Consider the following 122,252-nt stretch of genomic DNA (forward strand, 5'->3'; position numbering starts at 1 on the left):
TCTCTCCTTGCTATTCTTTGGAAATCTGCATTCAATTTCCTGTATCTTTCACCATCTCCCTCGCATTTTGCTTGCCTTCTCTCCCCCGCTATTTGTAAGGCCTCATTGGACAGCCACTTTGCTTTCTTGCATTTCCTTTTCATTGGGATGGTTTTCGTTGCTGCCTCCTGTATAATGTTACGAGCCTCCATCCATAGTTCTTCAGGCATTCTGTCCACCAAATCTAAATCCTTAAACCTGTTCCTCACTTCCACTGTGTATTCATAAGGGATTTGACTTAGATTGTATCTTACCGGCCCAGTGGTTTTTCCTACTTTCTTCAGTTTAAGCTTGAATTTTGCTATAAGAAGCTGATGATCTGAGCCACAGTCAGCTCCAGGTCTTGTTTTTGCTGACTGTATAGAGCTTCTCCATCTTTGGCTGCAGAGAATATAATCAATCTGATTTCGATGCTGCCCATCTGGTGATGTCCATGTGTAGAGTCGTCTCTTGTGTTGTTGGAAAAGCGTGTTTGTGATGACCAGCTTGTTCTCTTGACAGAACTCTATTAGCCTTTGCCCTGCTTCGTTTTGATCTCCAAGGCCAAACTTGCCAGTTGTTCCTTTTATCTCTTGACTCCCTACTTTAGCATTCCAATCCCCTATAATGAGAAGAACATCCTTCTTTGGTGTCACTTCTATAAGGTCTTGTAAGTCTTCATAGAATTGGTCAATTTCAGTTTCTTCAGCACAAGTAGTTGGTGCATAAACTTGGATTACTGTGATGTTAAAAGGTCTGCCTTGGATTCGTATCGAGATCATTCTATCATTTTTGAGATTGCATCCCAGTACAGCTTTCGCCACTCTTTTGTTGACTATGAGGGCCACTCCATTTCTTTTATGGGTTTCTTGCCCACAGTAGTAGATATGATGGTCATCCGAACTGAATTCACCCATTCCCGTCCATTTTAGTTCACTGATGCCCAGGATGTCAATATTTATTCTTGCCATCTCATTTTTGACCACCTCCAACTTACCCAGGTTCATGGTTCTTACATTCCAGGTTCCTATGCAATATTTTTCTTTACAGCATTGGACTTTCCTTTCGCTTCCAGGCATATCCGCAACTGAGCGTCCTTTCGGCTTTGGCCCAGCCGCTTCATCAGCTCTGGATCTACTTGTACTTGCCCTCCGCTCTTCCCCAGTAGCATGTTGGACGCCTTCCGACCTGAGGGGCTCATCTTCCAGCATCATATCTTTTATATGCCTGTTGTCTTTGTCCATGGAGTTTTCTTGGCAGGGATACTGGAGTGGCTTGCCGGTTCCTCCTCCAGGTGGATCACGTTTGGTCAAAACTCTCCACTATGACCTGTTCATCTTGGGTGCCCTGCTCGGCATAGTTCATAGCTTCTCTGAGTTCTTCAAGCCCCTTCGCCACGGCAAGGCAGTGATCCATGAAGGGGGAACATTTTTCTTACCTTCATTTTATTGCTACAATCACCAGTGTCTAAATAGGGCTTTGAGCCACTCCTAATATGACCCTCGAGTTAGTATACTGGCCATCTCTTATATTTTATCGACACACAGTCTTCCTGCCAATCCCTCCTACTGATTTTTAATGAAAAGCGCTTTCAAATATTGGTTAAATCTCAAACAGTTAAGTATGCTTAAGAGTGCAAACCTATTGACATTGGCTCAGATTGAGATCTAGGCAGCAATCCTATGCATACAACCCTGAGAGTAAATTCCCCTGAAAATAGTGGGACTTGCCTTTGAGTAAACATGCTTGGATTGTGCTATAGTTTCAGGTAAGTTATGCATGGTGTGTCGCTTACACCAGGGACTTTTAGTAGACTAGACTCGAGTGACTAAGTACCACTTTCAATGTGTGCATGAAATTCTTACATGTGATGTACAAACACACTCTTTAATGGCCACTTGGAGGTTGGGGTGCCATAACAATACTTTGTTTTCTTAAAGTGTCAGCTGCCTTGAGAACCTGACTCCAAGTCAAATAAGTGTGGGGTATGTAAAAATAAATATATTAAATATTATGGATTGTCAGATCACCCCATAAGATCTGTCCCACTTACTATGTCCCATTTTATCAATTGCTTTAATATAGTATTAGTATATGTATTGAATAGAAATGGAGACAGTCTGGTAAGAAACCCTTACTCTTGCTTTTGATTTCAAAGGTAGAAATAAAATCTACATGCTTCTCAAACACCAGGTACACACTGAATTCATCTATTGATGGAAGAAGCATCTGTTCTACTGCTCATGTCAATTTAACATATTTGCCTTGGCAGATCAGAGGAACTGCTGTATCTTGCAAGAGGATGTATCAGCCTGCTTTGATGAGTCTTGTCATTCTCACTTATTTCCACCCAGATCAATACAAGAGTTCATGGAGCTGCCTACAAATACAACGAGAGCTAACCGTTAGAGCAACAATGCAAAGGACTAGCTTCTCCAACATGAGCCTGACTAACCAAATACTAATTTAGGCTTAGGTACTCTGTGGGCCTCCAAAGATTGATGGACTCAAACTCCCATAATTCCCAGTTAGCATTGCAAATGTTCAGGGGTGATGGAAGCTGGCGTTCAACAATATTTAGAGAGCCACAGCCTCCATATTCCTCCCATAAGTTATCAGAGGTCCTTCTCTGAGTCCCTCTACCTTTCAAAATGGGAAAGATAACCGGGGAGTGTACCTTCTCAATTGTGGCGCCCCATATGTGGAGTTACCTCCCTTGGAAGGATTTCCTGATGCTTAAGCTGATGTGTGTTTGGTGCCAGGCTTTCTGTTAGTACAAATGTTCCTGCACTCCATCAAAACTGATGCAACAATCTGTATTAGTGCTACTGATTTGTGCTGTTCAACTCAAGTTTTGATTGCTCTGCTCTGCTGTGTTATGTTTATGTTTGATGCTATTTGATTCTGGTTTTATCATGAATGCTTCCGAGATGCTCCATTAAACTGAAGGACAGCATTAAATTATTATTATTATTAGGTAAAGGTAAAAGGTAAATGCATCCCTGACCGTTAGGTCCAGTTGCGGACAACTCTGGGTTTGCGCGCTTATCTAGCTCTATAGGCCGAGGGAGCTGCCGTTTGTCCACAGATAGCTTCTGGGTCAGCATGACTAGGCCGCTTCTGGAGAACCAGAGCAGTGCACGGAAATGCTCTTTACCTTCCCACCGGAGTGGTACCTATTTATCTACTTGCACTTGACATTTTTTCGAATTGCTAGGTGGGCAGGAGCTGGGACCAAACAACAGGAGCTCACCCCATCACGGGGATTCGAACTGCCGACCTTCCAATCAGCAAGCCCTAGGCTCTGTGGCTTAGACCACAGCACCACCCTATTATTATTATTATTACCACCACCATTATCATTGTGCAGGCACTGCATTTCAGTATCATTCTTGAGACCTCTGAGAGAGCCCTGACACTGACATGTATATGTTCTAAAGTGTTTTGGTTTTTTTTTGCCCCAAAGTTAGGCTGAAGGATTGCCTGAAGGTACTTTTAAATTCCCTGATAGACAGTTGACTTGCATGGTAATCTAATCTCATCTGTATCTATTTGTATCTGTCTATATCTTTATGTATCTCTATGTATCTATGCATCTATTTATCATCTACCAATTCGCACATAGATCTATTGACAGATTGATATATACATTTCAAAAGCATCTCATGAGTTTGGAACTGCTGAGAGTTGATTCATGGTGTTTGATGGAAATGCACTTGAACTTGGGGAACATCCAGGCCACAGAAGAGCCAATGGCTATCACTCAGCTGCTCACCTGAGTCCCAGCTACTACACCTGGCTCCTTCTTCTGTTTTCGGGTAGCGAAAAGACTAGAAACCAGGCAGCTCACCTGAAGCCCGGCTGCACCACCTCACTCCTCCCTCATTGATTTCTGACTGTGTAAAGTCCTAGACTCCTAAAGAGGAGAAAATATATGCAATGAGAGCATGTGCTGGAGAGGGTAGGAGTCCAATTTTTGCCAAAGTGTATTATTTTATGTAAGCTACTTTGAGGATTCTTTTAAAGGCAGGGCAGAAATTAAATGAATTAATGGATTGGGAGGCAGGGCTGAAACTGCTTTGTATGGTAATCCCTGTTCACTATATGCCACTTGTGTGCAGTTAGCAGCATTGCCAGAGACTTGTGCGCTCCTTGTGTGCAGGGAGCCAGTTTGGGCAGTGAATAGTAACCCTGCAACCAGGTGGTTATGTGAATCTACCCCATCAACAAAATACTGTTATTTCCCCCCCCCCTTTTTAAGTAACAGAACATTGGAAACTTTGAGTCCTGATGTGTGCTTTGATCCACAATATGTGGAATCAAACTTTTTATTTATTTGGTGCATTTATACCGTACCCTTTTCTCCTAGGAGTTCAAGGTGGTGAATGTGGTTTTCACCCACCTCATTTAATCCCCACAACAACCCTTTCAGGTAGGTTAGGCAGAGAAGCAGTGACTGGTTCAAGGTCACCCATTGAGCTCCACAGCCAACTGAGGATTTGAACCCTGGTTTCCCAGGTCCCAGCCTGATACTGTAACACCTACACTAATCCAAGTGACAAGAGTAATAAAAGTCCTTGCAAATGTATATACCAGCTCTGTAAATGGTCCCTTTCTCCACAGCTGAAAGTTATCACTTAGGAGTTGCTTCCTGATAAATCTGGAAAGAATCTAATCTTGTAGCAATCTGGAGGAGAGTTTACATGACCACAAAATGTTTGGCGCATTTGCAGCTAAAGTGTCTTTTAGACTCCATGTTGTCTGTGTGCATGTTTAATTTGCTCAGCTTCAGGTTCTACCAGAACCTCCAGCAAATTATATGTTCCAGTGGCAGTCATCTCATACTTAAATATTATGACACCAATTCACAACAGGTGAAACGAATTAAGTGGCAGAGCATGGAGTGCTATCCAACAGAAGGCTGAATGAGTATTTATCTTAGCAAGGGATGATTCTGAGTGATGGGAAGCAATGGCAGGACTCTGATAATCAACACTCAGCAAAGGGCTCTCCAGCTGATTTTTTGAAACTAGGAAATCATCTGTGTTGTATGAGGAGTTTCTGCCAGTAGCTAATTTGATAAACAGTGGTTCCTGGGCTCAGAGTTGTCTCTGGGTCAAACTAGACTGGGATGCTTGGTTTTGAGTCACTAAAAAGCACTGATAGGAGTGGGGATTTAATCCTTTGTCTCTCAATAGAAGCCAGGCTCATAGTAATGGCATACGCTGCACATGTTCAGAAATACTATTGTTCCCTTTCCATATTCTATAATTGAACCTTAGCATTCCCTCTCTCTCTCTCTCTCTCTCTCTCTCTCTCTCTCTCTTAAAATGGAAACTCTGACCAGGACTGAGCTTAGGTTAAGGACCCCTGACAATTAGGTCCAGTCGTGACCGACTCTGGGGTTGCGGCGCTCATCTCGCTATTGGCCAAGGGAGCCGGGTCATGTGGCCAGCATGACTAAGCCGCTTCTGGTGAACCAGAGCAGCACATGGAAATGCCGTTTACCTTCCCGCCGGAGCGGTACCTATTTATCTACTTGCACTTTGACATGCTTTTGAACTGATAGGTTGGCAGGAGCAGGGATCAAGCAACAGGGGCTCACCCTGTCGCAGGGATTCAAACTGCCGACCTTCTGATCGGCAAGTCCTAGGTTCTGTGGTTTAACCCACAGCGCCACCCGTGTCCAGCTTAGGTTAACCCTGCCACAAATTATGCCTTGTGAGCTGAAAGTTTGTGCTCTTGGACAAAACTCCTTGTCCAGGTCATAACTTGAGTTGAGGTTCATCAGGCTCACTTTCAGACATAGAACCACAGAACTGTACAGTTGGAAGGGACCTTCAGGATTCATCTAGTCCAACCCCCCGCAATGAAGGAACATGCAGCTGTCCCATATCAAACCTGCAACCTTGGCACTATCAGCACCATGCTCTAACCAGCTGAGCTATTTTATCGTATTTCTATCCCACCTTTTTTCTCCAAGGAGCCGAAGGTGGCACACATGGTTCTCCCCTTCCTCATTCAATCCCCACAACAACCCTGTGAGGCAGGTTAGGCTGAGAGAGGCGGTGACTGCCCCAAGGTTGCCCAGCCAAGTGGGGGATTTGAACTCTGCTCTCCCAGGCGCACTCTAACCACTACACCACACGTGCTCTGCTTACACATACTGGAGCTGAGGTTTGAAAGAAAACAATGGCCAGGGTGTCCCTTTGAGCGAGCGCAGCTCCTTCTCCATCGGACAACCTTAGCCTCCGAAGGTCTCGCCTTTTCTCTTGCAGAGCTGCTTTCAGGAGCTGTCCAAATGCTGATCTCCTGATCAGAGACGACGCCCAAAAGCGTAAGCTGGTGCCTCGATCTCGCGGCTTGGGAATTACCCCGCATCCCGCCTGCAGGGGACAGGGAGGAGGGCGAAGGGTCCGGCTCTTTTACGCAGTCTCCTGGAGAGGGGGCTAGCGGGGTCCTTCGACATCGCAGCGCGTGAGAAACCGGGGCTCGCTCTTCGCTGGTTTCCCCCTTCTCCTGCTACCACCTTCTGTTCACCGTTCAATATTTCCTAGGAATCGTGGGGTGTCAGTGGATGCGCAAAGCTGGGACTCTGGCGCGTCGGAACAAGCATACCCAAAGGATCGCCGCCTCCCATTTGGGGAATTCTTCGGTTACATGCAAGAAAGATGCACTTCAACCATTGGGTCTAGGCTGGATTACACGAGGTCTCTTTCACAAGGGCAAGGAGTCAATTCCGCTTTCGCTCAGGTTGTGCAGGGGGAATTATATCATCCTCGCGCGGTGGCTGACCCTTGCCTGCAGATTACTCCTTCTTTTCCAAATCCCAAACTCTTCCTTATACACGTGTTCATCTTCTCTGGGGATCCCGCACGAGCTGTTTCCAGGCTTTATTCTGTATGTGGGCGTGGGGAGTGGGAGCGCGATTTCTATCCAGAAGCATACCAAGATGGCATATGCACAGCAATACAATACAATACAGCATGCACGTGTGAACCTGTTACTGCGCATGCTTGGAGGTTTCACAAGGAAGGAAAGTACAGAAGGTCTCAGGTGCAATATCTTGGTATCTCCCGGTCGGACTGGCAACTTCTTCTGTCTGAAATTTTGGCGAACTGCTGCCCCTGATACAGAGCTAGAGAGACCAACGATGTGACGGTATGAAGCCGCTTCCCATGAGAATCTTTCTACTTTAATGATTACTTCAAAGCTCCCAAGTCAGGAAAGTATACGAAAAGGTAAAGGCAGCCATGTTGGCCCATAAGAAAACATAAATTCAAACAAAACAAAAACATATTAGCAATACCTTTATTAGGCCAACCAAAATGTCACAGAAAAGTCAATTAATCAGTCAATCATTTTATCTGTATGCCGCCTTTCTGAAGTTAACACCATGCTCAAGGCGGCTTTCAACATATTAAAAATTACATAACTACAAATGTAAGAAAAGAATAAAGAATAAAACATCAAAAAGTACACAACTCAACCGAACAATTTCCACATAAATCATAAGATCCAAAATAAAGATACAAAAAAACAGCAGCAACAACCTGCCTAAACAATACCCCAACCCAAGATTCCCCGGAAATCTTCACCAGGCTGGATGGCAGAAACAGACCCCGCAAGGGCAGCGGAGGCTGCTGTTCAAGGCATCCTTTTATAATCTGAGATTGCTTTAAAGATGGAGTGGGGGACCTGGAGGAGACATGCAGAAAAGAGTCTCTTTCAGGTGGTCTGCAAGTTTCAGGTCGCCCCCAGGCGTTCTGGGGAAAAAAAGCCAGGAAACGGCCAGCCCCGATCTCTGCAGCTACAACAGCCGCAGTTAAGAGAAGCGTTCCTGAACCTGAACCGCGGCTGTGGATTTGCCATTAGCTATTGGATGGGCTTAATTTCAGCCCGCATTCTTTCCCCAGCGCTGAGCCCCTGAACTCTTGGTTCTGACCATGGGCAGAGTGCTTGCCCGTCCCTTCTGAATCAACCTCAGGTAGCTTCTCCCCCGCGTTTAGACTACCGACGGATTTCCATCCAGGTGCGCGCGGAGGGGTGGGGGCAAGTTAAGCGCAGCGACGGCTGGCGCCCATTGGGACTGGTAGGACGGAAGGCAGGGAGACCACCAGCAGGGGGCGCCAGAGCCAACGGCAGACGGCGCCCCCTGATTCCAGTGTTGCCCCCGCGCTCCTCCCTGCTGCTCGCCATAGCCCGCTGCATTGGCTCCTTTAAGTCAGAAGGCAGCCAGCAGCGGCGGCGGAGCCTGGCTGAGGGCAGACTGCGGCTGGCAGGGTCCCGCTGGCCCGAATGGCGTATTCTTCTTCCGCGAGCAACAGCTCTTCTATCTGCCAGGCTTAAGCTTCCTCTTGCTGTAGAGAAACGAAGCCTGAGGAGGAGCAGCCGCAGAGACACCACCGGCCGGAGTCGCCGTCGCGTCGCGCTCCCGCCGGGTCTGGAGCCTTTGGCTTCTGTGCCGTCGAGGAGCCTGAGGCGGGGAGGTGTTCGAAGGCGCCTCCTTCCCGCCTCCCGCCGGCGCGTCCTCATTGGCCGCCGCCCGCCGCCCCTCCCCCCCCCCACGTCGCCGTCGCCGTCCTCAAACCCGCCGCCTTCTCTCACTCTTTTGAGGCTGCCTGCGAGGAGGAGCCGGTGGCAGTGAGCGCCGGCGGCGGAGGCTTGGCGACCGAGAAGCCCTGAGGAGAAAGAAAGAGTCTGTGCGCGCGCGTCGTGTGAGGGAGCGAGCGAGCGAGCGACGCAAGGCTGCCCGCTTCCCCTCCGCCGGGTCGCCTCGCGCCCTCCATTCTCTCTCTCCGCCGGGTTCCCTCCAACAGGTTCTGGGGCTGAGGCGCTTCTCGCGGCTTCCCGCTTTGGCGCCATTCCGCGCCCTTTTCGCGCCTCCGGGCGGCGGCGGCGGCGGCTGAGGCGCCTCGGAGATGGTGCTGCGGACTGGGGAGGACTCGACTCGCGGCGCCGCCTCCTCCTCCTCCTTCGCCCGGTGGATTCTGGCTTTTTGCTGAGGGAGGGAAGAAGAAGCAGCAGAAGGACGCCGAGGGGTGTGTGTGTGGAAGAAGACTGGGGCGTTCGGCTGCTTGGCTTCCTTCAGACCCGGCTTCTGCCTCGAGGACTATGGAGTGATTCTGGGCGCCGCTCTCCTCCTCGCGCGCGATGGAGTCCCCGGGCTGCTGCTGGAGCGCCCTGGGCTTCTTCCTCTTCTGCCTGAGCTCAGGTGAGACTCGAGCGGGGCGTTCCAGCCTCTCCTTGAGGCATAGGGGGAGGGGGGGCGTCTCGGGGTGTGTCTCCCAACCTCCCCCTTTCCCACCCCGATGGGGAATCGGCTCAGTATGGGGAGGTGAGGAAGAGGGAAGACGGAGGATCCGGGCAGGAAAACGAGCCGAGAACTTTGCGAAAGGGATGCTGCGAAAGTAGGTCATGTAAATAGGACTGGCTGGTGCGGCTGAGCCGAGGAGGAGATACCTGCGCCTTCCAGAACGGGAGTGGCAGCAGGATCGGGGTGGGAAAAGAAGGAGGAGGGGGTGGAAGGTGGAGAGGAAAAGTTAGGGGATTGGGTAGTAATTTCTCTTTTCTCTTCCCCTCCTGGATCCAGCGGTCGGCTTTGGCGTGGACCCCTCGCTGCAGATCGACGTGCTGGGCGAGTTGCAGCTGGGGGAGTCGGTGGCCGGAGTGGTGCAAGTGCAAGGGCTGCACAACGGGAGCAAAGCTTTCTTCTTCCAAGGTATGGGACCTCCATCCATCCAGGGGTGCCAACTTGAATAAAATATTGGGTGGGGGAGGGAAGCGCCGCCCCACACAATCTATCACACTATTTGAATGGCAATTCCCATCAGCTTTTTTGGGGGGGGACAGGGCCCCCCTCCAATATTTTATTGTTGGTGGGAGGGACCCCAAAGGGAGCTCTGTCCCTAGGAGTTGCCTCCTATGCATGCATCCATCCTTTCTCATTCTCGCTTTGGCTCCAGGGCTGGCTCTGTGGGCAGGGTCAGCCCAGGCCACCTGAATAATTCCTGAACTTGCTGGCAAATGTGTTTGATCGAACTTTTTTGCATTAACCGGATGGCAGGCGATGCTCCTCTGGACTCGCGATGCGACTTGGTCCATTTGCTGAGCGAGGCTCCTGCCTGCCTGCTCTGTTAAGCCTCGCTGATTCTCCCCCTCCCTCCTTCCACTTTTGTCTCTCTCCCGTCACTTTTCTGGCCCCTCTTTTGATGGATAGACCCTTAATTAATGGTCAGCAGGAAAGCTGATGGCAGATGGCTTATTTTGCCAGGCGTGGGGAGCCCTGAATAATAAACAGATTCGTCTGGGCTAGCTGAGATTGGTTTATTTGGGAAGACACGCCAGGCTAAGCTCTTGTTCTCACTGATGGTTAGAGGAGAAGATAAGACTAGGGAGAAAATATGAAACTAAGAGTGTGAAGAAGTGGGGAATGGGGATAACATACTGCATTCCCCCCCCCCCATAAAAAATGTCTGCAGGAAAAATATAGAAGCCCTTGCAAAAAGATTTGTTAACAGGTTATATACCCTTTATCCTTGTTAAATTTTGAACTTTTTTGGGGTGGGTGGGAATTCTTTGTGTACACAATGGGTGGTATAGTCATACTCAGAGTAAACCTATTGAACCTAAGTAACAAATCAACGACTTTCATGAGTTCGTTCTGAGTATGACTTAGCTAATCACCCACTGATTTTAAGGATTTTTAATAAATCTAAATGTTCCTTCCAAGAATAAGGAGACAGCTGTCTTTTGATCCATTTTTGCATTAATATATTCAAAGACACTTCTAATGTAGGATTCCAAAAAGCAGCATTTATTTTGTGCAGTTTATAGTCTATTGTATAAAGGTAAAATATTCTGAGATAAATGCTTTTCCACATCCCTTGTATATGAAAAAGATTACATACAGAATTAGATTTTTAAATCACAATGCAGAACATTTCTGAAGCTTATCAGACTGTTCATTTAAAAAAGGACTGATATCATAGTGGCGTTGGGAAGAAAATGGAACAGTATTATATGTGCATGCTGAATGTTGCTATGTAAAGTTGGAGAACATAAGAAGAATTTTCAATTTGCTTCTATATAGTGCATAGTCTATGTGTATCATTTGTTTTCTTAGGAGTTCCAGTTATAGGGTTTTTTAAATTTTCTTTTAGTACAAGAGGCAAAGGGAGGCCTTGCAAAGAAGCTGTAATTTAAGGAAAAATCCAGGCAATGATGTTGGCTTGAACTTCTGAATCAATAAGATCATGTATCAAAAGCTGACTACCTAAGCCACTGGAGGACTCTGTGGAGGGATGTTATTCTACATTCAACCAGAGTGTGTCACTGTGACCATTAACACAGAAAAGTCAGAGCATACACTTTTAAAAAGAGAAATTGACACCTGCTATTTTTAAACAGAAAAAGCCTTCTTTCAACAGGATGTAGACATCTACATGAAAGGGCTCTTGACAGAATAAAAATATAAAATTCCAATTTTGAGGCTGGTAATATGAACAGTTCAGGACTACACATACAGTACAGTGGTACCTCGGTTTAAGAACAGTCCTGTTTACGAACTATTCAATTTAAGAACTCCGCAAAACCAGAAGTAGTGTCCCGGTTTGCAAACTTTACCTCGGTCTAAGAACGGAAGCCGAAAGGTGGAAGGGCACCGGCGGCTGGAGACCTCATTAGGGAAAGCACGCCTCAGTTTAAGAACGGACTTCCAGAATGGATTAAGTTTGTAAACCTATATCACTGTGTGCATTTTTTTTAAAAAAACAAAAACAAATGCAATTCCAGCAAAGTGAATTTTAAAGTTTGGACGTTTCTATTTCTCCTATTTTTGCTGAGTCTGAAGACTTAGCCTGCATTTCTCTTTTAATTTTCAGAAAAAAATGGATGCTCAGCATCCTGTAATTGCAGATGCGTTTTAGCATTTCTAAATTTGCTATGCATCTTGTAAAGTGATCTAATTTATAATTTCTTCTCCTTGGAGGAGAGCCAAGCAAGTACAGCAATTCAAAGACTTTACTTTCATTCTGATTCTTGTTGTTGTCTCTTTCTCTTACCATTCTCTCTCCCCCCCCCAGAGTTGAGGAGGCAGCTTCCCCAGAATTTGTAGAGTTGGAAGGGGTCCCAAGGGCCATCTAGTCCAGCCCCTGCAATGCAGGAATCCTGCCCACAGCTATCCCTGGGTGGGTTTAAACCACCAACCTTCTGGTTAACAGCCAGATGTGCTGACCCATTGCCCCACTGGAGACATTAAATTTATCTAGTCAGGGATGCCATCAAGGTTATATTGCTTGAAAGATGTGGCATATTAAAATTAAATAAAAGTAATTTATATAAATTGGGCAAATCTCAACCAGTACCGCTGGCCTTATGCAATTATTTACCCATACAAATCTCCCCAGTCCCTATTTTCTTGGCTTCGCCCAATGAACCCAAAGTGCTAACAACTTGGGTGCTTTTCACCTAACTGGCATGCATAAAAACTGTTTGCTCATGGTGCAATATAGTCCACTATGTATTTATGAACCATGTGGACAGAGTTGATTGGATGGATCTTTCTCATCTCATTGGCCCCCAATGAGAGGGAGCATGCAGATTGCATAGGCCTCTTCCACCAAACTTCCCATCTATGTTGTTGCAATAGTTGCACAAGCTTGTGTGTGAGTATGAATGAATGAAGGGGGGGGGGGCACACAGTTCCCGCAAGTGAATATTTACAAGGATAATGTAAAGTGGGAATGAATAACTATAGAGATCACATTGGTCACATGTACATCTATTTCAGCTATGGAAATATATGTGTCTTAGGCTGTAAACTTGCCTTTGAGACATCTCAAGGATGTTTTTAAGACTACTCTGGAGTACGTTGGGTGAAGCAATAATTTTTCTCAAGCTACAGCATACGGTAGTGAACCCTTTGCCTCTGAAACTTAGATTTTGCATTAAGATGTTTGCTGGAACACTGAATATTAATAAGAGAGCACTAGTTTGCTGTGAGGTATAGAAAACAAGATGTCCTTGGCCTCATAAGCTGATGCATCTTTTCATGGACTTCTTTTTGACTGAGTTAATGAAAGTATAAGATAAATATCAACAAAAGAATGTCATAATAGATATAATATGAAAACAATGATATAGAAATGAAACACATAGATTGACTCCTGGGTTTATATACATTATACCTGACTGAAATGACCTCAAAGAAGCTTCTCTGACTTTGTGAATTTTGCAGAGTGGGTTCTCTTGGGCATTTGTTGAATGGAATAAAATAAAAGAGCCAAACATACATAAATAAGCTTCAATATCTATTTCGATTGGTTAATTCTCTTACTATGATCCAATGATGCATTGTACCATGTTTGTTTGCAAAACAAGTCAATGTAGGTAAAAAATAAAAGCAAGTTATATGAACACCGGTCATTAACCGCAAAAATCCATATTTTGTTAAATAATCCACCCTCTGTTATAATTATTTCTGGGATGAGTCATAGAAAACATATTGACTAAAAAGGAAATGGACAAAACGCAGTACTGTACCATTAGAATTAATGAATACAGCTGTCTACTGACTTTATTTTACAGTGCTTGATATATTGAGGACAATTAATTACATATTTGATAACTTTAATGCATACTGACCAGCTGAATGAGAGCTGGTGCTCAGTGTTAGAAGATGGGAGACATTCAGAAAAGATGTTCCTTTTTTGTTAGAACAGTTGGCATGTATGTATATAAAGTATGCTCAGTTATTTCAGCAAGCAAATGCATGCACACACCCCATCAGCACCAACAGATGGGGTGGAATTATATGGTGGGTTGTGATAAAGCACACCATGGAACAGAACACCAAAGAGCAGATTTAATCTGTCAGCATGATGCATGAAGGAACTTCACAGTTAGTGGCTCCTCAATGGTTCTTTCTGCTGTCAGAAAACAAAATCAAAACAGGTCAATTTGTACTGTGGTATAGGAATACTATGTAGCTATGTTTAAAACTTGTTATCGTTATGGGGTTACAGTTTTCATGCTAACTTTATTTCTGTCTACATTTTTGGAAACAATGTTTGATGTTGTGACTCAATCATAACTGTTTTTTTCTCAGGGTGCAAGGTAAACAAAGCAAACTGTTGCTGGTGTAGGGAACTTTGAAAAAGTAGTCTTTTTTCAGAATTTGGCTTGAAGACATGGGGGAGAGAGATCTTTTGGCTTTTCATGAGTGTAAGATGAAAGTATGAATGGATTGGAAGCATCCTGCTTTGTCTATAAGCATATAAGCTATTTCTTTAAGAGATTCTCACTTGGTCCATTCAGGACCTGAGAGATAGAGACTTTTCCTAGCTGATATATGTTAAACACATAGCATGCCGATTGCATAATGCCTTTCTACCAAGTAACAAAAAAACAAGCAGAACTAGTATATGGATTTAAAATGCATCTTCTGCTGCAAAATGAATAAAGCTGAGATACTTTCCATTCTCTACGCACATCATGTCACTTCTTATAGCAGGGGGTGGGGTGGGGAGGTCTCCTTTTAGCTCAAAGGCTACTTTCTTTCATGAGCAACCTTCTGGGGACTACATGCCCTTGGTTAGCAGAACCAATGGCCAAAAGAAAAGACAAGACTGACTCTTTATTTTGTACAGCAAGCTACATCCTAGCCATGCAAAACCAGAGATTTCCAATACACACTTACTTCTCCATCTAGGCAAGAAGGAATATTACAGTTCATGGACACATTCTAACCAGGCAAAATAACTGAAGGAGGGTGTGGAATTTTAGGCTATGTGCATGTTACTCATATACTCCATCTCCAGTGCATTCCCACAACTGGTGTCTAAAGCTGTGCACTTATGAAGCTGGCCACAATCCATATCTATTATTGAGAAATACTCTTGTTTGATGCATTTCCCCCTCACACTTGTTGTTGCTATTATTGTTGTTGTTGTTATTGTTACTATTATTGCACCCTCTCCATCTGACTGGTTGCCCTAGCCTAGCCACTGGGTGGCTTCCGACAAATATAAAAACATCATAAAAACACAAAACATTAAAAACCTTCCTATACAGGGCTGCCTTCAGATGTCTTCTGAAAGTTGTATAGTTATTCATCTCCTTGACATCTGATGGGAGGGTGTTCCACAGGATGGGTGCCACTACTGAGAAGGCCCTCTGCCTGGTTCCCTGCAACTTCACTTCTTGCTGCGAGGGAACTGCCAGAAGGCCCTCGTAGCTGGACCACAGTGTCTGGGCTGAATGAGGGGGTGGAGATGCTGCTCCAGCTGTACAGGGCCGTTCCTTGTGATTTGAAACTGTAAAGCATATTTGCTTTACTGCTAAGCTGAGGCTTGTGCATTTGAGACAGATGACAGCTTTATGAATAGGAGTGTGTGGGGGGATTGCAGGTGCAGAGAAACTAAACAGGTAATGAATGTGCATCAGGTGAAGACATCCACACCTCGACTTGTCTCATGGGTGAGCCAGTCCTGCCCAAAATAGAATGGAGTCAAACCACATAAACTATTCTACCCAGTGCTTCATTTACGAGAGAGGGGGAAATGCTGAAGTTCTTGTCCAAGTGGAATTATGTCCCTCTGGTCTGGAAAACTTGGTTGCTTGAAGTAACCTAAGATATTGCAAAGTTGTCAATATGATCCCCTGGGCATTCAGCTTGAAAGGCTCTAAATAATTAGCCGTTATTGCTTGTTTGGTACCATACAAAACATGAAGCCAACTTAACACCTTGGGGTTGTATCAACTAAGTCTTATACAGTATAGTGTAGGCCCACTGAAATAAATTGGCATGACTAACTTAAGTTCATAGATTCCAGTGGGTCTGTTCCGTGTATGGCTTAGCTAGAGACAACAACATTTATGCTTTCAGATATGCAAGAGCCACGTTTCCATGTTTTCCTTTGCAGATATTCTATTAGATACCACTTTAGAAGGCAAGAGATGGACTATATTTGAAAATAATGTAGGGATCCTGCATTATAATGCAGGTTAAAAATCTTTGTCCTTGGTTTTGTTTTCCTTCACTGGTTTTGCTACAGTTTCTGGCTTTGAATAATTATAGTATGTTAAGCAATGATTGAGGTGGGTCTTGTATCAATTCTTTATCTGAGCTGGAGAGGGTGGAAGCTTAAAAAAGACTGTTTAAGTAGCAAGTGCTGCTCAAAATGCCCTTTATTACTTGCAAGTGTATGTTAAGAAAGTACCCTTAGCTAAAGCAATTTTAATAGATTTTTTTAAAAGCAAATTGCTGATACACATTGTTTCGCTGGTTTTGAGGATGATGCTAATTAATAAAATAGGTTGCAGAAAAATGCTAACAAGGTAGATAATGTGCTAAATAATAGGGATCAGGTGTGTGTGTGCATGCTGAGAATGAGTGTAGGCCTTGTTTTTAGTACCGTATTTTTCGCCCTATAGGACACACTTTTCCCCCTCCAGAAATGAAGGGGAAATGTGTGTGCGTCCTATGGGGTGAATGCAGGCTTTCGCTGAAGCCTGGAGAGCGAGGGGGGTCGGTGCGCACCGACCCCTCTCGCTCTCCAGGCTTCAGGAAGCTATCCGCTAGCTGTGGGAGACCCAGCTCTCCCAGGGCTAGCGGAGAGCTTACCTGCACCCAGAAGCTTGGGGCGCGCTGAGCTCAGCACGCCCAAAGCTTCGGGATTAGTGCAGTGCTCCGCTAGCTGTGGGAGAGCTGCGCAACTCTCCCATGGTTCGCAGAGACCTTGGGCACCCAGAAGCTTGGGGTGCACTGAGCTCCGCACGCCCCAAGCTTCGGGCTTAGCGCAGCACACCTGGGGGGGGGGAAATAAAAATTTTCCCCTTTATTTCCCCCCAAAAAAACTAGGTGTGTCCTATGGGCCAGTGCGTCCTATAGGGCAAAAAATATGGTAATTGTATTATGCATTTGAAACACTAGTTATAACCCTGCTGAAATTGCTGTGTAGTGAAGAATGGGTAAGAAATAGTTTAAATTAAAATCAACAATAATAATATGTTTAAATAAACTTATTCATGGGAAGAGATGGAACTCTGCTTATAGGTGTGATGAAAAAGCTTGTCACAGTTAGATAAATGGGGGCCTTCAAAGAGCATGAACACATATGCAGTTAACTTATCAGCCACAAACAGGCACAGATGGTTGTTCATGAAATGCTCCCTGGTCAGAATATAATACGACAATAGATGCAGAAATGCAAAATAGTTTACAGTTGAAGAAAATAATCATCTATTTTACAAACAATGCATGTAGACCATAGTTCAGCTAAACTTAATTTACATTTATCAAGGAATAAGCCCTACTGAGCATAATGAGACTTACTGTTGGATAAACATACATAGAGCTGCACTGCACACCACACTGAAACCAATGAAGCAAGTTATTTGTGACTAACCTAATATTTTTCTATTCATATAAAGCCGGTCCAATTAATTTCAGCTGTGCTTACTGCTGGAGAAGAGGGCAAAGGACTGCAGCCCGAGCCTATGCATGCTTGCTCCTCAGGAAGCATGCAAAGTCCCACAGTCTCCAATGGAACTTACACTGCAATCCTGTGCACAATGACTTGAGAATAGGTTGCAACTAGCTTTAGCCAGATCAGGGCCCTAAAACTACACTAAGGGATATATGAAGTTAAGCAGGCTCCTTTGGAGCCCATCTGAGAGTATTTTATATTACAGTGGTGCGATATGCCTCTGATATTCTAAGCTAACTCCCTACACAGTCAACATCCATGATGCTATTAAAAACATGGCTAAATTCCATATGATTCCATTATATCCACTGCTGTGTGTGTTTGTGTGCGTGTAAGATACACACAGAGGCACACACACATATATACAGTGTGTTGAGAATGCAAAGGTATAAAACCTCTGTTTTGGGCTAGAACTGGGTACAAGTGGTTTCTTGAAATTATCCATCCTATTTGTGAGCAGATAAATTGGACAGGGTGGGGAGAACCATGGGGCGGGGTAATTCTGCAGAGTAAGAAAGCCATGTAATGAGGTAACAGCTGTTTTGGATCCATTGGATATAAAGCCCAGTGGCTCCTTTAAGAGAGTAGTGCAGGTTTCTCTGTTATGCCAACTTGGAGCTGGCATAACAAAATAACAAATCCACCCCAGCTTCCACGCTTGCTGACATGAGCTGGCAGGGCTTTGGATACAGCTCTGCTACTGCAATGTCCCACCTCTGGAATGACCTGTCAGTCTATAATCCTTCACACACACATACCGTACTTGGCGTTGTAACTCACCCTGTGACATTCAGGTGAAGGGTGGGGATATAAAGGTTGAAAATAAGTAAACAAACTCCATCAAGCACAGTGTGTTTTCAGTAGATGTGTTCTGTTAACCATTTGTAAACATAGAATTGTAGTCTAACAGCTCCACCCTAAACATGTTTATGAAGAAGTAAACTCTATTTATTTCAGTTGGACCTGTTCAAGTGAGCATGCTAGGCACTGAAGACCCAAGTTTTAGGCTTCAAGGCAAAAATGTGAGAAGATTTAAAATGGTGCTTGACAGTCTTCTAATTGAAAATTTCTTTTTTGCTCTGCATGGTATGCATTTTCCATTGGCTTGTGAATTGAATATTTAGGGAAATATGAAAAAAGCGAAGTCTGCATTGAAAGCTGTGACAGTTGTGCTTTTTGTGACAATGCTGTGGTACCTAAAAAGAGCTTGATAGAAAAATGCTGATTTAACACACATTTAAGTCAGTGAGAATATAGTAGGCTGCAGTGGCTGTAGAAGTGCATGCAATTACAGTCAATCTCCATAAACCAAATATACTTTTGTTGGAATACGATGTGATTAGACAACAGTGGCTCTGGAGGGTACTTTATGAGGGTACTATTCAGAGCAAACTGCAATCAAGTACATCTATAGGATCCTTGACAACACAGGATGGTTATAAAAGATATATTCATCTTTAGAGAGATTCAGCACCTATGGTATAAGTCCTCACTCAAATTCGCTTAGATTTCTAAAGTTTAACTAAATGGGCTGAGGCTACTGATATTCAGCCTACTTCCCTGTGTTAGGTCTGATCAGTGGTAACCTGGAGGAACCAAAAATTTCTGATAATCTGTAGGGGTTATAGATAAGTGGTCTTCAGATTTTCAGACACCGACTCCAGCCTTTGATACAAGAACCAGTTTTAACTGGTTTAGGACTCTGTGCAAGAACCTAGCAACAGGTGCTACTTTATATATCAGGTTCATGGCTTCTTTGCATCCCTAGCATTTTACAAATGAAAAAAGACCCAAACTTTTGAAGAATGGTGGCAGCACTGAAGGGTGGCCCACCATAGGTTAGTTTGTGTGTTCCCTTTATGTGACGCGACCCACCAGCTGAAGACCACTTTTGTTTTTTCATTCCAGAAGCACAATTTGTCTTGCCATCATGCTGCAGTGTAAGAAGGGCTGTGTTCACCAAAGGAGCCCCATCCTCTATTGCATTTTGTCATCCTTTGTCTCTTATGCCCTGCCACAATCTGGTGTCTCTTGTACTAATCTGAATGAAAATGTGTGATTAAAAATAGATTTGTGCTTTTGCAGAATCACAGTACTGATGTCTGTCTTTGTAATAAATGTGCTTATGTTCTCATCATGGCCATTGTCAGAGGAGAAGCACGTTGTTGCCTTGGATAACGTACTTAGAGAGATTCTGACTGTTTGATTGGCTTTTTCTTCCATCACGTTTATTAAAAAAGTAGCTGAGTGTGGAAATAGCATTGTAAATAATGAAAGTGAATATCATTGCCAGATATGTATTCTTCTTTCCGGATGTTCTGCAGAACTAAGTCCTCTTCCCAGCCAATCTAGTGAAATCATTAATTTATTGCTGCATCATGATTCTGACACTTCTGGAATGCTTGCAGAGATTAAAGCTCCTTTATCAACATTCCCAAGACTGTGATGTCTAAAGACCTCAGCTGTTCACAAGTGGCTGAAATTAAATTCTGACTGTTCAACAAATCTACACTTAAAAATTGATTTATAGCTGAAACAGTTAGAAGCTGATTATATGAATACATACTCCAATTTGGTTGAGGAAGTTTTGTCAAAAAGCCTTTTTTGGGGGGCTGGGGGTACAAAGTATATGATCCTAGTTATGCTTATTTCCATTGAATGAAGTTTAGAATGAAGTAGCTGATTGTAGAACAAGGATGCTAATATAGTATTTTCTTAATAAAATGACTTGAAGGTTTCACTGCCTGAGATTTTAAGCATGGCCAGTGCCACTGAAAAAAGTTTCTATAGAATTAATTTCCATATGCCTGTTTAGGAATAGGGCATCAGCACAATATTCTCACAGTACTTTTCACAGCTTGCTTGCACCAAGCCTTGGTAATAAATTTAATGCCATTATCACCTTTATCAAAGCATGATGTAAATATGAAATGTGTAAATGAAACATCATGTAAGAAAGGGAAGTTTGGAGTCTTTCTTTAATACCTTGGGGGCCACATTGCCATATTGCTTGGAGTCTAATGGGATTCAAAAAACATCTGGAAGGCTGTAGGCAGGTGTAATGTTAAGGGTATACATGCTTCTTCTACAAACCATATGTTGAGCCTTTGTATCGCAGATACTCTTGTGGCAATTTGGTTTGACTGAAACGGTCCAGGAAGCTAGTGGACTTCCTCAGGAAGCAGTATTTCATATCTGTAGAAGTGTAGGAGCAAGTTGTGGTTATTCACTTGTCAGGTTATACAAAGGACAGTTCATTTAAGAAGCATATTGTTTTCCAGAACTCTGCCCTGGTAAACCCTGGTTTTGCTTAAGCAACAGTTGTGCAGCATAGCCTCTTTCTCTTAGTTAAGTGGCCAAATGTAGCATGGAAAATGAGGAGATGACATCTTATTACTTGCATTCTCTCTGCTCTTCCTCCTTAAGATCATTTCCACAGGCTGTTAGAGGACTCTCTGTGGTATATTTTGCTGGGCTCAGCAAGAACAGTGGTAACATCCCATCTTTTGGGAAACCTTATTGTGTATCTAATAATCTCACCAATTTAGAATTGTCATAAAGTGGTCATGTTAACTGGGGCTGTGTGAGTTGCTATAGCCAGATGTAAACAGGTAGGAGACTTCATTCAGTTTTGATATTACCTATTCCTGTAGTAAGTAATGACCAACGTTTAGGAGTGATTTAATTATAACTTTTTTTAAAAAACAAGTTAAATTCAGATATTATTAAAGCAATGCTTCCTGACATCAGTTATAAACCCCCTTCACCCACAGGATGAACTCTATAAAACTTTCTCATAGCTAGGAATGTCCAGTTAGTAGCTGCATCAAACTTTCAAATGGATATCAGGCACCTGAAGGAGTTTCGGGAAACAGTTGTAGGCAACTATATTGGCTTCATGTGGAGGAAGCCATGGCACTGTTCAAGGCTGGTGCACAGCCACAGAGAGTAGTTTCAGTTCTAGAAATAGGTGAATTCAGGTATCAGTAGGAAAGCAGCACGGAAGAGCGAACAGTTCACATTAGGAATGTAGGATGTAGGCATCACATCAGGACCATGGACAGAGAATGGTAGGCTGTATGGAGCCTGGCAGACAGATGAGCAGAGCATGTCTCAGAAAGAGTGGCTCACAAATGTAATCTGTCAATTCTGATAAGTGTCTTGGAACACTACGTGTCACTTCTGGCTGTGGTGTGGTAATGATGGCAGGATGCTGGGTGCTGCAGAGATTATGAAGAGCATTCCTTGCTATTTGAGGCAACTAGAAGGGAAGCAATCCTAGGGACTGGTGATCGTTGTGGTGGGGATTTAAGATGATTCTGTTACTTCTTTAGTGGAGGAATCTGTTCCACTGTGTTTTCTCATTACAGTGGTACCTCGCATTACATACGCTTCAGATTACACACTCCGCTAACCCAGAAATAGTGCTTCAGGTTAAGAAATCTGGCTCCGGCGGCGCAGCGGCAGCAGGAGGCCCCATTAGCTAAAGTGGTGCTTCAGGTTAAGAACAGTTTCAGGTTAAGAACGGACCTCCTAAATGAATTAAGTACTTAACCCGAGGTACCACTGTACTGTTATCTGAGATATCCCAGGGACAAGAAGCTTATGAGTCTTGGAATTATTATTTTTCTCCAAACTTTTGACATAGTACTGAAGCAGTTTCTGCTCCTGCAACTATCTTTTCACCGAGGGAGAAAGTCTTAACTCTCATTTCACATGAATTTTGGGCTCTTTAATAGATCTCCTTTGAAATTTAATAGACAAATCAGTCTAAATTATATGGGCTCATAGGTTCTGGAACCTATGTTCCAGGCTAGGGAAAGAGAACATGTGACCACCAAGACACCAACTGCCACGCTCACTGTAACTGATGGGAGTTGGTGTTCAACAGTATCCGGAAAGCAGCAAATTCCTCATCCTTATTCTAAACCATGATTTCTATCAATAGTAAGCCAATAAACTCTGCTTCATGTTGTGTGCTCTTGTGTGTTGGAGATATATTTCCATATTTGGGATTAAATTTAAGCTTTGCACAATATAAATTGCTTATGTAAATTACATTAAACTATAGATGCCATATTAATAAACCTTTTAATAACAGTATTCTGGAATTCATACCTTTGAAATATTTCATGAAAGTGCTCATTTTTAGGAAAGTGCTTAGGTTGGAAACGTTTTATTAATTCATGAACTATTACTTTAGGAGGCAGGTGTCACAATTAAACTTGCGCTAACAATTTGCTGAAACACAGTGGATAGAACATTTTAAAAATTACTCTGATAGTTCAAGGGCAGCCAGAATAAAAAATGGGTTTGCATTTCAATTATCAGCACATAGACATTTTGCTGAACTTTTGTCCTGGTTCTTCTTCACTGGCACCTATTTGAAGTCTAGCTGGTTCATTTTTCATATTCCTCAAGGAAGGGTCAAACAGAACAGGAAGTAATTGGTTTGGGTGAGAAAAACACCTAGAGCTGGGTCAAATTGCAGAAGGCTTAGTTAAGTAAAGTTCCCAGACATTTCATTAGTAATATGGGTGAAATTCTAGTAAAATCTGTTTAGGTCTGGATGGATATGGGTTTATGAGGTCAGGCCATCCATTGGAGAAGATATTGCAAAAATATTACTTTCTATAAGTATTGCAGAGTAGCCATGACAAGTGAACTGTTTTCATCATCCCTGTGTCTATCAAAAGGTAGCTATCTCTCACCAAATTCAATTGGCGTTAGAGTTGAAGGAAGTAGCTAAAATATGGTTTAATAATGAAACAGTCTCCATTCCAATTAACACTGGGAACATGCTAATTGAACATTCTGCAATCATTACTGATTTGCCTATTCTTCATTTATCTTGTTTCATTTCTACCAAAATTTAACTTTTGATACTTCTTATTTTCTTCTCTGGCTCTAATTATTTTTTAATATATTTTGCATAAGTTTCTCTCTGAAGCTTTTTATACATGTAATTCATGCAGTCCAGCTCTGCATGACTGTGCAGAAGTAAACCCCACTAAATTCAGTGGGATTTACTCCTCAATGAGTGAATTTACTATTATATTACAGTTGATTTATTAATTGTCTTCTAAGTCACCGTCTCAAGGCAATTCTTACCCAAATATTTAAAAATGCAAATACAATGAATGTGTTTTTTAAAAAAGAAAAACAAAACTAAAATCCTAATGAGCAGACACTCATGGTAGAAAACCCATTACTCAACCAGGACCTAACTGGAGTATCATAGTAAACATATATATGTTCTGAAAATGAAAGAGATAGCCACTGTTCTGGCCACTGTTTCAGAGAGCTTCTTCCATATTTATTTTCCATATCTAATAGTTATAAAGCACCTGATAATAATCTTAGAGTTACTAGTGGATAGTTTGTAGCTATTTGTCATTGTATCCATTATATTTTAATGTTAAATAATGCCAAACACTTTTGTGTCAATCCCTCTGATTTTTTAAAAATAGATTACAACAATATCCTCTTTTGGCCTCATTTACTAGGCTAAATTGGCCCACCTAGTCTAACCCTGTGTCTTTCCAATACTCATTTTTATATGTCAGATGAAAACTGGAATCAGATAAAAACCAGGGAATTTCAACATTTTTTAAACTTTGGAAAACGTCACAGTTGTATCTGTTGTCTCAATCAACAGAATGATGGACTTAGCTCATGGGTATGTTATGCTTAGATTGCAATCTCTCTCCATTAGAGAGATATTTTCAAAGTGTTTAGAACCTTTCATCCTACCTGAACCAGCAAGCATGGTTTAGAACACCAATCCAAGGCATGAAATCATGGTGTAATGGGAAAATAATTTCTCTATAAACCTGCATCCTGTGCACAAACCATTGCTGGGCACATATAGAAATAACTGAAAACAAGCCTATCTTGTTGGCAGAAAAGCCAGAACTCCTTTCCCTTTTAGCAAGTGGTACCCACTTTTGGCATTGAAATCTTAATAGCACACCCAGCTTTAAACCTACCTGTGCAGGGACACATTGAGAATAGGCGATGGGTGAATCAAATCTTTACTATTGCAGCAGACTCCATAATGTAGTCTTTTGATTCTTCTCTTTTAAGAGTTTTCACCAAGGCAAGAGAAGTAAATACAAATTTATTTCCAAAGGTTGGGTGAATCAGATTTTTTTGCAGATGTTGAGGCAGAGTGAGTTGATCTTTGTGGAGATTGGCCCATAACCAAGCTGGGGAGGTCCAGGAACTCAAACACTTTATTATAATATTGCTTTATTGATAGAAAGTTGCAAGGTTTAAACAGGTTTCTAATAACAGAACAAGGTAAAGTAACCTGGAAGCTTAAAAATAGCAAAGCTATCTTTTCTTACTAACAACTGAATAACCACTTACGCAGCATAGATGAAGTTAGGTAGGAGATCGCTGAGCATACAGTCACTTTTCAGATTTAGCAGCATAACAGGCAATAGTAACTACATTGTGAAGGGCTCCATTTAATGACCTAAGCCAGATTCAAGCAAAATGCTGGACCCTATCCCATGACTTGATGTAATCAATCATGATGCTTGATTAAAAGAACCTTCAAAACAGTGCACACTCATCCCTCCCATCTTGAAGGAACAAACACCCCTTCCTATCACAGGTCTTACTTAACTGGTTCTCACTAGCACTGGCCTTGAAGGACCTGCACTTGGTGTCAGTGCCTAGGAAATTCAACCTGGAGAGGTTCACAGCATCAACATCCCAAAAGGCTCTTGTTTATCCCATAGCTGCAGCCTTGGATACAAACACAAATCATGCATTCCTCTCTCTATGCCCTTTTGCTGCTTTGCTTTTAGCTCATGCCACTGAACTTTCAGTTCTTGTCTTTGTTCTTTTTCTAACTACCAGCCAGTTGAGGACCCATTTGCTGTCTCACACAGATCCATTCCTTTGTTCCCCTTAATGGCCCATCACCCAGGTAATCACCTCATCTGTAAGCTAGCCTTGCTTATATTTTAACACTAACCCTGGATCCCAGGGTTAGAAAGGTCTTGGCATACAGCCTGCTCCCTATACCCAAACTCATAACAATATTGTGGTGACGTGGGCAGTCCATGCTTAAGGTAGAATACAGCATAATTTAAGAATTACAGTCTTCCACAACAATTTCTAACTGCAAAATTACATGCCTTCTTAAATATTTATAAACACTAGTGCTTATTAGAAAACATACTATTTAAAATTTTAATGCTTTTGATTTGAATTGTGGATTTTATTCTTCATTCTTTGCAAAACGTAAAGTACCATTGTGTTTTGTAGAAGTTTGCTGCATGTTAAGACCTTGAGGTGAAAGACATTTCTCCGTGTGTGTTTTTCCTTCCGTCCTTTGGGGAATAAATTGTTTATATTGCCAGAAATTGTTAGTGCACATCAAACCATCATACAGAATACAAAAGCGTGTTACTTGAGTCTTAATATGCCATGGCTAAAAAAGAAAGAACACTGGGAAGTAATTGTATTTGAGTTGCTTCATAATTTATTAAACACTTCCATTAAATGGTAAAGATGTATTGCATTCAAAGAACCATATGAGCCAAAGCAGCAAGGATAATAAAAGTATTCAAAGTTTTTAAACTATCAGTTTTAATTTGATATTCTTTCAAAAATGAAATGCTTAAGTATTATCAGTTGGGCTAAATCCATCCTTGGTGATCTCTAGAAAGAATTGGCTCTCATAAATAGTGCCATTTTATGCTCAGATTTTAACAATAGATTTCTCTGTAAGTCTTTAGAGACTTTAATTGACAGGATAACATTTTATTCTTCAGTATAAATACAAGACTATGTGAATCCACACTAAAAGCATGTAATGGTTTGGTCCAAAAGATGGTTGACAGCTTTGTGGGACTGAATTGTCAGTTGAGTAGTTACTGGGCTACATCCAACAGCATTGCTCAGCTGATGTTGAGGTTTCTATCAATGGAAGAATGGGAAAACTAATTCCAGAGATTTCTGTTCTCTTGCACCTCTCTTACACACACCTAAATATCACCTACAGGGTCCCCCAACACCCTGGAGCAGATCTGGGGAATGCAGAGACTGAAGGCAAGAGGGGGGGGGGATAGCTGGTAATTGCTGCTTCCCCTTTTTGTTGATGGAAGCACTACTGTCATCTGAGTTACATTGTGGAATACTATACAAACTACAGTTTCAAAGTTTAATCAACTGTAAATATTTGTCTTCATGCTTAGTACTACTGATACATAGAGTACTTTTGGTAAAAAAAAGCAACTCTCATTTTTTTGTTTCATTCTAGGTGCTTCAAGAAATGTAAAAGCATCTCCAGAGAAAGCAGAACTCTTTTTTCAGAAGCTAAGAAATAAACATGAATTCACAATTTTGGTGTCACTCAAACAAACTCGCTTAAATTCAGGTGTTATTTTTTCTGTTCACCACTTAGATCACAGGTAGGTGCAGATACTTAATATTTATTGTTTTTTGCTGGCATGCTGAAATGTGAAATAAGATTAAAATAAATCAGAAAGAGAAACCTGAGATTAATATGCAGCATAACCCAATGCATTTATACTCAAGAGGTAAACCCCACTGAGTTCAGTGGGACTTACTTCCAGGTAAAAGTGTATGGGACTGCTGCTTTATGCTGCGATACTAAGCATATCTATGTAGAAATGAATTTTGTGGAAGCAGATTGGAGTCACTTTCCACTAATTATATGATTGGAATATTAGCTGACATATATGCAACACTACTTGGAAATTACTGTGGCTCATATGACTGTGAATAATGTAAATAGATAGAAATTCACAAGTTAAGATCTATCAACAGATTATATAACTAGTATCTATCAACAGCTGTCACCATTTAAATGTCTCCCACTGCTAAGGGCATAAAAAAGTTTTTCTACCATTTGCCTGTCACACTACTGTGGATCTCATCCTCATCTAGTGTAAATCAGCTCAACCTCATTGCCTGTAAAAGCCCTGTACTATTTCACAGCATCTGTTGTCTTACCTGTGTGCCTTCTTACTATTTGCCTCACTTACTTTCAAACAGTGAAGACTATCCAAGGTTACAGAAATAACAGCGATAGTAATAAATGGAAAAGCAATGCTGTTTGGTTTAAGGAAAGCAATGCTGTTAGGTCTAAGAGACTAAACTATGTGACCTGAGGGCATTTGAGAATGATTTCATCATGATACGACAAGAAAATTGTCACAGTTAAAAGAGGTGTTATTAAGATTGTTACGCATCTGCTGCAGCTGCTGAAACAGTCAACATATGACCCTAGCAAAGAATTGTCAACAATGATCCATGAAACGATATGAATTTTCAACTCAAACTTCAAGCTCCTATAGCATCTCATTGAAACAAATGGGTTTTGCTGCCATTAAATAGCATATGATTGGCAACTGAGCTATCATGCTGTAATAGGGACATTTTCATTCTTTCTAACAGACTATGGGAAAGTTAAACTACCTTTAACTATGGTAGGGATGGTGTATACCTTTTATGTTATTACTGTTGAACAACTTTATATTGTATCTCACAGGGATTATAATGATTGTTAACATGGTAATTTTAAATTAAGTGTTAAAAGCTCCTTAGAGTGCCTCTTAAATTTATGTTGTCAATTGCACATGCGAAACAAGAGGAACAATGGCAGAACCTTTCTAAGAAGCTGTTTTTGTAAGAATTCAAGTCATTTGAAATTGGTACAGTTGGTTTGGCTAGAACTTTGTACATGCTTACGTAAGCAGATACCTGAAGATATAGAAAGTTTTTCATCACAGGTGCATATCATATTTAATAACATTTTAGCATCTTTCAGATAATGCAGAGTAGCAGTGAGCTCGAAAGGCCCACCACATCCAACATAGCTGGGACTATTATAATCCCAGAAAGAAGATGGTCATGGTATAGGGATACTTTGGGCTTTAGCGGCACATCCTGAAAATATTATTGGAGTTTTATTGAATTTTCTTGGTGGGTTAAATTTCTCAATTCAGTCCCTCAAAGAATTAAAACAAATATTGAGAACATGCTCCTGTAGAGGTTTAGGCACATGATTTGTCTGATTTCTACTCAGAGGTAAGTGTCATTGACCTCAAGGAGGCTTACTCCCAGGTAGGTATGCATAGTAGGAGTAGGTAGCCTCAGGCTCAGGGTTGAATGTGGTCCTCCAGGCCTCTCCATCTTGCCACAGGCCACACTACTATGAATCCTTTTCTGTGCCCTCTTTGAATATTTGTTCTTGCTTGGAAAGCCACTTGCCGTGTGGATGTGCATGTGTAGAAATCTGTGACTTTTGTTTGTTTGGAATGTAGCCTGCTGTACAAAGGTAAAAGTTGGAATAGAAACCAATATAGCTCACCTACTCCCTACCTGTGAATGTGAGTAACTCCCAGAGCAAAATGTTAGGTCTGCTGCCACCAGCCCTCTCGTTTTCTCTCTGTCCTTGAATCTCTCAAGTCAATGAGTTGTTTGAAAGTTGTTTGAAAGTCAGCCTTGAGAACTGCAGTTCTTGCAACACCTACTGTACACTTTGGGCCCACCCACTTTGACATGCAGCCCCTGGAGACCACACCCACTTTGACCATGCAGCCCATGGGTAAATGTGTCCCTTGGACTGAGAGAGTTTAGCTGCCCTTTCTGTAGAGCTTGTAGACCTGGCTCAGCCCACTGTCTAATTATGATAATGTGCTTTAAAAATATATCCCCCAGTGGCCTTCTTCAGACTCTTACTGGGCTGGTCCACAATGTGTATGGTGGAGGTGTGGTTGTGTGCAATGCCCGTCTTACATGGGTATAGTATGAAATGTCAAGTGGGCAGTTCATCTAAGGGCAGTATGTGCAACAGCCCATTTTCTCTGTTTTGGGGTAGGAGCGGGAAAGTGTATAAATCAGACCATAACATGTATGGGCTTTCATGTGCAACACCCATGTCACATGTGATGAAAAGGTGGGATACATCTGTATTCTCCTTCACTATGTGAGTCACAGGGCAGTTGAAGTAAGGGTCCAAATTGGACCTACATTCTCATGTGCACTAGTGTCAGATATGGGACAATTGCAAGTAGTTCAAAATATGGTAGCATAGATGAAATTTAGAAATTATAATTCAACAAAACAAGATTAGTATCAACAAATCAGATTATTAGGACAATGATGGCAAGACTGACTTTCTGCAGATCAAATTCCTTTTCTGTAGTTTAAGTGCAGCTATAACATAAAAACTATGAATACAGCTTCTGATTAATGAAAGCATCTTAAGCTGTGTTGAATGAAATACATTTTATTAGAAACTAACCAAGTATGATCTCTTAATTATATACAAATTAATGATTGCCACCAATTGCTCCTCTATTACACTGAACCATAGAGTGTGAATCTATTATCCATTTTGTGTGATTTCCTCATTAATCTTTCATCTTGTTGTTGATGATAAGAGGTCATCAGTACTAATAAATGTTAATCCCAATGCCCTAAGAAATCTTTGTGGATTTTGGTTTAAATAATGAGCACAAATGGGTGAAGCACTTTTCCCTTCAGATGAGCAAATAAGAAAATGAGAAATTAGAAAAACTTCAAACATAGACTATATGTTTTGAGTTGAATACTTATTTTATTAAATGATGCTAGTCAGAAACAGTGAGCTCATTGAACTGCAAGTGTGCTCAACTTAAGACTGTGCTTGTACAGTTTATTCATATCTACTGAAGGAAAAACTGAAGTAAATACTTGCTTTGGTATTTAGATACATGGTTACAGCAGAAAAAACAATATAAATGTGTAAAAGGTTTTGGCGTAAAGTAGGGGGTGGATATCTAAAGTGTACAAGACCACTTGCTCCAAAATAAGTATTTGGATTTAGAAGTGGGTATGATTTGCCATAGTCCTCATTATTTTCCTTCTGTTTCTGCTTCATTACCTGATCTCTCATAGTTTACAAGCAACATACCACAACTACTTTATCTATTACTTGAATCTTGTAAGTTCCATCAAAAGAAGTATCAATGACATCAATTTATTTTTGTCGTATTCATCTAATATTTTCTTATCACTCAGTTTTAATAGCATAAGCATCAACCAGATTTCTTTAGTCATTTGGGCAACTGTTTGATCATTCTTGAACATTCTTGACACCGTGAGTAGTGGAAATGTGTTGAAGCAGTTAAAATAAGTATTTGTTTTCTGTTTAACCTTGTCAAGTTGGAATAACCCCAAATATTGGTTATAAAGCAGGTCATTAAATTGATGGATGTCCTGCTATATTTCTCTGGTTTTTTTCCTGGCAGCTAGGCTTCATTTAATTTTTAAACTTCTTGTCAGTGCACAAAATGAATTCTGGCAATATGGTGTAAAATATTCCAGTTTATAAAACTTCCCATGAGCAAACACTTTAATGAGTTATATTTACTGGCCCACCTTGTGTATGAAGCTTCAGAAGTTACTCAGAATTTGCTGATGCAACAAAAATATCATGGGTTCGGGCTAGATTTCACCTTTAGTCATCAGAAAGGCTCTTATTTATAGAAGGCTTTTGATTCAGTAGAGTGGGGGGGGGTGTGTGTGAAATTTGCTGACCCTGCACTCTCTAATACTGTTCTATGGCACCTAACCCTCTGGAACAGCATGGGAGCTGGTTCTGTGACTCCAGAGGGAAGGGCAAAAGTTATCTACCAACTGTCTACCAGCAGGAACATCTGCAGAGAGGAACTCTACTTAGATCATGCTCCCAGTAGTTGAGATACCCCCTCCCCTTTAGCATTGTATTGGCATTGTGTTTTAAAAAGAAAGTTTATTTATAAGTATAATTTATGCAGGTCAGACAGGAAGCCAAATTGTAAAATTTCATTCACTGAAGTTCTTGCTTGAAATTGTTCTCTAATGGTAGAGTCAAGTCACATTTGAGGGTATATTAGAGTTTTTAAAAAGAACATGTAGAATAAAAAAATAATTCTGTCTTTTTTAGTTTGGCAAATGCCAAGCTTGTGAAGATTTGCATACTTTGTCTTCATCAGTTTTTGCCTGCATTGCATGGTTGGTTTTTTCCAGTAATCTCACTTCTGAACAAATCACCAGTTAGGAGAAATAGAATTCACTATCTGTAGACACTTTTTTTGCCACTTTCTTTCTAGTTTCCATTTTTGTAAAAAGCAGCAGCAGCAGCAGCAGCAAGCAACGGAATAATAATTTGGGGGGAAATTAAAAGCAAGTTTGAAAAATTAAATGAAAATATCAGTCTTTTTAAAAAGGTTCTCTCAAAGCTTAATTTCAGAAATGGAGTTCAAAAATCTTTGAAAATGCTGGAATATTGCTGGATTTTGGATTTTAAAAATTGAATTTTACTTCTGCTCTAGTATAAAGTTTCGAGCCAATAGAATTTCCATATTAAGCATCCATGAGAAAAAGCCACACAAGTAAAAGGGAAATGGAAGGTGCAAAAACCTAGTCATGTCAAGTAAAAACAGAATAAAGGCTATTTAGGTGTGATTTCTGCATTTCAGGGGTTTGGACCATATTACCATTGGGGTCCCTTCAGACTCTATAATTCAATGAACCTACAAATTATCATTATTATTATTTCATTTGTTCTTATGCTTGGTGGGATAGGGAGCTGGATCTGGCTGCCAAATTCTGACTTCTCCAAACCCACCTGATGTTTTATGACCACTGCCTCTATCATGGTATCAGGTGAAGTGTTTTCATTTGCCCTTACAGTTTGAAATCAAGCAGCACAGGCAGAGTAAAAGGGTTTTGCACGTGCTGCTGACCCGTACCTGTGAACTGTGCTTTCAGTAAAGGGCTGCATCTTTACATGCCTGCAAGTGATATCATATATGATGTTAGGTGTAGGGCAAGGGTTGGGGGAAATGGCCTTTGAGATTAACTAGACCAATGGGTAGAAGATTCTGCACCTCTGCTTTAAATAGAAAGATTAATTCAGGAGTCACTGATACTATTGCACAGCCATGATAATCCATGAAACTATAGTCTATTCAAGGGGTATAGGAGCTCATTCACCATGCAGTCAGACTGAGAGGTGCATGTTTTATGCACTGCTCCTGTAGATAATTCACTACTAGTTCATGTGAACACAATTAAAGGGGCTAGATTATTTTGTCGTAATGCCATATCTCTGTTGTTAGCGCTCAGAGTTATGAATAGTTCTGCTTAATTTTGCATTGTTTCACATGTTAATTTTAAATAAATAGATAATTAAGATGTGAAGAGTGCTTTGGCCTATTCTATCACTGTCTTGTTTTGTTTCATTAAAAATGGCCTTATTTCAATCCTTTTAAGATTGTGGTGATAAAAGAGGTAATTCAATTGGCATATATTCTGTCAACTCTACTATTTTGTTTGCGGATATATATATATATTCAGTTGGTTTTGACTTCTTGCCAGTGCAATAAAAATTGGCCACAGAACAAAGAATTATTGCATGCATAACTTTTGTTGCTGACTTCAGTTAAGTGTTCATTAATACAGAGACTAGAGTGCTTTGAGACACCTTGAATGTTGAAGTGAAAATAAATGCACTTTGCTAGGTGTGCAAAACAAGTCAGAAATGCCTGAAATTTCCTGTTAGCTGGGAATGTTTCTTTGAAGAGAGAAGTGCAGAAATAAAAGAAAGGCATATGGTGCTGCTTTTCTAAGGAGATTTTTTACTATATATATATATATATTTCAATAAAGGGAAATACAGTGGTACCTCGGGTTACATACGCTTCAGGTTACATACGCTTCAGGTTACAGACTCCGCTAACCCAGAAATAGTACCTCGGGTTAAGAACTTTGCTTCAGGATGAGAATAGAAATTGTGCTCCGGCAGCACGGTGGCAGCAGGAGGCCCCATTAGCTAAAGTGATGCTTCAGGTTAAGAACAGTTTCAGGTTAAGAACGGACCTCCGGAACGAATTAAGTACTTAACCCGAGGTACCACTGTACAAATACTGGAATCAACAGGAATGTTGTTCCACAAAATGGGGGCTGTCACACTGAAAGCCTGTTGTCCGTAAAGAAAACCCAACACATGGTGTCTTGATCATATATAGGGCCTCTGCACGATGGAGGCATCTTCATGTATCATAATCATGGCAGCGGCCCTACTCAAAAGCAGGAGCTTGCTCATTGCAGTTTCTTTACAGACAACTGTGCACAATGTGCTGTGGTTGGAGGAAGAAGAAGGCATCACATCAGGCGAAGGGCTAAAAGTGGGACCCCATCCGAGAGGCAACAAAATCATGCCTTAGATGTGAATAATGTATAAATTGGATTTTCTCTCATTTCTGTTTATAAACCAGTATGAATTCTGTTTCCTCCTTATTAACATTGCTTCATGAATTGATGATCCATTTCTGGTGCAGGTACTTGGAACTAGAAAGCAGCGGCCATAGAAATGAAATTAGATTGCACTACCGTTCAGGAAGCCATCACTCACATACGGAAGTGTTTCCTTACATATTGGCAGATGACAAGTGGCACAGGCTCTCTTTAGCAATCAGTGCATCACACCTCATTTTGCATGTAGACTGCAATAAGTAAGTGAAGAGTTGTGTTTCAATTACTTGAAAATGCTGCAGCATTTTAGATCATTACTGGATAGTATGAAAGTAATTTCTTGTTCTTTTTTACTTTGCTCCTGTTCTCTCATTTAAAAACAGAATTTATGAGAGAGTGGTGGAAAAGCCTTATCTGGATTTACCTCTTGGCACAACCTTTTGGTTGGGACAAAGGAATAGTGCACATGGTTACTTCAAGGTATGTTTTCCTCCATATACATATATATTTAATTTTAAAGTTAGATCTTCTACATAGATTGTAGAAGTTATCTCAAATGAATGTGAACTTGGGGCACTCGTATCTCTGATTTCAAGATTTGTACTACATTTCATTTGAATTGGCTGATCATTCAGTTACATTTTGGGGGTGCTATATCAGGCCAAAGAGTGCATTTGTAGCTTTATTGCTCAAGTCAGTACTTGAAAACTATGTTTTTGTTTGTTTGTTTGTTTGTTTGTTTGTTTACTAGTGCACTGGTGGTGTTTGTGTTAAATAAGAATTGTTAACATTTTATTTTCCTCTCTGTAAATGTAATATAATGACTTGCAAACATCAATGAGCCTGACCTGGAACTAAAAGTCATTTATTTGCCCAGAAAAAAACAGTACTTTTGGCAATAGTGTGTATTCAGTGTTGATTGGTTTCACATCTATGCAGCCGTGTGAACATAAGCAATACAAGAACTAAGATAACATATTGAGTCAGGTCAACAAAATCTAATATGGCATTTTGTATCTGATAAGGTGACCAATACAGAAGGGTCAAGGAATATAGAAGAAAGAAGGACAGAACAGGGGAATCTGGAAACTTTTTTTTTAATGCTGTACTTCTGTAATGAAAACACTTTTCTCTAATGCATAAGCTCTAGGCACTCATTACTCAGATGTAAGGCATACTCAAGTACAGAATGGGGTATGGCTGCTATTTTAGCAACCCCCACTTTTAAACAATTGCGCACAGAGCACAATTGTCTGTATAAAAAGGCCAAAGTTTGTCTCCTTGTACGTATGGAATCAGCATGATTGGAATACCTGCACAACCAGGTGTCTTCTATCTGGTAGAAGGTGCTCATGCAGTTGCCTTCCTATGCAAACAACCATGTTCAGTGCATGGCTTAAAAACAAACAACAAACCCCCAAACTCCCTGACATCAAGTGGGGCTAAAAATGCTGCCCTTTTCCATTCTGTGTTTGAGTATGCCTTACACCTGAATAATGTGTGCATAGGACTGTAGATCATTCTGCATGTTGAACAGAGGAAAGATGCTGATATGGAGTAGCACATGAAGAGATTGTTGCTTACATCTGGGCATATGTTGAGCCCACAGCTTTCTGTGCAAGAAGCACCATTATTGGCTTTCATATGTTGCTTTGAGAGTAGTACTACAGCCTACATGAATTAATTGATTGGCTGCCCTTCACCAACAATTATCCCAGGTTGGCATACAATATTTACAGGAGCATGGCATTATCATCACAAAACAATACATTAAAATGAAAAACAATTGGAAATCATTAAAACACACCAGCAGTCCAAACAGCAGCTATCAATAGCTCAGGACCTGATCAATTCAGTTTATTTCCAAATGCTTGCACAAATAAATATGTACTCAGACTGGGCAGAAACCAACCGTTCATGAGGCAAGCTGAGGGCATTTCAGTGGAATGCCAATGCTGAGAGTGCTCTGATAGGACTCACCATCACATTCAAATTTTGGGTTCCTCAGAATTCTTCTTCAGACTAGATGTTAAGTGAAGGAGGAAAAAGGTAAACAGGATGGGGAAAGCTCCAGACCTGTAGACATCCAGAAATTGTTCTTGTTTTTCCTTAAAGGGTTACTTAGGTTGCAAACCTTAGGACACCGTACTATACAGAAGATTAATTGGACTTACTTCAAAGTACGTTTACTTTGGCTTCTGTTGCAATTTGCTCAAGGCACAGCTGCTGGCAAGGCAACTGATATTGTCGGGTTATTTTATTATTATTATAATTATTTTTCCAATTTCTCAGTTTAGAGATCTGCTCCAAAATAAGTGTAGATTAAATCATGATGGTGAGGTTACCAGCAAGGCCCACACTGCAGATGGCAGATTCCAGGAGAAGTATTTGGTAGGGCTGTGCGTGGAACCCTGACCCCATTTGTGGCTAATAGATTAGGTAGGCAGGAATAAAACCAGTTATTTGGCAGCTTCACTCATTCATAATTAGCTTCCAAGCCCAGTTCAAGACTCTGGTTCTGACTTTTAAAGTCTTTCATGCTCTGGGTATTATCTCCTTGAGAGAGCACCGTTCCTTTATAAGCTCTTTATAAACTATTGAGAAAATATGCATGGACATTGTGCTTCTAAAGCAATCCACGCTAAGTAAACTAGATTATTTCCAGTTGGCATATTTTCATCTCTTAGCAAGCCTTCTGCTACACTAAACCTTGTAAATGTCATTATCTGTATTATTAGTCATTCTTTCAGAACTGGGCAGACAGAATATGAATATTCATAATGCATTTGGGAAGTGCTTATCCACATAGGCTTTCCACCCTCTTCAGGTGGGTTCTTCCCCCACCATGGACAGTAGGCAGGCACAAGTGATTGAGGGCTTGTCCACACTTCTGCTTGTCCCACCTGCCCCCCCCCCCATGGAAACCTGTCTTTTACTGCTGAATTGGAGCAAATCCCAATCAGGTTTTTCCACAGATTGACGGTTGCTCAGATTCAGCAGTAAAGAATGGGTTTCCCCAGGGAAAGTGGTGGGGCAAACCAAAAATCTCTTGGACTCATGCTTTGTAGGCATGTGATGAGCCAGGACTGCAAAGGAACAGTAATTCCAGCTCCAAAAGAATATCTCAAAGTTGCTGCAGTTAAAAAGCTTTCCATTTCTCCAGTCGTATTACTGTTTGAGAGCAATTGAATTGGGAACATAAGCTTTTAAGTTTGCCTTTCTACTTCCTTCTGGATCTTTTTCTTTGTTTTCAATTTTTTAGCACACTCTAGTGGCCAGAGATTAAAAATATTCCATTGAGAGAAATGCGGCTACAGGGGGTTAGAGACAAGAAGGCTGAAGGCAGCGGCTTTCTCCCTTCATTGGGTTGGACTTGATGTAAGGCACCAGAAGCTTTCTCCACTGCACAGAACCAGGAGAGCATTCACCTTGCCTTCCTGCAGAATTGGAAACAATGTTCAGAGGGAGGAAACACAATAAATATTTAAATGGATTTTTCTTCTCACTGGAAATTCTGAGTATAAACTCATTGGCTGTATCAGGAGAATATGGTCTGTTCATTCCCTTTGGAAGAAGGACTGTTCTTCATCAGCATCCTTTGAACTGGAATCGCAAGGCCTGCATGATAGCCAGGGTCTGCTACGTCCAGAGCAAGTTAATTGATAGTATTGATTGAACTTCCTTTGGCATACTTATGGGTTGCCTTTGACAGAAGAGATGAAAATACTAAGAAACCAGAAGAATTATTTATGTCTAGGAATTGATTCACCGCTGGCTTACTTGGGAAAGGGTTCATTGGTTAGGCTATTATTGTTCTGCCCAGAGAAATGGAAAAAAACACTTCTTACTGGGTTCGTCTCTGGGTTCTTCACTCCCCTAGGGATGCAATACTATGTTCATCTGGAAATATATAGAAGTTAATTTTGTATGACCACATTTGAGTACATAGTGACCTTTGCTACTCTGCTAGATTACCTGCATATTTTAAAGGTGTAAAAAGTAGCTGAGTGAATTCACCCTTGAGTCATGGCCCTCATACACTTAACTGCCCAGTCCAACACTCTGGTCACAGTTTTTGTTTCTTTCCATTTCACTTCTATACCTCATTGTTTTGGTTTTTCCATACATGGATATATTTTTCTCCTAGAACTAAAGCCTTGGACTTTTATTTGTTCCTTCTTGATAAACACCAAATTTCACAGATAAAAGCAATGAACATGAAGGGTTTTGTTTTGTTTTGAAGAAAGGGATCTGGGCTTGAGATGAAAGCAAGGACTGAAATGATAGATTACGTTCACAGAGTTCTGGGATAATATTTTACTATTTTTATGATTATATGCTGTTTTGTGCATGTGATATCATTTTTTTTTAAAGAACTGAGACAGCTACTCCTAGCATATATTAAAATAAATCAACAGGCAAACTTGTTAAAGCATATAGGTGAATGGATGTATTGACCATTTAAAATAATTGAAGTATAGAGGGGCAATGACAATGAAAAGATACCGCATAAGTTAAGGTGCCTACTTTTTAGACCTAAATCTCATACCTCTTTAATTAAATGTCAGATTTTGCGGACTCTATCCCTCCCACCCCAAAACCCAGACAACCTTGTAGAGTGTAGAAAGAATCACAAAACACATATATAGTATGAATTGCACCATCTACTTGCAGTTTTCAGTATCTGCTTGCACAGTTTTTTTTTGTAGCTGATTTATGAAGTTTTGCTAACGAGGTCCTTGATGACTTGGTGCACAATCTAACATAAAAATCTCCTGCTTAAACTACATTGACATGAACGGAAATTTTGCAGTACAATATCATAGTTGTGACTTGTACTCTTGCTTTTTAAATTTTATTTAAATGAGTATCTTAAAACTCAGTGAAAGTACAAATTATTTTTAAATTGTTTTTAAAGGTCACTTGAAAGCTTTCGTTCAGTGACTAAATAAAAGTAATGGCAAAGTCACGGCAACTAGTCTCTTGCTGCTTAATTACACCTTGACATTTAATCTTAAGTCTCTGAAAATGGTTGAATGCATATGTATGTATCAGTGTGTATATGTACAGCTATTTTCTTTCTACTCTACTCTCCTAATGATACAGTGAAGGAGAGCAAGATATAATAATTTTGTGGAAACTGCTTTTTGTGAGTGAAGTATACCTATTTTGTGTGCTAGAATGTTTCACATGGAAATGCTAACTTTCTAATATAATGCTGACAGACAAAAAATAACATAACCTTTCTCTTCCCCCACCCCCATTCACACAGGGCATAATGCAAGATGTGCAATTACTTGTCATGCCTCAAGGATTTATCTCTCAGTGCCCAGATCTTAATCGCAGTAAGTCTGCTACTTCTTCTACCATAAGAAACAATGAGATGCACTTTGTTTAATATTTATCCTGCAAGATCTCTCTTGAGATTCAATTGATAATCAATGCATTTTGACAGACTTGCCCTAAGTACAATTTGACAAATTTAGTGTTTGTAATTTCAGCATGCCCAACGTGTAATGACTTCCATGGGCTTGTGCAGAAAATTATGGAGTTGCAAGATATTTTAGCCAAAACCTCTGCAAAGGTAACAAGTTCTCAGGTTGCTGTTATTTTTGCTTTTTTGTGTGTGGGTTGGGGTAAATTTCTGGAACCATTGCTCTATATAGGGACTTGTACATATGAATGCACATATATATATATATATTTATGGACTCTTGTATAACACTTTGCTAAATATTTATTTGTTCTTTGAATAAAAAACTGAACCAAAATCAATGAAAAATATTCAGAACCACTGATTGGCATACGGTAGTACCTCTACTTATGTGCACCTCTGGTTACGTATCCATCAGGATAGGCACATGGCAAACCCCAAAGTATTTTTCCGGGTTTTGCCGCATGCACATAAGAAGTGCTCAACCACACCGCACGCATGCGCAGAACAAGCACTTCCGGTTGTGAAAACCTTGGGATCCAACTGGAGCTCCGGAACGGATCCCATCCACAACTGGAGGTACCACTGTATGAAGATTTGTTGTTGAGGCTACCTATGTGATTAGTGGCTGTTAGATTAATATAATTCTAGGTTAATATAATTTTAATTACTGTCTTATGTATGATGCTAGAATGTCTTGGAGTTAGTAATTTACTTTATAATTCTTGATTAAGACAAGTGCAATATTAGTATTAGTATTATAACATGGGAGATGCACAAAACATTTTTAAGGTGCCCCTGAAACCCTTTGACCTTCTTATATTTTTAGTGCACAAAACAGCATTCCTGGATGTTGCATCTATGTCAATGTGATAATAATTTTACTACACATGAAATACCTGCAACTACTTAATTATGTCCCGAAAATTATACATCAAAAGTTTGCTAAGGGCTAAAAGTTTCATTGTGGAAACTTCATTCCTGCTAAAAGTTTTAAAATGAATAATCACATAACCAAAATAATAATAATGATATATTAGAGTGTAGGTATTGTCACCTCAGGAATGTACAACATTATGGTGCAGTGGTTAGAATGTTGGACTAGGACCCGGTAAGTCAGGGTGCAAATTCTCACTCAGTCATGAAGCTCTCTGGGTAACCTTAGTCCACTCAGTGTCTCAGCTTAACCCACCTCACAGCTTTGTTGTGAGGATAAAATGGGAACTAAGAGAACAATGTATGCCACCTTGAGCTCCTTGGAGGAAAGGCGGAACAAAAATGTATTGAAATAGATAGATGATAGATAGATAGATAGATAGATAGAGGGATCAGGCCAATGGCCTATGGAGTTCAGCATCTGTGATATCCTGTTCTCACAGTGGCCAAACTGATGCCTGTGTGAAACATGCCAGCAAGATCTGAGAACAGCAACTAGTGTTCAGAAACACATTGCCTCTGACCATGGAGGCAGAGCATAATCTACATTATGTCTAGTAGCAATGGATAGACTTATCCTCCATGATATTTACACTTAAGTTCCCTCTAAGCAATCACACCCCAATGCCAGAGCAGTGAATATATCTCAAACTAACATTAATCACCACAAGCACTATGCATTAAAAACCGGTTGCCACATATGGCTCTGGGCTGCTAATTATCATCAAAACAATCTATTTATTATCTGTAATTTTCTGAATGCATTCAGATAAAAAACACATATGTGGAGAAATCCTATTCTCAAAGGAAGTCTTTTCCATAGAAGAGATCTGTATGCTCATTCCATAGATAGTTCCATTGGAATTAATGGGGCAGCCCATAAGCACAAGAGAGATAAATGCACACATTTATATCTAGACTAAGGGATAAAACACACAGTCATTCTTACAGCCGTATTCTGAGTTGTTAAGATGAGGTGAATTATATTCAAACTTTGCATTTTTGTTCTTAAGTGTCTGGATATTTGTTTCCATATTTCACAATTTCCTTTTTTGGCTTCAGTAGTGCTTGATGATACAGGATGGCTTAAATTGTTTTTATAGTTTTAGATAAGCCTTTTCACAGTTAACATGTCCCTCTCTGTGCAACATGTACCTAGTTGTCCCGAGCTGAGCAGAGGATGAATAGGTTGGATCAGTGCTATTGTGAAAGAACCTGCACTATGAAGGGTGCAACCTACAGGGAATTTGAATCGTGGACAGATGGCTGTAAGAACTGCACTTGCATGGTATGGCTGTAAATTGCGTAGAAATTCAGGGACCTGGTTGTGCAGCCTGCTGAAAATGTTTATGCATTTTAGACATGAAAAGCTGTCAGATTAAAAATAAATTTGTGTTGGAATGAATTTACTTACCTACATTGTTCTTTATGCATTATGTTGCATGTTCTGTAGAAAAGATCTGGCTCTTGCCTATGTGGAGGGTGGGGGTGAACTGTTATGCCCAGCGCTGGAAGGCGAAAGGAAGAGTTATGAAGGAAGATTGGCATGGCCAGGCATATCTTTTCTCTGACTGATGTTACACTGAACAGTGGGCTCAAGGCTCAGGTTGTGGCACAATCCAATAGGAAGGCATATTGCCCATTAGTTTGCTAGGGCTATATAATGAGGGGCCCTTGTAAAGGACTCAAATTTGTTCAACTAGGTTAAATTTATGTGGGACAAAATGAGTTAATATATCATGGTTCAGGTGCAAAAGAAATACATAAACTATGGTCTTTGGATCAGGTAGAAAGTAGATATCCACTTCTGAAGTATAGTGAGTCTGTTTTTAGGGTTCTTTTTTACTTAATAAAAACATATTTCTGGAAAAGAAACCTCTCATCCAGTTTTGAGCAATTAAAGTATTTGGAAACAGTAAAAAAATGCAGGATGAAGCAGGTATCAAACTTCAGAGAAAGTGGCATATAAATGTGATGTTGAAGTGCAGTACATTAACCACAATCCAAAGCTCTATGCTTTTCATACTAAGTGGGCCACACAATGCCTTGTCGTTGTGGCAAGGGAGTGAAGCCAAAATTTGATGCCCCTCCAGCCCTTGTGCTGCCTTCCCAAAGCCAGCTAAGTGAAGGAAGGAGGCACAAGGATCTGGCAGGGTCCTAGAGCCATCCCACCTCCTTCCCAAAGATGTAAGAGTGCTAAAAGGCTTTGGGAAGGAGGATGGAGGACTCTAGGACATTGTCAGAGCCTTCAGGCCTGCTTCTCAAAGCCTAGCGCCTTGCTTACCTGGTTGTGGGAAGGCAGCATGAGGGCTGCAGGGTGTGTGTGTCAAATGTTGCTGAGTGACGCCAAAAGAGGCCCTTGGGCCATGTGTTGGACCGCCCTGCTCTATGCCATTCTCATGTTTGGAAATGCTCTACGGGAGTGGGAAACCTTTGGGCTCAATATATTGCTGTACTACAACACCCATCATCCCTGTCCATTGGCCATGTTAGGTAGGACTGATGGGAACTGAAGTCCAGCAACTTCTGGAGGGCTCACAGAGTACCTACTATTGCTCTGCGTTTTGTGACTAAAGTATTTCCAAGATTGAAAAGAATAAGGCAGCTTATACATAACATATCCAACTCACTTTCTTATAAGAATGCCTCATTGCAGGCAATTTTTTTACAGGACTATGATATTATTTTTAAACATGCATAATGGCTGTCTTGTGGAAATTATTGGAAAGGTTTTATTCAATAGTTTTTTTATACTTCAGAGTAATCTTCCAATTTGTTCAACTGGCAGAATGTCAGGATAGCAAATGATAAGTTTTAAGGACAACATTGCATTGCTGTCACTATATAAAGAACCCGTTATGTGTGTATCAGAAATCTATGTAGATAGAAATATAAAAATATAGATATATATAGTATATTGATTCTACTTTCACAATCAAGACAAGAAAAATTGTGTATTCGGTATGAGATGTTATCTTTTTAAAGAAACCTGTAATTTAAAATAGTGATTTATCTGACCATATTCTGTCAAATTATTTCAAAACAACCTTTTGTTGCTTCTAGAATGGTACTATTCAGTGTGAGGCACTGATCTGCTCGCTTTCTGATTGTCCTCTTAATTCTGCTCCTGCATATATTGATGACAAGTGTTGCAAGGAATGCCAACGTAAGTGGTTGTTTTTCACAGATGTTTTGATGTCTCAGCATTATAACATTTCTAAAGCTTACATCCTATCTCCAGTTTGGATGGGACCATACTGTAGGCATGATTCATTTAAAGATAAGCATTTGAATACCATTGCTTTCAACAGGTGAATAAACGTATATGCTTAGCTCTCTATTGAAACTAATGACACTTGCACTAATGGCTGGATCATGACTGTAATTACCGTATTTTTCGCTCTATAACACACACCAGACCATAACACGCATACAGTTTTTAGAGGAGGAAAACAAGAAAAAAAAAAATTCTAAACGAAATAGTGGATATATGATTTTTGTGGTTCATGCTGTGGCCACAGACATGTGATCTGACAGTGAGTTTGGAGTAGCCCAATGCAAAAATCCTGAGGATCCATGTGGATCCATGCTTTGTAACCACAGAGGAGGGAAGGAAGGGGAACCATGGATCCTCTGTTCACGACTGCAGCAGATCCCCCCCCCCGCCACCCGCAAGCATTCGCTCCATAACACGCACAGACATTTCCCCTTACTTTCTAGGAGGAAAAAAGTGAGTGTTATGGTGCAAAAAATACGGTACTTTCTTCATAATTACTTACTGCACTGGTTGCCTATCTGCCACCAGAGCAAGTTCAAGGTTTTGTTGTTGACATATTAAAGCCCCAAACAGCTTGGGACCATGCTGTTTAGCAGACTGCCTCCCCTACTCCAGTTCATATTGATCTTTACGATCATCAGACGAGACCTTGATGGCCATACTGCAGCCAGCAGAGTACCATCTGGAAACCTCTTGGAAATGGGCTTTTTCATTTATAGCACCAACCCTGTGGAATACTCTCCCAAAAGAGATTCACAAAGCCCTATCTGTTGAATGCTTGATATTTTTTTCCTAAAAATCAGTTGCTTACCAAGGTCTGTTTGGATTTTTGAAAGTACCTATCCTGTTCAGTGGCTGACTTTCTGTTTTACTTATGGGCTTCCAGTTAATCTGGTTTTCATTTGCATGTCATGTTAATTATACTTTATAAATACAGAATGCTAAGCAAAAATGCCAAAAATGCTAAGCAATATATACATTTTCTAATAAATGGCCAAATGTAACCGATTTTAGTTTTAAATCTCTGTGCAATCCGTATGAATTATGGGAAAACATGCATTTGGAGCACAAAGAATTAAATGTGACTTTCACAACTAAAAAGAGTTTCAGTGTGTAAGTGTGTGGGAGAGAGTGGGTGAGTTGCTATTGAAACTGCAACTAACAGTGCAGTGCCAACTCCCTACAGTTTGCATTAAGTGACAGAGACCAGAGCATTGCTTATTTCAGTTATGCTTCTAGCAGGCAAGTTCTCAAAATGGTCTTTAAAAATGGTTTTGTATTGTCTGACATTTTCATTAAGTGTTTTAGTAAGGCTGCTAAATATATGAATGGATGCAGTGAATGCTGACACTTCTTTAAAGGAAGCAGCCCAGAATCAATTGATACACTAAACAAAGATGCTTTTCCAGCCATTATTTTTTCATAAGGCTGTGTCTTCCATGCTTTCCATGGAAAAGGTTCCTGGTTCAGACCATGGTGCTTCAAGGTAGGGCTAGGAATGACTCCTGCCCACTGAATCCCTGAAGATCGATTGTCGGTGTTGACAGGGCTGAGCTTGATGGACGAGGGGGTCTCACATAGTATGAGACAGCATCTTCTGTATGTAATATACAAGTATATGTACATAATACAATATCCAGCTTCCAGACCTTACAGCTATTGGATTGTACCCAATGTTAGTCCCAACTACTAGAGAAGACCCATTGCAAGAATGGATCAAAGTTAGTCATGTCCATTAATATCAATGCGTTTATTGTGAGTAGGACTAGCAGTGGCTACAACCTATTGTATTTAGCAGACAGTACTCATACATGCATATGCAACATTTTTTTAAAGTCTGAGATACTTCAAATGATGTGTCTAACCATAATGAATAAATAACTAATCATGTAAGTAAATGTACTATGAGAAGGCTATTAAACTTTATTCTGAGAATTAAGTGGTACATGAACTCCTGAGCATTTATAAGATTCAGATTCCTCCATACTTCAAAAGATGAGCCTTCCTGTGGTGCAATGGGTCAGTGTACCTGGCTGTTAACCAGAAGGTTGGCGGTTCAAGCCCACCCAGGGACAGTTGTGGGAGGGATTCCTGCACTGCAGAAGCTTGGATTAGATGACCCTTGGGATCCCTTCTAACTCTAAGATTATATGAAATAACTAATAATTAATTGCTATATGAAATAACTAATAATTAATCATTCTCCAGTGGCAGAGATGCAGTAATTAGATTGAATATAATTACCTAACTCAGGGGTCTGCAACCCGCGGCTCCGGAGCCGCATGTGGCTCTTTTACACCTTTGCCGCGGCTCCGGGGCGGATACTAGCGAGGGGAGGAGGCGCATTGTGCGCCCTGACACTCCCCACTGTGACGGGCGCTGTACTGGCTGTGATGTCGCATGGGGGCGGTGCGTGCGTTAGTCACGCACTGTCCCGACGTCACCTTCCCACCCGCTGTCAGATCGCGGCTCTGGAGATATATTTGTTTTAAATGTCGCAATGGTTTTGCGGCTCCCAGTTTTTTTTCTTCTTCGGAAATGGGTCCAAGTGGCTCTTTTTGTCTTAAAGGTTGCAGACCCCTGACCTAACTGAATGTGATTGGCTTGTTTCTGAACTAATTTCAAGCTCATATCACTGACGAATCCTTAAATATTTCAGAATTTTCCTTCTAGATAATCTTTGTTACAGCTGTCAATCTCCTTCCAGACTGCATAAATTCTTGATTTCATTGCAGTGATGGCAAAGGCAGTGGAATCATACCACAACTCAGAATACAGTAGTCTATAATCATAAAATTCAGTAGCAGATGGACTTTACTCCTGTGTATGAAAATAGGTATTCATAATTAGCTATAGCTCTAGAATAAAATAAAATTCCCAGTAGCAGTTCTGCACACTTATGCTGAAATTTATCATATTTGCTGCAATCTTTCAAGCTCACAAGCAGGTGGGCAAGTGAGTCTAGGGGCACTGAGTGCAACATAGTGTTTCAGCAGGTGAACTAGCTGAGATAATGGGCAATCTAGTCAGACAGGGCTATTCACAGTGGGAGACAACCTCATTGAGCAATGTATATGTGCGAGCCAAAGAAAATAGCAGCTAGAGAGAGGCTGAGGATGACAGAGTAATTGGAAAAATGTAGGTGAAATTAGAAGTTCATTGGTTTAAGGATAGAAAACCCAGCAGGCATGTGTTTGCATTGCCTTCTTGTGAGAAGTAGCTGTATGCTTCATTTCTCCTAGAGAAACATTTTAAATAACTGGTTTCAAACCACTAGAGAAGTCCTTAATGCAAGAAGCAAAGGTCCAGTTCATAAAAAAGGCATCAGTGGTGTGTTTTATCACAAAACACAGTAAACCCTGACATTTTGCGGTTTGAAATTACACCTGTGAAATGAGGTGGTAGGTGTGTGTATTAGGACAGTCTGGTTTTCAGAATGCTTTGTTATCAAATAGCATTACTTCATCCATAAAGTGTTCTCCAAGAACCAAAGTATAAAGCTGTGCATTCTGCAAAAGAGGAATGTTAGGAAATTCGGGAGCAAGTATCAAGATTGACAACAAAAGAACGATCAGTTATTTGAATCAGATAGGTCTACTCTAATTTCATAGCCAAAACACACTGTATCCCTCAGTTCACACAAAACAAAATACATTGGATATGGGCTAACCAAAGTTAAGCACTGTAAAGTTGCATTTGAACCAAATGCCTTTTGATTTAAGAGTGTTTAGCTCTATTAGACTTCAGTGGACTAAATTGACAGATTCAAATAATTGTGCTTAATTGTATTGTGCACAGTGCTCAGAAGACTACTTTAGTGATCAGTGGAAATAATGGCTAAAAATAATGACCACTTTGGTGAGCTGTGATATGATTAACTCAGTAAAGGAAATGAGCATTTTCATTTCATATCACTATGAAATGATAGGGAAGAGCAGAAATTATAAAAGGGTCTATAAATGATAGGTTAAAATCAGATGAAGAGTTTAGATTAGAACAAAAAGAGAAGTTACGCACATTGGTTGTTTATTTTTCACCAGATTTTTGTACAGTTCAGTAGAATCTGCATGTGAGATTCCTTTTTACAAGGCTGCTTACAGACAAAGCTGCTAGATTTCACTTCCTTCTCTGTGTGTTTCTCATTTATGGCTTTTCAGACTCCCATCTGTAACTAGTCTTGGAAGTGTGAATCTATTGAGTTTTACAGTGAGACTTTTTTTTTTTTTGCGGTGCAGCAAATCCACTGGCATTATCCAGTGCCTTATTTGTGTCCAAAAGAGATGCAGCTGCTTCATTATTTCCCTACTTGCCATCCAAGAATTCAGACTTTCCTGGGCTGCACTTCTTTGATCAATACTTTACAACAAATCATGATGTCTTTGAGAAAGCCATAATGCAGTCTTGTAATGGAGGCTAGTCAAGTGGAATAGAGCACTCAAGGAAATGTCCATATAAATTAGAACATGTTATAAGAGCAGATTGGATAAGTGAGTGGTAAGACGGCCTTTGAAAATATGAAGTCACACTAAATGTTCAGAAAAATTTAAGTCAGTCACCTGCACGTGGATGTGGTATTCCCTTGGGGGGGGGGAAACATTTGTTCTTCCCCTGCTTGCCTCTGCAATGACTTGCACATCCTACCACTGGTTCAAGAATGTTCGGTGCTAATTGCTTATTTCCCAGTTGCTGTGCAAAAGCTACAAATAATAGCAGTAAACTTGTCAAGCATTCTAACATGGAGAAGTTCCTCCATTGTGGAGATAAAATTGACAAAGGGTTTCAACTCTCTTATCGGATTAAGAGGAAAAAGCAGACAACAGTGTAATCCTAATTATGCCTACTCAGAAGTAGGCTTTATTGATTTCAGTGGGTATCACACTTGGGTAAACACATATAGGATTCCAGCATGAACTATGAAGAGACTGTGGCTTGAACGCTGACTACCAGATATAACCTCTACGGTTTTTATATTTGCATAGTCAACTGATCAAACCTACAGTACTTGGTATTGAATTGACTTGGTCCCATTGTTGTCACAGAATCTCTCCAATGTAATGCCCTAGCTAAATTGGCTAGATCCAATGGCTTAATTATTTATGAACCCTGTTCCCAAATGTGTGCCAAACCTACTTTTGCCCTCCAAATTAATTTGCATCATGACAGTAAACTCAGCATATACTGTACTCCCGGCTACAAGCTTGATTTGGAAACACTACAAGCTTGACTTGGAAGAGAACCAATACGACCATGTAGACAACTAGGATCTTTGCAATCAGGGTGGCCACTCTCTTCTCTCCCATACCCCTCCTTCTTTTATGCATAGGCATCAAAATGCCTATGGAGCTCAGATTGCTGAAATGTGCTACTGTACTCCCACTATTTTTCATGGCTATACCCGCAGTGCAGTAGTTGTGATGGGGTGATGAGCTGCTTGTGCGTCAAAGCTTAGTCCCTCAGAGCTTGGGCATGGTTCTCAAACTCTGCCTTAAGCGGAGCCCCCTTAAACATGACTCCCTCAATCGCTAGCAGCATCCGACAGTGGGCGTTTGCGGAATCTGCTCCAACATAAGAGTTCCTTAACGGAAACACGTCTTCGGGATTCTCGGCGAGACAGTTTCCGGCGAGGAGTGGGTGTACCTATGGGGGGTCCTGAGACTTCTCCACTGTTTTCACTGGCAGTCTCTCGGAGCCCTCCCTCCAACTCACTTTCTCTCTGAGCTCTTTCCCTCCCCCTGCTGGTACCTTCCTCTGCTGCTGAGTCTCTCTTAGCTCTGAGAGCTCTTCCACCGCCTGCCTTTCCGATGGCAGTTCCCTGACATCCACCTCCCCTCCAGGGCCCCCTTCACCCCCTCCCGCCCCCTCCTCTACGGGCGGTGAGGGCGGAAAACCCAGGAAAGAACTTTCCTCATCGTCAGAGGACTCAAACACTTCCTTCCACTGACTTCCGTCTCCTCCCCCCAAGTATTCCTCCTCATCGGAATCTACACCTTCTTCCAGCCCTGATTCTGGGAACCCTTCGAACTCCTCTTCCTCATCGGTGGTGCCTAAGTATTCCCTCCTGAACCGTGTCACCGGCTGCGGGTTCCTTGGGAACCGTTGATGAAACGTTTCTATTAAGACCTCGTCATTGATCTCCTCTGCCGGTACCCAGGTGTTCTCTGCCTCTGGTTCTCCTTCCCATTCTACCAGATATTCCACGCGATCCCCCTTCCACCTGGAATCGACGATTCCTGCCACATGATTGTTGCGTTCCCTTTCTTCTATCACTGGTGTTTGAGTGACCTCCCTCTCATGTCCCCCCCACTCCCGCCCCCCTCGGTGCGGCGACAGTAAGGACCTGTGAAAAACTGGGTGCAGTTTCATGTGGTTGGGCAACCTAAGTTTGAATGCCACTGGGTTGACTTGTTGTATCACCTCAAATGGTCCCAGCCGTTTAGGTTTCAATTTCTTACATCCCCCCTTAAACGGCAACCCTTGGGTGGATAACCACACCCGGTCCCCCACCCTTATGGTTTCACCTTCCCGTCTGTTTCTGTCTGCTTGCTTCTTGTATTCTTCCTTGGCCCTCTCTAAATTAAGTTGGAGCTGCCTGTGGATCGCTTCCATCTCTTCTACAAAGTGTTCCGCTGCCGGGACACTCCATCTTTCCCCTCCCTCTCCTGGGATGGCACCCATAATTTGCCAGGAAGGGACTCATCCCTGTGGACACATGCTCCGCGTTGTTATAGGCAAATTCTGCCAGAGCCAACTTATCTACCCAATCATTTTCTCTGTCATTTACATAACACCTCAGGTATTGTTGTAGAATGCCGTTCGCCCTTTCCACTTGCCCATTTGTTTCTGGGTGTCGGGCAGTCGAAAAATTGACTTCCACATGCAGTAAGCTCATGAGCTTCCTCCAGAACCTGGAAGTAAATTGTTTCCCTCGATCTGAGACCACCCTCAAGGGGGCGCCATGCAACCTAAAAATATGTTTTACAAACAACTTGGCGGTTTCTTCTGCTGTGACCGCATGCGAGCAGGCTATAAAGTGGCACATCTTGGTCAATAGGTCTATTACCACCATGACAGCTGTTTTCCCCTTGGATTTTGGCAGATCCGTCATAAAATCTATGGATACTGCCTCCCATGGCCTTTCTGGTGTGGGTAAGGGTTCCAGTAGCCCCGCCGGTGCCAGCCTCTCCCCTTTTGCCCTCTGGCAGCGGTCGCATCCCCTTACATATTCCCGTACGTCTTCCCTCACCTTGGGCCACCAAAACTCCCTGGTAACCAACCACATGGTTTTGTGTTGCCCGAAGTGCCCCGCTGTGGGGCTGTCGTGCAATTGTTTGAGTACCCGCCCCCTCAATTCTCCTTCGGGTATGTACAGTGCCCCCTTGTAATACAACGCTCCGTTCCTTTCCTCGAAACCCCCTGTGTTCTCTCCACCTCCCTGAAGTCCTCTGAGCTTATCTTGGGCGTATTCATCGTTCTGGGTTCCCTCCACCAATTCTCTCGGCCCCACCAATGCCGCCCCACACACCCAGCAGTCCTCTGGGATGATATGTCTCTCCTCGGGCGCTCCCCCCCTCTAAATACTCTGGCTTTCGAGAGAGGGCGTCCGCTCTGACATTCTCTGCCCCTGGCACGTAACAAATCTCAAAGTTGAATTTGGAGAACTCCTGGGCCCATCTCACTTGCCTCTGGTTCAGTACTCGGGCAGTTCTCCAGTATTCTAGATTTTTGTGGTCGGTGCACACTTGGACCTTGTGCTGCGCTCCAGTCATCAAGTGTCACCACCTCCGGAACGCCTCATGAATGGTGAGTAGTTCTCGGTCGTACACGGTGTAATTCCTCTCAGACTTGTTCAGTTTCCGAGAGAAGAATGCACACGGTCTCCATTCCGACGTATCCTTTCCCGGCTGAAGAAGCACCGCCCCCACCACGCGGTCTGATGCATCTGTTTCCACTCTCATTGGTTGTTGCAGATCCACGTGCAAAAGTTGTTCTTCCGACGCGAACACCCTTTTTAATCTTTCGAATGCTCGCTGTGCCTTTTCCGTCCAGACAAATTTCTTTTTGCTGCTGAGACAGTCAGTGATGGGCGCCGTTAAGTGGGCGAAGTTCTTGTTAAACTTCCGGTAGAAGTTTCCGAACCCCAGGAACCTTTGTACGTCCTTTTTGGTCTTCGGTGTCTTCCATTCCAGTACCGCTTGAACCTTGCTGGGATCCATGGCCAATCCTCTGTCTGATAAACGGTACCCCAGGAATTCCACCTCTCTGGTATGAAACTGACATTTCTCCAGTTTCACCCACAGCTGGTTTGTTTGCAGCCTGCTCAGTACCTCTCTTACGTCCCGCACATGCTGCTCCTCATTCTCTGAGTACACCAATACGTCATCTAAAAATGCCACACAGTTTTTGTAAAGTAAAGGTCCCAGGACGTGATTCATGAACGATTGAAAGCAGGCTGAGCCCGCTTGTAGACCGAAGGGCATAACGAGATACTCAAAGGCCCCCAGGGGGGTGAACATGGTAGTTTTACATTCGTCTCCCTTTCTCATTCGTATCAGGTTATACGCCCCCCTCAGGTTCAGTTTGGTAAAGATTTTCCCCTTCCTCACTCGGTTCAAAATGTCATCGATTCTTGGCATGGGGAATGTCACGGGTTCTGACACGGCATTCACGGCCCTGTAATCAACTACAAGCCTGGGTTTATCCGTGTGTTTTTTTTGTCCACAAAGAAAACTGGGCTACCCCCCACCGCTCGTGACTCCCTGATGAAACCTCGTTTGAGGTTCTTGTCAATGAACTCCCTTAACTCCTGCATCTCCCGGTCGGACATAGCGTACAGCTTGCCCACTGGTAACTGGGCTCCTGGGAGTAGGTTAATTTGACAGTCAAAGGGCCTGTTCGGGGGAAGTTTATCTGCTTCTCTTCCGCTGAAGACGTTACCCAGGTCGGCGTATTGTCGTGGTACCTTCCCTTTATCAGCTACTTCCATCCCTGCTAGGGTGGCCTTGGCTCCTCCCTGAGCCTCTTCTCCCTTGCAGTGTGCTAGGCAATGTGCTGACCCAAAGGAAACTACCCGCTGGTGCCATCCCACTAGCGGATCATGCAGCGCTAGCCAGCTCATCCCCAATATGATGGGCGCCCCTCCCAGGGTGGCCACATTGAACGCTATTACCTCCGTGTGTCTGGCCACCTTCATTATCATAGGGACAGTCTGTTGGTTAACTTCTCCGCCCAACAGCTCCCTCCCATCAATCGTTGTGACCTGTAAGGGGTTACTTAAAGGGATCGTCTGTATCTGGTGTTCTGCTGCAAACTCCTTGCTCATAAAATTGCAGGAGCTGCCTGCGTCCAATAGCGCCTTTATCTTTAGCGGGTGTCCGTTTGGTAGCTCTAGCATCACCTCTACTACAAGCGCTGGTCTTGGGGGTTCAGGCTTGGGCACATTCACTGCTCTTTGGCCTGGCTGCTGTGCCCCGATGCTGGCAACCAGGCGTTGGCTTTTACCTGCTCCTGAACCCCCTCTTCTTCACCCCCAACAGCTCCCGCCATTCCTTGCCATCCCTTCCTTTGCGGACAGACTCTGGCAAAGTGACCTGGCTGTTGGCAGAGGAAACATTTCTTGGCGCTCTTTCCCTCCTTCTTTCCCCCATTGTTGGTGTTTGAAACTCCGCGCACGCGCGCTGTCCCAATCTCCATCGGTTCTACGGGCGGAGAATGGTGCTCTGGCATCTCTGGAATGTGGAACTCACTCCAACGTTCCCCTTTCCCTTCCCGCTTCTCCAAGGCTCTCACCTCCTGACGCGCTCCTATGGTGAGCGCGGATTTAGTCAGCTGGTCCATAGACTCCGCCCTGGGCGCGCGGGAAAGCTCATCCTTCACCGCCGCGGATAAACCTTCTTCGAACAGCATTTGTATCGGTTCCGCAGTCAGGTCCCATCCCAATTTATGGATCAGCATGGTAAACTCTGTCCAGTACTCTCGGACGGAGCGATTCCCCTGTTTACACGCCATCAACTGTCTGCGCGCCACCCCTTGCTCAATCTCGCTGGAAAACATCAGATCCATGGCGCGAAAAAACTTTCTCGAGTCTTTTAGAACGTCATTATTCGCTGCCATCAGGGGCCTCACCCAGTCTTTCGCCCCCCCTTCGAGATGCCCAATGATAAACACCACTCTCGATTCCTCATCGGGAAAGTCACCAAACTGCAGCTTGAGGGCGTATTGCATCTCTGTTCTAAAGGCTTGATAATTTCTGGGATCCCCCCCAAACTTCTGCACCAACCCCGGCACCTTCCTTGCGAGTGGGGTGGTTTTTCCCTTGTCCACATCCTGAGCCCGCCTCTCTTCAAGCCTCGCCGTTTGCAGCGCTAGCTGGGGCTCCAACACCCTGTACCTTTCTTCCAGGCTTGGACCTGCTCCAGCTCCTCCTGCGTCTCCGGCTCCGGTTGGGTTGCTCATGATGCCTCTTTTTGCACAAGCGGCTTTCAGAGTCTGTCGGATTGCTGTGATGGGGTGATGAGCTGCTTGTGCGTTAAAGCTTAGTCCCTCAGAGCTTGGGCATGGTTCTCAAACTCTGCCTTAAGCGGAGCCCCCTTAAACATGACTCCCTCAATCGCTAGCAGCATCCGACAGTGGGCGTTTGCGGAATCTGCTCCAACATAAGAGTTCCTTAACGGAAACACGTCTTCGGGATTCTCGGCGAGACAGTTTCCGGCGAGGAGTGGGTGTACCTATGGGGGGTCCTGAGACTTCTCCACTGTTTTCACTGGCAGTCTCTCGGAGCCCTCCCTCCGACTCACTTTCTCTCTGAGCTCTTTCCCTCCCCCTGCTGGTACCTTCCTCTGCTGCTCTCTCTTAGCGTCTGAGAGCTCTTCCACCGCCTGCCTTTCCGATGGCAGTTCCCTGCCAGTAGTCTACCCTCAAATATATTTGTGGCAGTTGCTAGACCCAAATTATATAGAAAATAGGTAGTTTCTGAACCAGTTTAATTAAAAACAAAATACCTTCCATTAATATACTACTACCACCAACACCTACTCTGAACTAAGGCTTCAAGCTAACTTCCCATATATTGAGCTATGGAAGGGTTGGATTGAGTGGTGCTCATTTGCTTGCTTTTGCTGGCTCAGCTGGCTGCCACAGATGAAGTGACACAAACTTTCTTGTGCACCCGCTGAATATTTGTGTGGGTAGATGTCCTGTTGGTGATGTCTCTCCCAGTGGACACTGCTGCAAGATGGTCCCCAAAAGCAGCGTTCTGAAGGCTGGACTGTGACAACACAGGATTCATTGGATCCTGAGCCAGTCTCATCGCCAACACTGGGTCCAATTAGAATCCAATTGCTTCACCAGCCTGGAGCCAATTTGCCTACCCACCACCTCTTTTCCCTCCCTGCCAAACACTGTAACAAGTGGGATGCAGATGCCCCAGTAGGGAGTTAGGATTGGTGTACCACTTTGGTTTCAGCTACGTATTCTTGAGAAACAGGTAGGAATTGGATAAAATGGTTCAAAAATACATAGAAAATACATTTTAATGTATTTTTAATCTTTGTTGGAAGCTGCCCATAGTGGCTGTGGAAACCCAGCCAGATGGGCGGGGTACAAATAAATTATTATTATTATTATTATTATTCATTGGATTATTATTTTTTGCTTTTATTTTGGTTTGAATGTATTGAAGTTTTCAATCCATTCTTAAAGTATTTGCCTTTGAGTACTGGTTCTGGTATCTACAGCGAATAGCATTGTCAATGTGGGAAATTGTGTGAACGTACAGAAAAGATCTTATAATGCTAATTAAATAACTTAGAGTTATTCTGTTTTGCTGCCTAAGGTATAAATAATAAAATAGAATGTTTAAGGAAATATGAATTCATTAAGACGACGTGTCACACATATATGAAACTTGTCTTCTTTAAGGAGTTAAAGTATCATAATATTTGAAATATTTTGCCAGGGGAGAATTAAAAATATCATCATACAGCAAATGTGCTTTAGGGGTTTTTCTTTGTTTTCTCCTTTTAAATAATTTATAATTTATTTTATGTCTAGATGTTTAGCTCTTTTCCTCTTCATTTCACCATCACCAGGGAGTTTGCAGAATACAAAACTCCCTTCAGCTAATTATTACTGTAATTTTGTTTCCTGTGCATAACAACGTTTAAGATGTTTTAAGGGACAGAGTTTTCATATTGACTGGGAAATGTCATTTTAGCAATGCTCTAATGCTGTATTCTTATTGCAGGTTAGTTTACAGTCCTAACCCCCCAGACACACACCCAGATATGAAAGCACAGATATGCAGCTATTTCAGTATTCCCTAGCAAACATTTATTCATATTTGTGTAGGGAGTTCATATACCTAAAGCTGCTGCATAGCCCAAACCAAGAAAAGCTGTGACTGGCTGTAAAAGGTAGACAATATACTAATCATTCAGAGAGACTTACAAGTGAAATCAAAATCCAATAACAAAAAGCCCCTGTCAGGATCCTTCCAGCTGGGTAGCAGATGACTCTGTGGGAGGGAAGGGATATTTTACACTTTCTCTTACCATTTTGTTGAGCTTTAAAGACAAATATATAGTTATTAGGAAGGGAATGAGATAAAGCTGGCCCTGTTCTATGTTCCATACAACAGTTTAGTGATTCTTCTGATCATTATTTACTGGAAGGTATCTGCCCCACCCCATCCCTCAAACTCTAAGGAAATTTGGAACTCCACAAATGGTGACATGTAAAGAACTGTTCTGTGTAAGGGACAGGATTCCTTCTGTACACATGCAAATAATAATAATAATAATAATAATAATAATAATAATAATAATAATACAGTGGTACCTCGGGTTACATACACTTCAGGTTACATACACTTCAGGTTACAGACTCTGCTAACCCAGAAATAGTGCTTCAGGTTAAGAACTTTGCTTCAGGATGAGAACAGAAATTGTGCTCCAGCGGCGTGGCAGCAGCAGGAGGCCCCATTAGCTAAAGTGGTGCTTCAGGTTAAGAACAGTTTCAGGTCAAGTACGGACCTCTGGAACAAATTAAGTACTTAATCCGAGGTACAACTGTAGTAGTAGTAGTAGTAGTAATAATAATAATGATGATGATGATGATGATGATGATAATTTTAAAAAAACACACACCCAAAAGGGCCACGAAGAAGCATAAATTCTTGCATGGGGCTTTGCTGGTATTTTCTATACCAGCTTACACAAACTTTTTGTGTTTAGAGAACATTAGCTCAAAGCCGTCATTGACAATTGCATGTTTTTGTTTAAACCTACATATACTGTAAATGGTAGGATTAGTGAAGCAAATTAGTTTCTCAAGCATGATGGTTTTCCATTGCAGCTGTAAAAGGCATCTTACATTGTTCTGAGAAAAAAACCCTGTTTTTTCTGGTTTGCACTTTGGAGCATCTGTTTTCCCCAGTTACCATAGTAAGTGGATGGTTGGACTCTCTGTAGATAGGCAGTGATAAATGGCAGTGATTCACCCTATATAATCACCACCTTTAAAAAGACGTTGGTAGACACTACTAATTCTCAAGCTATGTTTCTAAAATAGATATGGATTATTACGTACTATGCCTCATGTAGGAAATCACCAGTTAGTTAAAGTTTCAAGCTGTGGTCCCTTTTCCTTTGAACAAACATTTTTAATTCATTCCTGGAACTGTAAAAATTTCTTTTCCGAAGTGAGTTTATAGATGTAGCCATTGCTACATCTTTTCAGGCAATTGTTTTGTCATCCAATAAACACACAGCAGTAGCTCAGTCAGTGTAGGGGATCAAAATGTAATTTGGCAGTTATGTTTCGGAGAATGCATTTTTAAAGTGCTCGCATTGTAGAGTTGTACCAAGAGGTCGTGTTAGCTTTCTTTTTTGTAACCCAGTGAATCTGGGGGGGGGGGGGGAATTCCACCTAGAGGGTTAGCTCTGCTGAAGCAAAATCTCTGTGCCTGCTTCTTTCCTTGTACCTCAGCCCTACATAACACAGACATTACTTTTCATGGCCACTCAACCCTCTTGCAAGGATTTTGTTTTTTAAGGGCAATATAGAGGGGAAGAGAAAGTTGAGTTGCATGAATTGAGTTCTGGTTGCACAACCATTGAATGTCACTCTTAATATTCACTTATTAAGAAAATACTTTCTCCTTCCTTCCCCAGCACAGAACTGCTACGTGGTGCAGAAATTTTATGCATGGAATGTGGTTGCATGAATGACAGGAGGCACAATTTTGTTGGTTGGTGTCCTAACTGTTATGGGGAGTAGCACACTCCCCATGTCTAACCCACAATACTTTCTAAACCCTTTGATGGCTTGTGTTGGTAGTCTGCTTTCCCATAGGCATACTCAAGGTAGCCAACAACACTTGGCATTGCTGTCAGCAATTATACCAAATAAGTATATTAAAAATAGAAATGTTAGGATGAAAAAGCCTTAATAGTGCAATAAATAATGGAGGACTGGGTGTTACTGGGAGCTGATAAAGTCCTGGGGCCACAGCATGGATGTCAAGTAGACGGTGAACCTTGGCCTCTCCTACTTAGCAGTCACAGATATCTGCTATGTCAGTAGGAAATATTTGGTTACCTGCTTGGAAGCTGAGTGTTCCAGGCAGATGCTGGATTGCTCAAGCAAAGTTTTTGTAACAGAGAAGGGGGAAACCTAGCAATTATCCACAAGGCTATCGTCTTTGCTGATGGAATTCATTATCATTTGTCTTCCTCAGCACCCTCTTTAGATCTGTTCTTCCTTAATATTATTATTTAAGTGACAGTTGAGTCAATCTCCCTGTGACAAGTTATGTGCTAGATTGGGACTAATGGTTGTGTAACATTAGGAAAGCTTGGGAAAGGGCTGCCTGAAAATACCCCATAATTATTTTTTTTCTTGACATGCCACAGAAATTCCTTGCCCTAAATGGTGTTTAAATGTGAATGTCAATAGAAACTGGTGTTCTAATTAAAGAACAATGTATAAAGATAATCTCACTGCATGCTAAGTATAGATAGCAACAAAAAACCACCCCACAAAAACCCATTTATAAACCAAAGTTTTCCCCTTTGCAAACAGCTTTTAAAACAGGTGTTATTGTTTTTATATATTTAAAAAAATGATGTAATTGTTATGGCAACGCATTTGAGACTAAAAATATTGGCTAGTGAGCAATTCCTTAAGTGTTTTATTATATTCTGAGTACCCTGAATATTATGCTATATAATATTCTAAGAACAATATACAGTATATTCAACCTAACTCCAACAGAGTACACAAGGCTAATTGACAAATACTATTTGAATATTTAGGGATGACCTGTTGCATAGCTATAGGGCACATGCTTAGCTCTGTTGGTTTAATTTTAAAGGTAATGCTGGAAAAGGCTTCAATCTGGAACCCTATCGAGTCTCTGAACACAAAGCTAGATGGGCCATTGGCCTATTTCAGTATAGGTTTGTAAACCACAAACCAGCTAAGCAGGTGAGGTTTGACGTAAGCAAATATATTTTCATTTATAGCTTTAATGGAATGCTAATCTAATTAAGTGGATGTATATCACTTCAACAAGTTTATAGAAACTGTATCTTATTACTAGAAAAACCTGTGTGTCTATAAGGTGTTTGGATATCAAACTCTTTTTGCTTACCTACTATCTACAAAATTCCCCAGGGAAGAGCCTTCAGCAAATATCTGTTGGGAGATTTTGGAAGTGAAATTTCTGGAAGCAAGCCTGCAGCTAGGAGCTGTCACTCACAGTTTTCTCCTCAAAGCACTAGGGCAAGCCTTGTGCCACTGAAGAGAATTAGGGTTGATCCAGTGCAGTGCTTTAGAGCATCAAGCTGTCATGGTCACTTTTAAGAAAATTCAAGAAAATGAGTTATGCTAGACCTTTTCACCAGTAGGGTGGCTAATCCTGTTCAGCTGAATATCAGTGGAACTAGGCAGTAACAGATTGTTGTAATAATTATACTTGTTCTCCATGTTGCTTCTTACCTCCATATGGATCACACACCACCTGAGATTTCACATATCTATCATGCAGATAGGTGAGAGGTCAGAGGGTTATTCATATGCTGTGAATGTTGTACAGGTCAAGTGTTTGGATTTGATATAATCAAGACATGCATTCATCTAATATAGAGAGCTGCAGTGAGCAGAAGCTGTTTAAATACTCAACAATGGAAATAAGGAAATGGAAATAAGGAAATGGAAATGCAGTACAGTATTTAATACAGTATTTAACTATCAGGTTGGTTTTGAAGGGCATGGTAGTGCAATCTGGGCATTTCGGCATATATTCACTTTACAAACTATTCCTAATAAGGTTGCAGTGATTTGATAATTAATTTGGCTAGAATCATTAGTCAGAAACACTTTGATTCCCTAAAACGTTCCTCACTGATTAGTGCCATGGTTTTATGCGATCTGAACATAGATTTATCACTGAAAAATATAAACAATGGGTTGGATCCAGACTTGTTATGCAATCCCAAATATGTATACTCAGAAATAAGCTTCACTGAGTTCAGCAGGACCTACTCTTGGGAAACTGTGTATGGTGTGCTTAAAGTAGATCAACATGCTATGCTCAGTTAAGATAGATCCACAGTTGAAAATAGTGTATCTGGTGGCCCTCAAAAAACATAGCTGGTCATTTGGATCTTTCAGATCAATTAATTTTAGGTGAGGCATTTCAAGGACAGTAAACCAGTTTGCTCTTGACTAAAACAACATTGCAAATGGGCTATCTCTCACTCAGTGGCTACATTTAAGAAAAGCCCACTGTCCTATTATTTCTGTGATATTTCTGGAACAGACGTTAAGATGAATGAAGATAAAACAGCCCAATAGGGAGTTATCAGTGACAGAATAAACACATTCTCATACCTAGGAGAGATGCCGACAGGCATAAATGAAATCTTCACTGGACATTGCACTTACATACTTCAGTTCAAGATGACCTGCCTTTCACCCTTATTTCCAAGGTCAAAATACACATCAAAATCCTGTTGGCACGGGAAACTGATACATACAGGCTTGTGAAATTTGCAATATATATATATATATGAAGACAAGAGTGCCTGGCGTGCTCTGGTCCATGGGGTCACAAAGAGTCGGACACGACTAAACAACTAAACAACAGCAACACACACACACACACTTTAAAAGGATATAGCTACTACAAGTCAGGAATGCTGAATAGAGCATTCCACATCTTGCTTTGGTGGAAAGCAAAGTGAATTGGAAATGGAACTTAGTGTAATCCATCACTTGGCATAGATGCATAGCTGTCAACGTTTCCCTTTTTAAAAGGGAAATTCCCTTATTCCGAATAGGATTCCTCACAAGAAAAGGGAAAAGTTGACAGCTATGCAAAGATGGTTCTAGTAATGGCACACTGAACAGGAGAGGGGTGTTGCTTATACTGTACTAGATTTCCCCATACACAAATTATCTGAACAGACCTTCTAAGCATATGGATGCATGTGAACACATAGACAGTCCCTCAAAAGAAATATGCAACCACAGACAATCACATGTCACCATAGACAATCACATATTATGTTGGCATACATGTAGTAGAAAATACAAGAATATTATACTTGCCTGCTCCTTTCCATCTATGCTGGTAGTCTTCTCTGTTACTTACCTTGGATGTATAAGATTTTTTATTTTAACAAAACCCCAAAATGCTTTAAACTTCAACAACAACATTACCACTATTTCATTTCTTTTTCAAGAAAAGACTGAAATTCTCAAAGATCTTGGGATTTGGCTTTATTATTAAAGGTAAAGGTAAAGGTACCCCTGCCCGTACGGGCCAGTCTTGACAGACTCTGGGGTTGTGCACCAATCTCACTTAAGAGGCCAGGGGCCAGCGCTGTCCGGAGACACTTCCGGGTCACGTGGCCAGCGTGACAAAGCTGCATCTGGCGAGCCAGAGCTGCACACGGAAACGCCGTTTACCTTCCCGCTGGTAAGCGGTCCCTATTTATCTACTTGCACCCGGAGGTGCTTTCAAACTGCTAGGTTGGCAGGCGCTGGGACCGAGCAGCGGGAGCGCACCCCGCCGCAGGGATTCGAACCGCCGACCTTTCAATCGGCAAGTCCTAGGCGCTGAGGCTTTATTATTAGTATGTATTAAATTTGTATACTGCCCTTCACCTGAAGATTGCAGGGCAGTTCACAAATGAAAAATACAAAATGAGAACACATAATACACAATAAAATGAAAACCAGAAGCAGGCTAATATCCCCTCTCCCACAAACACATTTTAAAAAGCCATAAAATCAGCCGAGCGCCTGCTTGAAGGAAACCATTTTCACCTGGCGCCACGCCTAAAGATATGTAAAGAAGGTCCAAAGTGAGCCTCCCTGGGGAAAGCATTCCCCAAACAGGGAGCCACCACAGACAAGGCCCTTTCTTGTCTTGCTACCCTCTGGACTTCTCGTGGAGGAGTCGCATGAAGACAGATAGGAAGTCCAGCTCTAAAGCATCCCATTCATGCTCTGACCTTGAACCCAGTTATCCCACAACCGGTCACTTTTCTATCTAATTTACATTGCCTATGTTTCTAAGTGGCCATTACATGATGTCTAAGTTTACATGATCTCGCATGCTCTGCCAGTGTCTTAAATATGAAATATACTCAGAGTATTTAATGTTAAAACTTGTGTACCTAAATTAAACCAAAGTTTTGTACTGTTTTCAATTCTGCAGCGATATGTGTGTTTGAAGGCAAAACATACTTTGAAGGTGAAAGAGAAACCATACGTTCAAACTCAGGGGATTGCATTCTGTTTGAATGCAAGGTAAGATCACTGTTAGCTTATTCTCTTCCTTGTAATGTGCCCTTACCCATAGTTAAACCGGAAAAAAAATATGGTAGCAGTGGCTTTCTAGGTTTGATGTGTTTTGCCAGTTTTTATACCAATCTTAACTGAATATATATATATTTAAAAATGGGGTTCTATGTAAGTTTAAGTCCCTTAGTAGTATGCTTGTTTTGCAAGACAAATGTTTTGGAAAAGTGGGGTGTTATTGAACAAGAGAATGCATAAGGTTGCTGGTAATGTCGCTGCACAATATATTGTACAACAGTTGCACAAACAGTTTTTGCCATTGCAGCTGTTGCATAGGATTTTTTTGTTGAACATTATTATTAAAACTCATCTGACACAGCAGGATAGCCCATACCAAGGGTCGGCAAAGTTTTTGTGGCTTGGGCCGGTTCATGGTCCTGGAGACGCTGCGGTGGGCTGGAGTGTGTGCTTGCAAATGCTATTTCCAGCGCTCCATCCTGCACAGAGGTGTGTGCAGCTTCCCATTGGCTGCAGGAAGCTCCTGCAGCCAATGGGAAGCTGGCCAGAGTTGCAGGAGGCAGTCCCTGCTCTGCTCTGCGCCGGTTTAGCGCATCGCACGGGAGCTGACTGAGCAGGCAGTGGGGGTCCATGGGCCAGATAAACGACTCCCATGGGCTGCTTGTGGTCCATGGGCCTTAGGTTGCCAACCCCTGGCCCATACACTAGCAGACAGAGGATGTTGGATACGGTCCTGTTTTGTTTTGATTTCTGTTATCTGAGGATAAAATTGAGAGCAAGTTTCAAGCCTGCACCTTCCACTCTGCCATTTCCCTCATCACTGGTAGAAATGAACAGAATAACCAGGAAGTTCTCACATTTGGCACATGATCCTTATATATATAATTCACTTCTTTATAATTATAACTAACTAATAAGCTCTGCACCACCCTAGCCACATTGTGTACAATATTTCACTAACTTTGTAATATTGTTTCATTATAATTATTGAAAGGTTGAGTAATGTGGGATTTTGTTAGTGCCTTTGCTTTTACTTTAAAGCTGAATTTTATACAAAGTTTCTTCCTCCACACAATACTTTCCTGACATATGGCTATTGACTTTTGTAGAGAGAGAGAAAAAGAAGAATATTGATAAAACTGAGATCAGCTTATTTAAGCTTCTGGATTGTTGTGAGAAACTCTGAAAGAAAAATGAGTTTTGAGTTTCTTCTATCTGTAGCAACCTGCTAGTAATCCATATCAATGAAAGCATCTGTCCTTTAAAAAAAAAACTTTTTGAAAACATTTTAGGAAAATTACAGCAATTTGGGGTAGAAGGGAAACTATTCTTAGTATTTTAATTAAACATTTTGATTCATTGCTTCTCTATGGTTTTGCGCCTATGGATTTTGTTATGAAGTTGAATGATGACAAAAAAACCTGGCTGTTGAGTAACTTACACTTTCTAGCTGCATTTTTATTGCATGCTTTAAATCTGCATATGCACTTAATTTGGTTTGATCGTTCCCCCCCAATAGGACTACAAAATGCAACGTATAGTAAAGTCAGATTGTCCCGCCTTGAACTGTCCTGAATCTCAGCAAATCTCCCTATCTAACAGCTGCTGTAAAGTTTGTAAAGGTAAGGCAAATGAAAGAATTTACTCTTGCAACCACGCGGGGAAATGAACAGCTGAGATACAAAGATTGAGTGAACTGGGGCACATTTATATATTTATTCATTTAACCCAAAACCAATCTCCACGTGGAAACCAAGGTGTGGGATCTAATTAATAGAATGTGGGTGAGCCAACCTGTGAATGGTTCCTCTACTTTCTCTCTCAAGCATCACCCTCTCAAGTGAGTAAAAAGGCCTTCCTGATCCACAGCCCTGAAGGCAAGTCTTAGGACTACGCCACTTACCCTTAAAGATGCCTGAAGTTGCTCGCCAAACCTAAACTGTATCACAACTACTTGCACCTACCTTATAAAGGTAAAGGGACCCCTGACCATTAGGTCCAGTCATGGATGACTCTGGGGTTGCGGCGCTCATCTAGCCTTTATTGGCATGACTAAGCTCATCTAGCTTTATTGGCATGACTAAGCTGCTTCTGGTGAACCAGAGCAGGGCACGGAAACACTGTTTACCTTCCCGCTGGAGTGGTACCTATTTATCTACTTGCACTTCATGCTTTCGAACTGCTAGGTTGGCAGGAGCAGGGACCGAGCAACAGGAGCTCACCCCGTCGTGGGGATTCGAACCACTGACCTTCTGATCGGCAAGCCCTAGGCTCTGTGGTTTAACCCACAGCGCCACCCGCATCCCTACCTTATAATGTGGTCAAGTAACCTCTTTAAAGACTATCCCTCCTTTAAGTTCCAGGCTACCACATCAGTACAGAGCAGGCAAAACAAGCAGTCCAGCAAGGCCAATCCACTCACTAGCAAAAAATCCACCCTCAGCGCCCCCAAAACAACTAGCCAATGCCTGCACTGTCTATAGGGTGGGAGGATAGGTAGCCAACAGAATGAAGAGGATGCCAGAAGAATGAGGTGGGCTTAAATAGCCCTCCCACCCACTCCTAGTATCAGAGTTGCATGCCTCTGCACATGGAAGTCACTTCTCAGGCCTCTACAGTTCCTGGGCAGCTGCAGCAGCTGCTTGCCGCCACAACTGCTTTGAGCATGGTGACCGTGGGAATGCTGAAAAATGAAAAACTTCTCATGCATCTGATAAAACGAGCAAACGTTTATGCCACAATAGATCTATGAATCTTCAAAGTGCCATGATACCCGCCCTGTTTTGTTGCTGCGTCAATATACTAACATAGGTACCCTTTTGAAAAAATCCCTTTGAAAAGTATAAGCCGGTGACGGTCTGAGGATGGAAGGGAATCTGTCAGCAGAACGGGGAAGAAAGCAATTTGTGGCCTCCCCCCCCCCACTCCTGCAGCACTCTCCAACCCCCTGTGTGTGGGGGTCCCCCAATCCACTGGAGCAGATTTAGAGGGGGGGCTCCAGGAGGGGGTGGGATTGCTGAAAATGGCATCCTTCCATGTTCCAGCTGCTAGAAGCAGGACTGTTGCAGTTACCGAAATAGTAGGGAACATATGGATCGCTTCCATGCTGTTCCTGCTGGGCTGTGATCGTGGCTGATTGTGTGTACTTCATAATAGCTGTAGTTGCTTTATCAGTTAACATGGTTTGGTTTGCTGATAGAACACTGAATTCCCACTTTAATGTTGTTCACTACAGAGAGTTAAAGGAATACGGAGGATTATAGTCTCACATTTATCACATGGCACTTTGAACAGATGGTGTGTGCCCTGATTTGCAATGCAGGGTAAAAGATAAAGGTATTCTCTGGGGTTTTCTTGTCTGCTGTTCTCATCCAGGGCGATATTGGTTCCTTCAAAGCTGTGAACAGTTGCATCTCTCTCCCCCCCCCTCTCTCTCACACACACACTTCTGGTTTTTCTAATAGCAAATATGAAACAAGTTCCCAGTCTCCTGGGTTTCACCATATACCTGTGTTTCGAAAAAGAAAGCCACATTCGGTTCCTGGGTTATCCAGGCACCAAGTATGTAATTAGTGAAATCAGACATAAAAATTAAATGAAAGAATGTGACAGAAACTGGATAAGATCTTGGCTATCCTATCTATTGAAATAAACTCAAAAGGACATTTTCATGGATGGATTTAAATTATTTAAATGGCTCCGAGGGATATGTTCATTATGATATTTCTTGATTATTCATGGAGACCACACAGGCTTGAGAAGTGTAATTGGCAGGTTTCATGCTTGTTATCAGAACATTCCCATGTCTGTCTGTGTGTGGGGCAGCTTGAATTTGCCTGTCAGGAGCTGCCTACAGATCTTATCTCTGAAAGCCTAAATTAGTATATAATTAATCTCCTGTACTTGCTCTCTCATAGTGCCGCATAGCCACAAGGAGCATATTGATCAATAATGAAAATGTAACCGCCATCTCCTGTGATGCTCAGGTTCTGACACAAACTGATAGAAGCCGGGAAAATTCTAGCCTAAGGCTAATACTTTGTCCTTAACCAGGGCTCCTTTGTAAGGGAAGACAGAGCAGGACAAAGGCTGCCATAGGACCAAATACTGCTATTCATAAGCAAATAGAAAAGCCATAAATGCTGAGGGTGACATACAGATTGGGAACAAAGAATGGCTCTTAGTAGACATTCTTGCTTCAGAATTAACTACTAATTAGCTGGCTACCCCTGCTGAGGAGCACAGGAGGTGGCTGGGCAGACAACATACAGCTTCCAAGTCATTTCTGGTAAGCAATGTTATTGTCCCACAATGGCAGCTGACAATTTCTGCTTGTGAATCACTTGCACTGACCATGGCTGTCACATCCTTCCAAGTGTTGAGGACCATTTTACTGAACATTTGAACACAATGAGAAATCCAGGAATGTAAGAGGCGGGAGGAAAGAGAATGCACCACTTAGAAGGATGTTACAGGTGACATCACATGCATACTACCCATAAGTTACACCCCCCCCATAAATGTTTTCTGCATTTGCCCATAGTGACTTGCCCATGAATGCCCTCGGAGATTTATGGCTGGATAAGGCTTAAAACTGGTGCCTTGCACTTCAAAACACTAAAACTATTACATTTCTCTTTAGCGTTGGCCATTGTCAAGAGGTGGTAACTGTTAATTAAAGACAGATAGTTGAATTCACCTATGCTATTTAACTAGATTATATACCCGACACGGATGGTGCTGTAGTCTAAACCACTGAGCCTCTTGGGCTTGCAGATCAGAAGGTCAGCGGTTTGAATCCACATAATGGAGTGAGCTCCCATTGCTCTGTCCCAACTCCTGCCAACTTAACAGTTCGAAAGCAGGCCAGTGCAAGTAGATAAATAGGTACTGCTGCGACAGGAAGGTAAACAGAGTTTCCATGCACTCTGGTTTCTGTCATGATGTTCTGTCGCACCAGAAGTGGCTTAGCCATGCTGGCCACATGACCTGGAAAGTTGTCTGTGGACAAACACTGGCTCCCTTGGCCTGAAAGTGAGATGAGCGCCACAACCCCATAGTTGCCTTTGACTGGACCTGACTGTCCGGGGTCCTTTACCTTTTTTACCTTTTAGATTATAATGATGATAGCATTGATCTGGGTCAATTGAACATAAATTTTCCTCTTGAGCTTTAGAAGCCTTGGTTTAGTTCTCACGGTGGCAACCACCAGTTCAAGTGTTTTGATAATCATAATCAAGTTAGCCTTTGCCAACCTGTGTAGTTTTGGACCATTATTATTATTTTTTAAATTTGTATACCGCCCTATACCTGCAGGTCTCAGTGCTCTGTTAGCTGGGGCTAATGGGAGTTGTGGTCTAGAAAACCTGGAGGGCACCATGTTGGCAAACACTGCTCCTAAGTACTTGAAAATGAGAGAGGTTGTAAACTATAATGGTTGTTGAGGAAGAAACTACTCACCGGTCCTGCTGATGAGGTGCTAGGCTCTAAGTATCAAAAGCAAAATTCATATAGCAGCTGGTGGGGCATTGTTGCTCACTTGGCTTCTCAGTGTCGAGTGTTGCTGTCAGGTACCAAGAGGGAAAGTGAGAGGAGCTGGAGGCAGTGGGGAGTTTGGTATGGTGTGGAATGGTTCAGCTGCTGCATCTTCACCACACCAAGCTCCCTGCTGCCTCTCTTCCACTCTCAGTACCCAGCAGCAGTGAATGCCATTAGAAAGCCAAGTGAGTAATACTGCCCTGTCCTGGCAGCCACTACTGAATATATGTTTGACAAGTTTTTTAAAAAATCTGCTCCACTTCCTAGTGGGGAGGAGTTGTGGTGGACCACGTGGCCACCCACTCCCCACCGGGGGTGGAGGACTTTGCCCCCCCCCCCCCGTTGCCTGGGGATCCCGGCCACGTCAGATCCCAGCCAGCCAATCTGCTGGTTGGGGGGGGGGCGTGGTTAGGACAGTTTAAACTGAGGAGCGAGCCAGAGGACTTCCTCTTTGGCTCGCTCCCTCAATCACCCTCCCTTCCTCCCTATTTCGCAGGTTAGGCACTGGCCTTGCTATGGACCTCGGTTGGTCGCCTTGGTTGTCCAAAGGGCCTGGTAGGATTTTTTTCCACTTGGCAAATTGGCACTGACCACTTGGTTTTCGCCTACCTCATAGCAATCGTCACAACTTTGTTAGGGTTGCGGTTAGGCATTGTTTGACCTTGTGTGGGGGAGGGGAGGTGTGGCCATCACCTGCCCCTCCATGCTTAAGGGTATTCCATTAAAGGAATCCAGGGGTGCTGATCTTGTCTGAAGCCCGGTTGGGGACTAGGGCCTTGACACGACCCTGATGGGAATACCAGGAGGAGCTTGAGTTGGTTCGCATCGACAGGGCTCCCCCTTGGTTTACCCTTACCGGACTTCCTGCACATGGGCAGGAGTCAGATATAGTTGGGTCCATTCAATGCCTAAGCCAATACCGCTCACATTCTGTAATTCAATAAAGTTGTGGCCAAAATTTGCCCAATAACATAAACCTAATATCTGTGTCCTTGTGTGAGTTATTTCCAATGAGGTGGTGGCTGCGGGGTCTCGACACGCAAATACAGAAATGGCCATGTGGCCCAAGAAAGACAACGAATGGATATACGTAAGCTTCAATCCTAGAAGGTTAAAATTAGTTGGAATTGTGCTGCTGAATTCAGAAGGAACTGAATAGCCTACTTCAGTTGTTTAGCGTTTCTAAGCATCATTTTTACTTACTTTTAGGCCATGACTTTTGCTCTGAAGGACACAAGTGCTTGGAGAATTCTTTCTGCAGGAACCTTGAAGACAGGGCTGTCTGTAGCTGCCGGGATGGTTTCCGAGCTCTCCGAGAGGACAATGCATACTGTGAAGGTAATTCTTTGTAAATAAATCTGTTTCAGGTATAATAATTAGTGTGGATTACTGCAAAAAGTATGTATTAATTCACAAGTTGTCAAAGTGATGGGCTCATTAAATTCAGGGGATTTAATTTAAAGCATATTAATCAGCTGAAGTAATTATCTCTCCAATTAAGGTTCTCCCTTTCCTAAAAAAATAATAATCTGATCTGTGTCAAAGTAATATGTTAATACAACTGAATTCTTGATTTGGAAATTAATATATTACTACAGTATGTACTTTTTCCCATTCACATCTCACTCAGATAAGCTAAAATTCAAATATCGTGTCATTTTAATACACCTCCTGAGTTGTTACACCTCTTAATTAATCCACAGGTATATTTATGTTACCTTAAAAGTTGTATAAAGTAAGCAGCAGGAGATAGATTAAAATATCTTGTGGTAAGCATCATTTTAATAACAAACATCCCATCTAAAAGATGTAGCATTGTTTCCATAAAGGGGAGGGGAGATGGCGGTTGCCACTGGCCAACTATAGGCTGATATGCTGTAAAGCACATTTTTGCTTTTACGGTTTTTTCAAAGTTTCAGGCCAGTTTGTGATCAAGGCCAGATGACGCACATTCTAAGGCATTCCAGTTATTGCCTGATGCCTTCTGATGGAATGAGTTCAGCTGTGAGTCAGCAAATACTGAATATGGTGGTTGTGTAGGTGCTTGTACGAACCACCTCTCACATACTTGGCTATCATATGGAGAAACATTATTGCTATGTTTGGCCACCTGAATACTCTGAAATAGAAAAATGCCAAGGCATTGCAGTTATATCCATTATCTTCCTTTCCCACCACCATTTCCTCCTGGCAGGGCATGCTGAAGTAGAACAGCATGTAACTAAATATTTCCTTCTCCATTAATTACAAGTCTGTAAGCAATTACTTTGTCAGGTGAAGCTGGAAAATAATTGCATTTGAAAGCTTTATTTGCAAGATCTGTATTAAAATGTAGCTAAGCATGAACAAAATAATTGGTTTTACTTTACAGGACAAATAAAATAATTATTGGCTTTTATCGTTGCAATCCTGGAATAGGTTGGGGTTTTTTGTGGCAGTTGTAGAAAACCTTTGCCCCACCCCCATGTTGCTGAACACCCTTAATCCATGGTCACTGGCCATGTTTGTTGGCACTGATGGAAGCTGCTGTTCTGCAACATCTGGATCTGCAACATCTGGATACCCAGAGGCTGCAGTTGTAGTCACTGTCAAAATGCTTTCTGCACTGTAAAGCTGAAGTTCACTTCTGAGTATCTCTACATAGGGCTGCACTGTTTGTGGTCTATATTATGCAGTTATAATTGTTTGTGGCTGTTGAGATAGTTAATAATAATAGAAGGAATGTGCTTGATGCCAGCCATGAAGGCAAATGGTAAACCTATTTTTCCACTAATGAAGCATTTTCTAAAGATGCCGTGTTTGAGAGATGAGAGGTAAATCAAACATTCCAATGGAAACACTGGCAAGACTTGTATCACCTGTAGAGTTGATAATTTATTCATGGTTTTGAAATTCTTGTTGGCGTTTTTAAAAGGATTGCATCACGAAATCTCAAAAAAATCAGCACATGATCCTAAGGATATTTGCATAGGAGCATGTCTTATTTATTTATTTAAGTTGGAATTTCTCCCAGAAAATCTGGATGATTTGAAGTTGGTATAATAAGTTATATTTAGTACCATAACTTTCATTAGCTCTAGTTTCTGAACAGAATGGACAAATTGGGCAATTTTGGTTTCCCCCAGTTCCTTATATTTTCAGTGTATATTTTCACATTGCTTTCTGTTCAGTATTTTCTGTTCATTATTTTAATGTACATTTCTGCTAATACACATTTCAATATGCAATCTTACGTATTATATATATTACATATTATAAACATTTTTGCAAGCCATTTCTCCTAATAGTGTGCATTGTTCTATGTTATTTTCACTAAATATCCATTTTTGTGGAAACTTTCCCCTGACCTATGTACTTTTGTACAATTTCTTTGGCTGGGGTATTTCGTTTCAAAAATTGGAGAACTGTGAATGTCAGAGGATAGCTATGTTTCTGTTCAATTAAATATAAATTGAACCAAATTTCTACTGCATCCCTACTTCTGATTACCTTGTTGAGAGCTCCTTGTTATTAAATGCCCACTTCTGTTTTTCTTGCTGTTAGCTGTCATATCTTCTAAGGCAACATCTGTATTCACCTGCCTCCTTGGCTAATTAGGTGCTGTGAATAAATTTGCCCCTTCCATTTTTTAACAGCTACTTGTAATCTGGCACAATCTCTTGCTTTCTCATACTACAGATCATAAGAAGGTGAATCTAAATCCCATTATGTACAGTGCCATCAAGCAATTGTTAATTTGTACAAAGGGGGGAAAAACATTTTCAGAACTGTTGCTATAGTAGCTTGTTTTAGATATTCACAATGTTATGTCTTAATTAAAAATAAAATAGATAGAAACTCCACTGCATGGGAATTGAGCCATTAATTTCAGTAGGCATCAGGTGCACCAACTCTAGATGGCTGAGGTGTCACCTCGGAAGGCAATCTCTATGCTGTTAGAAACCCCATTTGTTCTATGTAGTACAGTATAACTTGACAAATTTGTCCTTTATAATGGGAGGCAGGGTGATTGTTTTACTGATGTCTTTTTAAAGGTTTATGGTGATTCTGAGTACATATTTCTGACAGAATAAACATCATTTTTCAGCTGACTGCTGTGCAGAGTTATCTTTTAAAATTTAATGAGGACATTCAACCGGTGGTAAATTTCTGCCCATATCTTCCAAAATTAGGTCAAGTTTTATTTACTAGCTGAAATAAATAGATGGCTGGATTTTATTTTATTTTAAAGGCTGGGTGGGGAATTGTACTACTTCACAAAATGCATTTCTAAGGAGCTCACACTCAATATTAGTTTGTGATTCCTGATTGATTTAAAGATTCTTGCATCTTGACACGGTTGGTGATGCCAGGGGTTCTAATAGATGCCTGCACAGTCTGAAAGCTGGTGCACAATTCACTACAGCAGAGTTCAGTTTCCAGAATCCCAGCCCTGTGTTCCTATGCTACACCTAGAGAGGAGAGCAGCCTCCTGGGGCATAGACACAGTTCAAAATAACCATGGCTGTCTCACTGAGCATGTATTTCTTCAAAGCTTGGCATTTTGGAAAGGTCAGCTGCTGAAGATATGAAGCAAGAAGTGGCAAGATATGTATCAGTTTACAGTGGTACCTCTGGTTATGTATTTAATTTGTTCCGGAGGTCCGTTCTTAACCTGAAACTGTTCTTAACCTGAAGCACCACTTTAGCTAATGGGGCCTCCTGCTGCTGCCACGCCGCCAGAGTGTGATTTCTGTTCTTATCCTGAAGCAAAGTTCTTAACCTGAAGCAATATTTCTGGGTTAGCAGAGTCTGTAACCTGAAGTGTATGTAACCTGAAGCGTATGTAACCCGAGGTACCACTGTACGCTTATATTGAGGTATCTTCAAGTGATCAGAGACAGTCCCAGAGAACAATAACCATTAGTGCCCTGTGTGTTGCAGCCACTAGAACAGAAAGGATGCTTGATATCATGTGAATGGATGAAATCACTCAGCAAGCAGGTTTTCTTTTGCTGCTTTGTACTTTCCTCGTTGAATGCTTTTATCTAGCCAGTATGTGTCCTTGAACTGTTATAATGTATCTTGCTTGCCAAGATGGAGTATGGAGGTGTGTGTGTGTGTGTGTGTGTTTGTAGCTATCAGGGACAAAGGACAGGAGCAGATCAGTAATAACTCACATGACATCACAACTCTTTATTCAAAGAAGCAAAGAGCTCAAGAGTTCAGGCCTAGTGGGCACAGCAACTCTTCCTGATATGTCTTGCCCCAATGAGGCAGTTGTGAGGACTGAAGGTCCCTGCCTTCCCACAGGGAAGGCCTAAGCCGCCTCATCTTCCTCTGGGTTCTCCCAAGGCAATCTGTGATTCTGTTGATGCATCTGTCTCTGCTCCACCCTCTTCATACCTCTTCTGGTCCTGGGAGACCATGTGACCCCTAGAAGGTTGCCCATCCCGGAATGTGCCACTTAGGCAGAATAAGGTTCCAACCCCTGGCATAAGAGCCTGAGACAGGAGACCCTTGTAAGAGTAGAACACAACAAAAGTCCACAGTGAGTATGTATGGGGGTGGGGGGGTGGACAACCACTATTGACACATGAAATTTAATGGATCTTGCCTTAATGAATACTCTTCATTATGAAGTATGAAGTAGTGTTAGAAGACCATCTTTGATGCTTTAGTTTTTATCTTCTAATTGAAACTATACAATAGTTTCAACATGTAAATATGTGCTTAATTTTCATTTCTGTTTCCTCCAGATTAATCAACTGGTGCTTTGCTTGATTAATCTGCCAATTAAACTTTTTAAAGTCTACCAATCTAATGTGTGTGCATAGATACCTATATGTAAATGACACTAAAACAGCAATAAATATAAATATAGTTTTATTAAATGTCATTGTTATCACTGTTAGTAGTAGCTGACGGCATTTTGATATGTTTCCCTCCCTTATATTCATAATTATAAAACAATTTTTTAAAGCTTTTGCGAAAGGTAAAGCTGGCTGCATCTATGAATCAATGCATCACAACTGGTGATTTGAGTTGTTGCAGCCTGATCCTATGAGTAATGTAAAAGGCAGAGGGAAATGCTCCAGTGTGCAAGCTGCTTTCTAGTCTGTGTAAACAAAAGGAAACCCCAGCAGTACTTGCTCAATTGGCCTCGTTGCTCTGTCCACAGATGCTGATGAATGTGCTGAAGGAAGGCATTACTGTCGGGAAAATACCATGTGTGTAAACACACCAGGATCATTCATGTGCATCTGCAAAACAGGTTACATCAGGATTGATGATTACTCATGTACAGGTAAGAAACAGCAGTTAGTCAGTGAAAAGTCTCCATATTTCCAATGTTTTGAAAACGCTGCTTTGCTTATGGATAACAGCACTTTTAATTCCTGAATGGGAAGCGGTGGAATGGAGCGGTGTCGAGAGCCAGTGTGGTGTAGTGGTTAAGAGCGGCAGTCACATAATCTGGGGAACCGGGTTCGTGTCTCCGCTCCTCCACATGCAGCTGCCGGGGCACCTTGGGCCAGTCACACTTCTGTGAAGTCTCTCAGCCCCACTCACCTCACAGAGTGTTTGTTGTGGGGGAGGAAGGGAAAGGAGAATGTTAGCCGCTTTGAGACTCCTTAAAGGGAGTGAAAGGCGGGATATCAAATCCAAACTCTTCTTCTTCTTCTTCTTCTTCTTCTTCTTCTTCTTCTTCTTCTTCTTCTTCTTCTTCTTCTTCATAGCCGTCATATCACAAATCCTGCCGTTTGGCCTGGCCACATCAGAAGGTGGGAACTCTTTTGTCTTCTTGTTTTGCTGCAACACCCCCAGGCTGGCACAGCTGAAAAGCCCAAATGGCTTTAGATCCAACAGATTCTAAGTCACCAGTGCCTGCTTTGCCCCAAGACACCCTGTTTTGAGGAGAACAACCGGTAGCCAGGGGTGTACCTTGGGGTTGGCTAGGTTGGGCCCTGCCCAGGGGGATGCAAAAATTGTGCCTCTTAGCTCTGGCTCAGAGTGGCTATGAGCCCATCTGCCTGTGTGTGCTTCTCAAGCTCTTTCCTCCACTGCTCTGGGTGGCTGGGGCAATACATGTAGGCTACTCTGACAAGGGAGCAAGGGACAGAGGATGCCAGTGCAGCTCCTTGTGAAGGGTGCAAGTAGGTTGGTGGTAGCTTCCTGCCTTGTTGGGTGCAGTAGAGTCCTCTACAGAGTGCAGCTTAGTGGAGGGTCAGTTCCAGTTTATCTTAACCCCATCTAGCGGGGGTTAGGACTGCACTGGAAAGGAAGCAAAAAAGTTAGTTCATTAAAAAAGTTTCCTAAGTGACAGCTACCGTGAATCTAGCCCCAAATCAACTTGGTGGCAGGGCGAATGTTTAATTAGGTTTTTAATTGGGAGGGGGGAGGCAGAAGGAAACACAGCATCTCATTCCTCTTCCCCTGTCCACACTGGAAGTAAGAGGGGTCAATCCTGCGGTGTGCTGCCTCCCCAGAGCATTCTCTGTGGAAACATGATGGCAATGCAGATTCCTGCAACCAGCATGATTGAGTTGTCCATTCTCCAACTGGTGAGCACATGATTCAATCCTGCTTAGGGTCTGTGAGAGAATACACAGAATCTGTCTTCCTCTCCTTTTTCTCACTGATGGCCCTCCTTCTGACAGCCCCAGGTTTCTCCAGGCAGCCTGATGTGGGGTGATCCAGGGCTGTTCCCACCTGACCCCGGTGAAGCCTGGATCCCACTCTCCCTGTTTAGTATGGGATATAACAAATCCTAGAATATGCGCATACTATAGCCTTATCTGGGTTATACCAGATTGTATATCATGCATGTGTGATGATGTCATCATTTCATACCAACATTCCGAGTCCTTTATAGGTCTGCCCTGAGGGGCACAGTGGTGTTCCATATAGATTGCAGTTGTGCAGATCATGAGATCAATTAGTAAATTATTTGCATACTTGCTTTTAATTGCATAGATATGTTTCTGTGATATCACAATTATATGTTGTGGAAAACTAATAACATATATAACTCATTTACTGGTTTCACAAACCATCAATAAATTGAACCCTATACTTGTTTCCTTTAAACTGCCTAGAAGCAATTATAAGCTGAATTGAATAAGTGACTTGAAATGAAAATAATACAACACTTGAAATGTTAGTTTGTTGGAACTCATTAGAAGTTCCTTAACTCAAACTGAAATATAAATTTGGTTACGAACTGCAAGTTATTTTCATATAAACTATAAATCTTGGTAACACAACAATAAAATTGTTATGGCTGTGAAGAGATTAAATTATAAGAGAAGTTTTTAAGCAGCTATTATGCTGCAATTTGCTTAATGACGACTGAGAGCATTTACAAATACAACCACGATCCGTGTTTACAATGATTACTGAAAAGGAAGAGCAGTTCCATTTGAGAGTACCGAATGCCTTTGACCTTATGTTTTGCAGAATGCATCAAAGTGGCATTTGCAAAAATGTTACATAAATATACTTCTTCCTCATCAACATATTAAAGTGAATGATGTCAAACCAGATGCACAGTTCTTCATAGTTGAGAACAGGAACAGTTGCAGAGGTGGCCTTTTAGCTTGGTCCCAAGCTTGTTGCTATGCTACAGAAAAGCTGCAAAAGTCAGCATGCTATACTTATGAAATCCTGAACATAGAATCTTTGTTAAATCTAGTAGCATTATTAATGGAAAGCAAAGAGGTTCCCCCCCATACTTCCATTTTTTTTATGAAACCCAAACCTTTTATTTATTTTTTTAAAAACCAATGTTTCCTAATTTCATTTTTTCTTCCGAAGCCCAAATGCAGCTGGGAGCAGCTGTTTATAGCATCCAATTATAACGGGACCTGTTTCTTTCTTTGTCTTGTTAACACACCTGCTCTCTTTGCCCCTATACCTATTAATCAAGCTGTTCTGGAACCCAGATGCCGTCTTGTTCACTGCCACAGCCAGCTTTAATGCAAGTTTAGGTCTCTAAGGGCTTCTGTCTGGTACTTGCCAAATGAAGGAACACCCTATAAATCTGCACACAATAGGGAAGGTGAGAGCTGTAGAAACCAGCTGTCCCCCAGTGAGACAAATAATAATAATTATAAGTGGGAGAGTAGAGCTTTGAGCAAAGCAGACAATTTTTTTAAAAAGCAGATTTTCCATGTGCACACTTGCATAAATTGTGGAGAACAGGAATGAAAAGGGCAAGAATAATACGCTTTGGCCAGTGCAATGATACACTTTTAATGTATCATAGGACTGAAACATTGTTTAGATTAGTAACTGTTGAATGGATTCTTTAAAAATGGTATTGTTGACCTGCAAGGGAGTAATAATTCTCACAATTTACATATGTGTGTGTGTTTGTGTGGAGAGAAAGCCTTTAGCACAAACTGCTGAACTTATGGTTGGTGTTTTTGAATGAGTACTTTTACTCAGCAGCCACCCGGATTCTTAGAATCAGTTTGTTTTGCATGGGAGCCCCTTGGTTGTGGGGCTGCATACAAAAGTATGATAAGTTCTTCAGTTCTTTGGTTAAGATATTGTTACACAGACTGCTTTCATTTGTTAGAAGTGGCATTTTTATTTTTATTTTTATTGTCCTTTAGAATAAAATTGCAAAGTGACCCTTCAAACTCATATTGAGTGTGTTTTCGCATACAGTTAATGTTAAACAATGCAGCGTTTAAACAATATGGCCTCATTATCTCTGACATCTCTTAATGTCTGTTTTAAATGCCAACAAAGATCACTAGTTGCCTGATAATTTATTCTGAGTTTCTGGCAAATGTGCTCATCTGACACTTCAAATGCTACTTCACATTCTACTGCTATAAAACCCCGTACTAATTTCATTATGGTTTCATGTTCATTTAAAAATGGTGTGTGTGTGTCATCTCAAGCATTGTAATCCAATGATCATGATGGTGACACATTCCTGTTAATCAGCAGCAGCCCATTTGGGTGTCCCTACTGTTTACAAGTAAGGCAGGATAGTGGCAAGACTGGGACTACATATCCACACTAGTGGAGCTGCTGAAGTTTGTACTTCCTAGCTGTCACAACAGATGGGCTTTTGGACATGTATGCAAGAAAAACAAGTCACTGTGATCTACTTAAGCTATAGGATGCTCCAAAGTTTCCCTCAGATACCGGTACCCTTTTGTGTAGAAATGTGTCATAACACATAAAACGTAAAATCTGACACTATCATCAGAAAATAGGAAGGTATTGTGGAGGTCCATCTGGACTGAGATAAGAGATAGCACAAAGTTGGAATAGATATTGCTCTGGGGCTGCTGTCTAAGGCTGTGAAGGCAGGAGAAACCCAGTGGAGCTGTAGGCAGAAAAAATCTGTGGCCATTTGTTTACTTACTATACTTTACATCCTGCCTTTCCTCTGGGGAGCTCAAGGTGGAGTACACGGTTTGAATACCCAGCCTTTTATTCTTACATCCCTGTATGCAAGCTGGAGGAAATCAGTAACTACATACCCCTCAACCATCCCACTTTGAGTGGGACATCCTGGAATGTCCTGGGTGGTTTTTTTGGTCCAGTGCTCTGGCACGAGTCAGCTGGTTTGCACCAGAGCAGGGACATGGGTGGCACTGTGGGTTAAACCACAGAGCCTAGAACTTGTCGATCAGAAGGTCGGCGGTTCAAATCCCTGCGACGGGGTGAGCTCCTGTTGCTTGGTCCCTCCTCCTGCCAACCTAGCAGTTTGAAAGCACATCAAAATGCAAGTAGATAAATAGGTACCGCTCTGGCAGGAAGGTAAACAGCATTTCCATGAGCTGCTCTGGTTTGCCAGAAGTGGCTTAGTCATGCTGGCCACATGACCTGGAAGCTGTACGCCAGCTCCCTCGGCCAATAAAGCGAGATGAGCATCACAACCCGAGTCGGTCACGACTTGACCTAATGGTCAGGTGTCCCTTTACCTTTACCTTTTACTGGACCAAAAGACACTTGTTTTTGGTCTTACGCTCTGGCACAAATCAGCTGGCTCCACGAGAGCTCAGGACCAAAAAATTATGTGTCTCAATTGATCAAACGGATGTTGGAAGGTATGTGACTGGCCAAAAGTCATCCAGCAAACTTCATGGCTGAGGGGGGAATTTGAGCCCTGGCCTCTCAAGTCCTAGTTAAAAACTGTAACCCCCACAACACACTGGCTCTCTGAGGATAAATTTGTTTAGAATATTTTTTTGTTCATGTGTGGATTCAGTATAAAGTACTTTGAACATATGTACATTCCAGATTTTGTTAGATTCCAACTCACATCAGCCTTAGCCAGCATGGCCAATAATCAGGAATGATGGGAGTTGTAGTCCAACAATATCTGAAGGCCAGAGATTCTCAATTCCTGGTATAAATATATAGAATTTTGTCTGAATTCAATAGCGCTAAGCTAAGAAAGCATGATGAGACAATAAACAATGGTTTGACCTTAACGGAGAGATCATATTTAAACAGGATTTTTTTCTTATACATAAACATTTGTTTAGCTAATTTTTTTTTGGTCTTTACCATTCATTCACATGTAAAGTCTTTGTATTGTTTGTGTTCATAACCCCAATGACATGTCAGATGATAATAGATGATAGCTAATTAGCTTGCAAATTGATGTTAAAATGATAGGAATTTGTTTGTTTAAAAAGCAGTGAATTTACACGGCTTTCATCAGTATTGGTCTTTAATTAATGGGATTTCAGGAAATCAGTATCCGCATAACGATATTACAAGCACGTTGAGGTTAGGATTGCACTGACAAGATAAGAAGCAGAGTCTCATAAAGTGATCACCAGGGGGAAATATATTGTCAGTAACAGTAATTACAGCAGGTAATTGTGTCATTTGCTCTGTTTCAGTCCACTGAGCAATGAACCTACCAGCTGCAACATGCTTTCCCCCCTTTGATCTTCAGGGTTTTAGAAAATCTCACACAGCTTAGTAATGAAGATAAATGCTAAGAACATCTGACATTGTATAGATAGGTAGATCTCAAATTAATTGGATTGATTCCTTGGAAAAACGACTTTCCTCTTAGATACCTATTTTTATTCATGCTTTTCATTGCTTAATCAATGTGTATGTTTATTAATAAAATATTGCTTATTGTTTTGGCCATTGATTTTGTTAAAATGTCATATTAAATAATACCTGGACTGAGAAGAATTAATTTCAGGAAAATTAATTTAGGATCTGATTTAGCCAAAGTTACATACATATTTAATTACTTATATCTACCTACATATTAAAAACATTGGGATAGCGTAGGATTTAGGGGCCTACTGGCTTTCTGCAAAAATTGATTGCAGATATCCATGGCTCATCAGGTCTTCATAGTATCAAACAGGTCTTGCTACAGGTTGCTAGTGAGGCCTACACAATAATTAATGGAAACTCGCAGAATATTCTGGGAATGGAAACTAAAGCTTATAAACAGGTGTCGAAGATTACACCCAAACTCTTAACGGACGGTGCCTCCCCCCGCAAGAGATGGGAGTTGCCCCCCCAATCCCATATCGTCCTGACCCAGCCAAAGGACCTCTGTCTTCGAAGGATTTAACTTCAACCAGCTCCCACGTAACCATCTGGCCACAGCTTCCAAACATCTGATCAGTGTGTCTGGGGCCGAGTCAGGATGGCCGTCCATCAACAGATAGAGTTGGGTGTCTGTTATCAGCATACTGATGGCAGCCCAACCCAAAACTCCAGACAAGCTGGGTGAGGGGGCGCATAAAGATGTTGAAAAGCATTGGGGAGAGTATCGCACCCTGCAGCACTCTACACATCAAGGAGTGGCGCGATGACAGTCGTCCCCCCCAAGTGCCACCATCTGTCCCCTGAAATTTATCTGAGAGATAGTCAGTAAACCTGATTTAGAAATAATTTGTGGAAATAGCTTGCTTGCTCTTAATGAACATATATGCAAATCCAAACCTGCAAATTATTGCAAATGTCTTGCAGTTTTATTTCTTTGAAGTGTTGTTATAAAAGTGTAATTCAATGACCACCAAAGCCAGTATTGCTTTGCCAAAGTCAATGTAATGGACACTGAATCAATTTGTAAAAAACTTTAAATCCTAAAATACCGATTCTCCAAAGCAATGCAAACCTAAAATGAAAAACACACTTAATGCTGCTGATGTTTTTGATTTATGCTCTTTTAAAACATCTATGAAGGTAACAGAAAGTGCATGGCATAATATCTGCAAAATCAAATTAATTCTGGTTTTATTCTTACTTCTCGCTTGAATAGCCAGTGGTTGGTTTTAGGTGTGATTTTTTTCTGATTCGTCACCTAAGCCATGCACAGCATTCTGTCTGCTCCCTTGAAAGAAAAATGGAATGTAAAAATAATCAATGAAGAAGAGCAAATATATCATTTTGTGTATTTAGGCCTTGGTTACAGATGAGTATGAGTTCCTTAAAGCAGTTCTTCTCAAGCAAAATATTGATCTGCACATATGTTTATGGAAAACTGAAAAGGAATGACACCACTCCTCGACTTTCAAAGGAGTACTTGCCAAAGGTTGCCACTGTTGTACTCTGCAGCTTGTTCCTCTATTAACAATGTAATTGATACAGTTACTGGACTGACAATAATTCTGAGACTAAGGAATTAGATAAATGTGAAAAACAAATATTCTCACACTTCCGCCTTCCTTTTTGAATAAAATTAGATTCATTTTATAAAAATGCCAGAATGTTGCATTACTTTAGGTTCAATGTCTTTATTGCAATAATACCTCCCCGTTTGTGGAATGTTCTCTCCAGGGAGGTTTGCCTGGCGCCTTCATTATACACCTTTAGGAAACAGGCAGAAATGTTCCTCTTTAGCCAGGCCTTTGGCTGATTGACATCCAATGCCCTGTGTTCGGGAGAGTGGGGGTTATTGTGTTGTTTTTGTTTTTATTATGTATTTTGTTTTTTTATATTATGATTTTTTGTTGTAACCGCCCTGAGACTTGCAGGTATAGGGCTGTATACAAATTTAATAAATAAAAATAAAACATTTCATGTGGGTGTTAATATAAACTATGGAATGCAGCCCCACAAGCTGTAGTGCACTTATTTGTTTTTGAAAATTTAATTGTTTTAAACCGTTTTTAATATTAACATGGTGTTTTAATTGTTGTAACCTGTCCTAGGACCTTAGAGTAAGGGCAGGCAATAAATTGTAATAATAACAATTGCAGCAGCAGCAACAATAGCTGCTAACTTGGATAGCTTTAAAACAGGGGTCAGCAAACTTTTTCAGCAGGGGGCCTGTCCACTGTCCCTCAGACCTTGTGCTGGGGCCGGACTATATTTTGAAAAAAAAGGGAACAAATTCCTATGCCCCACAAATAACCCAGAGATGCATTTTAAATAAAAACACACATTCTACTCATGTAAAAACACCAAGCAGGCCCCACAAATAACCCAGAGATACATTTTAAATAAAAGGACACATTCTACTCATGTAAAAACACCAGGCAGGCCCCACAAATAACCCAGAGATACATTTTAAATAAAAGGACACATTCTACTCATGTAAAAACACGCTGATTCCTGGACCATCCATGGGCCAGATTGAGAAGGCGATTGGACTGGATTCAGCCCCCGGGCCTTAGTTTGCCTATCTATGCTTTAAAAGATTAGGCCAATTTACAGTGTATAGGGCTATGAATGCCTTCTGGCCTGCTGACTATGTTGTATCTCCACTGTTGGAGGCAATATGCCTCTGAAGAGCAATTACTGGGAACCACAAGTGGTGAAAGTGCTTTTGCACTCAGGTCTAGCTTGCAAGCCTCCCATTGGCATCTGGTTATCCTCTGTGAGAACAAGATGTTGGACTATAAATGACCTTTGCTTTGATCCAGTAGGGTGGTTCTTAAGTTCACAGTCATAGGCAAGGCTTATAGACGCTGAGCAACAGGGAGTTAGCTTGTAAAGGTAACCTTTCCACCTGTCAAAAATAGTGGCTGGTTATCTGACCCCAAGGTGAACTCCCCTTTCCACATCTGATTGCCCCTGGGTTCCTTTTGAATTCACCAAAAAATGCTTTTGAAATAGAGATACAGTCTTGTGTTCCTTAAAGAGGCAATGGCAAAGAGCCTCTTTACTGAGAGTTCCTGATTAGTTCTGAAAAAAGAAAGAAAATAAATGTGCTTTAGAGGCATAGGGAGGCTTGAAGCAGGAAAAGGGTTTACCTAAAGCAGTGGTGAGTAACCTCTGTCTCACAGGACAAATTTGGCCTGCCTGGCCTCCCCATTTGGCCTGCCATTTGTTGGCGAGATATGTTCAGGGGGTGCAAGATTGGATATCTGTATGCTAAGCTCTTGGTCCAGTAAATTTTAGGATCAGATCTTACCAATATATACTATCTTTGTTTGGAAACAATGTCCTTGGTCATCTGAACAGCTTTCTCAGAAGCGATGTGGAAAGCATATTAGGTGCATCACTCAAAGTGAATGCTGCGAAGCAAATGCAGAGTGCAGTTTGTATTAGACATTTAATGGAAACGCAACCACTTCATTAACTCTGCAGCGTTATTATGTGCTCTATATCATTATGTGATCCAAATAGGCTGTCAACAAGCATTATGTTTTAAGCAGCTTTAATTTAAATGTGATCTTTGCTTTAAATTTAGACAATGCCTTCAGGAATCCATATGATCACTCAGTGATAAAGTTAATTATTTCTTCATGTAAGCATCGAAATATACCTATATGTGGCAGAAATTTAAATCAGCCCTTTACTCGTTGTCCCCATCCATCCCTGAATAAGCAATACCTTAAGTGTGACTCTGTTAGGAACGTGATATATTGTACTAATATACTAGTAAAAGCACCGTGCACCCAATAATTTTGGCCTGGAAAAACAATGTTGGCTATTTTTGTGGCAATAAAGCTATTGCATCTGACTGTCTACTCAACCTGAAATCTTTAAGAAAGCATCTTTCTCCTGAGAATTCCATTACAGCAGTATAGTAAAAAATGGATGGGCTCCCTTCCCAGAGCACTGCAGCATTAAAAAAAAAAAAGAGTGTCTTCTCTCTTTCCCCTCTCTGTTGCATTATTTAGCTGTTAGAGTGGTTACTTCGATGGTGGTGTATATTTTGAGGAAAATTCCATTTTAAAAGCTGTGAATGCCTAACCCTTTTTATACCAAGGCTGAGAATCACTGAAAAACATATTATTTCATAGGAGCAAATAAACCATACTTGATCTTCTCGAAAGCTGTAGTTCATAGGAAACAATTTAGGTGCAAGTTCTATTTCTATGCATGTAACTAAAGGTCAAGCTAGATGTGTGCATTAGTTCCCAACCCTCGTGTTTAGCCCAAATCAATAACAAGGAAGTAATGTATTGTCCAGTTACATTGGAAGAATTTCAGTTAGTTCAAGGATGTGGACAAGGTACATAGATAGGTGCAGGCAGACACTTGCATTCCCGACCCATAACCCTGGTAAATTGTCCAGGCACATAGTACTGAAAGCTGGCCAAGTTATTTAGGCATCCAAGGCAGGGAATCGCTTTGCCTAATGGTAGCACCAGCTCTGTCTGCTTATCTAAAAAAAGCTTTACCTGTTTAATTAATGCACATTTGGCAGTTAGATGCATGGCAGCAAGGAGAATGTAAAAGCTGGAAGTGAGTAGTTTTGATTGCTTCAAGACACAGTCCTATGCATTCTTACCAAGAAGAACATGGATAGGCTTTGGCCACTCCAGCATAACCCTGTGAATGCTGGCTTAGAAGGAAGCCCCCTGCAATATTCAATGGCTGTTACTCCCAAGGAAGATGTCAGCCTACCTCCCAGATAAATAAGTTTAGAATTGCAGCCCACTAGGAAGCAAGTGTAACTTAACTAAGTGGGACTTACTTATAAGTAAGCATATGCCAAATAGTTTTGCAATCTTCTCATTTATTGATAAGATCCCTCCTGTCCCTGTAAAATGCATCCTGTTTGTCCCAGACAACCATCAAGGCTTCTCAGGTTGTTATTTAAGCTAGTGAATGGTTGTTGGGGCATGGCAGCCCAGTGCTGAATGGAAGTCACCTTAAATCTCACACTATTTGCTCTCCTAAGCAAGCCATAAAGACAAAAACAAGTACAGTAAAAGGTAGGGGAGGAGAGTCATTAGTCTTTAATCCACCACATCTCATTTTCATTCACCCCCCCCCCTTCTGAGGTTTGTAGCAGAGATGGAGGACAACATTTCAATGCAGAGTGACAGGAATGAAAATGACTTTAACAAAATTAATAGCCTTTTCCTTTTACCTTGGACACCCCAGTGAACCACCTGCACTCCCTGTCTCATTTCCAGTTTTACTTCTTTACTACAATGTTTTTTCCCAGGCAGGAAATTCCATAATTGAAGTGCATCCATAAAAAGGCTCTGTGTCTGATACTCACCAAACAAGTCTGATGTAAAGGGAGACTAGATAACAGAGCCTGGGAAGACAACCTTATAGGTTAAGGAAGTTCATATGGGCAAAGGTGCCCCTTTGAATAACCTCTAAATTTGGGCAAAGGGGTCCTTTTAAGATTATGATCATTGTGAGCAGAAGCTTATAGATTTGGCTTTACCTGAGTTGCCATGGTCCAGTAATGCTATAGGATTACAGCTCCCCAGGCACCAGGGTGGAAGAGAACAGCTGAGAATTGAATCAGCTGAGCTTAAAATATGATTGAATTTCAAAGCTGCCATTTCTAGCTCAAGGCCTTTGCCTTGCAATAAATATATTAAAGACCACCTGCAATTCTGCGCTCCTCCATGTCTTTGCACATCTACACAAGACAGTCTGGCAATGGAAGAAAAGGTAACAAAATTTCACCAGACCAACTAGTCCACCGAATGGGATATATTACATGAAAAGAGAACCCAGCTAGATTTCAATAGCCTTAAGATGATGATAAAAAGTAGCCAAGACTATCTGTTTAATTCTGTAGCATAGCCAATGTCCATAGCCCTCATTGTCAAAGTTGTGACTTCTCTTTCTTTCCTAATAGCTTGATCCTATATAAACACTTCTTTTTCCTGCACAGAGGCAGCCTGTGGAGTTCATGGTTGCTGGAGGTCACCAAGTCATATAGTGAAACAAGATTACTGAGGTAGCTAGGTAATTTTATGAATAGCAATATAGTTATACATGCTGAGGTGAAAGTAATTAAACTGTGTACTTCAGAAATCAAAAACAGAAGTTCTTTAATATAGTTTGCTAAAGACTAAATAAAGGCTTGCAAGATCAAATGTTCTGACCATATCATTATGATCTGAGGCAGATGAAAATGAAGCAGTTGCACAATGACCCACTTCAGACAACCTTTTCTAATTTTCTGAACTATTATTTGGACCACTGAGAACTTACTGTGTGAGAACTTACTTTCCCTGCCTCCTCCTCTGTAAGATTTCTAGCTTCGTTTTCTTGTTGGTTATAACCGTAGTTTCCTGTGATATCAAAATCAGCCCAAACTATGTAACTAGGATTGCCTCAAAACCATGATTTGCAAAAACAACCCATACATAATTTCAAGTTATGTGTTGGTGGAATCCTCTCAGCTGAGCCACTCAGTGCTACGAAGTTGTGAACCACAACCCAAAAAGAGGTGCTACTTCCATACTGCAAATTGATGAGATATTTGCATACGTTATACAGTTTTAACTATTAATCAAAGCCAGTTTCAAACTTGCATCCTTCAGATCATTCTTTTCATATCTACCAAACAGCCAAGGAGCCTCTGGTACATTTGTCATATAATCCTTGCAGATTGTAGACAATTTGGGCGCACATTTCCAGGTCCATAGTTCACAAAAAGTGGTTGCCGGAGGCTTTATTGGACTTCGATTTTGCCCTGCAGTGTATATCCTAGTACACACTCTGTACCCTTTGGCAGCACACTGCAGGAAAAGACCAATAGCAGTAGGCAAGCTGTCTTTTAATGAAGTTTGTCTTGTATAACTGATCTTTTCTTTCAAGTACCTCTGATAAGCTTCAGAGGAACTCCAGGGTTCCCTGAAACACAGTTTGAAACCTACCAATCCAAAGCATCAAAAGAGGCTGATGTGATGTATCTCAGGTATCTGAAATTATATTTCTAAAAAGAAAAGGTGTCTAGCTAGCACCTAGGCAGTAACCTGAAGTTCAGATGGGCGTGCAGTCCTAAACTGGTTAGCCTTGCTTAAAGGACTAGCTCCACAAAATTACTGCTTTATTCCCATAAGCTTAGAAAATGAGTGACTATAGTTCATGAGACCCGGGGAAGGTTCCAGAAGAATTAGTGTTAAATTCAGGAGTTCTTGACTTCAATCTCTGTTGTTAAATGGGACAGAAATAAGGAAGTACGGTAGCAATAAGCAGAGTGAGCATAGAACTCTGGACATTTTGATGGACAAGATTCTGAAAAATGTTTGTTGAGCAATTGTTCTGTGATGGTTAGAGGGTCAAATTCGGACCTGAGGAGGCTCAGGTGCAAATCCCAGCTCAGCCACAAAGTTTCTTGAATGATTTTGGGTCTCCCACCTCTTTCTGGGCCTAATCAACCTCACAGGGTTGTTGTGAGAGTAAAATGGGTGACTTGTATTGAAAACTCTTTGAAGAAAAGGCATGGTAAAACTCTTAATAAAAATAAAATAAAATGCTGGTTTAATTCTATGCATCAGTTGCTGTATGAAACTTTAAATTATGTCGATCTTCTCACAAAGGAGCAAAACATTTATTTCTGCCATTTTAGAATTGTATGTGAGAATGGAAGCACAATTATTAAGATTGTGGAGTACTTCTGTTATTTTTATTACATTGATTTGTGGAGACAATGATGGCAAAACTCCCACTGATTTAATGGTTTTGGACTCTGTTTTGAGTGATCATAAGAGAGTTATACCACATTATTGTTATTGTTATTATTATTATTATACATTGCTTTCCCCCTGATTGGACTCAAGGCAGCTTACAGATACAAATAAGGACTGCTAAAAACAATTAGGGAAAAGACAACATTTAAAACAATTAAACGTTGATAGAAATAAAACTACGAAAGCAAATAAAACTATATACATACATAAAATTTATTAAAACCATACCAGTAATTAAAATAAAAACAGCACATTGCCATCCCTTTCATAAAAAGCAGTCAGTTCCCAAAAACGTGTTGGGATTCCCACTGTTTCAACACCCAAGCTTTGAAACAAAATATCAATTTTATTTCTTACAAAGCTTTTTGAGTAAATAAGAATGAACCACTCCTACAAGTTTCAGCTTCTTAGCATCAGAAATAGAGTCGTTGTTGCTGTTCTAAATAGCATTGTTTCACCTTCTAGAACACGATGAATGTCTCACAAACCAACACAGCTGTGATGAAAATGCACTCTGCTTCAATACCGTGGGAGGACATAACTGTGTTTGCAAGCCAGGTTTTACTGGAAATGGCACTGTATGCAAAGGTAAGGTATCAGAACAAAACCGCAATTGTTTATTGTCTTGCTGGATTTTACCTTTTCATTGATAAATGCTAAAGCTGCTTTTGTACCTGGAAGACGAATAATTCAGGCCCAACAACTTTAAGCAGAACCAATAGAAACCTAGTCAATTCATTTTAGCGTGCACTCTACTTATAAATAATATGCTGTTTCACACCAGACAAAGCAGTGATTTCATGTTTACCACCAAATGCAGTGGAGAATTGTGAGCAATTACAACTCCTGGGAATATGCATTGATGCAAAACATTCAGTGATAAATGCACTGCCAGTATGTTGTGTCAATATCTGCTTTGTGTTTCATATAAGTGTTTGTATTTCATATACTGTATTTTTCGCTCTATAAGGCGCACCAGACCACAAGATACACCTAGTTTTTGGAGGAGGAAAACAAAAAATATTCTGAATCTCAGAAGCCAGAACAGCAAGAGGGATCGCTGTGCAGTGAAAGCAGCGATCCCTCTTGCTGTTCTGGCTTCTGGGATAGCTGCGCAGCCTGCATTCACTCCATAAGATGCACACACATTTCCCTTTACTTTTTAGGAGGGTAAAAGTGAGTCTTATAGAGCAAAAAATACGGTAATCATAGCATTTGTGGAATTGGGAGCGACTGTGAGGATCATCTAGTCCAAGCCCCTGTGAAGCAGGAATATTTTGCCCGACGTGGGGCTTGAACCCACAACCCTGAGATTAAGAGACTCGTGTTCCACCATCTGAGCTATCTCAGAATGTTGGTGAGGTTGTGATGGACAGGCTCTGGGTCAGCCTCCTGTTCATCCAGCAACCAGTGAGAGCTGGGGAGACTAACAGCCAGGGGCCAGGGAGTTAAAGTTGGAAGCTTACAGTTTCATGGCCAGATAGGGAATTGACTCTCAGTGAGGACTATTTGTTAGGCTAGGTGGGCTTTAGCTGCCATTGTGGGCAGTTGGGGGTTTGGGCTATTTGAGTGGGGTTAGCTACTCAAGGCAACACAGTTGTTGGATGAGTGAGTGTTGCTGGATAGGAACACAGATAGCCATTCTAAATGGGAAAAATCTACCTGAGATTTGGTTTGGGAAAGGGTTCTGTTTAATAATTATCTGCAAAGGGTGTGTATCTTAAACTAGGTTTTGTGCATCCTTTGTGAAAAAATAAACCCTCATAGGGTGAAATTAAATAAACCCTTAGTTTTGTTCCAGAAGTCCCTCCTTATACTTTGAACTTCTGGGTGGGGAGTGAATAGACATTGATCCATTTTTAAAGAGTTGCAAGGTATTAAACTTATGTACAGTGGTACCTCGGGTTACATACGCTTCAGGTTACATACGCTTCAGGTTACAGACTCCGCTAACCCAGAAATATTGCTTCAGGTTAAGATCTTTGCTTCAGGATGAGAACAGAAATTGTGCTCCGGCGGTACGGCAGCAGCAGGAGGCCCCATTAGCTAAAGTGGTCTTCAGGTTAAGATCGGTTTCAGGTTAAGTACGGACCTCCGGAATGAATTAAGTACTTAACCCGAGGTACCACTGTAATCTTAAATGCTATTAGTTATTTCTAGACCCCTCCTATGTGAATAGCAGAAAGAGTTTTATCCATCAGCACACCCACAAAATCAGTTATGTTGCCCAGCCCCTATCTTCAGGTATGGCATCTGTCACAGAGGCAAGCAAACTTGGTTATCGGCTGAGTTTTAGAAACTTCCAAAGTCTGTAATTGAAGGCCTTTGCTTCCTGCCAAGGGAGTGACAGTCGGTAGCTGAATAAGCATTCATGCAACATTTAAAAACACACCAAACATAGACAGAGCCATTTGTATGGCTCTGGCTCCCTCCCTTCTAGCAGGATGTCAATTTTCTTGAGAAGATCGCAGCAAATGACCCCACCCCCCAATGTTTTTGAGGCTTAAAATGTCAAAACAGCATTGAATGAAGGCTGTGCATCCATGGAAAAGGGCCTACCATAGCACTCCTGCAAAGTTCAAAGAAGACCTCAGGCTGATGTAATTAAGCCCATCAGATTTATCACTGGCAATGTGACAAGCATCACATTAGACTTTTTAAGATCATGGATCAAAACATGATGGGCTGGAAGGCTACAGTATCTAATACATGAGCAAGTGAGGCTCAAAATCCTTCTTAATCAGGCACTTAGGAAAGTACCTTTGCCCTTGGACTCAATACAATTGAAAGCTACCACATTAACTTAAAACATTCACAGTGTGTTAATTTAAGATATTTACAGTGCTTTCATTTTTTGGTATTTGCAGTTCATGTCTACTCTCAGGTAAGTGGGTATAAGATTGTTTCCTTATTATTTTGTTTTTTACAATAGTATTGTGGGATCCTTTCCCACAATACTATTACTAATACTGAGAGCCAGTGTGGTGTATTGGTTAAGAGCGATAGACTCGTAATCTGGGGAACCGGGTTCGCGTCTCCGCTCCTCCACATGCAGCTGCTGGGTGACCTTGGGCCAGTCACACTTCTCTGAAGTCTCTCAGCCCCACTCACCTCACAGAGTGTTTGTTGTGGGGGAGGAAAGGAAAGGAGAATGTTAGCCACTTTGAGACTCCTTCGGGTAGTGATAATGCAGGATATCAAATCCAAACTACTACTACTACTACTACTACTACTACTCTTCTTCTTCTTCTTCTTCTTCTTCTTCTTCTTCTTCTTCTTCTTCTTCTTCTTCTTCTTCTTCCATCTTTCTTTTTTTATGGTTTCAGCTTTCTGCAAAGACGGTTGTAGAAATGGTGGAGCCTGTATCGCTTCCAATGTCTGTGCCTGCCCACAAGGATTCACAGGCCCAAGCTGTGAAACTGGTGAGAAATCCTCTCGTTGACTTGCAGAGTCGGTCTTACATTCTTACATAAAGTCATACAAAAAAATTACACTTTTTTAACATGTATCTAAAATTAAGTGCAGCTGTGGAAGGATAACTGGATCATTTGCTCCGTGTTTCCTTTCAGTAAACTCTTCTGCATCAAATGTAGTCATGGAATATATTTTTTGCATCACTATTTTTGGTACATAGAATTGTTACGGCGTGTATGTGGGCATTATTTTAGTTTTAATTGTGATTGTTTTCAGTTGTTGCTACAACCTAGAATGGAGTTGCGCAGATCTTGAATTTATGTTTATCTCAGGTTGAAGCAAATAAGCATCTTTCTGCAGCATAGATATATTGAAATATTATCTAAAGCTAGGTAATGACAATATTAGCAATGCAGCGAATCGTAAGTACATTATATTGTAGCAGTAAGCCCCGCCGAGTTCATTAGAAATTATTTCTATCTTATGGCTATGATCAAACCAAACTACTTATGTGTGGCTTACAGTGTACTGGGGCAACAAGAGGGAAAGTCTGGGTTTCGAAATTTATGCAAAAAGCTTTCCAATTGTGTAGTTTTTATTTGTATAACCCTGTTTGTCTATGTCCACTTTCACATGCATACTGCACGTTACATAGATTACAGGACTACTACTGATCCATGAGTAGAAAGCTCATATATATATGATTTGCATTCCATTTCTGATTGAAAAATGAAAATAGAAATTTAGCATTTTGGCTAAAATCTGAAAATTGCCTTGCGTTCTGTCAGAACTGCCTCCCATGATCTTACTTTGGTTGCCATTCTAATGCCAAGGAATGTATTCAAATTTCAGTGAAGTCCAATCTTCATTGTGAACTATCTTACCTGATCAGTCATAAGCTAAACAGTATTTGTACAAAACATCTGGAAGGAAGATGCTATAAAGAGATACAGGATAATCAAGCCATAGTTCTATCAAAAAGATTTTCAAACAGCAGTCAGGTCTGTGTGTGATGTTATCAAGCTCTAAACAGCAATGGTCCACCTGAGAAGTGAAAAATAATCCTGTTGTTCTTAGGTAGAAACTGCCATTGTAGTAACAGTTTCATGTAGAAAGAATACACATTTCTCTGCAAATGGATGGGGCTATTTTCAAACATTACTTGAGGGCAAATAATGCATATAGGTTTGTTTTGCTTTGGGTGGTATCCAGTGGTGTCACTCAGCTGATTGTAAGGCTTCTAAGGATCTCAAGGGGGCGTATATGGTTCTCTTCCTTCTTATTTAATCCCCCACAACAACCCTGTGAGGTAGGTTAGATTGTGAGGCAGTGACTAGTCCAAGGTCCAAGGTCACCCGGTGAGCTTCATGACCAATAATACATCATTTCTCTGTTTTATAACTTAATTTGCATACCTGAGGTTTGAAAGATTTAAATTCAGCTCAGGTTAGAGGCTTGCCCAGGTAATTGCTATAGATTAGATCTCTCTAGAGTTACGTGTCACATTCTGTGGAAGCTAAACATTTTGCATGTGTGACTGCTGCTCTTCACTGCAACTTTAAATTAATTTGTTCAGGTGCACTGGCCATGATAATAGAAAGATTTAGATTATGACTGATCCTAGGGGAGGCTTGCATAAAATCCTTTTAATTCCGGTACTCATGGTTTCTTAGAAAAATAGTTTTACTACTACTCAGAATATAATTTATTGTCAAAGCTGCCACAAAGCTTGTTAAGTGTGCTGATACTGCTAAAGCTGCTGGAGTATTTAGCACTTCAGATATACTGCTGTGTTCAGATAACAGTAGTCACAATGAACCCATACCCACTTGATTTGTAAGATCGCTAACTGGATTTGGTCTGAGCAATTATATAGGACTCCAGGTGACCCTAACCAAATTCTAATCAAGAAAGTTTGTCCACGTTTTTCCTCAACTCTCAGGAGAGAAGTAACGCTTCATTTTCCCTTCTCTGGTTTCTTTTCGTTTCTTCCTTTGCCCATCCCACTGAATGGGTAGCCAGGTAGCAGAAGGACAAGAACTTGCCTCTTCATGCTTCATCTCTGGCAAGGCAATGAACAGATTCACTCACTGAAAAGGAAGTGAAATCTATGGTTCCCGATAGGTTGCTGATCAGCCCTCAACAAATATGTAGATATATCAGCCTTGTACCTGGCACTGCTCAAGAATTCTTGTTGTTGTTGTTTAGTCGTTTAGTCGTGTCCGACTCTTCGTGACCCCATGGACCAGAGCACGCCAGGCACTTCTGTTTTCCACTGCCTCCCGCAGTTTGGTCAAACTCATGCTGATAGCTTCGACAACACTATCCAACCATCTTGTCCTCTGTCGTCCCCTTCTCCTTGTGCCCTCCATCTTTCCCATCATCAGGGTCTTTTCCAGGGAGTCTTCTCTTCTCATGAGGTGGCCAAAGTATTGGAGCCTCAGCTTCATGATCTGTCCTTCCAGTGAGCACTCAGGGCTGATTTCCTTCAGAATGGATAGGTTTGATCTTCTTGCAGTCCATGGGACTCTCAAGAGTCTCCTCCAGCACCATAATTCAAAAGTATCAATTCTTCGGCGATCAGCCTTCTTTATGGTCCAGCTCTCACTTCCATACATCACTACTGGGAATTCTAAGAAACCCAAAAGTCAGAGCAGTTTTGAAAGGTTCAGCCCACCATCTTGATTCAAAATGGACTCCAATTGTATCCGGTCTTAGACAAAAGCCAGCTCTGTGATGTCAGGAAACCATTATTTAAAGTTTGGTGATGGCATATTGAGCAAACAACTTTCTGAAGTATACAGTAGATACAATCTAAAGAAAGAGAGAATATAACTCAAGGATCTTTTACATTCTGTGTGCATCCTAGCCCTATTTCCATAAATCCATCTTTTGCCCTCTTTTAATTAGTATTCAGGATGAATGTCTGTTTCTACAGATGTAAAGATAAAATAGGTCACCATTAAAGTTTGTACTTTTCACTAAGTAAGAAGTGTGCCAGGATTTAATAAGTCAGACTGGGGTCAATTTCCCTAGCTCCTTTTATGCCATAAAGAAACACATTGTGGTTCATTTTTTCCTAGCAACTTAAATGTTATACAAAATAGAATTTTCCTGTCAAGTTAATCATTCAGCTCATAAAGCACTTTGAGGAATGTGAAAGGAAGAAGAAAATTGCTTAGTCTCTGCTCAGACTAAGATTCTATTTCTTTTATTTGCTGCTTTTATTTTATATTTTAGTCAAGGGATCCCCTGCACTTCTACAGGAAAGGGGAATAATAATTGTGTATTTTGATAATAGCCTTCGTATCTCCTTGGAAAAATTAAATACTTCTTTTACAACAAAAATGTTAACATGTTGCTAAACATGTGTCAATAGAAGTTCACAAATATTGTCCTGGTTTGTTAGCTAGCTATTATTTCTTCGCTCATTTGCGTTAGGGGGTGTAGAAGGCAAGAAACAGCAAGAGTCTCCACTGTTGCTCATTGAAGAGATTACCTTCTCCAAACTCTGCCTAAAAGAATCCTACTTACTAGACAGCCAAGGGGACTGGCCCCAGTGAGCTGGCAAGTTGATTTGCGGGTCTCTGGGCATAGTACCACAAAGGACCAATTTGTGTGACCAAAATGGAAGCTTTGTAGAGCAGCAGCCTCTACAAAGAAAATGAATGCGTGTTGCAGCTTGGGTTGTCTCCTGACTTGGCCACTGCAACCTTCTCCTCTCTAGCCTTTCATTATTTCTTTATCGCTATTACATCTCCATTCACAACTCTGCTACCCAAAAAGGTTCACCTTCCTTCTTATTATGAAGATGACATGCAGCCCCATCTTTAATCCCTACACTGGTATCCTCTCTACTCACAGTGTCAGCACAAGCTCTTCATCCTTCAAACTTTTCTCCATCCTCTTAACTAAACTTCAGTATGTGGAATTGAAATGAACATGGAATAATTCAGTGCATTCTTATGTACATCTACCCACTGGGTTAAACGAGACATATTCCCAGGTAAGCGTGCATAGGATTGCACCTGATACTTCAAGGTCCTATATTCCCACCCCCTTGCTGTATTGCCTGCTTATATATGGTTTCTTATAACTATATATCTGTTTTTATGTTGTGTTTTATTTTGGGTTTTTCCTTATTATTATTTTGGGTTTTTTCTTATTATTATTATACATTTTTTCTGGACTCCCTTGGGAGGAAGAGCAATTCATAAATGCAATAAATAAATAAATCCATTGTGTTGAATTGCAGATTGCAAGCTCCAAGGGGTGGTAGGAGTCTGCCTTCATGTTTATTTTCCGTAAAGCACCCTGAACACTGATTGTGTGCTGCATAAATAACAAAATAATTTGGGGATTTCCTGAATATTTATCTTGCTTTGGTTTTACTGAGAGATCTTTGAAATGGAAAGGCTTAATTCTGTTCGCTTCAGGATACAATGCTAATGTATAGAGGAGTGGCCAGGAGAGACTGTCATCACTACCTTATCATGCTGAGTCGGTCCCCTTTGCTCTATCAAGACATGTGAGGAGGTGGGTTGGGGACAGGGATAGAGGAAGACCTCCCATTCTCTGTCACAAACGTGTGTGACCCTACACAAGGCTAGGGAGAGAGGGAGAACAGAATTCTATTATTTCTTATGGCAGTCTTTCATTGCAGAGGTGCTATGCTTGGGTGGACTGGACCAAATCCTTAGTTCTTAAATTTATAGTGTGGCATAAATAAAACATGAAAAGGAAGTTTCAGCAATACATTATAAATATAATTTCTTTCCACATATGAAGAGAATAAAGAATGACCTTCATTACTCACTCCAAGCTCTTTCCTTTATGAATTATGGTCCATTATATTATTATAGGAAATAAAGTGAATAATGACAACAGCCAATTCCCCCTCCATCCTTTTATTATCCCTTTCCCTGTGTTCATTTTAGAGGTGGCAACAGTGTTCATATTTAGTACAATATACATACGGTCTACTTTCGGCCCAAGCCTGTATTATCACTAAAACATTGTTTTAAATAGATTCACAAAATGTATGCTTTTCCATGGGCACGTGAATCCAAACTAAAAGAACAATACATTATCCATATGAAAAGAGCAACATGGTACAATTAATCAGCAACAGGTAAATGCTACTGTTATCAGGCTTAAATCCTGGTCCAGAAAAGAGAAGAAAGTTTGTGAATGCGTATTTCTTTGAAGGATTGCAGCTGTTGCAGATCACATGCATAAGGGACAGAAAGCTGTTCCATACACCTGCCTTCCATTGGGCAGATGGGAAGGTGCATTTCATTGGCCTTGCAAGGCTGGTGCTCAAGCACTAGGCGTGTGCAACATCATGACAAGGCTGGGAGCTTGGACTACATATATCCAGATTTTACTTTTCATCCTAAGCCATGGTAAGCCATGTGTGACGGGTCCCACCTCTGTATAACTCCATAACGACCAAGGGTTATCTTGAGGTTTTGGAAATGTTAATTTAATATACGTGCAGAAATTGACAGATGGATAGTTGTTTGAAAAGGATTTAAGTTAAAGGGTAAATATAATGTAATGACAGCCTTGGCTATGTATACCTGAAGGAGCATCTCCACCTGCATGGTTTAGCCCAGACACAGAGGTTCAGCTTCCAGGGCCTTTTGGCATTTCCCTCACTGTGAAAAGTGAGATTATAGGGAACCAGGCAGAGAGCCTTCTCAATAGTGGTGCCTGCCCTGTGGAACACCCTCCCATCAGATGTCAAGGAGCTAAACAACTGTGTGGCTTTTAGAATACATCTGAAGGCAGCCCTGTATAATTACCTTTTTAATGTTTGAAGTCTTACTGTGCTTTTATATTTATTGGAAGTTGCCCATAGTAGCTGGGGCAACGCAGTCAGATGGGTGGGGTACATCTATCTATCTATGGGTGGGGTACATCCATCTATCTATCTATCTATCTATCTATCTATCTATCTATCTATCTTGGAGGTAAGCTTCATTTTGCCCCCTTGGACTCACTCCCTAGCAAGTTGCCTAAGGAACAAAAGGAATCGAAATAGGAAAGATTCATGATGACATTCTGTTTACCCTTTTTAAAATGTGCAGCTGAAAATATTCTTTCTGATACTATCAGGGAGTTAGATGCATCATCATCATCATAATCAATTTTCTATTTTTCATATATTTCAAAACTATGAAGGTCATAGGAAAACCAGTTTAATTTTAGAGGACGAGTTAAAAGAGAGACAGAAAGTAGATGTACCTAAAGATTCTGTCTGAGTCAGTATCTAAATATAGTAATACAGTATTTTCAATTAGCCTGTCTCTTTAATGGGCAGTGACATAGCCAAAGGCACACATCCCAGTAGACAAAAAATATATTCCCTTTTTTTAAAGTATTCAAGCATGCACTCAATTCATCATGCCTAATTAGGTGCTATGAATTATCATCTTCAATTGTTACAAGTGTCATATCTTTTGATGCTATTGGCTGCCTAATGAGAAACTATGGTAGCCTCGGTTGTCGGTAGGGTCTGTGATTGATCAATTTCTGACAACAAAGAAATGTTAACAAGGCCACATGGTGAAGCATTCACTGAAAAAACCCCACACCTTTCATAATGTTTCTATCTAATTTTGGAGCACTGCCACTGCCACACATGAAATAACAACGGGACTGAATTTCCTTTCGCTGGCATTTAGCAGGACTTATAGGGGTGTGCAGAAAAATCAATGGGGGATCAGGAGTGTGGGAAATTACATACTTGAAGAATTAATGAACTATAATTCCATACTACATTCTCAATCGCATTTTGCTTCCTTCTCATTAATGGAACTAAATTAGTTTTCCATGGACAGGGTACTTTAAAAAAACACACAAAATACCACAGCCATGCTCTTGCAAGGCTACAAAAAGCCCTGATATGTCATAGAAATAAGTTTGCTCTTTCACACAACATGACAGCAGAAATATTGCATTGAAGAACTGCATTAATTCAACCTGTTGAAACAGTTCGGAAATGGATTTGCTGTAACCAATTTCCTCCTCTTTGTGAGAGATTAATACTTTAAGATAATTCATGTAACATTTTTGCTGGGTTCTCGCTTTCAGCATTACAGGAGCAGAATATCCGCTACTCTTCAGAGGAAAAATGGGCAAATTTGTCATACACCGGGCCAGTCCCCCCTCCCCACAAATGAATAATTACTGAGCATTTATTAGTTATAACATATTCTAGGTATGCAATGTCCTCCATAGAAATGCTTGTTGTCTAAGATGTTGCCAATTTGGCACCAAGTAAAGACCTAGTTTTATCCTCTTAACTGCATTTTGGCTTTTTAAATAGTGAATTACCTTGATACAAAATGTGATAGTTCGGGCACCTTTTACTGTTGAGCCAGACCACATCAGTTGGTAAAATGGAACCTTGCTTGCTTTATCTATTTCTGTTCCTCTGCAGGATGCTTATGCAGTGTGTTGTTGTGCTATGGCAGTATAGGAAACCAAAAGACTGATAGCTTGTTTAAACATGGAAATAGCTGCCATATATCAAAATACTTCCAGGCGGTTATGTCTCCCAAATGGGGTCTAAGATCCATGCACAATCTCAAATAAAATATGTGACTGAGGACTGTGGTGTGCTCGAGCATGCTAAAACTGTACTGCATGCTCTTTTTGTTTGTTGAATATAAAACACCGGTAGCCCTTACAGCATTAAAATAAAACCTTTTATAGCCATTCCCAAAAGTTTAACAAAGAGAGCCAAGAAGATATTGAGGATTTTTTTCAGGTAGGTTTGGTCTTGCTAGTAGATACAGAAATGCTCAAGATAGGTATACCAAAAGCAGCTTGAGATACTTCTTACAACCCTACTAATCTCAGTTGACATTGATGGTTAGCATATAAATTTGTAGCTGAAAGGGTCAGCTCACAAAAGAAGTCCCTGGTTCATCTAAAGTTAGTAGCATTGCAATGCGTGGAACCTGTTGGTTATAAGTCGTTTGTTCTCTTGATTTTGAAAGGATTTAACAATCAAATTTAGGGTTATTAGAGCCAAAAAGTTTACTTTTCACATCTGTGGCAAAACATTATGCATGCCTGTGAATAAGTAATCCATTTCCCTCCTTCTCCTATCAAACCTGAATTCATCAAATGACTTACGTTTTTTCTGAAATTCAGTAATTATCAAGAGTGTGGAATTTGTTTGTCTGAAAAAAATAATAATATTAGGGATGTCACCTGCATCTCTGAACTGGATTAGTGCATTCTATTTTTCCATACTATTTCCTGTTCTTTCCCTTCCCTCCTTTCTTGATCAAACCCTTTGGTAAAGCAAATCTAATTATTAGGGGGTATGCACTAAGCATGAAATTTTGCTCGGACTCCCAATTCAGCTGCTTGGAAGTAAGCCTGATTTGCTTCTGAGGACATCTGCTTCACCTCAGGTTTGAATGAGAACCTGTGAAGCTTTGTGTCTCCACATTCACTGTCATGGGGAAATAATAAAGCAGTTTTAATGCCGTTAACTTTTGGTGGCATTCGTGTGCTTTGTAGCGTGGATATAAAGCCTGCCAAATTTCAGACAAATATTTGTAGGGGCATTTTTGCTGGTCACTTTTCTCATTTAGAGCAGAGTCCGTATAACTTTTTTTCTGGCAGAATTGCATGGAAATTGAAGGGACTCTGATAGACCCTCCTGTGGGGGTGAATACTGCTAAATTTCAGAAGAGCAGGTGCAGGGGTAAAGGGCAGCCTTTACCATTTTGAGTTGTTGAAAAGGATTGGCCATGACGAACATGTTCTGCCTCCACTGTTGAAGAAAGCATGTATCTGAATGGCAGTTGCTGAGAATCACAAGTGGACAAAGGGAGGGACGTAGTGCTTGTTTTCTTCTTGTGAACCAGGCATCTGGTTGCTCACTATGTGAGGCTTGACTTGATGGGCCATTAGACTGATCCAGCCAGCCATTCTTATCTCCTTGTGATTTGCTGTTGTTTTGTGGGCAATTTTCAAGAAAACAACAAACATCAAAGAGGTGCTCTTGATAAAGAAGCCAGTGAAATTTCAGAAGCATTCATGTGGGTATAAGGAATAAGAAAACAGTTCGTGGTTCTTCCTGGGCTTGTTTTCTGTCCAATTGACAATGAGCAGAATCATTCCTTCTGCATTCCTTCCCAGACCACTGCGATTTACAATAAAAAGGAGAGTCCTGGAAAAGCTATTCTTTGTTTAGAAGCTAGAATTGACAGTCAAAAAACTTCACCTCTCCTCTTCCTCCTACAATTGCCCTTGTCCTTCAATGGGAAAATGTAACTATTTGAAAAACACAGTCTGAGCCTGTCCAAGTTCTCTGGGACCTCCAAAGCAGTCTAAATGCTTCAGAAGCAGCCTGATTCAGTTTGGGACACCTCAAAGGATACCCACTTGATCTCAAGAGAGCTTCATATCTCTCTGAAACTGCCATTTTTATTTTCAAGTTTTGGGATTCAACAGAATCAAATGCATGCCCCCGATAATTATAGTAGTAAATGTTATACTAGACACTAATATAAATATCTCATGTCTCCCTGAAGACCCCTAAGCCGATTCATTTTCAACAAACTCTTGCTGTTAGAATTGGGTCTTCCTGATTCTTTAGAATAAGAACCCAGCCTTGCTTCCCAACTGAGAACAATGACCACAGTCTTATGTACACTTACTAGGAAGTAACACCCATTGATTTTAGAAGGTTTTCTTTTGAATAAAATGAATTAGGGTTGCACTCCTAGGATTGTACTCCTGGTAACTGTCTCTGATTGCCCCAATACTGGTCCAGAAATGATCTGATTTATCATCATCATCATCATCATCAAATGTGCTAATTTCCTAAGCCAATGGAAAGAGCTTGGGAAATGATGCGCACCCACTTACCAGCTCTGCACCCCTAAAATGACCAACCACATCCTCTTTGTTTACCTGCAAGCAGGGATGCTTGCAGTAGCAGCATCAGAATATTTTTCTTCTCTCTGCCCCACCTCCTTACTTATTGATGTACTTAAACAGCAGTGGCCTTTGGAACTGCAAGTCTTCTAAAGGGCTACTGCAATAAAACTGCTTCTTGTAGCCTTAGGGAGCCTTTACATCAAAATCTATTGCCATTGCCATGTACTGTCTTGGGGATAAAGGTCTTCTGCAATTTACAGCTGATCAAAACTCAACTTTGGGAGTCCAGAGAGATATGTTAAATTATTGTTTTAAAAGGTTAATCCTGGCACCACATTCTTCTAAGTAAATAAAGGTCAAACTTCCCACAGCAAATGCTACTCACCATCTCTACATCTGTGTTTGGGATGAGTAAAAAAAAGCAAAGGTTTTCAGACCAATAAATGCAGTTGCCCATTTGCAATTGCCCATAATTTTCAGATACATGGAAATGAAATTTCATTGAGAGTGCCTTGTGTTTTGCTTCTTTATTGAAACATGCTTTCATTCAAGGAAAACAAAAATAAACAATGGAATCCACCAGCTTATAAAGGAAAGCATAGAAAGTGATAGGACAGAGGTGTGTGAAATCAAGATTGCTATGGAAATGTATTATGAAAATCTTATTTAAACACCAGCATAATAAAACCCACTGGTAGAATGATTAAAAAGAAGGGGAAGTATTTGGCTGGCTTGTGGAATTTTTTCTCTTGATGAAGATAAACATTAATAGTCTGATAACTAACAACACAAGGCCTTATTATTATTATTATTATTATTATTATTATTATTATTATTAAAAATAATAGATGGATGTAACTTTACGTCAAGTTGCAACAGGAACTTGTGGAGCTTCAAGTGTTGTTGGACTCCAGTTCTAATCAGTCCCAGGCAATATGTCCAATAGTCAGAGATGATGGGAGTTGGAGTCCATCCTTGCCCCCATAAAACTTGAAATTGGCTGACAGGGAAATGCAGCAGGGCATCTCAGTATCTCAGTAGTTGCCTAGCAACTGCTCTGTGCAGTTTTGCCCCAGAGCTAATCAAGAGACCCAATGGGAGACATTTTTGTTGCTGGCCAGAAGCTGTTGTGTAAAAGGTGAAGAAAATGACTCCTGAAGACCTGAGATTAAAAGGAGAGCACACATTTGGTGAGAAGAAACCCACTGGAACTCCTTTGCTTTGGACCACTAAAAAGAATCTGGCACAAGTTGAGTTGGGAAGGCCAGCTTCACATTTAATTATATACAATTGCAAGTGTCTGAAAACATGCCTGCCTTAAACTGCCATTAAATGGCATGGCTATTAAATAGGCATGGGATCCATTTGATCACAATTATTAATAATCTTATACAGTGCCAACTAGTAGAGGCTCCATAGGATAGTCAGGTAATGATCTAGACAGATTTTCATGCCTCTTGCTATAAATTGGCTTTCCAGTAGCATCAAGATTTGTCATTGCTTTTAAAAGTCACTATCTTCCTGTGAAGAAAGCACATACTTTGCACAATACCTCATTGTGTCACATTGGTCTTCACTGGGTTTTTTGTTTTTTTTAGATCGCAAAGGCATATATTCCTATGTTAGAGTCAGCTTTCTAATGTTTAACCAGTTCAGTCTTAAATTGGCCTTCATTAGGAGTGTCACTGCTCCTCAGAGCTCAGAGCTGCTAGATAAGCAAAACTTTTCAGTGAGCCACTAATTAACCATCAAATCACATCACAATATAAATCCACTGGAAAAGGAAAGGAAGAATATTCCACACAAAGAGTAATAGCTCAGACTAATACTAAGCATAGTATACTATTGTCAAATTACTGATGTGCTACTCAAAACTCGTGAGTCTTTTTCTGGGGTACAGTGATGTTAGCATCAGCAAAGAGAACCAGTATGATATAGTGGTTAGCCAGCCTTTCTCAATCTTGGACCCCCAAATGTTGTTAGAGTACAACCCCCATCATTCCTAGCTAGCAGGACCAGTGGTCAGGGATGACGGGAGTTGTAGTCCAGCAACATCTGAGAACCCAAGGTTGAGAAAACCTGGATTAGACAGTTCATCTAGGTCTGGGGAGTCAGCCTTGAAGGTCACTGATGACCCTGCGCTTATCATTCTTAGCCTAATCTAGCTTGAGTTCTTTGGAGGAAAGGTGGTGAAATAAAATGAATAAACAAATCACACAAATGTTTGCATGAATTAGGACAAGGGGTATCTACATTACCCACTTTGCATGATTATTTTTTATTCAACATGTTTAGCTAATCCACTGCTACATCTGGAGTTGGGAAGAAGGCAAAATAAAGCTGTGTCAAAACCTCCAGATCAGTGTCCCCTGGCAATGTCTCCTGGATTTTAAATAACATTGGAGACAAGAGCTGAGAATTTTACAGGCTGAGAATTTTCGTTTTGTTTGTTACCTTATGTATGCATTGTATGATATGGTTTTTAGTGTGGAACCTGCCCTGGAATCCCTGTGTGATGAAGGGTGGGGTAGAAATTGAACAAATAAAACCTTTGCAACACCTGCTAAAGAACTGCCACAGGGTTCCAGCTGGAAGAAAAGCCCTGGCTCCACCCATCATTGGTTTTCCCTCCAGCGACTGGTGGCATGTTTGGTTGGTCTCCACCTACAGATTATCCCTGAGGACATGCAGACCTTGGCAGAAACAAAGGTTGTCCATCCCTTGCTTAAAGGGATGAGCTGCAGCCGCAGCTTTAGACCTCTAGCTTAGAGGGTAATAGAATACTATTTAGCACTGAGTTACAGATAGGTAGCCGTGTTGGTCTGTCATAGTCAAAACAAAAAAAATTCCTTCCAGTAGCACCTTAAAGACCAACTAAGTCAGTTCTTGGTATGAGCTTTCGTGTGCATGCACACTTCTTCAGATACACACGACTTATATCTGAAGAAGTGTGCATGCACACGAAAGCTCATACCAAGAACTGACTTAGTTGGTCTTTAAGGTGCTACTGGAAGGAATTTTTTTTATTTAGCACTGACTGACTGCAGGCATTTTTAGTGGAATTGGTTGTTAGCAGACAATCTGTCATTTCCTAGAGACCAGCAGAATTCTTCCATCAGCATATTAATGGCAGACAGTCATACACAGCTCCATTCAACAACTTTGCATTCTGACATAAGGAAATGAGAGGAGAGTATTTCTTTCTTTATTGGCATATGTAAAAGCATTTCATCCGAAGTAATATTTCTTGTGATATTGGTTTGTCAGTTTTTTGGAAAATAAATACAGAATAGTTATTTTGGCTGTCAGTTTACCAGTACTGACATGTCAATCAAGATTTGTCCCCCCGCCCCACACTTTTGAATAATCAGTAAGAGTGCTCATAAAAATGCATAATGCCCCTGACTATGATGCTCTGTTCATAATTAAGAAGTTTACAGCGTCACAGTGTTGTTCTGAAGAGAGGAGTACAAAATTTGTTTAATTCATTAATACACCTTTGACCTAATTTGTGCGTTTTCTTTCCTGTTGTTCTCAGTAAATGAATCCAATCTCTCAGCAAGAGAGAAATCTGTCTTTCAGTATTTTGAATGAATGTTGCTAAGTAGTGGCTATAATTCTAAATGCAAACTCTCATCTTATCTGCCTTTGCAACAAAGACTGCATTCAACATTTTTATGGTTTTGGCTTGGAGATTTTCACTATTCCTAAACTACCAAGAATTCTGTATGACAGTCACTGTAGCCTTTAATTCAATGGCTTAGTTCAGACATCATGATAAACTATGGTTTATTGTGATGTGAACCTTAGCCTCTCCCTGGACTCACCAGCAGTTTTACCACACTTCTCCAATTTAGTTGTAGGAAAGAAACTGGAAGTTTTTCCTTTCAGCTTTGATTAATCACAGCTTAGTGTTACATCCAAACTCCAAACTAGTTAATTTTACCTATGGTTTGTTTTAACCCAGTCCGTTCCTAAATTATGGCTTGAAGTTTTATTTCAAACAAATTACTGTATTATTGTAGGTGGTGTTGACAGGGCAAACTGGGGTTGATCAAAAATTGTAGCCGAAACTTCCAGACTCCTCTTTGTGGCCATGTCAGGAGTTTGCAAAGCCAGGGGAAGCTATGCTAGTTCCCATCATGCTATTCCATGGGTTCTCAAGGCATTCAGATCTGGCCAATATGTACTAGCAGGCATTGATAGCATCCAAGGTGTCAGATGAGCAGGAGGAAGCATGCAAGGCCAGGCTGAAGCTAGGCTCATTCCCATCACAATAAGTCATGTTCTACTATGATGTCCAACATGGCCAATATGTGGTAGTTGGCATGAAAGCATCAGGGCAATCATTTCCAAGGAACACAGTGGGGTTTCTGATGATAGGCTTTCATTTTTCCTTGTGTGTTGTATAGCACGTCCAAATGCATTCTTCCTGCCAACAGAAAAAGGTTCATTCCCTCCAAATCAACACAATTCTCATTGATATCTTCATCTCATCTCCCTCCGCTACCCAATATCTCACTTACAACTTCTTTCCAAGAGCAAGCAAAGGCAGAGGCAGAAGGGAAGTTGGGCTTAAATTTGCAATTAGTTTCTTGAGCATAGTTTGTTTTATTGGCACCTAGGGATTCGTTACAGAACTGGAAGGTCTGGTGTAGATTTTCTTCTGTAGCTGCAAAAACATTTGGGAGGGAGGGTCTGAGAAGCTGTAAGTAAAAGCGTTGGGTTTGGATTTGCTGCTTAATACTATAAAAGGGTAGCCAGAAGGAGGCTTAATGGTCTAATGTGTATAACTGACAAAAGGAAATGAACTCTGGGAATATATTTTAAGTCATATCACAGAGTAGATGGTAACCTGAGTACACAACATTGTAGCATGCAATTTACTTCATTAATTACCCAATTTATGCATTATGTAGATTGGGGAGGGTCCAACAATAGTCTTGGTTTGTCGTAACTGGGAATATCAATATTGCTAAACAAGATAGATTTCAAATTAAGCATTTCCCCCAAGGTATAATGAAATACTATGGTTTTTTGAGAGAGCTGGATCAATTGTTCCTATGTGGGTTTTTGTTAGTTTGTTTGGTTTTTAATACACTAGCTGCTGTCCTTCCTATTTCTGGAACTAATTTGTAGAGCACTGTTCACTACTTACTCTTTATTACTTTAGCAAACTCTAGACATAGATTTGCTTTACTTCTCTCTTTTTTTTTTGGTTCCACTTCTCAGAGAAGTACTAAACAGCATCTGCAGAGATTTGGTACAATCGCTTGTGTGGCTTGAAAGTTCTACCTTTTCACATTCTCTGGGAAAACAATATGTAGGTCCAGGAAAATTGTTTGTTACAGCTCAAAAAGCGTTCTAATTATTAAGAATCAAATGGTGCGTTTCATATTCAAAAATGTGTTTAGGACTATTCTGTCTCTTCTATCAGCAGTCTTTGCAGTCATTCCCAGCAGCATTAGTTCCTAGATAATGGGAGTTAGGATTTAATGTCTTGACATTCTACAGAAATAGATAATCCTGGTTTACATGAGGCAGCCTGGTGTAAGGATTGCCGGGAGAAGATAATGGCTAGAAATATAACTATTGCTGGAATCATATTTTCCCCCGCTTGTCATGGTCAGTTGAAACACAAAGCAGTCTGTTTATCATTTGTCTTCATTGAATGAATTAGAAATGTTTAAACAATACAGAGTATAATTTAATGTTGTTTTGTTTATGGTTCTCATTTATTTTTCATTTCGCTTTTCCCCCCCAAGAAGGCTTGCAAAGTTCCAGTTCCTATTAGATTTATTGCATACTAGGATATGGAGTTTAAACACTTCTGCTTAGAAATATTCATATACCCTGTTCACGAATGCATCAGTTTCTTTTGTGTGTCCACAAATAGCAGCTTATGCTAGTTTATGTTACAGTTTTGTTGCTGTTTTTCCTTTTCTGTTTGATGAACAGACATCGATGAATGTTCAGATGGCTTTGTTCAGTGCGACAGCCGGGCCACCTGTATTAACCTCCCTGGATGGTACCACTGTGAGTGCAGGGATGGCTACCATGATAATGGCATGTTTTCACCAAGTGGAGAGTCATGTGAAGGTCAGTAAAGGGGTAGCATAATTTATGTGCTTTTGCTATGCATTTGTGTTTGAGTCATGCTTGGTGTGGCTGACTTTAGCCTGGTTTGCACGACACTCTAAGCCAGACTTGGCTTCGCTCAGTGTGGTGTAGCAGCAAAAAAGACTAAGGTGGCTGCAAAATCCTCTCTAAGAACTCATACTCTTGCATGGCCTTGCATGTTGTGCAAACCAGGCCCCAGACTGAATTCATTGTGCTTGGGCCATCTTCAAATGTAAGCTTCAAGGTACTTTCTGACCCAGGGAACCTAAATTCTTTGATGACCTAAACAGACAAAGAGAAATATTTTTAAAAATAACATTAATCTGCAATTAATCAATTGGTACACAGATAGATAGATGATAGATAGATAGATAGATAGATAGATAGATAGATAGATAGATAGATAGATTTCTCCAGAAAACTCAGGATTTTTGTGACGGAGGATTTTTCCAGCAGTGTGAAATACCCACTGAAATTAATTATCATGACAAAGTTAGGTCTGTAAACATCAAAGGTTCTAATCTAATTAGAACTTAGTTGAATACCACCCTATATCACTTCCAGAAACCTATCACACCCAGACCAGAAGAGCAGCCTGATCCATAACCAAGTAAAAAAGGGATTCATTTTCTCATAGATTTCTTGATTTGCTTCTCCTTCACAACTCAAAGAAACAGGATCCCAGCACTCAGTGGTACATATTCATGTCAAAAAAGGCACTGCACACTATAGCTTGGCTACAAAGCTAAATCCATGGAAGGAAGTTCATGGAAAGAAAGAAGCGTACAAGGTGTCATCCAACTGTTTTAGGGACTGTACTCCAGATTTGTGTAGGGTTTACTCTTTAGCCTTTTCTTCTCCTAAAGATGTTTCACAAGGCAGCGGGTATGGATTTTTCCTCGAGGTTTACTCCCCAAGCCTTTCTCACAGATGAGTATGGCAGCAAGGCAGTGGAGGTTTCCTTCTCCTAGAGTTTTCCTTCTTCTAGATGTGGCAGTGGGATGTTGTGGAAGAGAATACAAAAATAAGCATGTCACTGGTAACTTCTGTTGCTCAATAGATTGCGCAGCTTTAAAACTCACTGTCCACTAAGCTCAAGAGAATGTTGAATACAACTCTTAGTTCTATCTAGTGCTAAACCAGAAACGCTAGCCTGTTCCTATCAGCCATTCAGAAACTATGGAACTGGGCAGAAATTCAACAGTTTCCTCAGGTGTGGGAGATAGGAGGAATTCTAAAAATGGTACAGAATGGTGGGCTCAGGCTTATTAGAATAATTGGCAGAGGTATTGTTGCATTGTTTTCTTCTTTTTAAAAACAGCTTATTGTTTCCATCAGTGCTGAAGCTGCAAATGACACTCAGCGAGCTGCCATGTTCTATTACAGTGCCTCATTGGGAATGACATATTATGATGGACTGTAGTCCCATTCCAGGCTAGAACTGGGGAAAGAAAGATGGTGGCTCCCAATGACTTGCCCCATCTCTGCTGCTGTCTCCAGATAGCTACAATATGCAGAACTGTATGCTCAAATACAGTCTGAAGGCATGAAATGCGTGACCAGGCTCAGATTATGTAGTAAGAATCCCTGATAAAAAAATCTGGGAACTGATGAAGTAAGCCAGGCATAGGCAAACTTGGCCCTTCAAATATTTTGGGACTACAACTCCCATCATCCCTAGCTTACAGGACCAGTGGCCAGGGATGATGGGAGTTGTAGTCCCAAAACATCTGGAGGGCCGAGTTTACCTATGCCTGAAGGAAACTGTGCAGGCTATTTTGTGTACATGGGCCCTATTAAAATGTAATGCCTCCATTAGAAGGTGCACTGTTCATTCTACTGTCTATGTGCATTTAGGGTTGATCTGAAGAATTGTACCTCTAAAAGGCAAGGAAGGCATTAACTTGTGTTCTCTGTTTAACCATAATGATGAAGGTATGGTTCACCTCTTCCACTGCTGACTTCTCAGTCTGAGACAGAAAGAGAGAAGTAGATTGCAGATGCAATGCTAGCCATATAATCACTCCCAAATTTTACTGGTTTCTGAGTAAAAACCATCTGGTTTTATGTACTTCCTCTTTTGCTGTAAATAATAAATATACATTTTAAGGAAACCTCTTATCGCACAGTGAACCTACTGCCACCCGTGGGGTAATATTATGCTGCTTTTGCAGCTTGTAGAAACTACTGCATTTAGCAAAAAGCAATTTGAGCAACAGTATTTCAAGCTTAGAAACACAGCGATCGTTAGATGCTGTGGCAAATGGCATTACATGGAACAGCAGGTTAGTGGGCATGCAGTTATTTTAAGCTGCTGCTCTTCTAAAACAAAACATCCAGTCGTATTTATTTATAAGCTTAGGTTGAAATGTATTTGAGGAAGACAACACAGCATGCTCAGATATGGTCTGTTAAAACCAAATTGTTGCGGGTGGGGGGGATATTATTTTCTCTAAACCTAAATTTCAAAAATTCTCTTAACTTTTTTTTTTTTGTATCATTGACTGTCCAGATTCTGTACATAATCATACAGAAGGAAGATTAATCTTTGAAGGTCTACCAGTGGATTTTTCTTTCTCTTCTTGGAGATTCTTTTTTCCTTCAAAGTCAGAATGAAGCAATGTCTGTTATGTATCTTCTTCTGGTGAAGGTTAATTTTCAGGCGGAAGGGATAAGCAGGGCTATCACACATATCCAGATTCAAGACATTGGATTGTTTCCATCATGGGATAGCAATGGGGAAAAACCTGAAAGCAACCAGCTTTACTTTCAAGCAACGATTGGAAAGCTAGGACTGGGGTGCAAAATATTGTCCCCATATTATATAAAAATAACAGAGAGAAACAAATTGGCTGGCACATATTATACACATATAGTCTGTTAATACAGAGGAAAAAATAAGGCTAAATGTTCTACATAGCATGGCAGTACATAATGAAACACAGCACAATTCTGTGAGGTAGAAGCTGCAATGCATTTATATAATGTATCATTTTTAAATGACATGGGAGTGATAATAGTGACATACCACCTGGTGCCTGGAATTAACGATAACTCCAAGCTCCAACTCCCACTCTCTCCCTTCCTTTTGCTGTGTGCAGCAATAATTGACACTCTGTTTGGTCCCTCCATTCTCAGTATTTTATGGGGCTTGGTGTTCCTGTTACAGCTGTAAACAAAATGTCAACCGCATAACTCACTCTTTATGGTGGTTTGCTACCAGTCCCAAATCAAAGCGTAGAGCAAGATTTTTGCAGGGATGGGTGATTTGTGGTGCGACACTTTTGCAGATAACGGCTGAAAGTTTGATGCTGCTAAATAATGCAGATGTGTATTTCATTTGTGCAGGCTTCATGTCTATTTCCTTGCTTTTTTTGGTTGTTGCCGATTTTCATAATATTTATTTCCAGAATGCCGTAGGCACATGGCAACCCAGTCTGCCTGCACAACAAAAACAAAAACCATGTATTACGCAGCAGCTTGCAAAATATTAAAGTTAAACAATTAAAATTTAAAATAATACTAATACATATTAAAAGATAATATTTAGGAAATGTAGCACACGCTCCATGCCTGCAACCCAAAGGCTTTCCTGAATGCTAGTTTAAGGAAATTTTAAGGTTGCTTACCACTCTTCTCTTTTAGACAAAATTGCAAGCAATGAATGCAACCAGGGAGATCCCAAGATCTTGCTGATTTCAGGATGTAGGCAGTGTTAGCTTTACTCAGAGTAGACCCACTGACATTAATGAATATGAGTAACTTAGGACAGTTGATTTCAATGGGTTTACTTTGAATAAAACTTAATGGGATACAACTCACTTTCTGTAACTTTGTGAACTCGAAGTCGGACCACCTCTAGAGAGCAAATGACAGCATGTGTGAGAGAATATATAAGCACATTAATTTGTAAATACATGGATATCCTGCTACTAGTTTAGCCAGGCCTGCGCAGAGCTTATATGAGGCCTGGTGTGTGAGTCTTGTCTATGAGATGTGCCACTGCCTCATTTGAACTGGTGACACAGGTCTGGATTTTACTATCAAAGCCTTGTAAGTGCATACATTTTGCACATGGCCATTCCACCCATTAGGTCCCCAGTTGGCTGGGAGGCACAGGGTATTCTTGGCATGACAGCATTAATCTGGCAGGCCTCTGTTGGCGGCCCCCAGCCAGCTTAGCCTTCTGAGGCCTGGGGCCAGTATACTCGGCTGCTTCCTCACAAGGGTCTGATTTTAGCTCTAAAGGATTCAGCATATTTATTACCCATAGTCCATATTTGTTATATCATCTTTAAAATCTGTTTTGTATGTTTTGGCTTAATATGTTTAGTTGTGAGATCTTGGCTTGCTTGCTTTTTTAAAAAAACTAAAACAAAATCTACTTAAATAAACTTGATATACAGTTTAATCAGCAAAGTTCTCTCATTATTGCTCTGCCACCCTGAAAATGCCACTTTTTACAGCTGTAATTAAAAGTATGAGTTGTCTGAGTTGTCCTCAGGCTTCCACTAAGAACAGACACTAGGTTGTCCCTAAAGTTGAGACTCAACAAGGCAGGAGTTGATGGAAAAGTTAGATGAAGTAATCTTAAGATATAACAAGGAAGAACTTGTGCTGATCACATCTAACAATGTCCTTGAAGTCCATCTTGTTCTTGCTTAAATAGTCCATAGCCCATAAAAGCATAATCCGTGTACCTGAAGAGCATCTGAGGATGGTTCCAAGTTGCAAGCCACCCTGGAGCCAATGCTGGCAAAGCTGGCATCCATATCAGGTTGTTGCATGATGAAAATGAGGCTAGCTGACAGGCACAGCAGCACCCATTCTCTTCTCACATGCCTTACTCACCCAGCTTGAGCAAGGTGTATATCAGGATTGGGGAACCTTTGACCCTTCAGATGGTCGCTGACTATTGGCCATGCAGCCTGGGGCTGATTGGAAATGTAGCCAAGGGCGAAGGTTCTCCATCCCTGGTGAATGCTGTGATGCAGTGAAGGTATGCCAGCTGTAGATTGCACCAGCAAGGCAGAGAGAGCTCAGTCTGGGTCTACAAGCCACATGCAAACTTAAGGCTTATCTGAGTATTTGGCAGTTCTGCTTTTTCCAGTGCCACATGGGTCCTCAATTCTGCAATGTAGGTTGGGGCTGCCTCCAAGAACTCTCAACAGTTCTTCTCCCAACAGCCCCACATATTGGGCTAGCAATCAAGTAGCCCTTTGGCCTGGCCCAGTCCACTTCAAGGCACCCATGAATTTGAACCTCAGCAAGTTGGAATCCAAGGGTACGATAGATTGAATAAGAATACTGCCCCAGTACTTAAAGCTAACATCTGGAAGTTCATAAAAGAATTTCCTTGCTTAATATACAGTAGGTAAGGCTCTGCACTTGAACTTCCACTCACGTAATTAATGGTGTGTAAATTGTAATACGAAGAATTTAGACTTGAATGCATATTACTATGGAGCTGAGGCTTAATGGCCGAGGATAATTTCTATCAACTATATAGTTTTTGTTAGTGTCTTTAATTTAAAATCAGTTCATGGCTGTTTCTTTGCAGACATTGATGAATGTGCGACAGGAAGGCACAGTTGTGCCAATGACACCATTTGCTTTAACTTGGATGGTGGCTATGACTGCCGGTGTCCCCATGGGAAGAACTGCACAGGTGACTGTGTCCACGAAGGCAAAATTAAACACAATGGGCAGATTTGGGTTTTGGAGAACGATAGGTGCTCTGTCTGCTCCTGCCAGGTAAGTCTGATCAGCATTAGCAGGGGGTTCTTTGAGGGGTGGGAGAAGGTGAAAAAGCAAAGGAGGAAACTGAAGATAGAATAGTTTGTTCACTCCTCCCCCCCCCCCCCCGAGGGATGAAGGTGGTATGCTTAAGTCACCACTGCCGATTTACTGAGGCAGAAAAATAATCAATTTCGCCCCAAATGTCCTGTTTCCAACAGATGGCAAGGTGGGAGGAGCTGTCGGCAAAACTCACGTGCCACAATTTGCACCAATAGTAGCTCTTTCTGCTAGAGCAAGGTCACAGCTGGATCCAGCCCACTATATTCAAAGAACATAGCCCATCCTTATTTGAACCATTATATTGTCAATTGTGCACAATATTACACATTTTTAATCCTTTCCTTCATTTTAAATTAGCTTTGAGAATTTAAGAAGAACCCTGCAGACTTACACAAAAGGCCTCTCTAGTTGCATGCAGCAGCACCCTCCTCACTTGTGACTGTTGCTCTGGGGCAGTGGAGGTAGAACTTAGCCTTACCTTCAGTGAATTAGTCTAATCCTGTTTTAAACCAAATCTCGTGGAAATGCTTTCCATAGTTTAACTATTCACTGTGTGAAGAAGCATTTCCTCCTTTTGACTTCCCTGAATCTCCCATTCTTAAACTAGTCCTGTAGCTTCGCAAACTGTTAGTTATTCACTTCCCTCACCATAGTTATGCAAGCTGATTCTAATTTTTACTGCATGCTGCTCTGTCTTGCAACGGTAGAGTGGATACGTAATGTGCCGGCGAATGGTATGTGATTGTGAGAACCCCACAGTTGACTTATTCTGCTGCCCTGAATGTGACCCAAGGCTCAGCAGTCAGTGTCTACATCAAAGCGGTGAGATCTTATACAACAGTGGAGACACCTGGGTTCAAAATTGTCAACAATGCCGCTGTTTGGTAAGTCCTCCTCCTACAATAGACAATTAAATCAAAACCATTTGCAATCATTATGAGTTAGGTAAAGGTAAAGGTACCCCTGCCCGTATGGGCCAGTCTTGACAGACTCTAGGGTTGTGCGCTCATCTCACTCTAGAGGCCGGGAGCTACATCTGCCTTAATTGTTCTTTTATTGTGCATGTTTGTTTCAATCAGTTTTCAAAAAATGAAATTAAATTTTTCTATTGCTCAATTGATCAGAGACTGAAAATTTCAGACTGTAGATAGAATCATGGAATTCTAGAGTTGGAAGGGACACCAAGGGTCATCTAGTCCAACCCCCTGTAATGCAGGAATCTCAACCAAAGCATCCATGACAGATGGCCACCCAACCTCTGCTTAAGAAACTCCAAGGAAGGAAGAGACCATAACCTTTCAAGGGAGACCATTCCACTGTCAAACAGCTCTTACTGTCAGAAAGTCCCCCCCCCCCGATGTTTAGTTGGGATCTCCTTTTTTTGTAACTTGAAGATACATCTAATCACAGCATGAAAATCTATTGTTCATATTTGACTGTAAAAAAAATAGATCTAGGGAATAGAAATAATGCCTCATTACCAATCACGGTTGAAAGAGCAGCTTGAAATAATTGAAACCCAAGGAGTACACTGCAAATATTTATTGAAAGTGAGTCCTTATCACGGAAAGAAGTTTTTCCCCAGCACAGGGTGCAATTCAAAACATGCTTAACACCTTTTGAGATCCGTGGAACTACATGAACAATTCACTGCTTAACTCTGTTGAAATCAATGTGACTTTAGCATGCCCAGTTTTCTCAGAGCTAGATCCTTTATCATTCAGTTTCCATTGCTTGCCTTTAGTAATGGCAAACAAATCCACATCACAAACCTCTGCCATTTTTTGTTAGAAGTCCCACTGTGTTCAATGGGGCTTCTGGCAGGTTAGTGGGAAAATGCACTCCCAGCAGCACTCAACATGGCCCTCAGCCTGAACAAGCTTCCCTGTCCCTTTTTATGATGGTATCATAGTGTCTTAACATAATATGAATGATGATGATATAACAACGTAGAATTAATGCTCCTTTGTCCATTTTTTTTTAAAAAAAAACAGCAGGGTGAAGTGGACTGTTGGCCCTTGCCTTGTCCAGATATGGAGTGTGAATTCAGCACCCTCCTTGAGAATGAATGTTGCCCTCACTGCGTCACTGACCCCTGTCAAGCAGATACCATTAGGAACGATATCACCAAGACTTGTCTGGATGAAACTAATGTGGTTCGCTTCACCGGGTCCTCTTGGATCAAGCATGGCACAGAATGCACCCTCTGCCAGTGCAAGGTACTGAAGAGCTAAATCAAGCTGTAGAAGGGTCTTTTCTAGTTGGCCTTACAGTTTATAAATATTGATGCATCTCATCTAGTCACTGGGATGTCTCTTTCCACACTTGCAACATAAATCATTCAGTGTTGTTGACATCATTCTTTTCTGCCAGGGGGACAGGAGCATTCAAGAATCTGGATAATGGTTTAGATGTACCAGCAAGGCAAAATTCTCAAAGTCCACGCACTGTCTGACCTTGAAGCTATCTAGCCCTCTATATATCTACATATGGTATACTTTTTATGGAAATATATTGGCTCAGCTGTGATTGCTGATCTTGCTGTTATCAGTTTTTTGGGGGGTATTTTGAAGATATTTAAACTATCAAACGATTTCTCATATAGGCTATAACCTTCTACACCTCCCCTCCCCCCAAAAAAGTATTTTCTGTCAAGAGAAGAAAATTACCCAAGACAATCTTGAAGCTTTGCGGTGATCAAACACTTTTTCATGTTCTGTCGTGGCAATAATGGAAATACAGCCATTCCTTCCTTGTTTTTATAAAGTGAAGGGAACAGAATCCACATGATAATTTGGGTCTTTAGTATTCCTCAGGGTCAACAAGAAACACTTATCTGAAGAAGAAGGGCGCACAGTGATATGCTGACATGACTCTTGCAGCCTCTAAAAATAGTTAAGAAAAAGGGACTGGAATAAACTGTTCTCATTTATACAAGTGATGTAAAGTGCATTTCCTACTTTTCTCACTGAACCGAAACAAGTACTCTACCTGCTACACCCCACCCCACCTTTAGGGCTCTTCAGTTTAGAGAAAAGGTGTATAAGGTTCTTCATGGTGCAGACAAAGTGGATAGAGAATTTTTTTCCCTCCATCTCTCATAACACTAAAACTCCGGGACTTCCAATGAAGCTGAATATGTGAAGATGTAGAGTAGACAAAATTGCACAGCATGTAGTTAAAGTATGGAAGATGCTCCCACAGGAGGTTGTGGTGTTTACCACCTTGGATAGCTTAAAAAAGAAGATTATGAATGATAAGACTACTAGCCCTCATGGCTATGTTGTGCCTTCACGGTTGGAGGGAGGATGTCTTGGAATACCATTTGCTGGGAATCAGAAATGAGGAAAAGGTTGCAGTCAAGTCCTGCATCTCATTGTCCACTATGAAAGCAGCATGCTAGAGTAGATGGGTTATTGCCTCATCCAGCAGGGTCTTCCTATGTTCTTAACTCATACCAATAAAGCAGAATTAGATAAATGGAACATTTACCACCTCCTCTTCCCAACATCCACAGTCTTATTATGTCATCCATATGATCCATGCCTGCACAGCTTTACTTGAAAGTAGCTCACGTGCATTCAGTGGGGTTGGCTCCAAGTAATGGGTTGCAGGATCACAACCTAACAGTGTAAGCCTTTACATGCTTATTTTGAAGTAACTCCTACTGGCTTCAATGGAGCTGATTTCCAGGTAACTGTCTATAGGATTGCAGCTTAGTGGATGAAAAGAAAACTCAGCTGTAATTTTAGGACTGTGCACAACTCCCCGACCCACCATTGGGGGGGTGTTCATCTGTGGCCCCCATGTTGTGACCCAGGGACCACCCATCCCATATCTGTTCCCAAATAAATTTAGGGGTGGACTAATTGTTTTTTTGTTTACCCTATGGATTTATCAGCATACACCCAGATTTTATTTTTCCTTGTAACCACAAACACAGGGGAATGGCTGGGGAAGAATATGTGAAATGAAAGAGCAGCTGGGGTTTTTTTTTATGTTGATGCACTGGAAATCATAATATACCACTTTATCCTTGAAGCAGAATCTGTGCTTATTTCTTGCCTAACATATGGTATAAGCATTTTGGCACCTGAATTTTAAAACAATCCAAAAAGGTCATTCAAATTAGACTAATAGTACGGTATACTGTGTATACAGTAAAAAATGAAACATTAATGCTCTGTACATTAATAGAGTGCATCTCACAGAAGGTCAGAGCTGCAGGATAAGCCTCTGTAGCCAAGCTACAACAAAATAGGTTTACATATAATCATTTAAGAATCCAGAAAAGCCGAGCATCGGCTGAAGCAGCTTTAAGCACAAAACCATTTTAAAAATGCAAGTAGAAAAAGTGAGCAGCAGGATTGCTGTCATGGTTTTCTACAGCAAGTCAAGAAAATAAAATAACAAATTGCCCAAATGCAATTCTAAGCAAACTTGTACCCTGAACACACCCGATCTCGTTTGATTTCGGAAGCTAAGCAGGGTCAGGCCTGGTTAGTAATTGTATGGGAGACCACCTGGGTATACCAGGTACCGTAGGCTAAACTTGTTTATAAAGGCAGTAACTATGTGATGTTCTTAACATGAGACTGCCACCAGAACCAGCAACCTCATGTCAACATCTTTCCTTCTGTAATGTCTAAGCACACCTCAGTGTTCTGGCATCATGGAGTCTGTCTTTCCACATTCACCACCAGCAGCCAATGATAAGAAAGCAGAGAAATTCATAACTTGAAAATGTCACTATACAGGGATGGGTGGATCTGCTGCAAAAATGGTGAAGCTTAAACTTCAGGGTCCCTAATCCTGGAGAGGCTCCAGAAGTGACTTAAGTCCACACTGCTTAAAACTTTTGGGTCTAGTAGACCCAATCTGAGTCACAAGACTCAAATGGATTACTTCTTTGTTGTATATATTTCAACAACCCCAAAGTCTGAGAGTCAGTAGCACAGATGATGCAATGGTGTGGTGAATTGTCGTGGAACAACCCCATTGAGTAACAGTGGTTAGCCAGACCTTGTTGCTGGTTGCAAAAAGGCCCCCATAACTGTTCAAGCTTCAGGGCCACAAAAATGTAGGTCCGCCACTGTACACAGCTAAATGTGCCAAAATATTACAGAGAGACTATTTGTTTCTCTCTTCACTTGCATCCCAATATGAAGATAAGCATGTAGTTCCCACCAAACGTCTACTGAAAGCAAGTAAATATAGTCAGAATTGACATGTAATTGCATTTAGTCCTTTCAAGTGTGTGACTTTATCAAAATGTGTTTGCTTTTGTTTTGGTATTGTTTTCCTGAACAATCACCTACTTTAAACCTTCTGTACTGTAAGAGAACCAGACTGGGAAAGGGAAGGAGAAACAATTTTATCCTCCTTTTCTTGAATAGTTTAAGTTTATTCAATCACATCTTTCCCTCTGTTCATGGGAAATGTGTGTCGGATGAAGAAACGTAAGTTAAGTTTGAGTTTTGGGGTCCAAAGGCTCCACAAATCCATGTTTGCAAATTTATCTATTTAGTGCCTTAATGTTCTGCCTTTCTTCCATCATGAAACTCAAGGTTGCATACAATAGATGGGCCTTCCAGATGCTGCCTTGACCCACATCTGCTTAGGTGCAGCAAGGTGGAGGCATTGTGGACCTAGGCTTTATAATCGGGAGAAATCAGGCCCCATCCACAAGCCATTTAAACCAAGCTACATGGGGGAAAGCTTATTTAGTGCTGCTTCCTAGAACATACAGTCCAATTTAAACCAAAGCAAACGGATTTAAGCTAATTTACAATCTTAATACCTCAATTTAATTAGCTGCTGGACATGGTTATCCATCTCATGCGCATCAGTACTTTATAGCTAAAATGAATTGTGGGAACTTGCAAAAGTTACTTCGCCAGTTTCATTCACCTCACAATTCAATTTAATGGAAACACTGCTTTAAGTTAGGCTTGTAAATAGCTTTTGGATAAGTTACTTCTGGCCAGTGCTGTTTTCCTCCTCTAGAAAAATAGGTGCCGGTACTCAACCATGAAGTTGTTACAGTAAGTGCCACACTTTTTAACAACGACGAAAGTTCAACCCTTGGGTATCTCCTAAAAGAACACTGCTTCTGGCTAGTAAAACAGGTGAAAAGGAAGGAAGGCTACTGTAAGCTACAAAGAAAGTTGAGTGTTATTTTTTCATGCAGTCCTTTCTTGACATTAGTGAAGAGTGCTGGCTTGTGTGGCATTTTCCTCCTTGGAACTGCTGACCATTCATGAAAGCAGCATTTGCCTCACTCTGCACTGTGCAAATGTGTGGTTGCTGACAGCATGGCTCAGCAGTGGAATCTGCCTCTGCCATGCAAATACATTGGATGATTGCCTGATGGGAACTCAAATTGCTCTCTTTATGTTGACATTCAGAAGTAAAAAAGCCACTAAGTTAATTTTCACCGGAACATCAGAAAGAATTTAATGCAGAATCACTAGATAGCAAATGCTGGTATTTCAGCACGTGTCCAAGCAGTCATGTGTAAATGCTTATACTCTGTTTAAACAAAGTTGTTTGCATGAATGTGAATCACTTTCTCTTGTTTTTCTTTGTCTTCTCTAGAATGGGCATGTTTGTTGTTCGGTGGATCCACATTGCCTTCAGGAACTGTGAAGCTAATGACCATGTATTACAGGCAGGCAGTTTCTGGCTATAGAATTTTTTCCTTTGCAAAAGACTTACAGACCAAAAATTGTATAAAGCCTAAACTGGAGCAAGACCAGTTTCCCCTCCCAATTAAAGTGCAGAAATGCTATGAATTGAATGAGCTGTCACTTTCCTCATTCTGGGTGAAATGTGTAAGACTAGTAATGACTTCAGATGTATAAACCTGTGTTTGGGTGTGAGGTTCAACTTCTGGTCCAGTCTGTGTTTGACATCATTATGTAAGATACTGGACTAGAGGAAAATTGACATGTTGTGCGTATAAAGGTGTCAGAATCCTCAAGAATGTAAAAAGCTTTCTGGAGTTTTGAAAATACACCTCATCCATGGCCACAGATTTATTTATTTTGTAGCCTAATGATATTTGAATCTACATCATCATTATTTTTTATTGCTCACTACAGAATTTGCCAGAAATCTTTTTTAAAAGGAAGATATCTTTTGGAAACACTGAATGTTGCAACAACATATGTACAGCTCTGAGAAACTGATTCAAGTTATTGTAAAAAAATAATAATAATGCACAGGCATGACTACTTAATATTGTCTGATGGGAGAAGTCATCTATATTTCCTCGTTCGACTGCACTTAGCTCTTGATTAAATTTGTTCAGTATAAGCTCGTTCTTGTGCAAAATTTAAATAAATATTTCTCTTACCTTATACTGTTGAGTATCTGTCATTGTTGCGGGCTACAGAATGCATTCTTTCATTGCTTCTCTTCTTTTGCTAACATTGTTGTAAGTAATTTTTCCCATTTGGCAAATTTTCCCATTATTTGACATAGTGCATTCTGCCAGGTCTTACCTCTGCAGCCGTTACTTCAACTGATTTTAATGGGGCTTTTGCAGTGGAGGTTCGATAGCAGCTGTGTTTGATAGACAGATCAAACTCTGTGGAGGAAACCAGCAGAATCCTATGCATGCTTACTCGAAGGTAAGTATCACTGGATTTGCTTGAACTTATTCCAAGGAGGTGTGGATAGGATTGTAGCTTTATGCCAGTCCTCTAAAATCCTTTATACACTCTCCAGTGTACACTTGCTTCTGTGTAGACATGCACAGGATTGTACAGTTTCTGGTACAAAGTCAAGCAGCTGTTAGAGTTCTGTTCTTCTGAATGTAGCTAGAACTTCACAACAATGGATTCTTTGACTGGAATGCAGGAGTGATCATCAGATATAGGTAAAGGTGTTGTTGTTGTTTTGTTGTTTAGTCATTTAGTCGTGTCCGACTCTTCGTGACCCCATGGACCAGAGCATGCCAGGCACTCCTGTCTTCCACTGCTTTCCGCAGTTTGGTCAAACTCATGCTGGTAGCTTCGAGAACACTGTCCAACCATCTCGTCCTCTGTCGTCCCCTTCTCCTTGTACCCTCCATCTTTCCCAACATCAGGGTCTTTTCCAGGGAGTCTTCTCTTCTCATGAGGTGGCCAAAGTATTGGAGCCTCAGCTTCACGATCTGTCCTTCCAGTGAGCACTCAGGGCTGATTTCCTTCAGAATGGATAGGTTTGATCTACTTGCAGTCCATGGGACTCTCAAGAGTCTCCTCCAGCACCATAATTCAAAAGTATCAATTCTTCGGCGATCAGCCTTCTTTATGGTCCAGCTCTCCCTTCCATACATCACTACTGGGAAAGCCATGGCTTTAACTATACGGACCTTTGTTGGCAAGGTGATGTCTCTGCTTTTTAAGATGCTGTCTAGGTTTGTCATCACCTTTCTCCCAAGGAGCAGGCATCTTTTAATTTCATGACTGCTGTCACCATCTGCCGTGATCATGGAGCCCAAGAAAGTAAAATCTCTCACTGCCTCCATTTCTTCGCCTTCTATTTGCCAGGAGGTGATGGGACCAGGGGCCATGATCTTCGCTTTTTTGATGTTGAGCTTCAGACCATATTTTGCGCTCTCCTTTTTCACCCTCATTAAAAGGTTGTTTAATTCCTCCTCACTTTCTGCCATCAAGGTTGTGTCATCTGCATATAGGTAAAGGTAAAGGGTGTTAAAATATGGTTGGAAAATGTCAGACTAGCAGTTAACTTCAAAATAATAATAATAAAGATCTTAAATGTTTTGTGGAAAATAATGTAACATTCTGCTGAAAACCATGAAACCCATGGAGTTTTTCAGATGATATCTATTGATATACAGATACATGGAAATAAGCACGCACACACTTTTAAAGACAATGTCTATAAATAACAGATACTCGAGGGATTTGCTGTTTTATCCACAGATTCTGTCAAGCAGCAATCAGTGTTTTTTCAAGCAGTAATGCAGGCTCCTTGGAAAAGGGGCTGTTTTAATGTAGCATTTTTCTGTTTGCTAATAACTATCAGGGGACCGTGTTTTGCCCTTCAGATGTAATGACAGTTGTCTGCAATGACAGTTGTGTGTGGGAAACACAACCGTCTAATGTGATGGAAGAAAATACTGTTTAGGGAAGCTGCTGTGATTTTATTACAGGATGTGTTTAGGTAGTAATGGGAGGTAAAAGAAAAGATGATATTCTGGTTCATGGAAAGAAAAGCTGTTGAAGGATATAGATCCCAATGGAACCAACACTAGGAAGGACCAGGAGCATATCTGTATCTAACACCCAGATCACCTAAATAGGAGTAGAATTGTGCTAAAAGAAGAAGGGCAAAATCTTAGTCAATAAATCCACAGCTTGCATAGATCTCTGGGCCTCAAGATG

The 122,252-nt window shown here is 41.1% G+C and overlaps 1 protein-coding gene across 2 annotated transcripts; it reads left to right on the forward strand.

The window, feature by feature from the left end:
• Window positions 1–8,245: 8,245 nt before the first annotated feature.
• NELL2 (neural EGFL like 2) lies at window positions 8,246–120,218 on the forward strand. 2 transcript variants are annotated; one of them, XM_083699170.1, is made up of 20 exons: window positions 8,246–9,232; window positions 9,611–9,739; window positions 26,785–26,935; window positions 33,860–34,033; window positions 34,157–34,253; window positions 39,046–39,118; window positions 39,275–39,357; window positions 41,303–41,431; window positions 43,207–43,309; window positions 62,145–62,236; window positions 63,765–63,867; window positions 68,993–69,121; window positions 73,944–74,069; window positions 88,081–88,203; window positions 90,942–91,037; window positions 106,897–107,037; window positions 112,619–112,812; window positions 113,565–113,741; window positions 114,852–115,076; window positions 119,455–120,218. In XM_083699170.1, exons 1-20 carry the CDS (start codon window positions 9,172–9,174, stop codon window positions 119,503–119,505), a joined length of 2,457 nt encoding a protein of 818 aa, XP_083555296.1. In that variant the 5' UTR covers window positions 8,246–9,171; the 3' UTR covers window positions 119,506–120,218. The 2 variants fall into 2 exon arrangements, with proteins under 2 accessions (XP_083555296.1, XP_083555297.1); XM_083699171.1 differs by lacking the exon at window positions 106,897–107,037.
• Window positions 120,219–122,252: the final 2,034 nt, after the last annotated feature.

This window comes from Podarcis gaigeae (genome assembly GCF_964106915.1).
Source record: "Podarcis gaigeae genome assembly, chromosome: 10".
Taxonomy (NCBI): domain Eukaryota; kingdom Metazoa; phylum Chordata; class Lepidosauria; order Squamata; family Lacertidae; genus Podarcis; species Podarcis gaigeae.

Coding starts and splice junctions, on each gene's coding strand:
- NELL2 (XM_083699170.1), top strand. CDS start 9,172: ATGGAGTCCCCGGGCTGCTGCTGGAGCGCCCTGGGCTTCTTCCTCTTC. Junction 39,358..41,302: donor TAGCCAAAACCTCTGCAAAG/GTAACAAGTTCT, acceptor ACATGTACCTAG/TTGTCCCGAGCTGAGCAGAG. Junction 62,237..63,764: donor GCATTCTGTTTGAATGCAAG/GTAAGATCACTG, acceptor CCCCCCCAATAG/GACTACAAAATGCAACGTAT.